Genomic DNA, 144,179 nt, shown 5'->3' on the forward strand with positions numbered 1-144,179 from the left:
GGAACATCTGGAAGCCTCTCCTCAAATCATTGTTTGCAGAAAAAGGAGGTTTTTTTAGGAGTAACCTAAATGTCCTTACACTTAGAAGTAACGTAAGTGTCCATTGTCAGGGGAACAGGTAAGAAAAATGTAGATTCACCTGATGGAGGTGAGCCAGGCAGATGTTTGCATCAATGAGCCAGATACACGCACTTCAACAAGGTTACATCATAAAAGCAATGCTGAGGACTTCCCTGGTGGCCCAGTGGTTGAGAATCTGCCTGCCAATGCAGGGGACGTGGGTTGGATCCCTAGTCCAGGAGATTCCACATGCCTCAGGGCAACTAAGCCCCTGTGCCACAACTACTGAAGCCACCAAAAAGAGAGATTCCATGCTCCACAACTAGAGAGTAGTCCTGCTGCTGCTGCTGCTGCTGCTGAGTCACTTCAGTCGTGTCCGACTCTGTGCGACCCCATAGACGGCAGCCCACCAGGCTCCGCCGTCTCTGGGATTCTCCAGGCAAGAACACTGGAGTGGGTTGCCGTTTCCTTCTCCAATGCATGAAAGGAAAAGTGAAAGTGAAGTTACTCAGTCGTGTCCGACTCTTTGCAACACCATGGACTGCAGCTTGCCAGGCTCCTCCGTCCATGAGATTTTCCAGGTAAGAGTAGTGGAGTGGGGTGCCATTGCCTTCTCCGAGAGAGTAGCCCTAGCTCATGGCAACTACAGAAAACTGCATGTAGCAACAGAGACCCAGTACAGCCAAAAAAGTAAATTTTTAAAAAATCAATGCTGATTGGGGAAAAAAAAATGAGAACCAGAATGAGGCCAATAGCCCAATTTATGTAAATGATGCCTTTTATGTAAATTTAAAATCAATATGCATGGAAAATAACACTACATTTTCGAAGGGAACATACAAGTCAAAGATATGTGTTGCCCACACTAGAACTATTGTGGGGGTTGGGCCTGGAGAATGGTGATGAAGGAAAATGATGTGCATTCAGATGGAAAAGTGGACCAGAGAAGTGTCTTACAAAAACCAAGGTGAGAAAAGGGATTTATGCATCTCAGTTCTACCAAGGTATTGCTATGTGACCTTGGATAAGTCATTTCATGCCTTGATACTTGTTTTTCATATCGGGAAAATAGGAAGATATGAGCCTTCACATCATATGTCATGAAGGATGTCGACAGAGGAAGTCAGTGCAGCAGAATGGAAAGTGCATGGCCTTTGGACATGACCCAGCTGATGACTGAGTGGCTTTGGGGAAGCACTTGACTCTCTCAGATTCTATTTTAAATGAACTGATCAACACAGGCTTCCCTAAGAAGGGGACATTTGCGCAAAGTCTTGCAGGAGGCAATGGAGTTAGCTATACAGAAATCTGGGTGAAAGTAATTCAGGCAGAGGAAAGAGTCAATTCCATCAATAGGTAAGGACTTGACATTCCCTCCACAGTGCCAGCCACATGATCTGTGCTCAGCAGCTGTTGATTGTTCACTTACCCCTTTCCCTCCTCCTGCAGAAATATCAGGATCCAGGTCACCTTCTAGCTCCAGTGACAATGGCACTCTGGCTTCAGAAGCTCTTTGGAACACTGTATTCACTGCAGGAGTGCCCTCCCTAACAGACCGCAGGAGCCTCAGCCCAGGAAAGTCATCCCTACCAGGGCTTCCACCTGCGTAGGTAGCACAGAAGCCCCAAGGGAGAAAGGCAGGGACCTCATGAGATCCCTACCCCAGCACTCATCAAAGCTAGGACAGTGTGTAGAGGGGCTTGGGCCAGGGTGCAGTCACTTGGGGAGAGGAGAAAAAGGAAGGGACCCATATTTATTCAGGCAGATCTGGGTTTGAACGTTACTCTGCCACTGAGTAGCTCAGGTACACTGACACATCCCTGAAGCCCTCTGAGTCTCAATCTCCCCATCTAGAAAATGGACATGGAAATAAATCTATACAGCGGTTGTGAGGGATCAGTGAGATAAGATCTGTGAAAGTGGCAAGCAAGTATCTGGGGCTCACAAAAAAGCAGGCCCCTTCCTTTTGTGACAAGTAGTTGGGAGGCATCCACTGTCTTGTTCAGTCAGCTTGGATCTTTATTTATTTTGTTCATTTCTATGGGGATTGAATTGAATCACCTACCTTTCAAGGAGGGTATAAAGCTATAGTGAGATATTAGATTAAAAACTGCTTAGCATAGTTACTGGGCCAAAATAGGTACTCCATAGGTGTTCGTTGGTTACCTAGATGGATGGGTGAATGGAGACATGTATAAGTAGATGGATGATGGACAAATGGACAGATGACTGGGTAGATGGGGGGACAGTTTACTGGTAATATGTCAGGGGTCTTAGGAAGCAACACTGTGAACAAAGCTAGTGGAGGTGATGGAATTTCAGTTGAGCTATTTCAAATCCTAAAAGATGATGCAGTGAAAGTGCTGCACTCAATATGCCAGCAAATTTGGAAAACTCAGCAGTGGCCACAGGACTGGAAAAGGTCAGTTTTCATTCCAGTCTCAAAGAATGGCAATGCCAAAGAATGTTCAAACTGCTGCACAATTGCACTCATCTCACACGCTAGCAAAGTAATGCTCAAAATTCTCCAAGCCAGGCCTCAACAGTATGTGAACTGTGAACTTCCAGATGTTCGAGATGTTCAAGATGAATTTAGAAAAGGCAGAGGAACCAGAGGTCAAGTTGCCAACATCCATTGGATCATAGAAAAAGCAAGAGAATTCCAGAAAAACATCTACTTCTGCTTCACTGACTAAAAGTCTTTGACTGTGTGGATCACAACAAACTGTGGAAAATTCTGAAAGAGATGGGAATACCAGACAACCTGACCTGCCTCTTGAGAAATCTGTATGCAGGTCAAGAAGCAACAGTTAGAATGGGACATGAAACAACAGACTGGTTCCAAATTGGGAAAGGAGTACGTCAAGGCTGTATATTATCACCCCGCTTATTTAACTTATATGCAGAGCACATCATGCGAAATGCTGGGTTGGATGAAGTACAAGCTGGAATCAAGATTGCCGGGAGAAATATCAATAACCTCAGATATGCAGAGGACACCACCCTTATGGCAGAAAGTGAAGAAGAACTAAAGAGTCTCTTGATGTAAGTGAAAGAGGAGAGTGAAAAAGTTGGCTTAAAACTCAACATTCAGAAAACTAAGATCATGGCATCTGGTCCCATCACTTCATGGCAAATAGATGGGGAAACAGTGACAGGCTTTATTTTCTTGGCCTCCAAAATCACTGTAGATGGTGACTGCAGCCATGAAATTAAGACACCTGCTCCTTGGAAGAAAAGCTATGACCAACCTAGACAGCATATTAAAAAGCAGAGACATTACTTTGCCAACAAAGGTCCATCTAGTCAAAGCTATGGTTTTTCCACTAGTCATGTATGTATGTGAGAGTTGAACTCTAAAGAAAGCTGAGCACTGAAGAATTGATTCTTTTGAACTGTGGTGTTGGAGAAGCCTCTTGAGAGTCCCTCGGACTGCAGGAGATCCAACCAGTCCTTCCTAAAGGAAATCAGTCCTGAATATTCATTGGAAGGACTGATGCTGAAGCTAAAACTCCAACACTTTGGCCACCTGATGGGAAGAACTGACTCATTTGAAAAGACCCTGATGCTGGGAAAGATTGAAGGCAGGAGGAGAAGGGGACGACAGAGGATGAGATGGCTGGATGGCATCACTGACTCCATGGACATGAATTTGAGCAAGCTTTGGGTGTTGGTGATGGACAGGAAAGCCTGGAATGCTGCAGTCCATGGGGTCGCAAAGAGTTGGACATGACTGAGCAACTGGACTGAAATATATATGTCAGGGGAATCATGATTTGTATTACAGAAATACCAAGTCTTCAAAAAACAAGTGTTTTACAAGAGAGTTTTATTGTATCTGCTATGGCCTCAGGTCTTAAGCACAGATATAACAGAGATGAGCAGAAATAGGCACAGCTGTGCCCAGTTCTAGCCAGCTGTGAGCTGCCCTTACTACTCTAGTGTCCATGACTCATCTGGATAAGGTAAGGGACCAGGTCTTCCCTGAGCCAATGTTCTCTGAGATCACTGGTAATTCCCTGGGGTCAAGACTGAGATCAGGGGAAAATGCAGGGTGAGGACTTCTTGATGTGCAATATGGACTGAAAATCCTGATTGGTGATATTTCATTGAAAGAATTACAACTCAGCTTTTTCCACAACCCTGTTACCATTGCAAGAAATGCATTCCACACTATGTAATTTCTACAGTCACGTAGCCCCTCTGAGCAGGCAGACTTCCTGAATTCCTCCAGATGAGTTAATTGACCTAGCAGCACTTTAGGTCTAAGAGGGTGCAATTTTTTAATACCTTAATAAGTATTGAAGTTTATCCATTTCAATGTATTCTTTCCTACCCTGGGGGCAGTAACTGAATCTCTCTCTCTCTCTCTCTCTCTTTTTTTTTTAAAGATTGAAGTATAGTTGAAGGAATTGAATCTTAATCATCAGTGTATCTACATTTCTCACTCGAGACTAGAATGAGCTCTGTCTAAAAAGCATCCTGCTTCCCCAGGGTGTAACATGAACACACACTGAAACATACACGCACTTATTGTGAGAGAGTTTAAGAAGCCTCTCTAGGGACACTTAAGAAAGGAATTTAATTTATATATTTCCCCAAAGTTTTATTAATATATCTATATTTTTTAAAAGATGTCAAGGATTTTCAGAAAATCAGAATTTTTGGAAATAGGAGGGTCCAATTCCTTCATCTTACAGAGAGGAACATGGGGCTCAGAGGGGGAAGGTGGTTGTGTTCAGAGTATGAGATAATGCATGAGTCATAGCATGAGCTACAACCTAAAATACTCCACCACTCTCCTGAGCCTGGGTGGGAGTGAGCTTGGGCAACTTTCTGTGAGAAGCAAAGGGGCGATCACAAGCTATCACCTCAGAAACATGTGTCTCTTTATTGAGCACTTAGCAAATACAGACCCCTGTGCGCTTCATATACATCACAGCCACAACTCCTAAAGTGTGTTGTGCAAGCTGTGGGGCATGTGAGGTGACTGTAAATAGGATGCCAAGAACATTTTGATTTTAACACTGACAGTTTATGTTTATGTTTACCCTCTATGTGTGCCAGGTGGCATTCACCTTCATTTACAGTTTAGTTCTAAAGCAACCTTTTAAATAAGTGTAAGTTTAAAAAAGTGACTCAATCTAGAGAAAAATATTTATTGAGCAAAACATACAGATGGTACATGGATCTTGCAAAATTCATGATATGGGTACACAAACGGCTGAAATTCAAGAAACACTGCTTTAGCATACAAGTATTTATCTCCTTCAGAGCTCTCTTGGTTGCAAAGTAATCGATATTATTACTCATTCAAATGAACTTGAGCAAAATAGGAGAGTGTATCCTAACAAGGGAATCTCACAAGGACCCAAAGGAAGTAGCACGGATTTGAGCTTCAAGAAGGGCTGGGCAAGAGGGCTCGATTAGAGGGGGGAGCCAGCAGGCCCCTGGGAGCATCATCCCCTCTTCTCTCCAGGCCTCTGCGGTCCCTTCTGGTCTCAACTTGACTCTGCACATCTCTTCTTTTTTTCTCTGCACATCTCATCTCTTTCTCTTTTTCTGAGCAAAGCCATTATCTCTACTACGTTCATGCAGATACCTTCCCCATCCTGCTGTGCTGACGGCACACACACACCTCACATATGTGAGCACACACACACACACACTCACAGCTCCAGAGTTTATATGAGTTCAGGTGAGTGGCCTGCAGAACCTGAAAGAGCATCCCTGAATTTTGCTGCTTATTCCCAAGGGAGAACCTGTCTGACCCCACAAGAGCCAGACACTCACCTCTCATCCCCTATTGGAAGATTTAGGGGGAACAAAATGTCAAAAACAGAGAGACTCTGGGAGGAGCAGTCACCCTGACCAAGAGGTAGCTGATCCTCCTAACAACTCTGAGGTAGGAAATCCAGCTCACAGTCCTTTGGCAGGAAGTGACACAGCCGCAGCTTGAACCGGCGTCTGTGTGACACCAAAGTTCAGATCCACTGCACTGTTCACACGGTCACCTCTGCTAAGTCCAGCCCATGGCGACTGGACCAAGTAGGTCACTGGCCCACTGATAGACATTTATCAAAATCAGTCCAGTGTGCCGGAAACCAGGATCCCAGCCTTGCAGGGACACTGGCTGGAAGGGAGGATGGTTTCTGGAAATCGGGGCAGGCTCCTCCAAGCCCCTGAGTCTGAGGCTGCCAGGTTCACACCGCAGGTGCTCAGGGAGCGAGAGGAGGATCAGACATCCAGAGCTCCTCAAGAGCAGTTTCCCCCTCTCTTCTGCACCCAGAGTGCAAAGTGCCTGCCTGCCCGAGGGATTATAGGTGCTCCCCTCACCTCCTGGGAGCTCAATCAGAGGGGCCTCCCAGAAAGTGAGGCAGGGAGGGGAGATGACAGGCTCCTTCCACCCTGGAGGCCCCACTCACCCGCAGGCACTTCTCAGCCTGAGTGTCGTTTCCCATGGAAGCCTCTGGGCATCACAGTGGCCTGGAGGGCCCCAATTTGGCTTTGACGGGGCTTGCCCGCCCACAGTGGGTGGCTGCCTCACAGGAGTTACTTTCTCAGAGTTCCTTGTTGAGACAGACAGTGGAAGTGGCGGTTGTGTTTCTCCTGCCGCCCCAGAGCTGCCCCAGGCCGGTGGAAGAGACTCATCTGATTCAGGAGAAAGGCTCCCTGTTCTAGTTTTTGGCCCATGCATGTATCTTCTCTGGTCACCACTCAGTAGAAGTTTATACATGAATTAGGAAAACGTTCCACCAAGCCAGGTGGAAGTGGCTCCCCTTCCACCTGGGACACTCCCCTAGGAAGTGTCGCAAAGACCTTGTGCCTGTGAGTGGAGACTGGGTGGGATCTTCCTAGCTCAGAAGTCGATTCCAAAGACAGTGCCATAGCCAGGGGAGCATCCCTTTCCCCAAACCCCTTCTCTGCCTTTTCAGTGATGAGAGTGGTGGTCCAAAACTGTAGGCCTGACTCATTTGGGACTGCCGCCCTGGTAGGGTGAACTGGGTGACTTAGAGTCTGCTCACAAGGACTGCCTCCTGGTCCTGACATCCCTTCCAGAGCCATCAGACTGGGATGACTCTGCCAGCCAAGGTTATATGGCATGCGTCCAAAGGTGGCTGAAGGGGCTCGTTCAAGTTCTGAATTTCCCAGCGGTCTGGTTCTGCCAGCACCCCCACCTTGGTGAGGCAGCCTCCATACCTAACCAGCCACCAGTGCCCAGGGAGGAGGTGCCAGGACCACAGCAGACACCCCTTCCCTCCCCGCCCCCCCTCAGGTCAGTCGATGATGTCCGTGGAGAAGAAGCCTCCGGGCCTGGCTCCAACAGTTAGACTAATTTCTGAGGGATTTGACAGGGCCATCTTTGAGCTGCAGGACCACTTCCGTGCCCGTCTCCGAGGTGGCCCGGGAGCACTTCCGGCTCTCGCGCATACTGTAGAACTTCTCCGTGAGGTGCTTGCGGAACTTCTTGGTGAGGAAACAGTAGATAATGGGGTCTAAGACGCAGTTGGTACTAAGGAGGCAGAGAGTGACCTGATGCGCATCGTTAATCGCCTGGTGGAAGTCGGTGTCCTGGAAGCCCAGCTCGGCCAGGGTCCAGGGCAGCTGCACGAGGTGGTGGGGCACGAAGCAGATGATGAACACAGCCAGGACCGTGCAGACCATCCAGAGCGCCCGGCGCTTGACCTCGGCATTCCGCTGCATCTGCACCTGCTGCGTGAGCAGCGTGCGGATGATGACCAGGTTGCAAAAGAGGATGACGAGGAAGACGAGGAAGAAGCTGAACACGAGGAAGATGTGGATGATGAGGACTGGGATGCTGCCCTTCTCGTAATGCTCAAAGCAGCGTGTGATGTTGCCCGAGCCGCTCTTGCTGCGCTCCTTGTTGGTCGAGTCCAGGACGAAGAAGTAGGATGCTGCGCCCACAATGGACACCCAGATAGTCAGGGACAGAAGGATGCCACGCTTGCGGGTGGTAGCCTGAGCAGTCTTGATGGGCCTTGTCACTGCCTGGAAGCGGTTGTAAGTGATGACAGCCAGGAAGGCCACTGAGCAGTAGGTGTTAATGAAGAAGAAGCAGCCAGCCAGGTTGCACAGGAATTTGGGGAGAATCCAGTCGCCCTGGTTGTAGTAGTAGACGATCCACAGGGGCAGGGTGACCAGGAAGAGCAGGTCAGCCATGGTGAGGTTCACCATGAAGATCTTTATCTCGTTGAATTTCTTGGAAGGGTACAAGTTGGCAAAGACCCACAGCACATAGCTGTTAGCAATGACCCCCAGCACAAAGACGATGCTGTAAAAAATTGGGAAGAGGGTGTATCGGAACTCGGAGTCCACACGAAAGGAATTGTTTGGCTCCATCGCTATGGGCTGGAAGTGGCTGCTGGTCATAGGATCCTGCCTGTTCCTGAAAGACCACATAGGGATTCTGGTTAATGAAGGGCCAACATGGTACTCTCTTGTCTGCTCTGTTTTAAGACTCCTGTTTTGCACATTTTAAAAACTCTAAAATTGATGGCATTTTCCAGTTAATTGACAATGTTTTTTCTTCCTACCTAAAATAATGGTGTGTTTTTAAAATGAAGGGCCTCAGATTCAATAAAATCAGTGGCAGTGGAGTTTCTTTTCTCTTGTTTCATTTTAAAACGTATCTTTTTATTCTTGACCTCGTTTTGACTTAAAGTTTTAGGTAATCTATTCCTGGTGATGAAATATATAAAATTTAATATTAATTTAAATTATAATGATTTTAATTTTCTGACAAAATTTGAATATTTTTGTATTGATGAAATTTGAAATAGAAATTTTGATGATAAAGTTCTATGTTAAAAAAATAATTTACATGCTCATACAAAATCTGGAAAATACAAAAGTGTAAATTAGGGTCACCCAGAGAATGAAATAGCAGCTATTTATTAGAAAGAACGAGTTAGATCTAATTGTACTGACAAGGGAAATTGTCTCTGGATAATATTATTAAGTAAAACAAAACAAAAGAAATTGGTATGAACTCATTATATATGTGTCTATGATATAGAAAATGGTCTAGAATGATATACCTCAAAGTGTTGACAAGTAAGTAACTTCTAGGAAGGTGAGGTAGAGGTGGTAGGAAGGATATTTACTTTATACTTTTTGTTTGTTTGAACTTTTTAGGAGCATGTTTTACTTTAGTAATTTTAAATTTTTAAATATAATTTTAAAATAAAAGTATAGTGGAGAAACCCAAAACACATTGCTTTAACCAAGCAATCAAGAATAGCATCATTGTTAGTAAAACATAGCAACATCAAGTACACCTGGTATGATGTACTGAGAAGCATACGTTACTTCAGTGGTATTTTTGTCAAAAATGCAAAATCTCAATTTAGTCATGAGAAAACATCAGACAAACTTAAATTGAGTGACATTCCACAAAATAAATGATCGAAATTGTCAGGGTTGGGACTTCCCTGGTGGTTCAGTGGCCAAGATGCCACACCTCCATTGTAGGGGGCCTGGGTTTCAACCTTGGTCAGGGAACTAGATCCCACACACCACAACTAAGACCCAGCGCAGCCAAATAAATAAATAAGGTCATAAAAGACAAGGAAAGACTGAGTTATCATAGATCAGAGGATACTAAGGAGACACAGGACAACTAAGTGAGACATGGGACCCTGGGTTGGTAGCTGGGGGAAAAAGTCATTAGAGGAAAAACCGGTGAAGTTCAAATAAGGTCTATAATTTAGATAACTCAGTATCCATGTTCATGTCCTGGGTTTGATCACTGTACTGTAGTTTATGAATTGAGAATGTTGGGTGAAGTCCATACACGAGCTCTTTATACTATTTTGCACCCTTTTTAAAGGCCTAAAATCATTTAGAAACAAAAAGTTTTTTTTTTTTAAGGACAGTTGATCCTTGGACAACACAGGTTTGAACTGTGTGGATCCACTTATACATGGATTTTTAAAAAATTAAATACATACTATAATACCACACAATCCAAGGTTGTTTGAGTCCACAGATATGGAACCCCATAGAGGGAGGGCCAACTAAAATTATAAGCAGATTTTCAATTGCGTGGAGAGTTGCCTCCCTTAGCTCCTGAGTTGTTCAAGATTCAACTGTATATTAAAGAAGATTAAAGCTAGCCATAATCACACTAGTCAAAGTCTGGTCCATTTTCAACAGTTCATCACTCTCATCCACTCTCCATCAAAACCAGTATTTCCTCCCCTCTACTCTTGTTCCTCCTGCTATGGTGCCATCACATAAGCCTGGAAGCACCTCTGATGTTTGTGTTGCAGCTGAGGGGATGGGATGTCAAGAGACTCAGTTGGAATTAAGCAAGGCCCAAAGCTCATCATGTATCACAGTCCAGAGAAAAAGTAGGGAGCTGACAGCGAGAAGCAAGGAAGACAACACTTAGGAGCGGACTTCCCTGGCAATCCAGTGGTTGGGATTCCATGCTCCCAAATGCAGGGGACACAGGTTCAATCCCTGGTCAGGGAAGTAGGATCCTGCATGCTGCCAAAAAAAAACCCAAAACACTTAGGAGAACCTCTTTTGAAGCCAGGCATTCTGCTCAGTACTTCCATAGGCACTACTTCCTTTGAGTCTCACAAAATCCCTTTGAGATAGGAAGTAAAATCCCCATTTTACAGAGTATAGTATGGTCATGTGACTTGGCCAGGGTCACACAGCATTATGGAATGGAGCCAGAATCTCAAATCTGGTTCATTCATACGTTTATCCAACAAATATTTCTGAGCTCCAACTGCATGTCAGGCTCACTGCTAAACATAGGAGAGGCAGGATGAACTGGACAGACAGGACCATGCCCTCAGGGAACTTACAGTCTTATAGGGGAGACAGACAAAGGCAATGTAAACAAACTTGGTTGCTATACAAAGAAAATGGGGTGTTAATATGAAGTAAAAAGAGATCTACTTTGAAAGAAAGTGACATTTCTGTGGAGGCCTGACAGAGGAGCCGAGGAAGAGTGCTCCAGGCAGAGGGATCTGTGTGGGTCTAGGACTAGGGCAGGAAAGAGTTTCAGGAACTGAAAAAAATGGCCATCTGATGACCCTTGCCCTGATGTCTGGCTGCCACTCCACCTTCATCTTGTGCCACTTTCTCACCGGGCTCCAGCCAAAATGGACTTCCCAGGTGGGTCTTCGAGCCCACCCAGGACTCTCCTGCCTGAGCCGGCTCCAGGCACATCCAGGCCCCTGTCTGGAACACTCTTCCGGATTCACATATACTTCCACCTGGCCAGCTCCAACTCATGCTTCAGACCTTAGTTTCATTTCACTCCTTCAGGGAGTTTTTCAGTGAGCTGCAGGTCAGGTCAGGTCCCATCTCAAAACTCCCTGTACTTCTTAGCTCGATTGTCATCATATTCTTGTTTGTATGATTGCTTCACCCTCTCCCACTTAACTGTGAGCAAAATGAGATCAAGGACTTTGTCTATTCTGCTCTATTCCCAGCACCATGAACCAACAAATAAAAAGAAGAGGGGGCTTCCCTGATGGCTCAGTGGTAAAGAATCCACCTGCCAATGCAGGAGATCCCTGGTCTGGGAAGATCCCCTTTGCCGTGGAGAAGCTAAGCCCATGCACCTCAATTATTGAGCTTGTGATCTAGAGCCCGTGCTCTGCAACAAAAGAAGCCACAGCAATGAGAAGCCTGCACACCACAACTAGAGTATCCTCTGCTCTCTGAAACTAGAGAAAAACCCACGCAGAAACAAACATCCAGCACAGCCAAAAATAACTAAATTTAAAACAAACAAACAAAAAAAAAGTTTAAAGGAATGGGTAATAATTAGCCTTGTTAATTACACCCACCCTTTGATGAGCCGCAGAGCATTGGAAACACTTGAAGATGTCTAGGGATACTTCCAGGTGAATTTAAAGAAATCAATGGTTGTAACTGGAATTTTGTTGATTGAGAAAGTTTTTGTTCTTTGCTCCATTTAGTATGGTGGTGGTTTGTCTATGTTAGCTGAATAAATGTAGGTTCCATTATTCAAATACATCATTGTGATTACTTTTAAAAACAAAAAACTCACCCTCCAGTGAAACTGTGAATTACATAGTTGATTTGATTACATAATTCTTTAAATTTCTACCAGAGTACAGTTGGTTCACAATGCTGTGTTAGTTTTAGGTGTGCAGTGAAGTGAATCAGTTTCACACATACATACGTTGCTTCCTCAGCAGCAAATTGCTAGCTTCTACTCAACTGGGAACTTTCCCACTCCTAAAGGTGACCTGTTCTGCCATCTTATCCCAAAGGTACAGGATAATAACCCACAAAGAGTGGTCCATGTAAATGAGGGACCAGAGAGAGCTTTCAGGGGATCCATGAGGTCAAAGCGATCATCATAATAATACCAAGATATTATTTGTCTTTTTCACTGTGTTGACATTTGTGCTAATGGTACAAAAGGGTGAATAAAACTGCTGATTCCTTAGCACCAATCAAGGCAGAGACACCAAACTGTCACAGGTGTCGTATTCTTCACAGCCATGCATTCCATGTAAAAAAAAAAAAAAAAAGCCAATTTCACTTTTAAATGTCCTTGATAAAGAAAGGAAATTATTTTATTAAATCTTAAGTACACTTCTTTTTATTTTAATTTTTCTATTTCTTAAAATTTTTTATTTTTTAATATTTTTCTTTTTTGGCTGCCCTGAATCTTAGCTGTGGCATGCCAGATCTTTGATCTTTAGTTCCATCATTTGGAATCTTTAGTTGAGGCATGTGGGATCTTTAGTTGCAGCATGTGGGATCCAGTTCCCCACCAAGAATCGAATCTGGACCCCCAGCACTGGGAGCACTGAGTCTTAGCCACCGGACCACCAGGGAAGTTCCTACACATCTTTTTAATAATCTGTGTATCAGAATGGGAAGTACATAGGAAACATCGCTGCTGCAAACTGGAATACAGGGGTTGTCTTCAGAAAAAGACCATTGTCCCATTGTTTGAGTTGTGAGCTGAGCTGTTTTTCATATTACCGTTATCACTTGAAAAAATGACTGGCAAACTATGCTTTTTCAGAGGCTGGGGTATTTGGCAGACTTTTTCTCAAATATAAATAAAGTGAACCTGTCTCATCAAGGAAAACAAATGATGCATTCTTGTTGCCAGTGACAAGATTTGAACTTAACAAGAGAAAACTAGAAATTTTGGAAAATTGTATCTGCCAGCATGAGGTTGACACCTTTCCAACAGTGAAAGAATGTTCTGATGCGCTTGGTAGTTACATTAATAAATGCAATTTTTATACCTTATAATTGTTGTTCTTGTTTCATTGCTAAGTTGTGTCTGACTCTTTGCAACCCCATGGACTGCAATGCTCCAGGCTTCCCTGTCCTTCAAATACCTTATAATGGAAGGTCAATACTCGGAAGACCTATATATCTCAGTGAACCACTGTTTTCTAAAAGAGGAAAACATGATGTTTCCAAATTACGCAGAGGTAAAAGATTCAAAAGGCAAGATAGACCAATACATCGCAGTGCTAACAGATGACAGGGGACTTCCCTGGTGGTCCACTGGTTAAGAATCCACCTGCCGATGCAAGAGACACAGGTGTGGCTCCTGGTTTGGGAAGATCTGCAGAGCAACTAAACGCGTGCGCCACCAACTACAGAGCAATGCCCTAGAGCCGGTGCTCTGCAACTAGAGAGAAGCCACTGCAAGGAGAAGCTCACGCACTGCAACTAGAGAAAGTCCACTCACAGCAACAAAGATCCAGTGCAGTCAAAAAGCTAATAAATAAATAAATAATTTTTTAAAACAGAATATCATCAATTAGTCTGAAAAAAATCCATTAAAATATTTCTCCCTTTACAAATTAACAACTGTGGGAGGGCAGATTTTCTTCATATGCTTCAACCCAAACAGTATTATCACAATAGATTGAATGAGGAAGTGGCCGTGAGAACCCAGCTGTCTTCCATTGAATCCAACATTAAAGAGATTGGAAAAGAAAAATGTGAATTAACACTACTCTTCTCCCTAAATTGTTTACGTTTTGAAAACTTTAGTTACTTTCTACTAAAACCATGATTTATGTTAACATGAACTGAGTTTATTATTGGTTTCATATTTAAAAACAAAATGTTTTAGAATGTCATTTTTACTTTTGAATAGAGTAAACATTGGGAGATATAACCCATGTAAACAAAAGTTCCCTGGAGCCCTCAATAATTTTGAAGAATATAAAGAGATCCTGAAACTAGAAAATTTGAAAATCAGTGCTCCATCATGTCAGCTCCTCCTCCTTCCCCTCATTTCTGGTGAGCCTGAGATGCCCCTTCATCTGGGACTGCCCTTGTTTCTTTTTCCTGCTGGACAAAACCCTCATGCCTTAGCGGACCCTGTTCCTGGAGTCTGGGAGGCAGGGAGGCAGCCCACGGCTGGACTGGGCAGTGTGTGGTGCTCACCTTGGTTAAGGAAGCCACATCCCTAACCACTACCCGCCCCCAACCCCTCTTCCCAACCAAGTCCCTTCCTCTTCTTGGGTTTAGGCTCCAGTTCAGTGGGGTAGGGAAAACTCCAGAATGATTTTTCTCCAGGCAAAGGACTCCACCCAGGACACTCTGCTGGGCACTGACCCCTGTACCATGCCTGTCCAAGCCTGGTAGTCTTCCCTCCCAGATCAGAATTAGAGTAAAGTTTGTGAGGTGTTCACCTGGGTGCAAAATTTAAGGGAGCACCAAAAAGTTCAGTAATCCAGATAAATAACATTTTAATGCAATTTTAAAGAATCCAAATCTGTATTACTGACTCTTCCTTTTGCCTCAGACTCCAATATGGCCCTGCCTGGCACTCTTAACCAGACTTCATTGAAAATTTTGGTATTTTGTTCATCATGGATTTAGGTGTGGGGTGGGGTTTTTTGGGCATTAATCAATTCTTTAAAAAATAATCTAATCGTGTGAATGGGGCACGCCACCTGATAGCGCAGCTCACCCATTCGGTCACTCACACCTTCACTAGACAAGCTCACAGCTGAGCAGAGTCCTGAGACCTCGGAAGACAGACCTTGTCTCTGTCCTTTCGGGACTAACAGACCATTTTCAAGAGAGAGATGCAGAAGTAGGTAAGTGATAACTGAAGGACAGGGAAGCCTGGCGCTCTGCAGCCCATGGGGTCACAAGGAGTCGGACACAACTTAGCAACTGAACAAGCGTTATAGTGGAGGTTCTAGATGTCGGGGCCATTCTGAGTGGTGCCCATGGCCCAGACTCCAGAACAACTCCTGTTTCGGCTGAAGGAAGAGAAAGAGCTAGCCTGATGCAGCTGGGAGAGAGGAAGAGACCTGGAAGAAAGTAGAGAATGTGCCTTCTTCTCGGGGAACTTGAGAAGATTGGTTTGGCTAAAACTGGAGAAGGGAAAGACTACCCACTCCAGTATTCTGGCCTGGAGAATTCCATGGACTGTATAGTCCATGGGGTCGCAAAGAGTCAGACACAACTGAGTGACTTTCACTTTCACTTTTCACTAAGGGGATGGGGTGGTGGCGAGGAGAGACAGGACTTACAAAGTAAGCATCATCAGTCTACTGAAGTAGGGTCTTGAATTTTAGGCTAAAGGAGTTTTACTTGATTCTTCAGGAAACAGGGAGTCATTAAAGTATGTAGCATTTCATGTTTATGGAAGATGACTTTGAGCATTGTGCTCCTGTTCAGTCACTAAGTCTTGTGTGACTCTGTGATCCCATGGACTGCAGCACACCAGGCTCCCCTGTCCTTTACTATCTCCTGGAGTTTGCTCAAATTCATATCCATTCAGCCAGTGATGTTATCCAACCATCTCATCCTCTGTCGCCCCCTTCTCCTCCTGCCCTCAGTCTTTCCTAGAATCAGGGTCTTTTCCAATGAGTCGGCTCTTCATATCAGGTATCCAAAGTACTGGAGCTTCAGCTTCAGCATCAGTTCTTTTAATGAATATTCAAGGTTGATTTCCTTTAGGATTGACTGACTTGATCTCCTGGCAGTCCAAGAGCCTCTCAAGAGTCTTCTCTAGCACCACAGTTTGAAAGCATCAGTTCTTTGGTGTTCAGTATTCTTCGTGATCCAACTGTCACATCCATTTGACTGTTGTGTACAGAACAGACTGGAGGGCTTCAGGTCAGAGGCAGAGAGATGGAGAAAAAGATCACTGAAATTGTCCAGTGGGCTGGAGGCTTGGACCATGGTAGATCATAGGGAAATGGATGGCTGTGAGAATGATTTGGAGGTAGAATGGACAGAACTTAGTGATGCAAGGGACAGTGGTTGAGAGAAAAGGAGGAGACACGAATGGCCAGGTTTCTGACCCAGATGATTAGATCTGGGTAGGGTCTGTCTTCACAGAGATGACACTGAAGAGGAAGAGTGTGGGGGTAGGGAGGAGGAATTCCATGGGGGATGTGTCACAGGTAGAGTGCCTAAGAAACCTCCAGGAGGATCCTGAAGAGCCCAACATTAAAAAAGAAGTCAGAGGAGGAGGGAAAACCTAGGAAGGAGGTAGGGACAGGATGGTCAAGAGATAGGAGAAGGACCAGGGGAGCGCCACACTGGAGTCCTCACATGAAGAAAGTTCTGAGAGTGTGGGAAAAGTGGTCAATGGTGTGAAAAGCCACAGCAAGATCCAGTACAGTGCAGACACAAAAGTAAACATTGCACGGGGCCACTTGGAAATCTATCCTGCATGATCAGAGGGAGAGCAGTTTCCTAAGCACAAGTTGAGGAGTGAATGAGAGGCAAGGAAGTGGAATGTCAAATTCTCATTCAAGAATCTGAGCTGAGCAAATAAATTCTGTGTGTGGGCCTTGTGTGTACCCTGATTTAAACAAACTGTGAAAAAATATTTGCTAGACAACTGGGAGAACTCCAACACAAAGTATTAGATGGAATTAAGAAATTGATGCTGGGAATTCCCTGACAGTCCAGTGGTTAGGATTTCACACTGGTCAGGGAACTAAGATCCCTCAAACTACACAGCACAGCCAAAAAAAGGAAAGAAATTGATGCCAATTTTGTGAGGTTGTGATTTTGATATATTGGTTATATATTTTTAGATTTTTTTTTTTTTTTTGCCTCACTGCCCAGCATGCGGGATCTTAGGTCACCAACCATGGATTGAACCCACACCCACTACAGTGGAAGTTCTTAGTCCTAACTACTGGACCACTAGGGAAGTCTCTAGTTTTAGATTTTAATTCCTTATCTATTATATACACAAGCTAAAGTATTTATGCAAAGAGCCAACTCAGGAAAAAACACTGATGCTGGGAAAGATTGAGGACAGGAGGAAAAGGGGGCAGCAGAAGATGAGATGGTTGGATGGCATCACCAATTCAATGGACGTGAGTTTGAGCTAACTCCGTGAGATAATGAAGGACAGGGAAACCTGGCGTGCTGCAGTCCATGCGGTCACAGAGAGTCTGACACAACTTAGCAACTGAACAACAAAAAGAATTTATAGGTAGGATTATACAATATCTCAGTTTTGCTTAAAAATATTCCAGGAAAAACACACCTGTGGGCTAATCTCATGTGAGAAGCATCTTCCCCGGAACCCAACCTGTGACAACGTGTACTTGGGTCTGTCCGACTCCAGGTCCTCCCCAGTCCACACGGCCCCACAGGTGGCCGAGCAGAAGTACGCCTCTTTCTTCCAGACACAGGGCCAGAATCAGTGTGGGAGTCTCAGGCGGAAACCCTGCCTTTGCTCGGAGCCCTGTCCTTGGTGCCTCCAGTACCCACCACCCAGACTCTTGCTACTTCTGCTGCTTCCCATCCAGTTGCAGGTCCCCAGGTGACTCCACTCCCTCGACCCTCCTCCCGAATATGGTGCGCAGAAGTCCCTTCGCATCAACAGAACCCTTGAAGTCACCCAAAATGTAACCGGTCAAGTCTCCTCTGGGTCTGGAACTCATCCATCCACACCTTCATTGGTGCTTCCCTCCCTCTCTCTGCCTGGTTGGTACTGGTCATCCTTTAAGGCCTCCGTTCCTCCAGGTAGTTTTTCCTAAACCTCCCTGACCCTTTCATACCCTTCCCTCCCCCCCCAGGCCTGATTAAGTGCCCATCCCCTGGGCTCCCAAAACTCACTGAAATTGCCTGTGTGCATCCTTCCAGCACTGGGCCATAGCTCCCAGAGGACCAAGACCACGTCCATTCATTCACCTGACACCCAACTGGGTGCCCAGCACTATGCTGTGGACACTGTGGGGATAAAGCAGGCAAGATTCCTGCTCTTGACGAGCTATACTCAAGCCATGGAAAACAGACAAAAATAAGTAAACATAAAAAAAAAACAAGGTAATTTCAACTTGTGATGTATTCAACAAAAGGAATAAAAAGCATGACATGATGATTATTGGATGGGGGCTGCTTAAAATAGAGTAACCAGGGAAGGCTTCTCAGAGGAGGTGACATATAAATGAAACCAAAGGCAGACCTACTGTGAAGCCAATGAAGCATAAACTTCAAGGTCCCTTCCTAGGCCTTGTTCCTAATTGTGTATTTATAATTTGGTATCTTCCATTTAAAGAAGGGCCCCCAAATTGTATAAATTTTAGGGTCCTACAAAACCTGTATCTTCTCATGGCTAAAATCTAAAAAGTGAGAAGCAACAAGTCAGGAGAAAATGTAGATGAAGAAGTGCATTCCAGGCATAGGGTATCACGTGCAAAAGGCCTGAAGGGGGAATAAATTCACCGTTCTCTAAGCTGAAAATAAAGGTGTCAGTTTCAAAGAACTGAAAGGTCAGTGTCTCCAGAGAAATGAGAAGAGTAGGATAGAATGGGAAAGACTAGAAATCTCTTCAAGAAAATTGGAAATATCAACGGAACACTTCATGCAAGGATGGGCACAATAAAGGACAGAAATAGTAAGGACCTAACAGAAGCAGAAGAGATTAAGAAGAAGTGGCAAGAATACACAGAAGAACTATACAAAAAAAGGTCTTAATAACCTGGATAATCATGTTGGTGTGGTCACTCACCTAAATCCAGAGTGTGAAGTCAAGTGGGCCTTAGGAAGCATTACTACAAAGCTAGTGGAGGTGATGGAATTCCAGTTGAGCTATTTGAAATCCTGAAAGATGATGCTGTGAAAGTGCTGCACTCAATATACCAGCAAATTTGGAAAACTCAGCAATGGCCACAGGACTGGAAAAGGTCAGTTTTCATTCCAATCCCAAAGAAGGGCAATGCCAAAGAATGTTCAGACTACCATTAAAATTGTGCTCATTTCACATGCTATCAAGGTAATTTTCAAAATCCTTCAAGCTAGGCTTCAACAGTATGTAAACCAAGAACTTCGAGATATACAAGCTGGGTTTAGAAAAGGCAAAGGAACTAGAGATCAAACTGCCGATATTTTCTGGATCATAGAGAAAGCAAGGGAATTCCAGAAAAATATCTATTTTGCTTCATCGACTATGTGAAAACTTTTGACTGTGTGGATCACAGCAAACTGTGGAAAGTTCTTTATGAGATGGAAATAGCAGACCACCTTACCTGTCTCCTGAAAAACCTGTATTCAAGTCAAGGAGCAACAGTTAGAATCAGACATGGACTAACAGACTGGTTAAAAATTGGGAAAGGAGTACATCAAGGTTGAATATTGTCACCTTGCTTATTTAGCTTATATGCAGAGTACATCATGTGAAATGCCAGTCTGGATGAAGCACAAGCTGGAGTCAAGGTTGCCAGGAGAATTATCAATAACCTCAGATATGCAGATGACACCACCCTTATGGAAGAAAGCGAAGAGGAACTAAAGATCCTCTTGATGAAGGTGAAAGAGGAGAGTGAAAAAGATGGCTTAAAACTCAACATTCAAAAGCTTAGATCATGGCCTCCAGTCCCATCACTTCATGGCAAATAGAAGGGGAAATAAGTGGAAACAGTGCCAGATTTTATTTTCTTGGGCTCCAAAATCACTGTGGACAGTGACTGCAGCCATGAAATTAAAAGATGCTTGCTCCCTGGAAGGAAAGCTGTAACAAATCTAGACAGCATTTTAAAAAGCAGAAGCATCACTTTGCCAATAAAGGTCCATATAGTCAAAGGTCCATCACTTTGCCAACAAAGGTCCATAAAGTCCCAGGGTTTTCCAGTAGTCATGTACAGATGTGAAAGTTGGACTAATAAAGAAGGCTGAGCGCTGAAGAATTGATGCTTTCAAATTGTGGTGCTGGAGAAGACTCTTGAGAGTCCCTTGGACTGCAAGGAAATCAAACTAGTCAATCCTAAAGGAAATCAACCCTTTAGGATTGAAATCAATATTCACTGGAAGGACTGATGCTGAAGCTGAAGCTCCAATACTTTGACCACCTGATGTAAAGAGCCAACTCATTGGAAAAGACCCTGATGCTGGGAAAGATTGAAGGCAGGAGGAGAAGGGGACGACAGAGGATTAGCTGGTTGGATGGCATCACCGACTCAATGGACGTGAGTTTGAGAAAACTCCTGGAGTTAGTGAAGGACAGTAGTGAAGCTTGGCATGCCACAGTCCATGGGGTTGCAAAGAATCAAACATAATTTAGCAATTGAACAACAACAAGGATGAGATCAGAGGGCAACAGACCCCAAATCTCTCTTATGCCACAGTATGAAGTTAGGATTTTATTCTACAAGCACTGGAGGACTGCTGGACGATGTCAAGCAGATAAGCAGCATAATCTGACTCTCTCTGGCTGCTGGACAGAGAATAGATGGTGGAGAACAAGAATGGACGCAGAGAGACTATTTCAGAGGCAAGAGACAGTGGTGACATGGACCAGAAAGTAGCATTTCCAATTCCTCTCTCTATCCCAGCACCCAGCACAAACTTGGCCAGAGTGGAGCTTTTATTTTTATCTATTTTTTTCAGTTGTGGCATGTGGGATCTAGTTCCCTGACCAGGGATGGAACTTGGGCCCCCTGCATTGGGAGCTCACAGTCTTAGTCACTGAACCACCAGGGAAGTCCCCAGAGTAAGAGCTTGATAAACATCTGTCTAGTAAGCAAATATCTAGCAACCAACCAGATCATCTCTTATGAGATGAGAGCTGAAAGAGGGCTGACCCAGGAAGATGGTGGAGGCCTATCTCTCCAGGAACTAAACAGCACAGTGGCTGCCGGCCCCTGAGAGCAGCCTCCAGAGAAGGCAGGGTGAACCCTCTACAACCTCATGATGCAAATTGTGGTCCTTGCACCAACAGTATTAGCATCACCTGTGAGCTTGGTTAGACATGCAGAAGCTGACTCTACACCAGACCTGCTGTTACAGCATCACGATTGCCCAGTGATTCATACGCACACTGAATTTTGAGCAGTACTATGCCTCAGTACACTGCCAGCCACATATTTGCCTGTTGTAACCTTCCATGGCTCCGCCCTGCCCAGGACCAAGTGCAAGCTCCTTTCCCACCTCGTCTATCACCAGCCTTTACTACCCCTTGCCCTCTACTCTAATCACACTGAATTTTTGTTTTTTTTTTTCTAACTTGGCTGCATCAGGTCTTAGTTGCAGCACGCGGGATCTTCGCTGTGCCTTATGGGATCCTCCGTTGTGGTGCACAGACTCTCTAGTCTCATTGCACAGGCTCAGTCGTTGCAATGAGAGGGCTTAGTTGATTCCATGGCTCCATGGAATCTTAGTTTCCCAACCAAGGATCGAACCGGCATCCCCTGCATTGCAAGGTGGATTCTTAACCACTGAACCACCAAGGAAGTCCCCATACTGACCTTCTGGCTGCTTCTCTAAAAACGATTTCTCCTCAGTCCCCGGCGCCCTCACACACGCCATGGCCCCTACTGAGAATGTCTTTGGCGTATCGCTTTACCCAGCAAAATCTTACTCATCTTTGAAGACTTAATCTAAAGAGGTCTTTAGATTACCAATCAGCCTTCTCTGATTGCCCCAGACAGAATGAGTTGCCGCCTTCCCTGGGTTGCCATGGTACTGAGCACGTTCCTCCTCATAACATGTTGTAAATATTGATTTCTGTGGCCATTTCCTCACCAGGCTGACAGCTTCTTGAGGTTAGAGACTAGATCTTTTTTATCTCTTTATTCTCAGTGTCAGATACTGGGGACTGAATGCAGGAATGACCATGCCCTGATGATTATTCAGAGGAAACTGGCATGACCAAGAGGTGTCCAGTCTCCCTGGGGGAGACACAGCAGATTGAGGAAAAGGCCTCTGGAGTCAGAAAGACCTGGGTTGTTACCTGAGTCTGCCATTTGCTTTCTGTGTGACCTTGGGCAAGTGACTTTACCTCTCTGAGCCTGGATTTCTTCATCTGCACAATTTTATAACCCTAAAAAAAGTTCCAAAGATAAGCATACAAAGTTGCCACAAAGAGCCAGGACTTTATCTCACTGTTGGCCCCATCACTTGGAGACAGGGGAGGGGACTATGGATCACCAGTGACCTCAGAGTCTCTAACCCACATATTGCCTTTCCTGCCAGCTCCAGACACAGCATTGGACTAACGCCAACAAAGCTTTCAACAACTCAGGAAGGGAATGAGCATTTAAAGGGAGAAGGAGGCAACTCTGAACCACTTAACTTAGCATGCGGGCAGGGCCACCCTGATGGATCAAGTCCAGGCAGCAAGCTCAGGCCCAGCATTTAGCTGAAGCTGGGCCAAGAGAGTATAAATATTCATGGAGACAAGAAAAATTCTACCATCTGTATCTCTCACCCTCTGCCCTGCAGACTATTCAGTCCCAGAGCCCACTGGTACCATTCTCATCTGTCTGCCAACAATCTGGCCCCTAGGGGACCTGGAAAAAGGGTCCTGTCCTCAGCTGGACTTTCAGAGGGGAGGAACCACTGAGATCTGGGCAACAGGAAGTGTGTGCTGGGTACCTCCCCAGTGTGGACTGTGGGTTGGGAAGTTGCGTTTACCAATCAGACTGGCCCATAATATTGTGGGGCCATTTGGGGTCCAGAGTACAAGCATCTAAATATTTATAAGCTAAAATCAATCATATCTAAGTTCACACACATTCCATGCCTCAGCAGCTCCTCACCGGCCCACAAGCCCGGGAGTGTGGAGGACCACAGGCTCTGAGGGGGCACTCGCGCCTGGATTCAAGGATGCCATGCTCTGTGGGGAACAATGCGACCAGGGGGTGGGGGAGAGGGGGGAGGTGGGAGGGGGGGAGCCAACCACCTAAGCTGAGGGCCTTGAGCAACGTTTACTAACTCAATGAACAGACACCTCTTACCCATGATCATATTTCCTCCTCAACTCAGCCTCACAAAGTGAGTTTTACAAAACGCCCATTTTTCCAGGGAACAAAGTGAGGTCAGAGAATGGAACAGACTTGTCCACAGTCACACAACTGGGAAATGGCCAATGAGGATTTTGAACTCCAAGGCCGAGCCTGTCTCTCCCAGGCCAAGCTGTGGCCCCTGCTGGAAGCAAACCACTCCGTGGCCAACTCCTCCACTCACAGACCTGTCCTATGGCTGGGGAGCAGGTGCTTCAGAGGCTGTAAGGACCCAGGAAGAGATGCCTTTGACCTGGGGCCTTGCTTTTACTTCTGCTCTCCAAAGTGGGGAATTGAATGGGGCCATGGAAAGGAGAGTCCGCTCTGTATCCATCTCACTCCTGCCAGGCAGCGGTGAAGATGGAAGCAAATCCTGGTTCATACACTAAACTCACTCCATGACTCTGGGTCTCTGTCTCCCTGTTGGTAGAATGAAGATTTTAAAGGGGCCTAAGACTCTGTATCAGTCTAGAGGGGTGGGGTGGGGTGGGAGATGGGAGGGAGGGTCAAAAGGGAGGGGATATATGTATACCTATGGCGGATTCATGTTGAGGTTTGACAGAAAACAACAACATTCTGTAAAGCAATTATCCTTCAATAAAAAAGTAAATTTAAAAAAAAGAAGAAGATAAAATGGGCCTAAGAGAGAAGGAAATTAAGAAAACAATCCCAGGGGACTTCCCTGGTATTCCAGTGGTAAAGAATTTGCTTGCCAATCCAGGGGACTCGGATTTCCATTCCTGGTCCATGAAGATTCTACATGCCTCAAAGCAACTAAGCCTGTGAACCACAACTATTGGGGCTGTGCTCCAGTCCCCAGGAACCACGGCTGCTGTGCCCACGTGCCACAACTACTGAAGCCCACACACCCTAGAGCCTGTGCTCCGCAATAAGAGAAGCCGCCGCAATGAGAGACCCACACACTGCAACTCGAGAGCAGCCCATGAAGCAACGAAGATCCAGCACAGCCAAAAATAAACAAGTAAATAAAAAAATAAAAATTGAAAAAAGAGAAAGAAAACAATCCCATATACAACAGCATCAAAAAGAATAAAATACTTAGGAATAAACTTCACCAAGGAGGCAAAAGACTTATACACTGAAAACTACAAAACATTACTGAAAGGAATTAAAGAAGACACAAGTAAATGGGAAGACACACTATGTTTATGGATCAGAAGACTTAATATTGTTAAAATGTCCATGCTACCCAAAGTGATCTACAGATTTAATGCCCTGTTAAAATCTCAGTGGCATTTTTTGTAGAAATAGAAAAAAAATCCTAAAATTCATAAGAAATCTCAAAGTACCCACAACAGTCAAAACAGTCTTGAGAAAGAACAACAAGGCTGGAGGCCTCACACTTCCTGATCTCAAAACATATTAGAAAGTACAATACTCAAAACAGGGTGGTATCGGCACAAAGACAGACATAAAGAACAAAGGAACAGAATAGACAGCCCAGAAATGAATGCTCACATATATGGTCAAATGATCTTTGACAAGGGTGCCGAGACTACACAATAAGAGACAGATACTCTCAACAAATGATATTTGGAAAACAGGATATCCACATGCAAAAGCAGGAAGGTGGACCCTTATCTTAAATCACATACAAAAGTAACTCAAAGTGGATTAAAAACCTAAACATAAGACTGGAAAGTATAAAACTTCTAGAAGAAAACATAGAGGGAAAGCTTCATGATGTTGGAATGGGCAATGATTACTTGGGTATGATACCAAAAGCAAGAAAAGCAAAAAGAGACATTCAGAACTGTATCAAACTTTAAAACTTCTGTATACCAAAGGAAATAACCAACAGAGTAAAATACAACCTACAGAACTGTAGAAAATATTTGCAAATAATATACAGGGTAAGGGGTTAAATATCCAGAATATAGAAAGAACTCTTACAACTCAATAACGACAACAACAACAACAAAAATTTTAAATGGCAAGGGACTTGAAGAAACATTTCCCCAAAGATATAAAAGGCCAAGAAGCATATGAAAAGATGGGGAGAGAGGGATTGGGAGTTTGGGATTAGCAGGTGCAAATTATTATACAGAGAATAGATAAACAACAAGGTCCTACTGGATAGCATGGGGAAATGTATTCAGTATCCTGGGATATACTGAGGGAAACAGAGGACAGTGAAAAAATATATCCTGTGATAAACTATGATGGAAAATAATATGGAAAAGAATATATATCTATGTATAACTGAATCACTGTGTGGTAGAGCAGCAACCAATATAATATTATAAATCAACTATAACTCAATAAAATAAATTTGTTTAAATATTGTCAAGGGGCAGGTGGGAAAAAGGCATATGAAAAGATGCTCCACATCACTAATCATCAGGGAAATGCAAATCAAAACTCCAATGAGACAGCACCTATTAGGATGGCCTCGATCATAAAAACAGAAAATGACAAGTGTTAGTGAGAATATGGAGAAATTGGAACACTTGTGCACTCACTGTTGGTGGGAATATAAGATGATGCAGTCACTATGGAAATTAGTATGAAGGTTCTTCAAAATATTAAAAATAGAACTACCATATGACCCATACATCTCATTCCTGGATGTATTTCTTTTTTTAAAAAAAGTGTAAGCAAGATCTTGAAGAAATATTTGTATACCCATGTTCACAGCAACACTAGTTACAATAGCCAGGAGGCAGAAGCAATCTAAATGTCCATCATCAGACAAAGGGATAAACAAAATCTGGTAAAATATTAACATATATGTAACGGAATACTATGCAGCCTGTAAAAGGAAAGAAATTCTGTCCTGTGCTACAACATGGATGACACTTGAGAATATTAATAAGTGAAATAAGTCAATCACAAAAAAGACTGAATGATTCTACTTATATGAGGTTTTGAAAGTAATTAAACTCATAGAAACAGAAAGTAGAATATTGGTTGCCAGGGGCTGGAGGAAGAGAGAAACAGAGAGTTGATGTTCATTGGGCACAGAGATTCAATTATGCAAGACAAAAAAGTTCTATAGATCTGTGGTACAACATGTGTATATAGTTAACAATACTTAAAAATTGTTAAGAGGGTAAATCCATCTTACATATTTTTATCACAAAGAATTTTAATGGGCCTCAGAAATGGCAGATTTGAAAATACATTGTATATTTCTAACTTGGAATCATATGATTCAGCTTTTTTACTTAATAGCTGTGTAACTGTTAGTAAAAACTACTTCACCTCTCTGGACTTCATCTATAAAATGGGAACAATAACACATCTACCCTATAGAGTTTTCTGTGAGCGTCCAGTGAGACAGAGGATAGAAAGTATTTGGGAAAGGACAGTGGTTAAGACCACAAACTCTGGTGTCAGACAAACCTCCATTCAAACTCTGCCTCTGGTCATGTCCTGGTTTCATGACCATAGTCAAGCTTATCATTCTCTGAGCCTTGGGTCCTTCCACTGTATATGGAGCTCATAATATTCCAAGCACATAGTTCCCAGCATGGTGCAAAGACTCAGTGAATAATGTAGCACAGTTTCAGATACTCATGACCAACAGCTCTAAGAAGCTTTATCTACAGGAAGTCCAGACGATCTGCTAACTAGATCAGATCGAATGTTTGTCAAAATAGCACCACTGTCATTGCAACCGCTCACATCAAGCTCATCCCAAGTTCTTCCCAGCTTGAACCCATTTAGATAAGGCTTCCAGATATATCATTAATCCTGAAGACCTCTCTGGTGGTCCAGTGGCTAAGATTCTGCTCTCCCAATGCAGGAGGCGCTGGTTTGATCCCTGGTCAGGGAAGTAGATCCCACATGTGGTCAACCAAGAGTTCACATGCCACAACTAAGACCCGGGGCAGCCAAATAAATAATAAGAAATATATTTTAAAAAATAAAACCCTGAAAACTTCTGGGAACCAGTCATATCATTTTATGGCAACTGGGGACAGTTGGCAAAATGCTATCAGCCAACCCTTGAAGCTTTTGAACTGTGGTGTTGGAGAAGACTCTTGAGAGTCCCTTGGACTGCAAGGAGATCCAATCAGTCCATCCTAAAGGATATCAGTCCTGAATATTCATTGGAAGGACTGATGCTGAAGCTGAAACTTCAATACTTTGGCCACCTGATGAACAGAACTGACTCATTGGAAAAGACCCTGATGCTGGGAAAGATTGAAGGCAGGAGAAGGGGATGACAGAGGATGAGATGGTTGGATGGCATCACTGACTCAATGGACATGAATTTGAGCAAGCTTCGGGAGTTGGTGATCGACAGGGAGGCGTGGCGTTCTGCAGTCCAAGGGGTCACAAAGAGTCAGACACAACTGAGAGACTGAACTGAACTGAACTGAATCCTTGTCCAAGACAATTAATTTTACCTCCGTGAGCCTCTTTACTCATCTGTTAAAAAAAAAACAACTAACTCTAACCCTACGTCATAAGGTTGTTGTAAGGATTGAGTAGGAAATGCCTGATCCACAACAAGAGCCCAATGAATGTTGGCTGTTAGTCAGACTTCTCTACCCAGAAGGAGTATGGGGACCACCTCTGGTTCCCATATCACTGGTGGATATCGCTTTCCTTCCGGGCTGGGAACTCCCTGGGTACAGGGCCTCGGGCATTACACACACACATACACACACACACACAGTCACATTGTCCCTCATCCTTCACTTCCAAACCCTCTCACACCAGCCTCAGCCTCTCCCATCCCTTAGATTCCCTGGAACCAGTGAAATACCATAGTTTAATCATTGCCTTTCTGTGAGTACTTAGTTTTCACATCTATCAAATGGAAATAATATCAACATTGACCTCATAATGTTGAGGTCAGTTGAGACTGAAGGCAGTTGAACCTCTAAAATCCTCAAGAAATAAGTTGCCGCCCATTCTGGCCTCCTCTGGCACTTGATACTTGTGCCCTGGCCTGCCCATGCCTTTGTGCCTCTGCTCATATCCTCCAAAACTCCCCCCCATGGAGTGGTTTCATTACCACTTGTCCAGGAAGCGGAGGGAGTTAAGGGGCAAAAGAAGGGAGCAAGTTTCCTGGTCTCTGGGGAATTCCGCACTAGGCTCCCCACGGTTTCCAGTTCAAGGAGGCTAGCACCATGCTGGGCACGTTTATCGGTGAATGAACGGAGCTCCTTATCTGGGGAGACGTAGGGTCAGGGTCTAGGGCCCCAGAGATGCCAGGTGGGAGGTGGCCTGGGTATCAGAGTTTCCCAGTTTTCTCTCTCACTTGGGGTCCAGCTGGTCCCAGGTATGTATATTACATTGATGAGACTCAGTCTCTGCTTGTCTCGACTCATCTGGCCGAGGACATCCCCATGGAGTTGGGGGACCCTGAGCATGGCCTGGGTCTCTCCTTCTGGCTTCCAGATATGCAGATAGTATCCATCTGTGAGTCACCCTCCCTACTCCTTGCCTCCCGGAAGTCACCCAGGGCAAGGAGGGCGGGGAGGTGCTTCCTCCTCTGGGCTTCCGCAGCAAGGGCACCCCCCTCTGTTATTCCAGGAACCACTCTGACATCTTCAGGGCCTGCCTGGCCCGAGGGAAAACGTAGGGTACAGGGCACAGGCCCTGCAGTCACACAGACCCCAATCTGCACCTGGCTTTGTTCTTTCCCAGCTGATCTTTAACCCTCAAAGCCTCTCCTCCTTCATTTGCAAAAAAGTGACAATAAAACCTTCCTCACAGGGTAGCTAGAAGTGCAAAATGAAGCAACTGATACACCTGGTTATTGCTCAGTAATTGGGAGCTCCTCCCCCACCCTCAGAAAATGTTTGTTGCATGAATGAATGAGCAAACCAGTCAGCCATGAACCAAAGCAGCCACCTCCCTTCCGTTAGAAGCAGCCACCAAGGGTGGCTGAAGAGACACACGAATCACGATTAGGAATTATGATCAGGGGACCTGGGCTCTGGCCTCAGCCAAGCCCCTAACCTTCTTGAGTGAGTCTCTCCCTAGCTTTGAACCTTGGGATCTTCATCTGCAAGTGCCTCCACCCACCCCACCCCCAACCAAGCTCAAACATTGCTGTGAAAAGGAAGATTGTTGGGAGTGACAAAGGGTTTGGTAAACAGTCAAGAACTTGGAAAATCAAAACAGACTTTACAAACTGTGAAGGGCGCTGCACAGATTTTTGACACTCTTCTCACATCAGCCAGCTGAGCTCAACTCCAAGCCTAGCTCCTGAAGTTCCCCCTTCTATAGAAATAAACAGGTGGGGAGGGGCGGCTAAGTGATAGTCTTCCCCCCACAAATTCTCCTCCCCCGACATCTTACAGACATACACACACGCACTGGCTCTGGATTCTCTTTGGCTGAAGACACAGGGGAGGAATGGAGTGCCAGCCTCTCAGGTGGTTTTGTGGATGATGTTGCTTCTGGGAACTGTTGGGCTGGACGGGCCTTCCCGTGGTTGGTCACACTCCAGGCACATATGGAAATATATACCCAGAGCCAGTTCTCCAGTCCACCCCACGGGCACACATGCACACACGAAGACATGGCCGAGGCTTCCCTCCGGTCCCACCATGCTGCCAAGGAACCCAAGAGCTGCTGATCAGACACGTGGCTACCCAGCAGAGACCCTTCTGAGAACGGGCTCCACTCTGAAACCAGACACCTTCTCCCAGGATCCACAAGGGGGCGTTCCCAGGCCGGAGCTCAGCTGGTGCCCCCTATACGCATGGGGAGGCAGAGATCAGGCCGGGCAAGAAGGGACTTCACTGGAAAGAGAAGCAGCCCTTTCTTGTCAACAAGGGCGAGTTCGCGGGGTTAGGATAGGGAGGAAGAGGGCATTCCATAAAAAGTCTTTCTATAAAAGGACATAAAGAATCCCAGCCTCTCGTCACACCGGCCCCACCCTGCGTCAGTCCAGGGTAGAAACTCACTCCTGGAGGCCCATTTCGACGTTACTACCGTAGACCATAGTCTATGGGCTTCCCAGGGGGCGCTAGTGATAAAGAACCCGCCTGTCCATGCAGGAGACACAAGAGACGTGGGTTAGATCCCTGAAGGGGAAGATCCCCTGGAGAAGGAAATGGCAACTCATCCCAGTATTCTTGTCTGGAGAATCCCATGGACAGAGGAGCCTGATGGGCTACAGTCCATGGGGTCGCAAAGAGTCGGACACGACTGAGCGACTTAGCCTACACACTGCCGAGACTGTGGCTTTCTTACCCAAACCTTCATTGGACAGATGGGGAAACCGAGACCCAGAGAAGAGAAAGGATTTGCCCCAAGTGACCACAGAATCAGGAGCCAAGCTGGAACCAGATGCTGGACCTCAGGCTCACTGTCCATCCTCTTCCAGTACAACACACTACTTTCTCATTCCCTATTCAGTTCATGTTTCAAGACTGTATGACTTGCCAAACTCCATGTGAAGAGTAAGGATAAAACGAGGAACAAACAAATCCTCCTCCACGAGGCATTTACGGTAAGAATAACAGCATCAGTACCAGCAGTAATACTGACTCATGTCTTCACACCAGCTTACTATTGACAAAGCACTTTCCCACCAGCCTCTTACTTCACCCTCTCCCGTCAACTCACAGGTCAGTACTTAAACCCCAACATGCAAAGGCTGGAAGGGATGCTTCTGAGTTGCCTAAGGTCCCAGCTCATAGGCAAGAGCTGATGCCAAAACCCCACTGCCCACTTCAGGCTGTCTCATCTCTTTCGGGGCTTCCTTCCTTCACTGGGTTGTCAGTACTTAAAGGCAAGGACGTCTCTTTCGTTTCCCTAGCACCCACATACACACATACAGACACACACACACACACACACACATGCATGCACGCACACACACATGCCAAGCACCTGGAACAGCTGTGTATTCAGTCAAGGGTTAAATCAGAGCTGCTTGAATGCTCTGCGAAGCAACTCTACAGGTTCCCTCGTTCTTCACAAGTAAGCAAGAGTCTGAGCAGCAGCCTCCGTTCCCCACGCTCACATCAGACCTCCTGACGGCAAAGGACAGGGGCTCCCAGCCTGTGCTCCGTCCCTACCACCTGCGACATGATGGAGGGAACAGGTTGTGGGCCAGGACTCTTGTATAAGCAACCCTGTTATCTTCCTCATCATCCCCGCAGGAGAACCCAGCTCCTAGTCAATTCTTAGATACCCAGCCTGGTACCTGACCCTTTGCCTCCCGACCTTCCTACTGGGGAGACGGCATTAGCCTCATTTGACACTTTAGGAAACTGAGGCACAGAGAGCAGGGTGGTGACATGGCCAAGGCCACACAGCCACTAAAGCAGACAGCGTTCAGCCCCCCAAGATCTAGGTAGCCCCCCTCTCATCACCACCACCATCACCTCCCAGGGAGGTCTCTGAGGTCACTTCAGGGCTGCCTTGACCTCAGAGAACCAGAGGGGGTAGCAGATTCCCTGGGAATGTCTAGTCATGAGGAATCCCTTCTAAATGAGACCCTCTGGGTCTGGGGAAGATGCCAGAACAGCCCCTTAAAAACAGAAGCACACGTTTGCTCAGGCAGAGTCTAGGGGCAGGACCTTGACCTCCCGGGGACGCTGTCACACACCTCCCCCCGGCCGGGCCAGGGCTGGGACCCCCTTACCTGTCCAGGGGCAGTGGCTGCCACTGCGAGGTCTGAGCATATCGGCAGCTGCGGGCTCTGTGCTGCCTGTAATTGCAGAAGTAAGGAAACAGCGCGCATCACTGCCAAGTCACCCCCAGGAGGAAATGCCGTGACCCCAGGGCCCCGTCAGCGGAAAGGGCACGCTGCAGAACCTCGAGTTGGGTCACCCAGGCCCTGGGTACCGCAAGGAGGTTTTTCCCAGAACGAGGGGCAGGGTGGGGGGTGGGCAGTGGCCATCGGGAGAGAGTCAGGGCGAGGAGAGACACGCCGCCTAGCACGAGCGTGAGCAAGAGAGGAGCTGTGAGTGAGAAAGGAGAATGTGAGTCAGGGGAGAGGCAGCTAAGAGATGGAGAGAGAGGCACCCAGAGAGAGGCGGGCAAATGTAAACAGACAGGGACAGCGTGAGCGGGATGAGGAGATTCGAGGACAAAAAGCAAGGGAGTGACAGAGAAAAAGATGACTCGGACAGTGAGAGGGCCTGTGTGTGTGCGTGTGTGCGTGCGTATGTGTGGGTGGGTGCGTGTGTGTGTGTGTGTGTGCGCGTGTGTGTGCCTGAGAGACAGTACAAAAGAAAGGGAGCGAAGGAGGAAAAGGAGAGGCAGCTGGAAAATAAAGAGGAGGGAAGGGAGGAACTTTTAAGAACGGCTGTGGTCAGTGCCATGGCCGGGCTGGGCCCCCCTGGTGGCCAAGGAGTGCCAAGACCAAGGAACCCACGGGCACACAGCCCTGCGGCGCTGGGCTGGCAGAGGAGGAAGGTTCATAAGATCCCAGGCAGGAATCTGGCAGCGAGTGAGTCCGTAGGAACAGGAGAGGGTGAGCAAGTGTGGGTAACTGAGGAAGTGATCACAAGCGAGACTGAGTGAGCGTGTGTTTGTGCCAGAGTCCCATGTCAGAGACTGGGTGTGAACAGAGGTGAGGGGTGGGCCCGAGCTCCCTGCCTCAGTTTCCAGTCCATTTATCCACTCCTTCTTTCAACCAATAAACGTTTATTGAGCCTGCAGGCCCCAGGCGCTGCAGTGGACACTAAGGAAGCAAGCCATTCAGTCAACAGCCAACCCAACAGCCTCCTTATAGGTGCGGTGGGGGGGTGGGGTGGGGTGGGGGGGCCTAGACAGGACCAGGGCCCCACAGTCGGGCAGGTGCCAAGCAGAGCTAGGAGATCGGGCTCCTGATTCCCCATGCATGGCCCAGCCTCAACTCCAGCATGGGGGTCTGGACTGGCGTCTCCCACTCACTGGGACCCCACCCCACTGTTCCTTGTCTAAGCCAAAAATGGATCTCAGAGGACAAGGCACCTCTAACATGTGGCTCAGCCCTGAAGAACTGGAACCAAAAATCTGTCCCTCTCCCCCAACTCCAGCCCATCACATGCAGTCGAACACACTCAAACCGCCTACACACAATCCTTGCACACTCAGTACAAACCAGCATACAGAGACACCCCCACACACACACTCACCTACATGCTCACAAACTCAGGTGTTGCATCTGTCACACCCCCAGCTCACACCTGCCCAGGGTTGCCTTCATCCTCGTGCTCATACACACTCTCCTCAGATCCCAAGATGCAGCCCAGGCCTCTTTGGAGGGGCTTCAACAAGCGCCTGTTTGGTCATCCCTCCTCGTCTCCCTTGGAGGCATTTTGAGCCTTGAGGGCCTGAGACACAAAAGGACATGGTGGTCTGTTCATCGCATTTAACCGTCACACAAAGTGTCTACCTGAGTCGAGTCCTAGCTCTGCTCCCTAACTCAGACCCTCTTCCTCCAGCCTGGCTTCCCCTTCTCAGCCGCACCCCAGCCACCACTCTAGGAGCCACCACTCCAGGAGGGACAGAGGGACCTCTGGGGTCAACCTTGACCACAGACTGCAGGACAGCTGGCTCATGCCCGGTTTTCAGAGGTCCCTCATGTCAGTGCACGGAGCAGTCACAGCTCAGCACCTCTTTGAGATGATCAGTAATCAGGGCAGGTGGGCAGAGGTCATTATCCACATTTTACAGATGAGGAAACTGAGGTTGACTCCTCTCGCTCACACCTACATCCATGCTGTTACCAATTCTGTCTGTTCTACTTTAACATATTTCCAAATCTGAACCTAATCAAGCCTTTAGCTCCAACCTTCAATTCGTCAGAAATACGGGTGACAGAGGAACAAATTAATAGCATTTCAGGAAAGCAATCAGTCAAATCCATAATGTGGGACCAGGACATTCTACAGGAGAGCTGATGCAGTTCCTTCAACAGATCAACTACATGGTGAGGCCTGGGGGGGCGGGTATGGGGATTGGAGAGAGGACTTTTAATCCAGGAATATTTAGGTTAAAAGAGACTTAAGAGAAATAAAAATCAAATTCAGGGACTTCCCTGGCAGTCAGTGGTTAAGACTTGATGATTCTACAGCAGAGGGTGTGGTTACATGAGAAAATGTTCATATGTATGGAAATATTTAGAGATAGAATTACAGGGAGTTGCTTTAAAATAGTACAGTAAAATAAGGAGAGAGAGAGAAAGGAGTTGAGGGGAGGAGAGGGAAGGGAAGATAAGGATGAAAGGAACAAAGAAAATAAAAAGAAAGAGAGGCAGAATATTGAATCTAGGGAATGGGCATTGTGTAGGCTGAATAATGGCCCACAAAAATAACAGGTCCTAATCCCTGGAAGCTGTACACTTTATCTTACATGACAAAGATTTGCAAGTATCATTAAATAAATACTCTTAAAATGGGGAGATTATCCTGCATTATCCAAGTGAGCCTTAATGCAATCACCAATATCTGAGTAAGAGAGTAAAACTGGATACAGACAGAAGAGGAAAAGGCAAAGTGGCCATAGAGGCAGAGAGACACGGCCACAACCCAAGAATGCCAGCCACCACCAGAAACTGGAAGAGGCAAGGAAGGGACTCCTCCCTGGAGCCTCTGGAGGGAGCACAGCGCTGACTCCTTGTCCATCAAAACTGATTTTAGGGGGATTCCGTGGCTATCGAGTGGTTAAGACTCTGAGCTTTCACTGCTAAGGGCCCAGGTTCAATCCCTGGTTGAGGAGTGCTGTGTTGTTCAGTCAAAGAAAAGAAACTGATTTTGGAATTCTGGCCTCCAGAACTGTATGAGAATAAATGTGTTATTTTAAGCCACCAAGTTTGTGGTCATTTGTTACAGCTGCTGTGTGAAACTAATCGGGGTATACAGAGATTTATTATGCTTCCCTCTCTTCTTGTGTGTTTGGAAACTTTCCTAATAAAGTTGTGTTTGTGCGTGCTCAATTCACAACACTATCTACGCAACAGTCTTGCCAAGGAAATAGAAACAGAATTAGCCAGTTCAACTACCAGTTTACATAATATACAGAAAAGGAACAGATCATAGGGATATCCACAGCAAACTCAGACTGTAGTGAATGCACAGAACAAACCATCTGGCTTCTCCAACAAATTATACAGGAGAAAATGATGACGGGAAGAACCTACAGATTAAATAAGATTTAAGAAACAGAGCAACCAAAATGCTACATGTGAGCCTTTTTTGGATCCCAATTCAAACAAATGAGAGAGAGAGAGGAGCAAAAAAAGAAAAAGAGGAATTACAAAACAATCAGAAATTTGAACACATTGGATATTCAACTACACTAAGGAATTAATGTGGATTGTTAGGTTAATGATTTCACAATTATGTTAAAAGAATTCTTATCTTTTAGAGACACATATGAAATATATAGGGCTTCCCTGGTGGCTCAGCGGTGAAGAATCCACCTGCCAATGCAGGAGACGTGGGTTCAATCCCTGGGTCAGGCAGATCCCCTGGAGAAGGAAATGGCAACCCACTCCAGTATTCAAGCCTGGGGAATCCCATGGACAGAGGAGGTTGGCATACTACAGTCCATGAATTGCAAAGAATTGAACACAACTTAGCAGTTAAGTAACAACAACAACAAGAAATAGTTACAGATGAAATTATGTATTTGGGGTTTGCTTCAGAATAAAATGGGACATACCTCAACTGAAAAAAAAATGGTTTGATAATTGTTAGTGTTGGTTGATGGTACCTGAAGCGAAGTGAAGTGAAGGTCGCTCAGTTGTGTCTGACTCTTTGCAATCCCATGGACTCTAGCCTGCCAGGCTCCTCTGTCCATGGAATTCTCCAGCTCAGCTTACTGGAGTGGGTTGCCGTTCCCTTCTCCAGGGGATCTTCCCAACCCAGGGATTGAACCCAAGTCTCCCGCACCGCAGGCAAATTCTTTACTGTCTGAGCCACTAGGGAAGCCCTCAGAAGTTTTGAGTAGAAAGAAAGTTAATCACCACCATGAGCTAAAAGTAAATGACAAGAATGTTTACCATATACTCCTGAGGAGGTTTACATTTTTTACATATGTAAATACTTTTCATACTATGATTTCACAATTATGTTAAAAGAATTCTTATCTTTTAGAGACACATATGAAAGATATAGGGCTTCCCTGGTGGCTCAGCGGTAAAGAATCCACCTGCCAATGCATTTTCAAACTATGGACAGAGGTTCATGACATTGTACAGAAGGCAGTGATCAAGACCATTCCCAAGAAAAAGAAATGCAAAAAGGCCAAAGGGTTGTCTGACGAGGCCTTACAAATAGCCGAGAAAAGAAGAGGAGCTAAAGGCAAAGGAGAAATGGAAAGATATACCCATCTGAATGCAGAGTTCCAAAGAATAGCAAGGAGAGATAAGAAAGCCTTCCTCAGTGATCAGTCCAAAGAAATAGAGGAAAACAATAGAATGGGAAAGACTAGAGATCTCTTCAAGAAAATTAGAGATACAAGGGAACATTTCATGCAAAGACGGGCTCAATAAAGGATAGAAATGGTATGGACCTAACAGAAGCAGAAAATATAAAGAAGAGGTGGCAAGAATACACAGAGCTAAACAAAAAAGATTTTCATGACCCAGATAACGACAATGGTGTGATCACTCACCTAGAGCCAGACATCCTGGAAAGTGAAGTCAAATGGGCCTTAGGAAGCATATCTACGAACAAAGCTAGTGGAGGTGATGGAATTCCAGTTGAGCTATTTAAGATCCTAAGAGATGATGCTGTGAAAGTGCTACGCTCCATATGCCACAAATTGGGAAAACTCAGCAGTGGCCCCAGGACTTGAAAAGGTCAGTTTTCGTTCCAATCCCAAAGAAAGGCAATGACAAAGAATGTTCAAACTACCACACAATTGCACTCATCTCACACACTAGTAAAGTAATGCTCAAAATTCTCCAAGCCAGGCTTCAGCAATACGTGAACCATGAACTTACAGATGTTCAAGCTGGATTTAGAAAAGGCAGAGGAACCAGAGATCAAATTGCCAACATCTGCTTGATCATTGAAAAAGCATGAGAGTTCCAGAAAAACCTCTACTTCTCCTTTATTGACTATGCCAAAGCCTTTGACTGTGTGGATCACAATAAGCTGTGGAAAATTCTGAAAGAGATGGGAATACCAGACCACCTGACCTGCCTCTTGAGAAACCTGTATGCAGGTCAGGAAGCAACAGAGCTGGACATGGAACAACAGACTGGTTCCAAATCGGAAAAGGAGTATGTCAAGGCTGTATATTGTCACCCTGCTTATTTAACTACTATGCAGAGTATATCATGAGAAACTCTGGGCTGGAGGAAGCCCAAGCTGGAATCAAGATTGCCAGGAGAAATATCAATAACCTCAGATATGCAGATGACACCAATCTTATGGCAGAAAGTGAAGAAGAACTAAAGACCCTCTTGATGAAAGTGAGAGAGGAGAGTGAAAAAGTTGGCTTAAAGTTCAACATTCAGAAAACTAAGATCATGGCATCCAGTCCCATCACTTCATGGGAAATAGATGGAGAAACAATGGAAACAGTGGCAGAGTTTATTTTCAGGGGCTCCAAAATCACTGCAGATGGTGACTGCAGCCATGAAATTAAAAGATGCTTGCTCCTTGGAAGGAAAGTTATGACCAACCTAGACAGCATATTAAAAAGCAGAGACATTACTTTGCCGACAAAGGTCCATCTAGTCAAACTTATGGTTTTTCCAGTAGTCATGTATGGATGTGAGAGTTGGATCATAAATAAAGCTAAGCACAGAAGAATTGATGCTTTTGAACTGTGGTGTTGGAGAAGCCTCTTGAGAGTCCCTTGGACAGCAACCAGTCCATCCTAAAGGCAATCAGTCTTGAATATTCATTGGAAGGACTGATGCTGAAGCTGAAACTCCAATACTTTGGCCACCTCATGTGAAGAGCTGACTCATTGGAAAAGACCCTGATGCTGGGAAAGATTGAAGGCAGGAGTAGAAGGGGACAACAGAGGATGAGATGGTTGGATGGCATCACTGTCTCACTGGACATGAGTTTGAGTAAACTCCGGGAGTTGGTGATGGACAGGGAGGCCTGGCTTGCTGCAGTCCATGGTTGCAAAGAGTGGGACACGATGGAGTGACTGAACTGAACTGAACTGAAATACTTTTCACTGTTCAACTCTTATAGCAACGATACACAGCTACAGTGCTGAGACACCCTGGCAGTTTCCAGATACCCAGTGTAGAGACCACCTGTCCTAACTTACCTTTTCTTTAAGTACAATACCCAAGTTCATACTGATTTTGCTAATAAGCTGATAGTCTCAAATTAGTTCAATGTATGGTTCAAAAATTTGGTCCTGCTCCCTTACTCAGGCTTGTGTAACTTTAAATGAGCCAAAGCTTGAGGCTACATATAGCAAAATGACGTGCAATTAAAAAAAAACACTGTTTTGGTGCTACTTTTGAAGTTAATGTTGTTAAGGAGGATGTGGCTTTGTAAGCTGATAATTTAATGAAGTGTCTAATGTATATATCAAAGTTTAGATAATTCCTTACTCTTAGGGTGTATTGATACCTTGAATGTAGTGTGCTCAGTCACTAAGTTGTGTCTGCCTCTTTGACCCCATGGACTGTAGCCCACCAGACTCCTACATCCATGGGATTATCCTGTCAAGAATCCTGGGGATCCATTATACCTCAGGTGTACTTTTGCATGAATTTTTAATTTTTTATAAGAAAGGGATTTTTGTTGTTTGTTTTTTTAAAGTAATTCAATGTTTGTTTGAATTTTAGAGATGAGAACAACAGTGAAAAAGAGAACTGTCCTCAAGCCATAAAAAGCATAGTTGTGTCTTGGGATGGGCTTTTCCTATGATAGCATCTTCTTAGGACATTATGTGCTGTATCTCATACAAGGTAAATGGAAGTAAAAATGATGTAACTGGGAATATTCTGTTAAATGAAAGAAAAGAACAATAACAGTAAAGATGCTGACATCAATGACACATATAATGGATGTGACTAAACTAGTTTCATGAAATTTGAGCATGTAAAAGAGCATTATGTGTAAAATAGTAAATTATTGCCCAGAATGATTATGTCAGTAACTGAAAGAATAAATTAACCTGAATCACTTTGTTGTATATTTGAAACTAACACAACATTGTAAATCAATTATACTTCAATTAAAAATTAAATGATTTTTAAAAAGAATAAGTTAGGGCTTCCCTGGTGGTCCAGTGGTTAAGAATCCACCTACCAAAGCAAAGGACACGAGTTCAGTTCCTGATCTGGGAAGATCCCACATGCCTTGAGGCAATTAAGCCTATGTCCCGAAACTACTGAGACCAAGCTCTAGATCAGCAACAAGAGAAAACCCAGGAGCCGCAACAAAGACCCAGGGCAGCCAAAATAACAAATAATTAAAAATAATTAAATATTGTAAACAGGCATTTGACTCCAGCAGTCATTCTCACCAGGGGTTACTTTCCCTTCCAAACACGTGTGTCAACGTCTGGACACATTCTTGGTTGTCACCGGTGGCAGGGGAGGAGGGGACTGGGGTACTGCTGGCATCTAGGGGACAGAAGCCAGCAAGGCTGCCAACCAGCCTACAAGGCACAGAGCAGTCCCTGCAACAAAAATGTATTTGGCTCAACATGTTAACATTGCTGAGGTTGAGAAACTCAGGATTATGTCATCTTCATTCCAAAGAGTTTATATATTCAAGCTGGCCTTAAAAAGTTTTCGAGGGAATTCTCTGTGGACCAGTGGACACTGTGGACTCCTCCATCTCACTGCTATGGCCTGGGTTCAATTTCTGGTCGGGAAACTAAAATCCCACAAGCCATGAAGCCAAAAAAAAAAAAAAAAAAAGTGTCTTTGGGGAATCTTGTCATCAGGAAAATAAGGGATTGCTTATTTGAAGAGTGGCCTTATGTTTGGGTTTATAAGAGATTTTAAAGTTTCCTTCATCAAAAAAATATTTTAAATTAATGAATTTACCTTAAACTTTAAATGATGATAGTTGATTGCTAGATTGGTCAGTCAATCCAAAATCTGACCGCCTTTCACCATCTCCACTTTCATGGCTCAGGTCCAAGCCACCATCATGTCTCACCCGGATGTGGCCCCTCACTGTTCTCCCTGCTTCCACCATCACACCTCTTTTAGTCTGTCCTCAACACCGTAGTGCAGTTGAGCCTATTAAACTTCATCATCGGTCAGATCACATCATTCCTCTGCTCAAAACCTGCCAATGGCTTCCACCTCACTTAGAGCAAAAGTTGAAGTCTTGGACTGCCCTGGTGGTCCAGTGGTTAAGAATCCACCTGCCAATGCAGGGCACATGGGTTTGTTCCCTGGTCCAGGAAGATCCCACATGCCTCGGGGCAATTAAGCCCGTGTGTTGAAACTACTGAGCCTGTGTTCTAGAGCCTGCACGCTTCAACAAGAGAAGGAACTGCAATGAGAAGCCTGGGTACTGCAACTAGAGAAAGCCCACTCACAGCAACAAAGACCCAGTGCAGCCAAAAAATAAATAAATAAAATTATGTTTTAAAAGCCAAAGTCCTTTAAAATGCCCCCAAGGGACATATAAGACCTGACTTCATCTCTGACTTCTGGCTCCCCAACTCCCAAGTCAGACCACCTTTGCTGATCTCCAGCAGCACTCCAGGCACACACCTGCCTCAAGCTTTTCCGCCTGCTGTTCTCTTGGCCTAGAATGCTCCTCCCCAGATACCCAGAGTTCAGGTCTTTACTCAAGTGCGACTTCCTCAATGAGGCTTCCCCAGTTCCTCAAACAAATTGCAGCCATTCGCTGACATGCCCTAGGCCCTCCTACCTTGCTTTATTTTTCTCCACAGCACTTATCAATTTAACACATCATATATTTCACTTGTTTGCTTTGCTAATTATCTATGTCCCCAACTAAGTTGTAAGTTTCTTGAGAGCAGGGATTTGTTTCTTGATTACAGTACTGTATCCCATTACCTAGAACACTGACTGAGCACATTGCAGGTGCTCCTTGATTAAGTTTATTGAATGAATGAGTAAGGTTAAAAAGACAATGTGACTTATCCAAAGCAACATAGCTGGTAGGTGGAAAAGGAATTACAGTCCAGCTACATTAAACTCTATATACTTTAAACTCTAGTTACCCTGAACCCTAGTTCTGTCCTGCACGGCTATTTTTTAAAATAATTTTATTTATTTATTCATTGTTGACTGTGCCGAGTCTTCACTGCCGCTCAGGTATTTCTCTCATTGTGGCAAGTGGGGACTGTTCTCTAGTTGTGGTGCATGGGTTTCTCACAGCAGTGGCTTCTCTTGTGGAGCACAGACTCTAGGCGTGCAGGCTTCAGTAGCTGCACGTGGGATCTAGAGCACAGGCTCGGGAGTTGTGGCATACAGACTTAGTTGCTCCATGGCCTGTGGGATCTTCCTGGACTGGGGATCAAACCCATGTCTCCCTCATTGGCAGGCAGATTCTTTACCACTGAGTCACAGGGAAGCCCTGCACGGCTGTTAGAAAGGCTTTGGTGACTTCATTCTGCTCTCTCAAGCTGTCCTTCACTCAGAGTGATGTGGACACTTCCCTTCTGGGAACAATCCTTTTCTCACCCATCAGTGGAGGATAATGTGTGAGGCACAGCATCAGAGAAAAGAGTGTGGGTTCTAGAATCAAAGACACTTGAGCTCAAAACCTTGACTGCCACCAAGTCTCTGTTTGAATTTGGAAAAGCCAGCTTACCTCTTCAAATTTGTTTCAGAATCTGCAAACTGGGAATATCATAAGTACTTCGCTCTGTTGTGAAGAATATATGACCAAAAAAAGTTGTGAAGATTGAAAAAGAAAAGCAAATTATTTTCACATGCAATATGATTTATAGAAATATTAAAGCTATTCCATGGGCAAATTATTAGAATCAACAAAAGACCTCAGTAAGATTTCTGGATATAAAATCAATAATAAAAATCATTTATGTTCCAGGAATTCTCTGATGATCCAGTGGTTAGGGCTCAGTGCTTTCACTGCTGTGGCCACGGTTCAGTTCCTGGTCAGAAAACTTAGATTCTGCAACCCATGAAGTGTGGCCAAAAGGAAAAAAATAAATAAATCATGTTCCTATAAACAAGCAATAAACAGAAAATGTCATTTTGTAAGACACAATTTATGATACCAAGAAAACTATCTTGGCCTAAGATATGTCAAGTCTTAATGGAGGGAATCATAAAATTACTGAAAAATAACTAAATGAGAACTAGATGCTGAAAAAAATAAAAAAGGAAATCAAAATATACCTAGAAACAAATGACAATGAAAACACAACTCAAAACCTATGGGATGCAATAAAAGCAGTACTAAGAGGAAAGCTGATACAAGCCTACCTCAAGAAGCAAGAGAAACATCAAATAAACAACCTAACCTTACACCGAAAGCAACTAGAAAAAGAAAAACAAAAAACCCCACAAAGTCAATAGAAGGAAAGAAATAATAAAAATCAGAGCAAAAATAAATGAAAAAGAAATCAAGAAGAACTCGATGAATGAGTAGATGCAATATATTCATTCATGGAATTGTCAATATCATAAAGATGTAAGTTCTTCCCAGTTAAATCGATAAGTTCAATCAAAATCCCAGTAGATATTAATTAACTATATGGTGGGAGTACTTTCACAATGTATGTATATCAAATCACTATGATGTACATCCTAAATATCTTACGATTACATTTGTCAATCATACCTCAATAAAGCTGGGGTAAAAATAATATGCAAAGCACTCAAAAAAAAAATCCCAATAGAGTTCTACAAGGAACTTTACTAGATGATCCTAAAATTCCTAAAATTCCAGATGAAAAAGTAAAGAGCCAAGACTAGCCAAAAAATTTTTGATGCACAACAAGAACATAGACACATGATAGAATTTCTGCTATCTAATGTTGTTGCCGTTGTTTTTCAGTTGCTCAGTCATGTCTGACTCTTTGCAACCCCATGGACTGCAGCATGCCAGGCTTCTCTGTCCATCACTCTCTCTCTGAGTTTGCTCAAACTGATGTCCATTGAGTCTGTGATGCCATCCAACCATCTCATCCTTTCTTGCCATCTTCTCCTTTTGCCCTCAATTTTTCTCAGCATCACGGTCTTTTTCAATGAGTCAGCTCTTCACATCAAGCGGCCAAAGTATTGCAGCTTCAGCTTCACCATCAGTCCTTCCAGTGAATCTTCAGGATTGATTTCCTTTAGGATGGACTGGTTTGATCTCCTTGCTGTCCAAGGGGCTCTCAAGAGTCTTCTCTACTACCAGAGTTCAAAAGCATCAATTCTTCAGCACTCAGCCTTCTTTATGGTCCAACTCTCATATCCATACATGACTACTGAAAAACCATAGCTTTGACTATATGACCTTTGTTGGCAAAGTGATGTCTTTGCCTTTTAAAACACTGTCTAGGTTTGACATAGCTATTCTTCCAAGAAGCAAACATCTTTTTAACAAGTCATATTGTAAAGTTACAGTAGTAAGACAGGGTAGTATTAACAAAGGGACAAGCAGGTAGACAAAAGGAATAGAATAGAGATACTGGAAAGAGAGATCACAAAGAGATCATACACATGGAAATTTGATTCATATGACAGAGTTGCCATTACAGATCAATCAGAGTAGATGCTCATGCAAACCATTGGCTATCCATTAGGGGAAAGATACAACAAAATTAGATTCCAACCTCATACCATATCCAGAATTAAATTTCTATTTATATAGAAGCTATAATGATAAAAAACGTTGGAAGAGAATAGAGGAAAATATCTTTATGAACTAAGGATCAGGGAAATTTTACAGATTTGATCATTAGTCCGGGAGTCAAGATGCCACATGCCTCACAGCCAAAAAATCAGAGCATAAAACAGAAACAATATTGTAATAAATTGTAATAAATAATTGTAATAAATTGTAATAAATTCAGTAAAGACTTTAAAAATTACCCACATAAAAAAAAATCTCTAAAAAAAGAAAAATTAAGACATAGAAATTATTAATATTATAACAAAGAAAAGTTGGATAAATATGACCATCTAAAGTTCAAAACTACATACATCAAAGGATACTATAAAAGTAGTAAAGAGATAAGTCGAGTTCCAAGGCTGACCATCAAAAACCAAACGTGAGGGATGGCCCAATCCTGGAAATCTCAGCCCCTTCCCCAAAAGGGCTGTCATAATCCTCCCACTCATTAGCCTATGAAATTACCCGGCTTTTTTTTATTGCTATGAATAAAGCAAACCACACCACATTTCAAAGCGGCACTTGCACTCTGTGAAGACCCACACTCTGGGGAATGTGTTTCTCTGTGAATAAAGCCACTTCTTATCTGTTACTTTGTCTGTCACTGAATTCTTTCTGCAATGAGACATCAAGAAACTGAGCTTCATTAGGTTCTAAAACCAGGTCTGAGATCTCTGGTGGAAGAGTGTGGACTTTGTCTGGGTTAGAGTCCCAGGCAGGATTTTGGCCGGCTTCGAGTCCCAAACTGGGTTTTGCTAGGTTCAAGTCCTGGCATATGGGTTCAAGTCCCAATCTGAAGTAAATGGTTTCATATACATTAAATCTCTCTACCAGATAACCTGGTGGTTAAAAAAAAATAAAATTATGGACATTAAAAATGGATGACAATAGGGTTATAACCTGTGAGATGTGGTCAAACAGATACTCAATGAAAAAATTAATGGTGTAAATGTATTTAAAAAAGAGAAAGTGATTAAACATTTAAATTACAAAGGTCAAAATGAGCAAACAAACCAAAAATAAAGGCAGACAGAAGAATAAAATAAAGGCATAAATAAGTAAATTAGGAAGCAAAAAATTGTAGAAATGGTTAATATAATGGAAAGCTGGTTCTAAATATGAGTGAATAAACTAATAAGTGAATAAATTCCTAAAAACGTGACCAAGAGGTTGAGGAACTCTACAAATATATAACAGTAAAAACATAATGTTCAATGAAATGGAAAGCATTCTTTCCATATATCTTTATGCCAATAAACAAGAATCTATAATAATAATAAAAAAAAAGAGATAAGTCACAGACCAGGAAAAGATATTTATATCAAATGTATCAAAGAATTTTCAGCATAATATGATGTTAATTCCTAAAACCCAGTAACTTAAAGAGAAGCCCAATAGAAAAAATGGGTGAAGAAAGAAGTAGGCAGTTTACAAAAGAAAAATCCTGAAGGCTAAGAAACATAAAATATGGTCAATGTTTCAGAAAAATCAGGAGTGGTGCCATTTGTCATTTCTTTTTATCAGTGTAATGAGGGTTTCCACTGTTCTACATCCTCCTCAGTACTTGGAATTGGCACACTTTCATTTTTTTCCAACATGGTAGGTTTGTTTAAACTTGAACTCCTGATTTTCTATTGGGCTTCTCTTTAAGTTAAGCCCAACATCTTCAGCGATAAAAGCCTCCAAGACGAGACGGTCCTGGTTCCCGCCACTAAAGAGGGTCCACTCAGCAATGAAGACCCAGCGCAGCCAAAATAATTAATGAAAAGAAAAAAAGAGAGTGCCACGTTGTGTATCGAGATTACAATAAAGTTGCAGTATTTAAAATAGGATGGGGAATTCCCTGGTGATCCAGTGGTTAGGACTCCGACAGTTCACTGCCGTGAGCCTGGATTTAATACTCCCTCATAGCTCAGTTGGTAAAGAATCCGCCTGCAATGCAGGAGACCCCAGTTCGATTCCTGTGTCGGGAAGATCCCCTGGAGTAGGGAAAGGCTACCTACTCCAGTATTCTGGCCTGGAGAATTCCATGGACTGTATAGTCCATGAGGTTGCAAAGAGTCTGTCACGACTGAGCAACTTTCACTTTCAGGGAATTAAGATCTGTCAAGTTAGCCCCACAAGTGGTACTGCCAAAAAAAAGAAAAAGGACAAGGTTAAACAAATAGTGCAAATGGGCAGAATAGAGAAAGAATCACTGGAGGAAGGGGATGACTACAAAACCAGAGACCTCGGAGCCCGTAAGTCACTGGGGCAGCAGGCTCATTCGAGAGCCCTCCCAGGGATGGCAGCCCTGATGCTCGGCAGCCCTGATGCTCAGCAGCCCTGATGCTCAGCATTCCCGAAGCCTCCGTGACGCCTCATCATAGCCTCAGTTTCTCTCTCTGACTCTCTCACTTACTCACCGTTCCTCAAACTTTGGGAGGTTGAATACCATCTCTGCCTCTTAACATGGTCCCCTGAGCCTCTTCATCTATGAAGCTGGAATGACACCTCCAACCTCATTGTGGAATTAAGTCTGTAGAGGACCGTGCCCGGCCGCTGGTCCTCACTCTCCTCCCTCCTCTTCCTCTCTCTCTCTCTGTCCCTCTTCTGGTCAGGGCTGAGTCCCACGGGCTCCCCGTCTCCAGCCTGGGCACAACTTAGACAGCAGTGAGAACTGCTCCCCTTCCCCTAGATTCTAAGAGGGGTCACCTCATCCTGCACTGGATCCTGAAAGGAAGCCTCAGGAGTGGGGCGGGCCCCCAGGGGTGAGATAAGGGGAGAAGATTCAGGCCCAGGGGACTCAAGGGAGTGGGTCTCCCTGACGATTTAGGGCAAGAGAGGACTTAGGATGGAAGGAGCCCTCCATCTCCCAGCCCCCACTGCTCGCCCCGGGAAGGTAGAGGAGGAGGGCGTGGGAAGCCCCCAGAGTCTGGGCACTGCGCTTAGAACTCTCACTGCTAGACTGCCCCGTTAAAGGAGAGGTTGGGAATTTCCTGGTGATCCAGTGGTTGGGCACTTTCACTGCCGAGGGCCCAGGTTCAATCACTGTTCGAGGAAGAGAATGAAATCAGGTGTTCTGAGGACAAGGGTAAGAGAGAATCATTTCACTGTGCGTTCTTTCATATCTACTGAACTTTTAACTGGCTCTTTTGTGATCTCTTTATAAAAACTTTTTAAAAATTTTAATAAATAAAAAAGATATGGAGTCTGAGGTCAGACTTGAAATGTTAGTGGCTCAGTCATCTCTGACTCTTCACGACCCCGTGAACTGTAGCCCACCAGACTCCTCTGTCCATGGAATTCTCCAGGCAAGAATACTGGAGTGGGTAGCCATTTCCTTCTCCATAAGTGTAAGTGTTAGTCACTCAGACTTACCTAGATCTAAATCCCATTGCTGCCTGCTAGCTGTGACGTATCAGGCAAGTTTCTTAACCTCTCTGAACCACTATGGAAACATAGCTATAAAATGAGGATTATAATACAGTATCTATCCACTTCTTAAAGGTGGTGGTGGTTTAGTTGAGAAGTCGTGTCTGACTCTTATGACCCCATGGACTGTAGTAGCCTGCCAGGCTCCTCTGTCCACGGGATTTTCCAGGCAAGAATACTGGAGTGAGCTGCCATTTCCTTCTCCAGGGGATCTTCCCAACCCAGGAATCGAACCCGGATCTCCTGCTTTGCGGGCAGATTCTTTACCGACTGCGCTATGAGGGAAATACTGTATTACTTCATAAAGGTACCACATAATTAAATAAGATAGTACTCAGGAAAGCAGTGAGCTTGGTGTCTGAGCCCTGGTAGGCATGTGATAAATGTTAGCTAGATTTTTAATATCAGCTTGTGCAGAGTCCCAGGATCATCAGGAAGCAGCGTTCAGACAGCCAGGAAAGGCATCCTCCCACGCCCTCTTAATGCTCCATGACTTGGCCGGGACCACACATGCAGGGCCCAAGGCGGGAGGTGAGAGGGGTGATAGCATTGCTGACTGGGCCCCAGCCCCTGCCCCAGCTGAGCAGTACCACCAAGGATCTCGGGGCCCTGTGTGGGGGTGTGAGGAGCTTCTAGGACATGTGTGTGTGATCGCATCGATCTCTGTATGTGTGTGCATGTGTCTGTGTGGAGCAGGTTAATTTGCTGTGAGTGAGGAGTGGAAGGTCCTTCATGTCTGGGCTTCTTATGTCCTGCAAAGGTTCACGTGTTGTGTGAAAGTGAAAGCGTTAATTGCTCAGTCGTGTCTGAGTCTTTGCGACCCCATGGACTGCAGCCCACCAGGCTCCTCTGTCCATGTGGATTCTCCAGGCAAGAATACTGGAGTGGGTTGCCTTGCCTTCCTCTAGGGGATCTTCCCGACCCAGGGATCAAACCCAGGTCCTCTGCATTGCAGGCAGATTCTTTTACTTCTGAGCCACCAGAGGAGCACTCATGTGTTACGTGAGTCAGTGCTCTCGTACATTTTGTGTGTCTGTAAGGATGGGTTTCGTCCTATGGGTAACGATACACATCCCACGAGGGACTGTTGTGTCAACTGTGACAGCATGTGCATTGTGTGTCGTGAGGAGTCACGGGCTGAGTCATCAGATACTAAGGATCTGTTGCATGATGTGTATTCGTGAGGGGCCATGAATGGTGTCTGTGTGGGATGACGCTGTGTTTTCTCTCAAGTGTGTGAGGGAATGCCATGTCTGCTGGTGACGGTATATGATAAGTGTCTATGAGAAGTGTAAGGATGTATGCTCTGTCTGTGAGTGATAAGGGGGTTGGGTGTCCATGAGGGGGTGCTGAGGTGAGGGGAAATCCGACGTGACCCAGCTCTCCAGGCCCCTCCAGAGCCTGACCAGCCTCAAGGATCCCAAGGAGCAGCCAGACGAAGCAGCCAAACCTGACCCTCTCACCCAGGCCACCAGCCTCTTACCTGAGAAACTGTAGGGACAGCGGTCCAGGAGGTGACAAAGAGGCTGAGGAGGAGATGGGGGCCGCCGAGAGCATGCTTCCTTACCGCGTTCTCAGGGGACTCAGGAAATGGGGCCGGGAACTGGGAGGAGGCAGAAGGCAGGCCCAGACCCAGGTGCATGACTCACTTTACGCTCCAATGAATAAAGGATTAGGGAAGGCCTGGCTGTGGGCTCTACTGGGTGGGCCCAAGGCCAAGAAGCCAGGTCCCTGGGTGGGGCCCCATCTCCAAGGTCTCCAGAAATACCCACATCCTGCAGGGAGTCTTTCTCTCTCTCTGCACATTAGCTCAGTCAACAACACTAGACTGGTCCATCCGGTGCAGAACCGCTCTGGGAGGAAGGGCTAGGTCTGGACTGGCAGAAGAGGAAGGAACTGGGTCCCCTGTCTCAGGGGAAGACGGGCCCTGACAAAGGTCCCAACCCTGTCTCAGGAGCCCAGGCTTCAGTGGGTGCAGTCTCAACTTCAGTGAGTCCCAGGATGCTAGAAATAAGGCCCAAAGCTGCTATCTGAAGATACCCTGTCTGAGGGGATGCACAGCCAGTCTTGCCCACAGAAAGCCACAGTCCAATGGGTGTGACAACCTGCTCTCAAGTGCTCCCAACCAAGGAGGAGACAGCCTGCCCTCGGGGATGCCCAGTCTGTTAGGGAAGAGGAAATTCTTCTTCCTGAAGCCAGCTCCTTGTAAGAGAAGACACAACATGTCTGCCCTTGTGAACCCCCAGTTTGAGGGAAAAGAGAGATCCTTGCTCTGTGGGGTGTCTAGTCTGACCATGGCAAAGGACCACAGTTCTTTCAAAGCCTAGGACTCTGCCTCGGCTCCAACTTTGCACATTCTATGCTGAGAGTTACTCTTTATCTCCACCTTCACACCCCCAACCTGACCTTCCGAAATATCTGACAGGGCTTGGCAGGAAGCAAAGCTGTCAGGCCACAGAGAAAAGCAAACTGGGCCGTGGCATTCTCAAATACTAACTCTATGAATCTATGACATTGAGGTTTGACCGCTGCCTCTGGTCTTCAGCTGGAGCCCGCTCAGAACCTCAGTTTCCTGTGTCAGTAACAGTCACACATACTCCCTCCATTATCCTTGACATAATGCCTGGAACATAATAGGAACTCAGTAAGTGAACCTGTCTCCTGAGAAACCTGTATGTGGGTCAAGAAGTAACACTTAGAACCGGACATGGAAAAACGACTGGTTCAAAACTAGGAGAGGATTACATCAAGGCTGTATATTGTCACCCTGCTTATTTAACTTCTATACAGAGTACATCATGGGAAATACTGGGATGGATGAATCACAAGCTGGAATCAAGATTTCCAAGACAAATATCAATAACCTCAGATATGTGGACAATAACCCTCTTCTTGCAGAAAGTGAAGAGGAACTAAAGAATCTGTTGTTGAGGGTGAAAGAGAAGAGTAAAAAGTTAGTTTAAAACTCAACATTAAAAAAAAAACAAAGATCATGGCATCCCATCACTTCATGGCAAATAGAAGGGAAAAAAGTGGGAGCAGTGACAGATTTTCTTTTCTTGGGCTCCCAAATCATAACAGACCCTGTCTGCAGCCATGAAATTACAAGACACTTGCTCCTTGGAAGAAAAGCTATGACTAACCTAGACAGAATTTTAAAAAGCAAAGACATCACTTTGCCGACAAAGGTCTGTATTGTCAAAGCTATGGTTTTTCCAGTAGTCATGTACAGATGTGAGAGCTGGACCATAAAGAAGGCTGAACACCAAAGAATTGATGCTTTCAAACTGTGGTGCTGGAGAAGACTCCTGAGAGTCCCTTGGACGGCAAGGAGATCAAACCAGTCAATCCTAAAGGAAATCAACTTTGAAGATTCATTAGAAGGACTGATGCTAAAGCTGAAGCTCCAATATTTTGGCCACCTGATGCGAAGAGCCGTTTCATTGGAAAAGACCCTGATTGATGCTGGGAAAGATTGAAGGCAAAAGGAGAAGGAGGTGGCAGAGGATGAGATGATTAGGTAACATCACCAACTCAATGGACATGAATTTGAGCAAACTCCAGGAGATAGTGGAGGACAGAGGAGCCTGGAATGCTGCAGTCCATGGGTTCTTAAAGAGCTGGACACAACTTAGTGACTGAGCAACAAGTGACAACTACTTTATTTACCCAAGTTTCTACCTGGTGTTGCTAATTGGAAGTCAAATCCATTCTCCATATCAGACTCAATTGGAGAAATTGTTAAAAATGAAAAGCAGTTTATAACTGTTGAAAAAAAAGAAAAGCAGTTTCTCAGATTCCACTTTGAGAGTGCTTCTGAATCAGCAGTGCTGGTCATGGGACCCAGGAAATGCTTTTTTTTTATTAGAGTGAGGAGGGATGAGGACTACTTTATTATTATATTATTATTTTATCTTGGCTATGCTGGGCCTTCGTGGTGGCCTGTGGACTTCTAATTTCAGGGCACGGGCTAGAGCTTAGGCTCAGTGGCTGTCGCGCAGGGGCTTAGTTGCTCCATGGCATGTGGGATCTTAGTTTCTGGACCCAGGATCGAAAGCATGTCCCCTTCGTTGGGAGGCAGATTCTGAACCACTGGACCACTAGGGAAATCACAGGGAAATGAATTTTTAACAAGGAAGTTGATTGCAGAGCAGGCTTGGAGGGAAGCTGGAGGAAGCCAGGGACTAGACAAGGAGAGGCCGATTACCTAAAGGCTCTTTCTAGTGAGGTTCACCTGCTCTGAGCCAGAGGCGTAGGGCAAAGATTTTGACTTCTCTGGTGGAACCCCGAGCTCTCTCCACCCCCTGCCTCCCAGTGGACTCTGTCCCTGCCTGAGTTTCCAATGCTGGCTGGGTTAACCCAGAAGCTTGCTAAAGATCTAGTCTGTCTCCTCCACCCTGAATCCCGAATCCGAATCTTCAGGGAGACCAGAGAATGCTTTTTAACAAGTTTCTCAGGCGACCTCCACCCTCTGCTTTTCCACCCAGTTCTTGGAACAGGAACCACTCTCCCAGAGGAGGGTTTGAGGAGAATACCCTGCACCCTGCTGTGCCAGGCAGTGGATTCTCTGATCTCCTTTGCCCTCAGGGCAGCAGATTTAAGAGATGAGGAAGCTGACGCTCAGAGAAGCTTCAAGGCTCCAGTCTGCCTGACGCCAAACACAGGCCTGTCGCCTCCATTTGCAAGGTCTATTCTCCAATAAACAGAATCTTGTTTGAGTTCATAGAATAGGGACGCAGAAGATATTTTTAGCCTCATTTTACAGAAGAGGAAGCTAAAACCCAGAGAAGGTAAAATGACTGGCCAGGATTACAAAGCCAGTGAGGGACAGAGCAAGGTGACCCCGAGCCCCTTCTGAGCTCTTTCCCCCACACTCAGGGCCAGACGTCCCCACTACCCCCAAACCCACTGGGGAGAAGCGCCGGTGACCTCCTGCAAGCGGGGAGAGGAGGTGGATGTGCTAGGATGAAAGCGGGGGTGAGTAGTCACTGAGGTTCCACCCAGGGCAGGCCCAGACCCATCCACACACACACACACACATCCTCTCTCTCTCTCACACACACACTCTCACACATACACACACACACACATACACACACTCTCTCACACTCACACTTTCACACACACTCACATACTCTCACACACACACACACACATACATCCTCTCTCACACAACACTCACACACACACTCACACTCTCTCACACACACACATACATCCTCTCACACACACACTCTCACACACACTCACATACACACACACACACTCACTCTCTCACACATACACACACACACACTCTCACACACACACTCACACATATACACACACTCTCACACACACTCTCACACACATACACACACATACATCCTCTCACACACACACTCACACACACACACTCACACACACTCTCTCTCGCTCTCCAACCTGGAGTCTGTGAGAGGGGCAGGAAGGTGGTGCCCATCTGTGGCAGCCCCAGACAGCCATTGAGAGTCTACAGCCATGGGGTGGGGGTGGGGGATTTTGAGGGGATTTTGGGGAGTCCAGACTGATGCTTTCAGTGGTTGCTCCTCATTTTTTATCTATTTTTCGGTTCCGCCGGGTCTTCATTGCTGTGCACCGACTTTCTCTAGTTGTGGCAACCAGCGGCTCCTCTTTGTTGTGATGCACAGGCTTCTCATTACGGTGGCTTCTCTTGCTGCGGGACACGGGCTCTAGAGCACGCAGGCTTCAGTAACTGCATCTTGCAGGCTCCAGAGCGCAGACTCAGTAGTTGTGACACACAGGCTTGGTTACCCGCAGCAGGTGGGATCTTCCCAGACCAGGGATGGAACCTGTGTCCTCTACATTGCCGGCAGGATTCTTTACCACTGGACCACCAGGGAAATCCTACACCTCATTTTATTTTATTTTTATTTATTTATTTTACTTTACAACATTGTATTGGTTTTGCCATGCATTGACTTGAATCCGCCATGGGTGTACATGTGTTTCCCATCCTGAACCCCCCTCCCAACTCCCTCCCCATCCCATCCCTCTGGGTCATCCCAGTGCACCAGCTCCAAGCATCCGGTATCATGCATCAAACCTGGACTGGCAATTCGTTTCACATATGATAGTTTACATGTATCAATGCCATTCTCCCATATCATCCCACCCTCGTCCTCTCCCACAGAGTCCAGAAGACTGTTCAATACATCTGTGTCTCTCTTGCTGTCTCACATACAGGGTTATCATTACCATCTTTCTAAATTCCATATATATGCATCAGTATACTGTATTGGTGTTTTTCTTTCTGGCTTACTTCACTCTGTTTAACAGGCTCCAGTTTCATCCACCTCATTAGAACTGATTCAAATGTATTCTTTTTAATGGCTGAGTAATATTCCATTGTGTATATGTACCACAGCTTTCTTATCCATTCATCTGCTGATGGGCATCGAGGTTGCTTCCATGTCCTGGCTATTATAAACAGTGCTGCGATGAACATTGGGGTACACGTGTCTCTTTCAGATCTGGTTTCCTCAGTGTGTACGCCCAGCAGCGGGATTGCTGGGTCATATGGCAGTTCTATTTCCAGTTTTTTAAGGAATCTCCACACTGTTCTCCATAGTGGCTGTACTAGTTTGCATTCCCACCAACAGCGTAAGAGGGTTCCCTTTTCTCCACACCCTCTCCAGCATTTATTGCTTGTAGACTTTGGGATAGCAGCCATTCTGACTGGTGCCTACACCTCATTTTAAAGGGACAGTTCTCACTTGACGTGTGATGAAGCTGAGGCCTAAATGCCTGGGTGCGACCCCTAACTGGATCAGCGTAGGGTGGCCCACAGGCAGCAGTGAGCTGCAGGCTGGGAGATGGGGGGTGCTGAGATCACCTCCGTTATTCACAGCAAACTGCAGGAAGAAGAGTGAAGTGGTTCATCCAGCCTCCCATTCTTTCTGGACCTTGGCGTTCCTCCAGCCAGCCTTTCCTGCCCAAGGAGCCCCTTCCACTATTCACAGATGAAGGGGCTGGATCAGTTGCTAGAGCCATGCCTGGCTTAAGTAACAGCTGGTTCAGTGCCTAACACACACCTCTCCCTCAGGAAAAGTCATCGTTGGAAAGATTGCTCTGAGCAGGGTTATGGGAATGGGCTGGGACCACTGCTGACCTCCCAAATGGATTTGTGGCTATCCTGTGCCAGAAGGGAAATGGAAAGGCGTTAGTCCGTCTGGGAGAAGAGGATGTCGTGGCTGAAACCCAAATTCCTTATTATGATTTTCTGATCTCTCTGGTCTCACTTCACCCCACTTCTCTGCTCCAGGCATGACAAAAGGGTGTTCAGTTCTATGAATTTGCTACACTCTTCCCTCCAGGGCTTTGCACACACCGTTTCCTCTGATGGAAACATCTTCCCCTCAAGTCCTGCCCTAAGCCAGTCAATCTGCCTTTCTTCCTTTCTTGCCAAGACTTTACTGGAAATAGTAGGTATCCAGTCCCAAGGGCACGTCCTGGTCTATGACCTGCCCATCCTCCTTTGCTTTTTTCCCAGATTTACAGTTAGAGGTGGCTACATTGTACACTTTTGGGCCAATGACACCATCGGGGGAAATTTTTGCTTACTGGATGACTTCTGCTTGGCAACAGGTGTGAGGTATGGTGCTGCCACCACCACCTGAGACACTGCAACTGTAAGATGATGAGTCCTTCTGAGAGGAGAGAGGGGAGGCCAAGGAAGGGCCAGGTTCCTCGGTGGCACTGCTGAGATCATGCACAACACCTGAAACAGCCTGCCACCAGACTTCTGTGAGAAGATAGGCCCCATTTGTGTCCAAGTTCAAAAAGGTCACTTCCTCCAGGAAGCACGCCCAACTACTTAGAACAGGATCAAAGGTCCCCTCCTCGGAGCGGTGGATGCACTGAACCTTTCATGCTGGTTCACCGTCCACACGCTCCAGGAAGATGAGGTCAGTGGCAAGGGCCCATGGCGTCACGTTTTATTCCTAATCCAGCATATTTGTTGGGTTCACAAGCACACCTGGAGCTGAACGCTGGCACAACCTCCTTGGGAGCAAAGACAGGGCCTGGCCCTCATGAGGTTATGAAAGCCAGCTGAACTGAGACCAGCACATAACCTCCAGGGAAGGGGTGGGCAAGTACACACCCACCCTGGAGTGCGGTGGGGGCGCTCTTCAAGCTAGGAGACAACACGGATGTTCCCAGCGCAGGTAGGTCAGCATCACCTCGGACGTGTCACTCTGCAGGGCGACTAAACAGTTTCCTCTCTCTACCTCGGTCGGCTTTTAGTTAAAACCCCACCCAGCCACCCTGGTGGCCTCATCACCTGCAGTTTGGACTCAGCTGCACTTAGAAGGACAGTAAGACACCCAAGCTTGTCCCTTCCCATAGAAACGCAAGTCAGAAGTTATAGGATCTCTTGACACTACAAGACATTCATTGTACCTCGGTGATTACTGAAACTCTTTACTGCAAAACATTGTTAAAGTCTAGCTTCAAGTCACCCAGTTTCAATCTTCACGTTTTAAGTGTCATGTTTCTTTCTCCTATGTCCCTCCTGAGGGCTAGTCCTGTCTCTCACAGCCAGCAGGACACCAGAGTATATATAGCATAGACAGGATGCATTCATACACTATTTCATTTAATCCTCAAAAGAATCAGCATTTTCATTTCACACAGAAATAACATGGGCAACACCCGCTGAGCACTATGGTAGCTACTTTATATAAGCTGCAGCTGCTACTGCTGCTAAGTCGCTTCAGTCGTGTTCGACTCTGTGCGACCCCATAGACGGAGCCCACCAGGCTCCCCCAACCCTGGGATTCTCCAGGCAAGAATATTGGAGTGGGTTGCCATTTCCTTCTCCAGCGCATGAAAGTGAAAAGTGAAAGTGAAGTCACTCAGTCGTGTCCAACTCTTAGCGACCTCATGGACTGCAGCCTACCAGGCTTCTCTGTCCATGGGATTTTCCAGGCAAGAGTACTGGAGTGGGGTGCCATTGCCTTCTCCGATAAGCTGTAGCTAATCCTCCCTAAAAGGTGCCAATGATCTATATTCCCATTTACAGGTGAAGAAAACTAAGGTTCAGCACCTAAGTGGTCAGAAGCCAGGTCTGTCCAAATCCAAAGCACTCTGCAGCTGGGCCGAGCCCAACAAGAGACCCACCCGTGGAACAATACCTGAGCACCAGTACATGAGCGGTTAGGGTATAAAAATTTATTACACATACAGAATATTACCACTAACAAATGCAGATAGGCGAGGACACCACAGTACGGGATGGAGCACGGCTAGCTCTTTGGAAGGTGAACGGGTTGGGTAGCTTGGAGCCTCATGCCACGCAGGTTGGCCAGTCAGATGGGAAAGCACATGCCTAACTCCAAGGACGTCGGGGCGTCCAGTGACCGCTCTGGGTGTTGGCGGCCTTCCCATCTGATCTGGGGCTTCGAAGGACGCCACACCCAGAAGCAAGCAACCGAAGCGAAGGGGCTTCCTAAGGTGGCCCAGGCTTGTCTCTGAAGTCACGGCAACACCAGAGTCAGCAGTGTGTTTAACTGGATGATTTCCACAAACTACACACGACGTTTCTAACCATCACACTTCAGTGAAGTACAAAACATGAAGTTACAGGCTGTGGGAAGAGAAGGCAGCACCTTCCAGTCCCAGTTGGTCTGGGGGGTGGGGAGGGGGGGGTGTTTCTTTTTAAACCGAGCCCCTCATTTCAATGTACAAAAGAATTACTCTGATCGGTATTAAATTGTATTGAAAACAAAATGGACTAAAAAGCAAATACTACTCTATGTTGGGGTGAAAATGGGAGGAAAGAATGAGTCCTTCAAAGCAGGAGGGAGATAGTCGGGGAAGGTTCTGGGCCGTGACCCTTGGCGGTCACTCACGCTGCTCCATTTTTACTTTTGGTGGTCTCAGGAAGGTCCGGTTTTTCTTCTCTTTCTTTCCTTTCGTATTGGCTTGGAAGTTTCGCCAGCTGTCCACGCGACCATCTCGACTTTCCTAAACACAAAAGGGGTCTGAGGTGAGGAAACCAACTGGGGAAAGGAAGGGCTACACCTGCTCTGCCATCCCCCTTGTATGCCAACCTGGCCTGGCCCTCTGGAATTATTACAGTATAACAAAGCAGAGGCTTCCCCCTACTTCCATGGGCCCAAGAAAGAGTCATACCACCCCCGAGAAGGCAGGATGAGCCACAAGCTGAGAAGGAGGATGAGATAAGTAAAACTCATGACAATGAGGCTATCCTTTGTTGGGGACCTCTGGACTAAATATTTAGTGCTGTTTCTAATAATAGTGCATGCTATTTCTAATCCTCACGTATGGATGTGAGAGTTGGACCATAAAAAAAATGCTGAGCACTGAAGAACTGACGCTTCTGAATTGTGCTGAAGAGAAGCACTCTTGTGGAGAAGACTCTTGAGAATCCCTTGGACTGCAAGGAGATCAAACCAGTCAATGTTAAAGGAAATCAACCTTGAACATTCACTGAAAGGACTGATGCTGAAGCCGAAGCTCCAATACTTTGGCTACCTGATGCGAAGAGCTGACTCACTGGAAAACATCAATGTAGGAGAGGTTGAGGGCAGGAAAAGATGGGGATGACAGAGGATGAGATGATTAGATAGCATCACCAACTCAATGGACATGAACTTGAGCAAACTCTGGGAGACAGTGAAGGACAGGAAAGCCTGGTGTGCTGCAGTCCATGGAGTTGCAGAGTCAGACACGACTTAGTGACTGAACAACATTTCTGACCCTCATAAAAAGCTGCGGTGTGTCATGCCACCACCACTTCACAAACAAGGACACCAGGGCTCAGAGGCTGCATCCTTTTCTCAAAGCCATCTGTCTGGCCAGCAGTACAGTCACTCTTTCCCCGACACCTTCCTTCTGCCCCTTAAAATTTGGATGGAGGTGTGAAACCAGCATAATGCCCGGCCAGCTGTGCTGGGAGGACCACAGGAATCCTTCCCCCTTACAGAGGGGCCTTCTCATTTTCTCTCTCTGCACACATGTGGTGGGACAGAAACAAAGCCATCATCTCTGGTTAGCCTATCCCTATCCTGAATCCTACATGTTAACAGAAGATAAGACCAAATGTGGCTCAATTCAGGAAACTGGGCTGAGCCTCTGAAGGATGAACCAGGATGTCAAAGAGGAATAAAGCCCGAAGTCTCTCTGCAGGCAGGACACTGGGGGTTACAAGAACCTCGGGTTCTACTCACAGACCTCTAAGTGGGGCACTGCTCCATGTTTATCCCTAAATTAAATGTGTGAACCACTGTCTTGAGCCCATTTGGCAGCTCTGCCTGTCACATCCCTGCCAACAAGCTCCGCAGTAGAGAGGCGGCTGAGCCAGAACTCGGTCCCCAAAGCCCCTACTCTTCCCCACACGTGCCATCTCCCCCACAGTCTGCCCCAGGCAGTCCTGCGACTGCCCAGCAATCAAGTTTCTCAGCTGGGAAGCTTTCTCCCTCTGGAATAAGAGTTCCCCATCACCTTGGAAACTCACCTCAAAATTTTTCTGCCACTCCCTTTCTCGTTTGGCTTTTTCTTGAGCTTCAATCTCTTCCTCCCGTTGTCGCTTCCTAGGAGGAAAACCAAACCACAGGATTTAGATGGTATTTGGAGACTGTGTTAACCATACAAGTTAGGAATCTTCCCCACAGAAGCCAGTGTACAAAGTAAGTCAATTCCCTAGGGTTCTCCTGGAAAGGGCTCAGAGCACTTCATGAATGTCTCATTCTAAAACATGCAGATGAGACCGTGGGCAGGGCTGTGGGGCAAAATACAGACACTGCCAATACAGAGATAGACAGATCAGGTCATCAAAGCCAACACTAATCGGGTGTTCTGGGCTCAGACCCTGACAAAGCCATGTTGAGAACCCAGGCCACCTTACTTCTGTGACAGTGACCATCACAACAGCAAAAGTTCTCGTTCAGGAGGATTTCTGCGCAAAACCCTATCCCCAAACAAGCCATTTCACACAATCCCAACTAACAAAACCTAGTTATTGCTGAACACCAATCAACAATACAAAATATGTAAACTAAATTAACCTCAAGATTTTTATTTTTATTTTTTTTGGTCACACTGCTTGGCTTCTGAGATCTTAGTTCCCTGACCAGGGATTGAACCAGACCCTCAGCAGTGAAAAGCATGGAGTTCTAACCACTGAACATCAGGGAAGCCCCAGCCTCAAGATTTCCGATGAGGAAGACAAATCACACTTTAGGACAATAAGTACATTCTAAGAGATCACATTGTACAACACTGAATACTCACCAAAATTGCAGCCACTATTCACACAAATGGCTCTGGCCTCAGTAACTGCCTACTTCACTCCAAGAAATCAGGAAGGAAACACACAGCACTCTTGATTATAAACGCCCCAAGGACAAGCCTATTCAGTATTTCCCAGAAGTCAGACAGAATGCCTTACCCTAGTGATTCAAAACTTTTGCTATTTCAAGTATTTAAATGATGCACTGCAGAGTAACTGCTTCATCAGAAAAATCCTCAAAGACCATCTTGGTTAATCTAGCTATTTAGACATGGCTTAAACGAATATACCAATATATACCTTTCATGCATCTCTTTGGCTTCTCTCTCTTTCCTTTTAATTTCCAACTCAGCAAAGAGTTTCATTGTCTGTTTGTATACTGCTTGTTTGAACTATAAAAAAAAAAGAACAAAGAAAAGTAAATATTTTATCAGCAATTTGAATAAATATTTTTTGATGGCACCCAGGACAAAAGCAAATTAAACCAACAAGGAAAAACTGAAGCTGGCTCTCTCCTGGGAGATAAATAACACATCCGTCTATGAACTCTTCCACATGGGGATGATACAGAGGAGCCTTGCGCGGGTAAAAAAGCACCAATGAGGAAAACAAAAGCAACTCGATGCTTATCACAACCGTTGAAATTTCGGAGGGCCCTTTCCAACTGGCAAAAATAACATCCAATTTTTCTTTGTTCACATATTTTATAATTAGTCTGAGTGAGGCACCACTTGAGGTACAACTAGAGATACGCAGATGCCATCAAGCAGACCGGTCCCGGAAGTCTCTCAGCTGAGGCAGAGCTACTAGTTGTCCCCATCCTCACCCCATTATCTCTTCCCCCTTCTTGTGACAATCCCTTATCTCAAGGCACATGGCCACCCAGCATAAATGCCTGCATTTCCCAAGCGTCTCTGTAGCTAGGTGTGGCCATGTAACTTAAGTTTCAGCGAATGAGTTGTAAGGAAAAGTGATGCAGCTACTTTCCGGAATGTGCTTGGAGGGAGCACACTTGGTAAGGTGTAAGAAGACACACTTGGTGGCAGAGCTACTGGAGGCCCCCGAGCCCTCGAATCCACACAGTGCAGCGGCCATGCTCCCAAAGACGGCTGCACGGGGGAGAAAGGGCACTCACTCGTTCAAACCACCATCGTCTGGGGGCTCAGCTGGACCCATTGAAACTGGGTATCCTGACTCACACATTGACAGAAACAGATAACACAATGTTATATTTATAACACAATATAAACACTTTGTATATTTTCAATATACAAAGAAATATAAAAAAATAACCCATCATGCAGATTTCATAGGGTTTATATTCTAAAATCAGAGACACTAGAGCAAAGGATGATATATGGAAAAAAAGGGAAATAAAGGAATCCTCAAATTACTATCACTTCTGAACACTGTTACCTGCCAGGCACTGCTCAAGGAAAGCAATGCTGACAAACTCCAGTCCCTAATAAGGACAATTAAAGAGGCAATGGAATCCATATGAATATTTCAATATTTTTAAATGAACCGTTTCTGGTGATTTTAATTTTTTTATATTTCTCTGCTTTTTCTGAATTTTCTATCAGTAGCATGTATTCCTTTATAATCGGGGCCGGGCGGGGGGGAGGGGAATAACTAAAAAACAGGTAAGGTTCTTAACAACAGAGAAGGACCAAGGAATATTTATAAGAGTATTCAGAAAAGACTAAAAAGGATAAAGAGAAGGGAAAGTAGGGCTGAGGAGAAAAAACTACAATACTGAAATGGAGTAAACCCAAAATCCAGCAGAAAAGATGGCCTAACAGATGGCACCCCACTCCAGTACTCTTGCCTGGAAAATCCCATGGACCGAGGAGCCTGGTGGGCTGCAGTCCATGGGGTCGCTACGAGTCGGACACGACTGAGGGACTTCACTTTCACTTTTCACTTTCACACATTGGAGAAGGAAACGGCAACCCACTCCAGTGTTCTTGCCTGGAGAACCCCAGGGACGGGGGAGCCTGGTGGGCTGCCATCTATGGGGTCGCACAGAGTCGGACACGACTGAAGCGACTTAGCAGCAGCAGTAGCAGCAACAGCTCTCAAGAAGCAGTGTTACCACACAGAAGAGGGGACCAACTGCTGATTGAAGAAGCTGATAGGAGGCAGCCCTAGCAAGACAGTTGCCCCTCTGTGAATCTTTTAAGATAAGCATGTGGATCAAGTTACTTGACCTAACTGAAATTTTTCAGGCTAGTAACGCAATGAGACACAAATATATAAGTAGAATCTCTTTCTTAACCAATCCCCACTGAAGAACCCACAGGATTGACTGATGCTTGCCATCTCCCTGGAAGCATATGATTCCCTGAAGCACACTGGGGACCCGCAGCTGGTAGACAGCTGTGTACCCAGAGTCACTCTGGTTGCTCCCAAGCTGACTATCCCAGCTGCAGCCGCACTGTACTTGGGTGATTTAAAACATCACAGAAATTGATGTGTGGTTACAAAAACAAATATTTGCTGGTGTGTTTATTTGCTGGGTCCTCCTTGCTGCACGGGCTTTTCCCTAGCTGTGGTGAGCAGGGACTACTCTCAAGCAGCAGTGCATGGGCTTCTCATCGCGGTGGCTTCTCTTGTTGCAGAGCACAGGCTCCAGGGCATGCAGGCTTCAGCAGTCCCCGTGCGTGGGCTCCGTAACTGTGGCTTCGTGCTCAGTTACTCTGAGGCCTGTGGGATTTTCCCAGATCAGGGGTTGAACCCATGTCTCCTGCACTGGCAGGCGGATTCCTTACCACTGAGCCACCAGGGAAGCCCTAGTTGGTTCTTTTAAAACCAAGTGGAATGCTTTAAAAAGAGTTAAACCTAAGACTCTAAAAATAACTGCTGTTGAAATCAAGATACAGGTGAGGTACCTGAAAAAAACAATCTAGGATTCTGCTCTTGATCTGCTTCATGGGTACCTCAATTTGCAATGTTCTTCAGGAGAAATTAAAAGCAGGAACTATGGACGATGCTTTGAGTGTTTTATAAAGTCAAGTGTGAGCTCCAACAAGCAGACATATCCTTAAAGGAAAAGCCGTAGTCCTCTGTCCCCCAAAGAGTTGGATTTTTCAAAAAGCAGAATGAATGTACCTGTTAATATTTTAAGGTAACCTGCTTCCAGCATGTGCACATCAATCTTCAAACCTCCCTCTCTTTAACCCAACGGCTGTGAACCATTCACATGAAATGAAGTGGCTTTTCCCATTTCAAACCTACCAGCTCAGGGTCATCCTCCTCCACATTTGTAGGCTTTCCTTCCTTCTTTAATTGCTTTTTTCGCTCTTTCACCTAAAAAGAATTTTTTTTCCATCAAAAAATGAGCACTTATACTTTGAGAATATCCATTAAGCTGCACACATATGATGTGTGCACTTTTCTACAGTTGTAACAAAAAGTCTGCATTGAAAAAAGATAAGCCCCTGCCTCCCCTCCAAACCAGCAATGCAATAGAAGAAAATGAGGAACCGGGGTCCTTTCTCCTCCTCATCTAAAATCCAACACCGTGGGACAGACAGGGGAGCTGTCCCCAACTCACATACCAGGTCAGATCCAAAGAGTCTTTGCTACATTGAACAGATTATGCATTTATCTTTCAGGGCTTGTGGTTATATGTTTATAGCAAAGAAAGTAGATCTGTCAAGTTTTAAAGAAGCTACAGAATTTGTAGCATCAAATATGGCTGTTTTCTGGCATTTCTACACCTGCATTCTGGGAAACCTCTTTAAACCAACAATTTTCACATCATTTTGGCCACCACTGAGATCCCCCCCAGAAAATAAATATACCCATTCACCTAAGAATGGCTTTTACTCCAATAAAGAACCACTCAGCCCAGCAAAACGTCAAGTGCCTTCCAAGCTCAGAAAGGCCCTGCTGCCACCCTGTGGTCAGACAGCCTGACAGTGGTGGCGCCTTTACAGGCAAAATATAGAGGAAGGGTAACTATCACAATAATTCGTGGACAAATCGTCAGGTCCTTTCCTGGGTGTCTACCAGAATCTGGCCCTTGAATTCCAGCGTCTGACCAACAAGACACAGTTATGGCAGTCTGTCTATTCTTTTTACTCATTTCCTTCATCTAAACTGGCCTCATTACTATGATTGGTTATAGAGTTGTTACAGATACCAAAGCTCTTCAAATCAAAGGTCACATCTATATTCCTTCCCAATAGAAATTGCCCTTATAAAACAGCCTCAAGAGTTTTGCCCTAGCAGGTGAAAAATTAAAACAGAGACCTTTCTTAAGATAGCTATTAGAAAATAGTTAAGATAGTTTCTTAACACTTCCCACCACTCAGGAGATTTAGGTTATTGCAAAAAAATAAAGCCAGCTATAACTGAATTCATTTCAGTTGAGTCCTTCCCAACCCTGCTATTAACAGACATGTACCTCCTCCTTTTTTTTTTAAATGTACTCATATGGCCTTGCCAGACTTTCTCAAGCCCCTGTTTCAGCCCTTTCACAGAGACAAGGATAACAGTCCAGGGCCAAGCAGCAGCATGGCGGCTCTACTGTTCCACTCTCAGAACAGGGCACAGCGCCGAGAGGACAGGAAGAGCTTTCCGCGCACGGGGCTGCTGGGGAAAGAGGTAGGTGCAGCGTCCTGGCCACGCACCCTCAGCGCTAGGAGTGAATGCCAGCTTCAGGCACGCACTGCGCATGGCCACCGCCACCGCAAAGGAGCGGAGACCACAGGAGCAGTCAGGCCAGGCCGGCGTTGCTATGTCAACGTGAACATTTACCCTCCGACAGGGTGCCCAAGGCGTGCTAATACTTCCTGTAAACACAGCAGCACTATAAATACTTACGGTGTGCTCCACGTATTCTTTTCCTGCCTGAATTACATCCAGGGCCCTCTTCTTTTGTTCCTGATCCAGTAGCAACTTGTAAGCTTTGTCCACAGCTAATGCAAAACATTGAAATTAACTGTTTCTGCAAACACCCTCTCAAAGTCTGAACTCTACTCAGGCAGTGCAAATGGACTTGTGCCATCTAAAAGCATTCCCTACTTTGTTAAATTATTTACTGTTGTTACACTAATTTAAAAACATACAACTATGGCAATGACTTTCTTTGAGAGCCTTGGAAGAAAATTAAATATATGCTCAAGGCTAATTATACCATATCTAGATTTAATTCAGTGATCAAATTCTTCCAATTATTTTTTATGTTCAAAGGAAAAAAAAATGAGCCTACGCAGTAATAGTCTTCGTTGGCACACACAAGTTTTAACTAAGCAAAGTTAAGGTCTATTTCTAAACAGCAACATTCTGCTTTGAATGACAACTATTCTGAAAACCACAGCTTCTTCCTGACCAGAAGACAAAACTACAACATTCTTTTCTTGATCCAGGACTAGGAACAGTTAGTCCTTAGCATTGACACAATGTTACTCACAAGCAGGTAAATTTACAAATACCTTCAAAAGCCTTTTGTGCTCTGTCAGCATCATCTTGATTTTTGTCAGGATGCACCAGTATGGATAACTATAATCAGAGAAAAGTTAGTCTTTCAGTAAGAGGAACATTTACTAACTCTTAACCTTCACTGCACCTCTCTACAACCAAAAGCTCTAAGATACTAGGGCAAAAACTGTTAGCCAGAAGCAATTTTTAAAAAATTGATAAATGTCATAAAATGCCCAGAGGTATTGTATTAGTCCTTAATAAAATTCAAATATCAACAGGTAAATGCACACAGGTGGAAAACAGCTAGTTGAGAACAAATATCAGCCTGGCATCATGAAGATGCTCTGATAATTTGGGTGAGGGAAGGGAAAAATGAAAAGCACCAAGTTCCTTTTATGTTTATTGTATGGAGCACTAAAGAGGATTAAACAGGTCTGAGATATCATCTCTTTCCTGAAAGAATTTCTAATATGAAGAAGTAGCTCTCAGTTCCGGCTGTGCTTGAACCTTGTGAAGATTTTTAGGAATACAGAGGTCTACTTTCCAACCTGAGACCTTCTGAATGAGTTGCTGGCATCTGTACTTTTTAAATCTCTTCTAAATCTCTACTAGACTGTGTATCACACAGACTTCCCAGGTGGCTCAATGATAAAGAATCTGCCTGCCAATGCAGCAGACGCAAAAGATGTGGGTTCCTTCCCTGGGTCGGGAAGATCCCCTGGAGTAGGAAATGGCAACCCACTCCAGTATTCTTGCCTGGAAAATTAAATGGACAGGGCAGCCTGGCAGGCTACAGTGTATGGGGTGGCAAAGAGTCAGGCATGACTGAGCATAGCAGAGCAACAGACTGGGTATCAGATGATATTATAGAAAGGAATTGGTGTTGATTTGTTAGGTGTGACAGGCAGTTATGCAAGAAAATGTCCTTTTGGGGAGGGGATATATGTATACTTATGGCTGATTCACATTGTTGTATAGCAGAAACACAACACTGTAAAGCAATTATACTCCAATTAAAAAAGAAAAAAGAAAATGTCCTCTTTTACTTTGGTGGGATAACTGCTTCAGTATTTAGGTGTTAAGTATCATGGTGTCTGTAATTTACAATTCAACCAAAAATACACAGCTACTGAAGGAACCCACTGCATACAGATGGTGAATATATGGGCTCTCATTGCTTTATTCTTTTTAAAATATAATTAAAACTTCTTATGACTAAAAAATTAAAAACAAAACCCTCCATAGGTGACCCTTTCAGACAGCCAGGGTGAAGAACCACTGACCTGTCACTGAAAGACAGAAACAGCGTGAACACAGGGACTGTGTTGCTAACGCTAAGCCCAGGACTACTGGAGCCAGAGTCCTGGCTTCCAATTCCAACTGCAGTCACCAACTGGCTGTGAGACCTTCAGCAGTCCACTTAATCTCCGCCTCAGTTTCCTCCTCTAAGTGGGACAACACTGTCTACCTTTAGATCACTGGGTTGTCGTAAAGATGAAATGAGATAATGCAAGTAAAGGACTTAGCATATACCAATACACATAAACAATAGCACACAAAGAAGACCTATGCTAACTGCTTTATGTGTGTAACCTCATTCAAATCCTTATAACAATCCCAGGGTGGTCACCACTGTTACAAGAATTTTACAAATGAGGTAACAGGGCACAGAAAAGTTGAAAGTAACTTGCCAGAGCTCACAGTGCTTGTAAGAGGTACAGCCAAGACTGAAACTCAGTCATACAACTTCAGCACAGACTCTTAACTACTAGGGCCTATTAACGACTAAATAAAAAATCTTACTGAGTTCTTTGTATTGTTATACAAATAGTCTAAAAGTTCTTACTATGAATAATAAATGCTTATTTAACTGGGAAAAACTGCTAATGTACTACATTAGAAAACTAGAAATTGAAAAAGAGGCAAACGCTGAACATAACTGCAGAGTAGAACTCAGGAACCAAAAAAAACTATCAAGTTATATCATGGGAAATGACTGGGTAGGCAAAGATTAAAAATACCTTGGCTTAATAATAGATCTGAAGACGATTACAAGTCAGCAATGGCAAGGCAATAACTGTATTGAAAAAGCAATCATAGGGAACTCCCTGGTGGTCCAGTGGTTAAGACTGTGCTTCCACTGCAGGGGGTGCAAGTGTGATCCTTGGTGGGGGAACTAAGATCCTGCATCCTTCACAGTGTGGCCAAAAAAAAAAACTTTTTTAATAAGTACATAAAAAATATAAGCTGAAGAAAAAAGAAATTTTAAAGGCATGAAATATACAGAAAATTTAATTTACAAAGACATTAGAGGGAGTATGATTATTCAGCTCATGAAGGAAAAGGCTGGGGGTTACTCAGCTGTCAAAACCGGACTGAAAGTCAAAGTGTTGGTAGCTCAGTTGTGTTTGACTCTTTGTGACCCCATGGACTGTAGCCCGCCCAGCTCTTCTGTCCATTGGATTCTCCAGACAAGAATACTGGAGTGGGTAGCCATTCCCTTCTCCAGGGGATCTTTCCAACCCAGGGACTGAACTCAGGTCTCCAGCAGGGATCGAACCCAGGTCTCCTGCATTGCAGGCAGATTCTTTTCCGTCTGATCCACCAGAGAAACCCCAGACTGGAAGGGTGTTTTAAAAGGCTACTATAAACTCTATAGCCTGAGTTATTAAATATTAGAATAAGCAATAATCAGAGGTCTTGGATCTCCTTTCTGAGGGAACTTTCTGAAAGCACTCTTCATATTAAACCGGATATCTTTTGAGTATTCATATAGGTTCACAAAAGATATAATTATTGAGAAATGGGATCTTAAAAGTAAATCACTGCTATGAATCATTTAACATGTACTCTCCTAGGAGCCAGGGGATTTGGTAAGTACTGTACAACATGACTCCGTGAAAGCTTTCTACTCTACCTTGTACTTCCCCCTCTTAATTAAGGGGCTGGAGAGATTCTATTTGGATGTAAAATTCATCCTATTCATAGGTAAGCTATGGTCATTCAATTATTTAATATTAAGTCACTGTAATTTTTTTTAAGAATTACAAAATTTAAGGGAAAAAAAAAAAAGGTTATATTTTTGCCCCAAAGTTGTAACAGTTAAGTCCTAAGAAAATCACGTGCTCAACACACTTTCAAAAGGCTCAAACTCCACCTATTACAGGAATACAGTACCATACCTGACGAAACCTCTTTTTTATTTCTTCATCTGTCACTTCAGGATCTATCTGAAGAACCTGGAAGAATCAAAATCAAAACTGTAAAAGAGATTAAAAGAATTTATAGATTTAAGAGATGCCCAATAATTATAATTGGCATCTAACAGTTGTCAGCATTCTAGAACAGTTCTAAAAAATGTTCAAGAAATAGAAATGAGTAAACCAGTAACAGAGTAACAGCTACAGTGTTTCAGGGTTCTCAATTAATTCAGTGGTTACTTTCACTCCATCAGAAAAATAATAAATTACCCTATAACCAGTACATGCTTCCAGACCATGAGAAAAATGTTGCCTTCCTCCTTCATTCACTCCTTTTCATTAAGAAAAGCACCCACCCTCTACTTATCTTTGCAAATGTGGAGAAAGTATAGCAACTCAACAAGGAAATAACTAGGCTGGCCACCTGTTTGTTTTTTTAAATGAGCGAAAACTGTTGATCTTAAAATAAAGTACCCCCCCACAAGACTATCTGAATTTTTTTTTTAACAACAGTAAAAGATGTTTATCAGTTTTCACAATCAACTAAATAAAAGATAATTACAACTGCAAGTCATAATGGAAACATTTATAAAATTATTACATACAATTTGGAGGTTTAAATAGAGTGATGTGGTAAATGGAGATACATGTACATGCACATGTTTTCATCTATCCAGGCAGTCTGTCTTGTGGTTGGTGCATTTAATCCATTTACATTTAAGGCAATTATCAATATGTATGATCATATTACCATTTTCTGAATCATTTGGGGTTTATTTTGTGTAGGTCTTTTCCTTCTCTTGTGTTTCCTGCCTAGAGAAGTTCCTTTAGCATTTGTTGTAAAGCTGGTTTGGTGGTGCTGAATTCTCTTAGCTTTTGAGTGTTTGGAAAGCTTTTGATTTCTCTGTCAAATCTAAACAAGAGTCTTGCCAGGTAGCATATTCTTGGTTGGAAGTTCTTGCCTTTCATAACTTTAAATATATCCTGATTTTCACCTCAATTCAGAAATTCGACTTGGCTCCATGTTAAAATTTACACAAATTTACTCAATGGTTCTCAACCCAGAGTGGAAACCTGAGAGCAATGCCTGGAGCTTGCTCTAGGAAACTCTGATTCCAGCTCAGCAGAACTAGGGTACAGTGAAATGGCAGGAAAATCTGTTATTTTTTTGTACAATATGGTTTAAAAACAAATTTTATCATTCTTCTCCAATCCTGGGTATCCTGGTGTTGACATTCCTCATCAAGGATTCTGATCCCACCACCACAACATAGATTCATTCAAACATTTACACAGTGGCTACTACCTGCTGAACATGTTACTATACACTTAGAAATGCAAAGATAAATAAAGGAAAACATTTTTTAAACTACCATAAATAGTTTTTTAAAGAAGGGTTCATTTTAAGAAATACAATTAAACCAGATGATTTCACAGTTTACTCCATAGATTCAACATAGCATCTATTTATTTACTTAGTATTCAAGGCATAAGGAAGAGCTAAAGGGCAGAGGGTGAGAAGGTCTGTTGGAAATTCAGAAAAGCAGGCCCCACATCAGTGTGACTGAATCAGAATCGAGATTTCAACAAGACCCCCAGGTGATCTGAATCATAATACAGCTTGAGATGCCTGGTTAGAAAAGATGACAGGGGTCAGAAATAAGTGTGTTTGAGGTTAATAGAACTGATGATCAGTCATTAAAGGGGATAAAGAGAAAAAAAAAATCTTGAAATGAAAAATACATACCAAAGAAGTTAAAACTGAAAAATAATCTGCCAAACTTAGTCAGATGCTTACAGGGTCTCAGAAAAACTTGACAACGAGTAATGTCAAGATTTATAGCAAGCTGTCCAAACATTCAAACAGCCCACCTTCAGCAGCAGAGTTATTGGTAGGCAAGGAAGCTGAATCACCCCTACATTCAAGAGACTTCTGAAGGTTACTACAAGAGCATGCCCATTCTCAAATGTCAGGCATACAACTGGGGATGAGGGAAAAGGAAAATCTTTAAAACAAAGACTTTTCAAGAATGAGTGTGCCCCCACCATACATACCACCCCAAGGGATAAAGGAATTGGGGGGGGGGGGAGTCACTCAAAAGGAAAAATGCAGCTAAATAAGATTTATAGACAAAGGGAGATAACTGCACACACACAAATATTTAGAGAACGCTACCTTTCCTGGTTCTGAATAAAAGGAATGCATTGGAGCAAACAAACGGAAGTCCAGCACACCCAAAAAGGTGTTCAGATGAATGTGAAAGGATAGAAATCATCCCGCCTTCACACACACACACACACACACACAAAGAAGCCTCAATAAAGCTACAGTCTAGAACCAGTCATGCCAAATGTATTTCATAAACCTTGACTGGTTCCCAGGTTAGAAACTAAAATAGTTATAACTGAGGTTTTTTTTTGTTTTTTTTTTTTTAGGACAATTAGAGTTATTTGAGTGTGGACTCTATGCCCGATGATGTTTATTGAATTGCAGTAATGTGGTCTTTCCTAGGTGTGGTAATAGTGTTGTGATTATGTGGAAACGTGTTCTTGTTTGGAGAAGAGGCAGGCTAAGATACTTAGGCATGAAGCATCAAAGTCAGATGATTTGGCAAAAATGAAGAGGGTATGGATAAATATAGGGCTTCCCAGTCACTCAGAGGTAAAGAATCCACCTGCCAATACAGGAGACACAGGTTCGATCCCTGGGTCGAGAAGATTCCTGGAGAAGGAAATGGCAACCTGCTCCAGTATTCCTGCCTGGGAAATCCCATGGACAGAGGAGCCTGGTGGGCTACAATCCATGGGGTCACAAAAGAGGTGGACATATACAACAAAAATGTATAAATATACACATACCAACACACACACGCCAAAAGTTATTTTTCCAAGACTCAGATCATATATACACTGATCACTGCAACATATATTCACTGAGTGCCTTCAAAGTTAGCTAATCCAACTCCTTTCCTGTCTTTAAGCATTGGAGGTGCCATATGTAGCCATGAAACACAGTAAAGACAACAGGCCTATACCAGCCCAAACCTCTTTGAAGCCAGTTTACACACTCAATACAAATTTATGAGCAATTGGGATTGCTAGATACTGTGCTCACTACTGTTATCTTGGAATTTAAGGTCCACGAGGGAAGGAACAGACAAGTCACAAGTAATTCTTACCAAAATGATAAATACTATGTCAATCAGTATGACTCTAAGGAAGCACACAGGTCTGTTCAGACTCTTGGAAGATTTTTCTGAGCTCCTACTATGTCTCAGGCTTTGGGGATGCTGCAAAGAAAAATCCACAGTCTTGGACCTCAGAGAGTGAATAAATCATCACACAGAAATGAAAACGCTTGACTGTGGCATTTACATCAATATAAGTTCCTGAACTCAAATAAAGTGCAACTGTCACCTTTAGGATCTTCTGCTTGAAAGAGAAATCCAGTCTTAGATCCTATCTGAACTCTCTGACCTGTGAATAATGTGTAAGTTCCAGAGTCCTGTGAGACAAATATCTTTCTTTCCAAAGTGCCAAACAAAATAAACAGAAAACAAAAGTCTGTGGTGCTGCCTTCTGGGGCTTTAAAGTTAAATAGGAAAAAGGAACATGAAGAAGGCAAGACTGAGCAGGAGAACAGATTCATCTAAGCTTATGAAAGGAAGTGGGGGAGGAAACATTCTTAGAATGCATGAGAGAGAGATGCTCGCATAATAGCTGATGGTTAGAAATATGTCTAAATAGGGAGCTGCACTGATGGTGGGGTGGGGGTAGGGGATGCCCCGTGGATTAGAATTCCTGTAATAAGACCCCTCGGCGTCCCTCTTCTACCTGATGCTCAGTAAAATGGTACATAAGACGACTACTCACATTTCAATTTACAGCCAATAGCCAATAGCTATTATGACATCACTTCTTACTAGGAAAAGACCAGTCTGCTTGCTTCTGGAGAAAAGTCTGATTCATTTAGATGTCTCAAGAGTTGTTGCATGCAGAAACAGAAGTATTTCCCTAAATTGGAGATTTTTTCCTACATGGAAGATTTTGTTTTTTCCTCAACAGAAAGATTTCCTAAATTTCTAGGCATACCTAATCCTGACTTAGGGCCTAAAATCAACTTTACAAGAAGACAATGGGGTGGAGGGTGGATGAATTAGGAATTTGGGATTAACAGATACACACTACTACATATAAAACAGATAACAAGGACCCACTACTATACAGCACAGGGAACTATATTCAATACCTTGTAATAAGCTATAATGGAAAAGAATCTGAAAAAGAATATATATTTACATACACACACACACAAACACACACATATATATGCATGACTGAATCACCTTGCTATACACCTGAAACTAGCACAACACTATATATCAACTATACTTCAGTTTAAAAAGAAGACGACAATGACACCCATACTATAAAGCGGCCAGCGTATTTGTCAAAAAAGAGAAAAGACAAAAGTTCTAATGGACAGTCATGGAGTCCTACAAACTTAAACATCACCTTGCACCTCCTCAAGTGTGTCAACCTTACCGTATTCTTTACACACTCACACACACTTCCTACAGCCAGGACAGGAGATATGGAGCAGTCAGTTCCACTTCCAGAACCACAGTAACTGGCAGGACGGCAAAATCCTAGCATTCACCCTGGTCCCAACAATGTTACTCCTCATCAATCAGATCTCCACAGAAAACACGAATTATCTTAACGAATAAAGGGGTAAGCTATACAATCAAGTGATCCCCGTTCACAGTATACACTACCTCAATTTAAAAGTACAACAGAATGGATATACCGCCAAATTCTTTTATCACCTTTCAAGTATATCATCTTCCCCTCTGTCCTCCCCAAAATCATAACTAAATGATTAATGATCAGTTAAGTTACACTTAATTAATGATTAGTTATGATAAAGTTTCAGCTTTTTCATTTTCTTCTTCTCCTTCAAATATGTTAAGTGGGACCAGGCAAAGTAGACATCTACTTCAGGTAAGGGGGTCAAGATGGCCCAAGCAGAGCGTCAGAGTCTATCTGGGGCAAAGAAGACAGGAACCCCAGGAGAAATGTCAGCCAATCACGTGGTGCTGGAACCCAAAGTGGGTGAGAAGAGCATCCACAGAAGGGGAGCTCGACAGGAAGTGCCAACATGGGTTGAAGAGGGCATCTCTATGGACAGGCAGCCTGCCCCACGGTGGCAGAACCTAAGCAGGGTGAGACTGCCAATATGGATGGGCAGAGAGTGCAGGAGTCCATCAAGGACATCTCCGTGAAGCCCAAGCCTAGCATGGGGTGTGCAAGCCGAGGCCCAGTGAGGGGGGGTGCCCACGGAGGAGGGCATCACTGGCACAGAGAGCTGGAACATGAGCAGAGTGAAGAGGGCCTCCACGCAGGGGGTGACCTGGAGTGTGGAGTCAGAACCCAAGAAAGCTGACGAGGGTGTTCCCAGAGGAAGGTAGCCTAACATGGGGTGTCAAAGCCACAGCAGGGCAGGAAGGATGCCTGCCTGATGGGGAGGATGCCGGACCCAAGAAGGATGAAGACAGCTCCCGGCGGGTGGAGGGCAGGCATGGGAGGCAGAGCCAGGAGACACACACTCACAGTGAAGGTGACCTGGCAGGAGAAGAGTTCAGAGGTGGGGAGAAGGGTTTCTGCACAGGGAGGCAACCTGGGCTGGGTGTGAGAGTGAAGTAGGGAGGGGAGGGCACTCACACGAGGGAAGGGATGGGAGGTCAGACTCTTACCGGGGGATCAATTAAGTACACATGTATATATTAGAGACAGTGGGAGGGCCTTGGTTAAGAATTTGCCTTGCAGTGCAGGGAATAAGGGTTTGATCCCTGATCAGGGAACTAAGTTCCCACAGGCCAAGGAGCGACTAAGCCTGCGTGCCACAACCACTGAGCTTGTGGGGCGCAGCTAGAGAGTCCATGCAATGCAACCAAACATTCCACACAATGCAGTGAAGATCCTGTGTGCCACAACTAAGACCTGAGGTAGCCAAATGCATAAATAAAATACCAGTACTTCAAAAAATAAAGATAACAGGAGCCAGACTACTATCAGAGAAGGGAACTATGAACATTGGAAGAAAAACATCCTAGAATAAACCCTGTGGTGTTGGGTTGAACTTTTATGTAATACATGTATATGTGTGTACACACAGACACACACACGCCTTAGCCCTGTCTACCAACAGGCCCTGGGAGTAATGACAATGGCAATGGGTATGCCCAGCACTCAAATCTTGACTTCTAAATATCATTCTTCATTGAAAGGAATTCAAGAGATCCTCAAAGAAATAGTTAATTCAAGGCTGGGTTCAGAGAAGTACAAGAGTGCCTACAAATCAAAGAATGATTTAAAAAAAAAAAAAGATAAGCACTGGCATGAAAGTAACCTGCTGGTCAAATCTGGGATATGTGAACAACAGAATAAATAATATTGAATCATAACCCACTGAATAAAACAGGAAACCCCAAGTCTACACTGACAAATGAATAAACTGATATCTCAACAAGGACAGTATATTCACACATTCTCAAAGTGTTCCTAGAAAGGGGAAGAAAGTTAATTTCATAAGCAAGCCTAGCAGGCACTTCTTTAAGAGATCAACTTAACATCATTAATAATAGGCTAAATCAAAATCATGTTCCACTTTACAGGTGACAAAGAGAATGCAGCGTCACTTCTGTGCTATTCTTGTCAACATTGCATAAACTGAATCCCACGAGAAGCCACTATGACAAGAAGTCCGCACACCTCAATGAAGAGTAGTCCCCACTCACCACGACTAGAGAAAGCCCCCTCACAGCAATGAAGACCCAGTGCAACCAAATAAATAAATAATACTTTTAAAAAATTCTACACTTCAAATTAAAAAAAATTTTTTTAAATAAACAGGTGTTTTCTTAGATAGAATTATACATGACTATTCCTGCTGTTTGTATATTTCTAATTTTTATAAGAAACATGATTTACTTTTATCAAGAAACGTTTGAAGTTATAAAACTAAGGAAATTCAAAAGTGTACATGCCTGTCTATAATCATATGGTCATTTTTTGCTTGTTGAGTTATTTTATTGTGGTGAAACAGGAAAGTTTTAACAAATAAATTAAATCAAAGATCCTAAATTTACCAAGGCTAGCTATTCCATCACACCTGAAAATAAATCTATATATATCTGGGTTACTAAAAGATGACAGCAAGCTCTGCTCACAGTAAAGCCACCCAAGTTCAATTCCAACTATGCATAGCACCAATTAGGTGTGTGTTTGAAGTAAGTCTGCCCACAGCTAGGTAAAATTCCTTATTCCAGGCCACATGAATATCAGACAGCTCACCTCAAACGGGTTCAAATTGAAGTAGGAGGAACCAGGACGAGTCAATCTTTCAATCTGATTTTTGGACGTTAGAACTGAATCTCTCTTCTCTATTTGTTTCACCTAAAATAAAGGGAATAAAAACCTCATTAGTAAAGCTCAGTAATGAACTGTAAATTGTCATCTCAACAAGTAACTCACTGACATGGTCAGCAAACATTTATTTGCGTGTCTACATGTTCAAGGTATTTTGCTAAACACTTTAGGAATAATTACAACAGCTACCAATTACTGACTTTTAATATAATGTGAAATTACAAAAACTTTACAGGTGTTCATTCCTCTCAACAACCCCTTATGGTAGGTACCACCATTATCCCCATTTTTCAGAAAACAAACCTGAGACTTTGGTCAACTGACTTGCAACCACTCAACTTTTCTGTAACCACTCAGATTTTTGCCCAATCACTCAAGTTGTAAACCAGAATTTTAACCCCAACAGTTTCACTCCAGAGCAGGGAGCAAGAAGATTCAAAAATAAATATGTCACAGCTATTACCTTCAATTTCTACTCTAACGATGGAAGACGTACTTGTGAATGTTCAAACTTAATTCACAACTTTTTAAGAAAGGAAAAATACAATTACACTGAAATAGACACTAAAAAAATACACCTAAAAATATGTGGGAGGGAGCAAATAACTCTACCTTTCTAACTCTAATAGAAAAATCCCTGACCTGAACACAATACTAAGGAGAACAAGCACCAGGCTAGTCCCAGAAAAACATCCTTGGTGCTGTCGTCAGAACTGAAATTTTAGCTGCAATGAACCTCTGGCATATTATATATACTATCTTTATTTCTATGGCCAAAACAGAGTTGGAAAGGATTTCAATAACAGGAAAAACTAATCCTTCTCAGCATCTTGCCTCTTAACTCTGGTAAAATAGCTAATCTTTCTCAGCATCTTCCCTCTTAACTTTTGTAAAAGTAGCACACCACTCCCCACCTTCCACCATACTCTCTTTTTCCCAGTCTCATTTTTCCTCATAGCACTTACCACCACCTAACACTATATCGTACATCTGTTCATTATTTAGCCTTCTCTATAAGATGAAAGCCCTATGAAGACGGGATTCTTCTTTCTGCTGTCAGCTACCATTTCTCCAGGAGCTAAACAATACAGGACCTAGTGCATATCAGGTGCTCAATAAACATAAGTTGAATGATGATTAAACGGCATTTTCTCTCATTAAACAAACCATGCCAGTGAATGTGTAGATCTCAAATTTAAAAAAGGTGTCTGCAGGGCAAGCTCTAGCACTGCTGGAGTTTCATAAGAGATACGGCTCATTTCAATGGGGCCACAAAAGGGAAAATGAGACACCCATGATGTTTGTACAGTACCTAATATGAAATCCATAGCCCATGAGCATATAACTCATTTCATGAAAACCCTTCTGTTCATAATCACTGGGTAGCTAAGAAGAGAGCAAACTACAGCAAAACAGTCATAAGTCATTGCCCCCAGAAGAAAATATTCCATCACACACACACACACAAAATAACAGTCATCTGTGAAATACAGCTCACAAATGAAATTGACATTAAAATTTAAACAAACCAGGATTGCTTAAAAAAAAAAAAAACTAGGAAATTAAAACAAGTTCCCCTATAATTGTTCAGTACTCATTATTGTTAGTTGCTCAGTGTCTGACTCTTTGCGATCCCATGGACTGTAGCCCGCCAGGCTCCTCCGTCCATGGAATTCTTCAGGCAAGAATATTGGAGAGAAGCCATTCTCTTCTCCAGGGGACCTTCCCCACCTAGGGTTCAAACCCCCGTCTTCTGTATAACCAGCAGTTTCTGGGCAGATTCTTTACCATCTGAGCCACCAGAAAACACTGGTACCAGCAAATTAACACTTCAAAGTGAATTAGGCATTTTGAAAGTAGACTATAAATGGACGTACTACGTTGTTTTAAAATGTATTACTTCGAAGAAACTACTATGTAACAAAAGTGAAGTCGCTCAGTCGTGTCCGATTCTTTTTGACTCCATGGACTGTAGCCTGCCAGGCTCCTCCATCCATGGGATTTTCCGGGCAAGACTACTGGAGTGGGTTGCCACTTCCTTCTCCAGGGGATCTTCCCGACTCAGGGATGGAACCCGGGTCTCCCGCACTGCAGTAAGACTCTTTACAGTCTGAGTCACTGGGGAAGCCCAACTATGTAGCAAGCACTGTTACAAATACCAGAGATAAAAGGTGAATGTAACACGGTGCTTATCTCTGAATACATCACAGCCAGGTGGAGAGCAACTCCATTCCTCAAATCCCCGCCAAGCTAAAGAAGTTCACATTCAGCCTTGTTTTTAACTTTTACAAAGTAGCTTCTTCTTTATATTTTATGAAGCTTTCTTTTAACCCTCATTAAAACTCTTGTTTTAATAATAAACTTCGTTCTACAAACGTGAAAATTGATTAGCAAAATCAATAGCTTGAAAGAATTCAGTCACAGTCACGTTAACAGCCATGCAAAAATCCAATCCGAGGTCCTATGACTCCAAGAGTCATCCTTTTCTTTCATTTATTCGTTCATCCACTCATTCATTCATTTACTTAACAAATATTCACTGAGTAACTACTACGCAGTACCCGATGGAGATGCGACAGTAAATGAGGCTCAAACCAAACTTACTCCCGTCCTAACATGATACCAAACTATTATCTGCTCTAAGACCCTGAACAAATTATTTCACCTCCCTAAACCTCAGGTATGTCATCTGTAAAATGGAGATAGTGCCTACATGGCATGATGCACAATGCCTAGCGTTCTCCAATGGTAGAAATAACTACTAAAACTCACTAGAGAGGACTAAGACTGGAGAGTGCTTCCGTTTTGAATACAAACGGGGACTAAGCCGTTTAAGTCGCCCCCAGGTAGACCAAATCTCCCAGCCGCAGACAGCACCGGACTACGCCAACTTGGGGAACTCTGCGCGCGCCCAAGCACTTCGTTGGCCAAGCTCGACACCTCCCCGCAGACGTCAGACCCCCGCCCCTTTTCAGTTTTCCAGGGGATTCCCCCCTGCAGTACCGGGAGGAGACGCACACACACCCCGAGTCCCCCACCGCCCCAAAGGCCAGACAGGAGGGGCCGCCCAACGGTCCAGGCCAGGAGGATCACTGCCTTCTCCCACTGGGAGGATAGCCCCGGGCGGGGTCGCCCCAGTGCCGCCATTCCTCACTCGGTGTTTACCTCACTGTAGAAGGTCATAAATGCTTCCTCCGTGCTGCCTCCACCACCCGAAGCCCCGCTCTCTCCTGGAGCCGCCATTTCCCCGGCCCAGCGACCACGTGACTCTTCTGCGCAGGCGCTACCTCACGTGATTCTTACAGGCCCGCCTCTCTAGCCCCGGCCCCTTCCTTGCGTCTCTTAAAGGGGTCGCAGCCAAGCCAGATACCTTTAAATAAACTTTTAAATTGGGGTTCCCCAGGTGGCGATAGTGGTAAAGAACCCACCAGCAATGCAGGAGACATAATGAGACAGGGGTTCGGTCCCTGGGTTGGGAAGATCCTCTGGAGGACGGCCTGGCAACCCACTCCAGCATTCTTGCCTGGAGAATCCCATGGACAGAGGAGCCTGGCAGGCTACAGTTACAAAGGGTAGAACACGACTGAGGCTACAGCCCACACCGTCGCAAAGAGTCGGAGACTGAAGTGATTTAGTACGCATGCACAGATGCCATACAATTAACCATTTTAAAGTGAACAATTCAAAAAAAATAAAAATAAAAAATAAAGTGAACAGTTCAGTGGTCTTTAGTATATTCCCAATATTGTGTAATCACCATCTCTGTCTAATTTCAAAACAGTTGCATCGCCCCAAAAGGACACTTAGTACCTAATAAGCAGTTTCTTCCCATACTTGCCAATGTCTCTATGGACTCACTTATGCTGGATGGTTCATGTAAATGCAGCCATACAACATGTGACCTTTTGTGTCTGGCTTCTTTCACTTAGCATAATGTTTTCCTGGTTCCTTTGAAACATAGCACACATCATTACTTCATCACTTTTTATGGCTGAATAGTATTCCATCATACGTGTATACCATAATTTGTTTATTCATTTGTCAATTGATGGACATTTGGGTTGTTTCTATCTTTTGGCTATTGTAAAATGGTGCTGCTATGAAGGTGTGAGTACCAGTTTTCTACTGGGGTTGGGGGGGGGGTATGTACCTAGAAATGAAATTGCTGAGTCATATGGTAATTCTATACTTAACCTTTTGAGTGACTGCCAAGCTGTTTTTCGCAGTGGCTGAACCATTTTACAATCCCACTAGCAATGTAGGAGGATTACAATTTATCCACATCCTCACCAATGCTTGTTGTTTTCCATTTTTTTTAAATTGCAGCCACCCTAATGCCTCTATGGATCCTTGGCACAAACTCAGCAAGACCTTCCACTGGATGCCCACCCAGGAGATAATCAAAAAACAATATTATCTGAGAACCAGAAGCAGAGTTTCTGAAACAGATGCTGTGCTGTGTGCTTAGTCACTTAGTCTCATCTGACTCTTTGCAACCCCATGGACTATAGACCACCGGACTCCTCTGTCCATGGAGATTCTCCAGGCAAGAATACTGCAGTGGGTTGCCAGGCCCTCCTCCAGGGGATCTTCCTAACCCAGGGATCAATGCAGGGATCCTGCATTACAGGTGGACTCTACCATCTGGGCCACCAGGGAAGCCCTCTGAAACAGGAATGGCACTTAAGTATCTAGAGACACACACAATTATTATCACTAAGTAGTGGGCTTATGCGTGATTATTATTTCTAGCCTTCTGCTTTCATGCTTTTTCAAGTTTTGTGAAATGAACATTTGAAAATGTGCCCTGCAGCCATTTCCTCCCATGTAAGTCATTCAAACCAGGGCTGGTATTTTTCCAGCGAAAAGGTGATCACTAAAAACACTTCAACAAAGTCACAGAAACCAAAGAAGATATTTTTATAATCATGAATAAGATCTGGCCCAACTCTCTCAACTAAAAGAGAAAAAAAAACTGGGCCCAGAGGGAGAAAATGACATAGGACAAGGCTATGAACTACTATTATTTTGATGACATTTGTTAGATGTCTAAGGGAAGACCAAGGTAATGTCTTCCCTAGACACCTACCTATGCTCTTTTCAACTTCATTGCACCACACTGCCAAAAGTCCTGTTATCAAGTCCATTTGATAACACATCAATGCATCTCGCAAATATTAATTCAGTAATGACTTGACAACTTCATTAACTCGAAGGCGCAAAAAGACAAAAAGAATCATGAGCTATTGATAGAATGACGAAGGAGGGCAGAAAAGTTTTCTCTGAGCTGAAGTTTGAGACTTGAGAGTGAAATGTCAGTGCAACAACAACAAAAATAACATATATTCATACAGCAAAAAAAAAAACCAAAAAAAAAATTCCCACAACTCTAAAAGACTAAGTAAGGGCACCCTGGACGCCAGCATCATGGACAGAGCCGCCCACTCCGCCCCCCGCCCCCTTATTACCCATCTTATTGATGCTAGTAGTCCAGAAAAATGAAGGGTTCCTTTGGGTGTTTAACAATAACATGAGAGTAGGAATGGTGAAGTGGGGGTGGACGCCATGGCTAATTCTGATAGATCCAAGAGCCGGAAAAAAAAAAAAATGATGTAATAAATGTCTTAGTACCAAAAAAAAAAAAAAAAAAAAAGAGCCGAGACCTTGGCTACTGCCTCTCTGTTCAGCTTTTCCCCAGTCTCCTCCATTATTTTTCTCCAGTCCTTTGACCCTGGAGCCCTTGCTCCAGGTTGGCTAAGAATGGGCCCGCCCCTCTGTCAGGATTCGCCACAAACTACAGGAACCCCGCCTCCCCCTCGCATGATTCGCTACTCCTGGCTTCATCCCGCCTCTCCAGCGAAACGACTGGCTGCCTGGCCAGCAGGGCCGTTAGCGCCTGCGAAGCTGCGCCTAAGGAGAAGCTGCGCTTCAGGTCACTGGAGGGGTGCTTCACTGACAGCAATGGCAGCCACGGCGTTGGCCGCGCGTACCCGGCAGGCCGTCTGGAGCGTCTGGGCAATGCAAGGCCGAGGCTTTGGCTCGGAACAGGTGCGCCAGCGGTAGGGTCCGCTGCCCCAGCCCTGAGCGCGGATCCCTCTTCTCCCCCCGGCCCGCGTCTGTACCAATGCCCCCTTCTCTCTCCGCAGGGAGATAATGTTAGGTCCAGTGCAGGCGCGATCCGGGACGCCGGTGGGGCCTTCGGAAAAAGAGAGCAGGCCGAAGAGGAACGATACTTCCGGTGAGGCCCTTGGGACCCCGAGTCCAGCCCTAGATCCCTCACGGCCTTCCAGCCCCTCTTCAATTGTCAGTTGCCCCCACGCATCCCTCCCTGGCGTCCTGCGGCGTCCCATCCACACCCGACCCCATCCCACCTCACCCCCCCAGACAGACCTAACAGGCCCCTGAACTTGTTAACCCAAGGCTTGAGCGCCCGACTGTCGCCACCTGTGGGCTCCCGGTGCCCTGCCGAATCCCACAGCCCCCATATCCAAGTCATTTCCACCTGCGGGTCTGCAGACCACGACTCATCTCTTCCTGAGTCATCTACCATCTCCACCCATGGAGTTCTACCCGCATCATGCAGAATGCCCCCAGATTCCTCCCAGAGCGTCTAGATCCGACGGTTCCACTATCTGCAAACTCAGTGAGCCTGACTCTCTTGGCCCTTATCCCAGGCCTTAGCTTGCCAGCCCCGCAAGGATGGATTCCCTGATTCTTCAGACCCTCAGTCATTTCTAGACCCTTATGCCTCTGCAACTCGCCTCAGCGAGTGGGATCGTAGGAGCATGTGGCAGCTGCACGTGGTTGGGACACCCTTCCCCCCTTTTCTTGGAGACTTGGCCCGCTCCGCCCAGCCCAGCCCAGCCTTTAGGAGCATGGATTGGGCTGGGCCTGTCTACCCTGTTTACCAACCTCCAGTTATCTTACACTGACTTGTGTCCACCGTGGGTAGCAGCGTGGAACTAATCTATCTTCTGCTCTCCTTGGCCTATCTTTTCTCTTTCTGCCCTCTCTTGCTCACTATGAAGGATTATCACCATGGCACCTGTCATACCGGAGAGACAAGGTGCAGCCCTTAGAGACCATCTAACTGGCCTCCCACATTTTACATTTATGGAAAACAGAAGCCCTTATGTGGCCAAACCAACATTTGAATCATCCATTCTTGAGACCTAAATTGGACTCAAGAGACCACTTTTATTTTTCCTTCCCTTCATTTTGGCCTTTACAGAGGGCCTTGCAGTCCTCAGGCAAAGACAGCCCTAGATAAACTGTGGTGGGACACATATATTTGTCCTTTAACTATGCACCTTTATATCTCCCCACGTCCTTTTGCTCTTTTCCTCCCCAGAAAGGGATTCTGTTCTTTGGGTTGTTTCTCTAATAAGTCCTTTAGGTAGGGACTTAAGTCACACCTTTCTGGAATTTTCTACTGAATCTGAAAGGACTCCGTCATTAGCGGAGGAATTTCAGGCACTAGCACCAGGACAATGGAATCATTTTTGGCCATCTCCTATAAATGTTGTATCTTAGGATGGAGTCGTCTTTCATAGTGGGGCTTGAAGAGGGTAGAAGAGCCAGACTCCTGTGGGGTTGGGATGCCTGTTCTTTGCCTTAGGTGTTTCAGGTGCTTAGAGATCTCTTTGGGGTGAAGAATTGGGATTAAACCAAGAGCCACTCTGTCCTTGTAGAGCTCGTGCTAAAGAACAGCTGGCCACCTTGAAGAAACACCATGAAAATGAGATCTCTCATCATGCAAAGGAGATAGAGCGCCTGCAGAAAGAAATTGAGCGGCATAAGCAGTCGATCAAGAAACTAAAACAGAGTGAGGATGATGACTAAGTGCAAAGTTCTCCATAGGATGGCTACCTATTATTGCCCACTTCTATGTAGACATAGTTCTGGTTTAACCAAAGTCAACTTGTGTGCTTCCAGCAAATTATAATAAATTGTCGTTAGTGAACTGTGTGTAATGCTTCTGTCTGAAGAGGGGTGAGGGGACACACTACTGGGCCACTAAAATGAATCAGAAGACAGGGTACCTGCAGTGGGGAACTCGGAGACAAAGCACAGTGTGATGAGGGCTGTGCAACATGGGAAACAGTGTGACACGGAGAACAGAAAGCCCCTTTTCCCTGTCAGACACTAGGCAAGAGGTGTCAGAGAAAGCTTCTTAAGGGATAAATGTCAATGTATAAGGTCAAGAGCAGTCTGGAAAACAGGAGTGGTTGCTTCAGTTCAGGTCAGTCGTTCAGTCGTGTCCGACTCTTTGTGACCCCATGAACCGCAGCACGCCAGGCCTCCCTGTTCCTCACCAGCTCCCCAGAGTTTACCCAAACTCATGTTGATTGAGTCGGTGATGCCATCCAACCATCTCATCCTCTTCGTCATCCCCTTCTCCTCCTGCCCTCAATCTTTCCCAGCATCAGAGTCTTTTCAAATGAGTCAGCTCTTCACATCAGGTGGCCAAAGTATTGGAGTTTCAGCTTCAACATCAGTCCTTCCAATGAACACCCAGGACTGATCCCCTTTAGGATGGACTTTAAAAGTTGTAATTCAAGGCACCATCAGTAATAATACCATTTTGCATTTATAAAATGGATTAGACAACTCCGTGTGAACTAATTACCCTTGTTCTAATTATCCTCATGCAGGTTGAGAAGGCTAGAATTAGAAATCATGTGTCACCTTGGCATCCAGGTGATTAGACTCCTAATCTGTTAACAGCACAGAATCAGAATTATCTCTGAAGTTACATTTTGCTTTGCTGAGCATCCTCTTGCTTTAGACTTTAAGGCCTTGATTATTATACAAACTAGTTGTGTAATTCTTGTAGACAAAAATGCAAAAAATAACTTCAAGTGACATATGGGCCATTGGCAAGATATTTTCAATTCACCAGTCCAGTAGTAGATCATTTGCCCCAGAAATGTGATGTCATTTGTTTTAAGACAGATGACTTTTTGTTTGCACAAAAGGCTTTAGAACCATTGAGTGATAACATCTTGGACAAGTCCTATCCTTGCAGACCAGACAATTGATAGCTGTTTCCAAAACTTACCCATAGTGCTGCTGATGGAAAGTTTATTTCTAGATATTCTTGAGGTATGAGTGCTGAGATTGTAGTGGCCAGCAACAAAATGACCTTAAAGATGAGGTACAAAAAATGGTCATATTAACTCACATACCTTTTTAAAATTTTAAAACACTGCAAAATTTGAAATGTTTAAAAACTGGTTGAGGAACAAGTAACATCTTTCATTTTGGACTTTTGTGACCAAAAAAAAAAAAAAAGGCACACAAAATCTTGGGAATTCTCTGGTGATCCAGTGGTTAGGACTCTGCTTTCACTGCCATGGGCCTGGAGTTCGATTCCTGGTCAGGGAAATAAGATCCCACATGCCCCGAGGCCAAACAGGCAAAGAAAAAAAAATTGAAGATTATAGTATTTTGTGACTTCTTATAATCAATACTTTCCTTATTGGGAATGATGTTCCTAAGTTGATTCCTCAACAGCAGTGTATCATCTGCTCTTGTCCTATGTTTTAAATAAAAATCAGTCTAATGATGATTGGATCAAAGAGTTGAAACTTTAAAGTGAAGACAAGGAATCATGAGTTCATTTTTTTTTTTTTTTTTTTGCCTCACCTGGCAACATGTGGAACTTTCCCATCAGGGATCAACTTGAAACCCCTGCAGTGGAAGTCCAGTGGTTAAAACTGAGTTTCAACTCTTAAAAAAAAGTTTTTGGAGCCGCCTAATTTAAAACTACCTGAGCTTTATGAAAAGGGTAACTCATGGGCTTTTTGTTAGGACATACCTGTGGTTAGTTTTCCTATCATGCTATAGTAATGGAAAGATATAACTGTTTTTAAATACTTAACATTTTTTAAACAAATATATGTTAAAAATCCTAAGATAATTTATGTGATATGAACCAGTTACCACAGACACAGCACAGGTCATGAGATTAACCAAAGACCCAGAAGCATCCTCAGGTGGTTCTTAGAATTTAGGAAATACTACAGCAAGGGATTCTTAAAGAAGCCACAAGGCAGCGGCAGCAGCATCACCTGGGAACTTGTTAGAAATGCAGATTCCCAGGCCACATCCCAGACCTGCTGAAACTGAGGGTAGAACCCAGCAATGTCATTAAACAAGCTCCCCCAGGTGATTCTGATGTGCCCTGAAGTTTGAGGACCATTCTAAATTCTAATAAAATTCGCTGACATTCTTGGGCACAGGGCACTTTTAATAATCATCAGACATAGGCAACATATGTGTCAACATAGGCAGATTACTAAGCACAATGAAGATAACTATATATTTAATTTAGTTTTAAAATATTGTATTATTTGGTTGTTCAAGGTCTTAGTTGCAGCATGTTGGATCTAGTTCCCTGACTAGGGATAGAACCCGGGCCCCCTGCGTTGGGGCACAAAGTCTTAGCCACTGGAGCACCAGGGAAGTCTCTAATATAGTTCTCAATATGAATGCTATTTTAGGACTTTAAAAAAAAAATGTATTAAGAATTATCCTGTAAAAAAAATTATTCTGTACATATTAGTATTTTCAAACATTGCATTCCACAGAATACAATTTGGAAAATGCTACACTGGTTTATTGCATTAGTTAAAATCTTTTTTGTTTACAAGTAACAGAAACCAGCACTGGCTGGGTTATGGAGGAGAAAAACAGTAATTTACTGGAAGAACAGGCTCAAGACCTGAACAAACAAAACTCAGGAAAGGCAGGGGCCAGAGAAGCCCTGAAAAGTGCAGGAGATCTGTCTAAGTAGCTTTCTAACTACCTGTGTCAGAAACATTAAAAAAAAAAAAAAAAAAGAATTTCTATGGAATTTTACACGAGATTATTTAACAATTATTTAACAATTGCACAACAATTTATATTTATGGAGCACTTTATAATTATTTACTCATTAAATCTCATGATATTTCTGGTAAATAGGTTCATACACCATAAGCTTAATTTTATAACCAAGGTAACAAAAGCAGGGAATTGGGAATAACTTTCTCAGGGTCACACAAGCAGGTTTGTGCTGAGCAAGGACTTTACTTCAGAACTCCTGTTTCCAGTCTTGAGTTGCAGTGGTTCAGCTACCTGTTAACTCCCTCCTCAACATGGAACAGGTTGGGAGTGGTGGGTCTTGCCAGGACCATTGGGGATGACCCAGGGTTATTCCACTATTTTCAAATATGCACTGCTGCATATTGTATGGATTCCAGTTTCACATTTCTAAAAAGTATGCATATAATTTTAAATATAAAAATTATATTTAGTATCTACTACATGCTGGACACTTGGTAAACACTGGGAATTCAACTACAAAATAATTCCAACTCCTGTCCTTTTGGAACCCACAGCCTATTGGCAAAGTCAAGTGGTTAAGCAACAATGTAGTCCTAATGGGGTGAGTTTAGAATGTTGGAGGAGGTCGTGGGACAGGCCCTCAACGCAGACCTGGAAGAGACATAACAACGGCCGGGTAAACAGGAGAGAATGGCACTCAAGAACGAGTGACAGCATCTGGCATTGAGAGAGGTCCTTGGTTCCTGGGGAGTTGACAATAGTTCAGCCTTTCTATCTGCAGCATGGAGGGAACGCTGCAGGGCTGGGGAGGAGGTAGTGTAGTTAAGTTCTGTGAATCTTCCCAGGGTTGAGCCGACCACCTGTAAGCTGAATCAATCACAGTGTGATCACTCCTTAGTCCTTCCTTTCTTCTTTCCATCCTCTCTCCCTCCTTTGCTCCTTTCCCTCTTCTTTCTAAGTACAGTCCTTTATTAGAGTAGAAAACACCTAAACCACTTTTACCCATGAGGAATCTTCAACCTCAAACATCAGAAAGGAACAAAAAGCATGGGAGCAGGCAAAGGAACAGAGAAACACAAGGAGACCTATGTCAACACTTCACACGCTGGGCCACCCAACACAATCTCGCAATTAGCAGATGCCACAGGTTCCCCCTTGCTCATCATTCTTTTTATTAACTTGAGATAAAATTCACATGACATAAAGTTAATCATTAACCATTTAAAGTGTAAAATTCAGGGGCATTTAGTATATTCACAATATTGTGCAAACATTGCCTCTATTTAGTTCGAGACATTTTCATCACCCCAGAAGGAAATTCCATACCCATTAAGCTTTCACTCTCCATTTCCTTCTCAATCCAGCCCCTGGCAACCACTAGCCTGCTTTCTGTCTCCATAGACTTGCCTATTCTGAATCAACATGCAAATGGAATCATACAAAATGTGACATTTTGTGTCTAGCTTCTTTCACTTAAGAGTAAGGTTTTCAAGGTCCATCTGTGTAACATGGTTTAAACTTCCATGTATTTATTTTTGACTGCACTTGGTCTTCCTGGCTGCACGTGGGCTTTTTCAAATTGCGGTCAGCAGGGGCTTCTCTCTAGTAGCAGTGCCTGGGTTTCTCATTGCGATGGCTTCTCATGGCTCTAGGGTACATGGGCTTAGTTGCTCTGCAGCACATGGGTTAGGGTTAGGGTCTTCCCGAACCAGGAATGGAACCCATGTCGCCTGCATTGGCAAGTGTATTCTTAACCACTAGACCGCCAGGGAAGTCCCATTCCATTTTTTAAAATTTATTTATTTTTAATTGAAGGATAATTGCTTTACAGTATTGTGTTGGTTTCTGCCAAACGTCAACATGAATCATCCATAGGTTTGCATATGTCCCCTCCCTCTCGAACCTCCCTGCCACCTCCCTCCCCATCCCACACCTCCATTCCATTGTTTAATAGCAGAATAATATTCCATTGTGTGGCTATATCACACTTTTGACTATCCATTCATCAACTGATGGACATTCGGCTTGCTTCCACCTTTTGGCTGTTGTGAATAGTGCTGCTAAAAATATTCCTGTACAATTATTTATTTGGACACCTGTTTTCAGTTCTTTTGGATAAATACCTAGGCGTGAAACTGCTGGGTCATAGAGTAATTCTATATTTAACCTATTGAGGAACTGCCAATCTGTTGCACAGCAGCATTTTGCATTCCCACCAGCAATGTACAGAGATCCAGTTTCTTCACACCCTCACTGACATTTGTTACATGTGATTTTTTGATTCTAGCTATCCTAATGTGGGTAAAGTGGTAGCTCGTCATGGTTTTGATTTGCATTTCTCTGATGACCAATAATATTGAGCATCTGTTTGTGTGCTTATTGGCCATTTGTCTGTCTTCTTTGAATAAACATCCCTTCAAGTCCTGTGCCTATTTTGAATGGGATTATTTGTCTTCTTGTCATTAAGTTTCCAGAACTTTTTAAAATTAATTAATTCATTTGACTGCGCCAGGTCTTAGTTTCAGCACACAGGATCTTTAGTTGTGGCATGCAAACTCTTATCTGTGGAATGTGGGATGTGGCTCCCTGACCAAGGATGGAACCCAGGCCCCCTGCATTGCGAGCTTGGAGTCTTAGCATCCGGACCACCAAGGAAACCCCCAGAATTCTTTATATATGATGGCTGCTAGACCTTAATTGGACTTCCCTGGTGGCTCAGACGGTAAAGCGTCTGCCTACAATGCAGAAGACCTGGGTTCAATCCCTGGGTCGGGAAGATCTCCTGGAGAAGGAAATGGTAACCTACTCCAGTATTCTTGCCTGGAAAATCCCATGGACAGAGAAGCCTGGTAGGCTACAGTCCATGGGGTGGCAGAGAGTCGGATACGACTGAAGGACTTCATTTTCACTTTCAGACCTTAATTAGCTACATAAGTTGCAAAATTTTCTCCCACTCTGTGATTTTAGATGAGGTCATGAGAGTGGGACCCTCGTGATGAGATTAGTGCCATTCAAAGAAGAGACATCAGAGAGCTTGCTTACTCACTCTCTGCCATCTGTGGACAACGAGAAGGCAGCCATTTGTAAGCCAGGACGAGAGCTCTCCTCAGAACCCAACATGCTGGCACCTTATCTTGGACTTCCAGACTCCAGACTCTGACAAAACAAATTTCTGTTTTTTCAAACTTACCCAGTCTACGATATTTTGTTATAGCAGCCTGACCTAAGATAGGCATCAAAAATATTCACAGAAATAAACTTTGAAAAGTTTTTACAGTTAGCATCAAAAGAAATATACTTGTTCCCAGTCTTTGACTCATGAATTTGCTCCTAGAAACTTAACCTAGGAGACTAATCAGGAATATAATGCAATATTTTGTATGTAAGAGCTTCATCTCACTTTGACATAAAATGTTGAAAAATGTCTAGCAATAGATATTAATGAATGTGACACGTGAACATTCTACAACCATTAAAAATTATGTTTTAGGAGAATTCTCTGGTGGTTCAGTGGCTAAAGCTCAACTCTTTCTGCCACAGACATCAAGAACCTTCATGAAGACATCAAGAGCTTCATTTAAAAAAAAAGTTACTAAAAAAAAGAAAACCTATCAGTAAAATCACGTTATTATGAACCTTAAACAAATTAAGTATAAATAATATTTTTTTGAAAATCATCATGAATTATAGTAAGTAGAAAAAGCAGGCTCTACAGTCATACATAATTTATATGCTGTTTAGTCACTCAATCGTGTCGGATTCTTTGCAATTCCATGGACTGTAGTCTGCCAGGCTTCTCTGTCCACAGGATTTCTCAGGCAAGAATATTGGAGTGGGTTGCCATTTCCTTCTCCAGGGGATCCTCCTGACACAGGGATCCAACCCAAGGGTCTTGGGTCTCCTGCATTGGTAGGCAGATTCTTGACCACTGAACCACCTGGGAAGTCCACATAATTTATAGACTGTAAATATAAGCAGAGGTTAAAGAATTAGTATATCATAATAACATTATATTTATATATAATAAATATAGGCAAAAATAAAAGCCAATGTGTTAACACAGAATCTCTCTTGGTAGTGGAATTAGAATTTCAAAGGGATTCCCTCTGCCCCTTTCTACCCCCCTACTTCAGTTCTTTCAAAGTATCTTTTTTTTTTTAAGTTACAAATGTACTACATCTTGGCTTTTGAGCGATTATTAAATAAGTGTAGTGTATAAAGTCTTATAATTTCTGTTATCCCTTTATCTCAGAGGTAACTGGATCCTAACAGTTTGTTGCAAACTGCGCATATTTCCAGACTTTTGCTGCGTCTGTGTAATCACCGACATATCTACGACATCATTCTGAATGTATCACCGTGCATTTGGTTTTTTGTGTCTTTGTTTTAACCTAACATTAAATTCAGCACATCTTTTCATTTCATGTAGAGCACCTACAATACAGCACGTATAGCTATCTCCTTCTGCTTCTGTGCGGCATTGTTTCCTTGTGTAGACCAATCTGTTTATTACTTTAACCAGTCCTCTTTGATGAACATTTTGGTTGTTTCTAGGTTTACACTTTTACAGCAATAGAACAATGAACAGGAGTAATACCGGTTTAGGGTAGAGAGCGTGAAAAACCTTTTTTAAAGGGGGAAGGGGATATCATTTCGGGTTATTTCTTTTATAGCTTTATCCTTTTCTATACTTTCCAATATTCTGCAGTAATATATGCTACATAATTTGGAAAAGAAAAACATGAACTAAAACCAAAAGTTGATTAACAGAAGAAAAGGAAAAGGGGGAAAATGAAATGGAAAGCTAAAGGCGTAGTCCCCGCCCCCTCCCCTGGGGGCGGGATCGGACGGAGGGAGGAGCGGGCCGCCGCAGTCCGCACCAATCAGAGCCCGGTTGATTAGCGAGGCGAATTTGGAGACACTCCACGCCCAGCAATCAGCCTCCGGGTTTAGCTTCCCTAAGCGGCCTGGAAACCAGCCTGGGCCTATCCAGAGTGCAGCTGCGGGCTGCTACTGGCTGCCAGATAGCCCCGCCCATCCTCCTGCTCATTGGCAGCCCACGGTTTTCGTAAGGAGACCCTGTTGCTGAGCAAAAAGATGTAGGCTCCGCAGCTTTTGCTCGGGAGAGACTTATAGACTGCAAAGGTACTGGGCGCCCTTGGGTCAAAAAAGCAACATGACTAACTTCTTTTATTCAGTCCCTGCTAAATGCCAGGCTTCGTGCTCCAAAGTTTTAAGTTTAATTGTCATGACCACCTTTCTTGAACACCCAACTATCTACCAGTCACTGAGCTAGGTACTTTAAAATAAGAACAGTTCAGTCGCTCAGTCGTGTCCGACTCTTTGCGACCCCATGGACTGCAGCACGCCAGGCTTTCCTGTCCATCGCTAACTCCCCGAAGCCTACCCAAACTCATAGCCATGGAGTCGGTGATGCCATCTAACCATCTCATCCTCTGTCGTCCCCTTTTCCTCCTGCCTTCAGTCTTTCCCAGCATCAGGGTCTTTTCCAGTGAGTCAGTTCTTTGCATCTGGTGGCCAAGGTATTGAAGCTTCAACTCCAGCATCAGTCCTTCCAATGAATATTCGGGACTGATTTCCTTAGGATTGACTAGTTTGATCTCCTTGCAGTCCAAGGGACTCTCAAGCGTCTTCTCCAACACCACAGTTCGGTACCATTTAAATGATAATTACTGTTTATTGAGCACTTAATCTGCATCAAGCCTGGATAAGAGACGTTAACTCTTACTCCACACAATAACCCCTGAAGGTAAACGTTATAGCCCCATTTTACTAAACAGGAAACAAGTTCAGAGAGGTGAAGTGACTTGCCCATGTTCCCACAGCTCTAAAGTGTTGGAACTAGACCCTTCAATTCTGACATCCTGCTTCCAAGTACAACTCGGGAGGGGGGCGGGGGGCGGTGGATAACAAAAGGCTTCTGAGGGTAGGAAGAGGTGGAAAGGGATGGTGGCAAGGCCCTGGGGCACTGCTCCAGTGGTAGGCCTCAGGGTGATTGTCTAAGAATGGAATAAATGGAGCCTTGGGGCCTGGAGGACAGAGGGAGAGAGGGTGACCAAAACTCCAGTGCAAAGACACTTCTCTCTGGAAATGGGAGGCTCTTGAGGCAGTCTGCAGGTGGTCCTAGATTGGGGGCCTGATCCCAAGGTTCTAAATTCTGCTCTCTGACCAACTTCTTGGGAGACCTTTGGCAAATGCCTTCTCTCTGGACTTAAGGATTCCTGCCTGTAAGGTGAGAAAGTCAAGATAACATGAAGTGCATTTGGGCAGGGGCAGAGGATGCAGGGTGGTCTCTGGGGAGTCTGGTTCCTGCTGGCAGCAAGGAAATCCTCATGGTCTTAGCTGTTGCCTGGCCTCGTTTCAGGATCTTCCAATTCTGGGAACTCAAAAATCTACCTTTTTCCCCAGCCGGTTCTGAGCTATAACAGCGTCCTGCCTGCAGAGTGCGCTGAGGGCTCATAGCCGACAGAACCAAACTGGAGCTCAGGTTTTGTGTTTTCTTTTTTAAGAGGGGTGAGTTTTGTTTTTAATTTATTGGGGTCTTTTGGCCGCATCTCGCTGAACTTCCCCCACCAAGGATCATCTTGCACCCCCTCCAGTGGAAGCAGCCGAGTCTTAACCACTGGATTGCCAGGGAAATCCAAGAGGGGTGAACTTTTTGAAATCTGAAGATTTCTGTCCTCTGGATACAATCAATGTACCTGAATTATATGTAATGCCCAACACCAGTTCTCACACTGTCTCTGTAGAGTTAGAGCTATTTTCAATTCCTTTGTTTTCCAGATGAAGAAACAGATCCTAAGAGATTGAGAAAAAAAAATCACTTTGGATCACATAGCTCAAAACTAGCACTGTAGTTGCCTGATTCCTGGGCAAGGCTCTTCGGAGAGGGTTGGTTCTGCTTTCAAGAGTCTATGGCTGTTCTGCCTCCTAATGCACAATTCCTGGGGACAATGTCAATTTTGGTTGTATAGCTTGACAGCTCAGGACCTGTCAGCTAGAAGGCCCTCCCTCAGCACCTAGCAGAATGCCTGCTGAATGAGTAATTAAATGAATGAATGTGTGAATGAGCCACAGAGATTGAGTCTCCCTTGGTTTTATCAAATAAGTCACCTGGAGTTGGATTTCTTTCCTGAAATTCCCTCAAGGCAGAAATATTCTAAAATGGAAGGGGAGCCTGTGGCAGACAATAAGAGCTCAGAAAATTACATCTGAGTTGATAAATCATAGCCCCAGATCTGGTCAGGGTATAAAAATAGTCTATCATATTGCATTTAGGATTAGAAAATTAATTTATGAAGAACGAATTCAGAACAGATGAGAATTCCATTAGGGTTAAAATCTGTGAGAGGGTCTGAAGCTAAAGGAGCCTCAGAGACATTTCAAATAGCATCTAGATGTACCTTCAGGACTGGAATGTGACTGAGGAATAAAAGAAAGCTTTGACCAATCAGTGGCCTCAACAGAGCTGATGCAAGAGTGGAGAGAAGGGCAGCAGGAGGTGGATCTTTCCTGAACCAAAAATACGAGGCATGGGGGAGGGGAGGAACAAACTTGGCAGTGTTACCTGGGCTGGGAGCTTCAGTGCTGGATTTCCAGAATCTGGCACAGTGCCTGGTACACACTAGATGGTCAATAAATGTTTAGTGAATGAAAGAGTGAGGGAAGAAGCCTGAGCCCCAACCAGCACGTTTGCTGTGGAGGTGGTTTAGTGATTCATCTTTTCTCTGGCTCTTTTTGCTCAGATTCCAACTACCCGAACTACTTTCTGATGATAATTTGGCTTTTCCTGGTATAAAGAGGTTCTGGCCTGTCAATTATGGGCCACTTAACAATTATGTTTCTCACTCCCAATTAATATATTGGAATTCTGCTTTACATATCAGTTCCTTGTGTCAGCCTGCTTCTTACATACAGGTCTTTCATCGGTGATGCAGTGGAGTTTCTGCTTTGGAGTCATTCCTGTCTAGATTTGAATTCTTAATATATTACTAAGCTGTCTGACTTTTGCCAACACACCTCTCCAGACTCAGTATCCTCATCTGTCAGATGGGGGCATACTACCTACTTCATGATATGGTGGTGAGAATTACATGAGATAACAGATGAATCCTGGACTATCCTTGGAGCTCAGTAAGTAGTAGTATCTGTGTCCCTTCCAAGCTTTCCTTCAAAGGAGATTGGGTCACAAAATCTCATTCAATTGAGAATATCAGTATCTCTTGCTTTTCACAAATTTACTGACTTTGTAAGTGAAGCCTTGGGAATGATTTAGTCACTTCCTTCAAGGTTCTAAAGAGTCATTCTACAGAGGAGGGCAACTCATATTCATTAATATAAAAGTAGTTCCCAAGGACTCACTGATACTGCAGCTCCAATACTTTGGCCACCAGATGTGAAGAATTGACTCATGAGAAAAGACCCTGATGCTGGGAAAGATTGAAGGCAGGAGGAGAAAGGGGATAACTGAGGACAAGATGGTTGGATGGCATCACCTACTCAATGGACATGAGTTTGAGCAGGCTTTGGGAGTTGGTGATGGACAGGAAGCTTGGCATGCTGCAGTCCATGGGGTTGTAAAGACTGAGCAACTGAACTGAACTGAGGACTCACTACATGCTAGTGGGAGAGATAGAGACAATAAGACACAGTTCTTGCCTTCAGGGAGTTCTGACACAGTCTGGTGCCATCAAAAGTAGACATTATATGACCCTGACACAAAGTTTTACTTTTCTGAGTTTAGGTTTCCTCACTTTGCAAACTTGGTCAATAACATTCTATTGTTAGTTGGAGAGAAGGGGTAAGACATGCAAATATGATAACAAGACTGCATCAAATTTGAAGACCAATGGTACAAAAAATGTAGAAACAATGTGTTGAGGAGTTAAACAGTGGTAGAGCTTATTTACAGCTCAGTTGAAAAAAGCAATACTTTCTATAGGAAGTGGCATTTTAAAGCTTTCATTCAGACCACAGTTACTAATAAAGGCATTAATTGCTGGGCTAGAGTTCAGTGGCCAGAGATTTGCAGAGAGAAAGGCTTAAAGATCAAACAAGGAACATGAAGGTGGCAGGTGATTAGGCTAGAAAAGATATATTGAGGCAGATCTTGGCAGATATTGAATGCTAGTCTAGGGGTTTGAACTTCATTCTGTGACTGATGAAATACCAGTAAAGTTGATCTAAACATTTGACATTACAGAGTATATTTTAAAAGTAAAAGCTGAACCTGACATATTTGAGGAGGGTAACTTAGAGGGGAATTCAATTCAAAGGAGGATTTAATCAACAAGGGCATGTTATTGTCAGGATATTTTGTTAGGTGGCATAGGGCAGAAGACAATGATGTCAAGATGTGGACCCTGTCCTCAAGGAGCTTATAATCAAAACTCATGTCCACAGAAAAGTACAACACAAGGTAGACTGTAATAAGTGTTATAACAGAGCCCCAGCCCAAGGGTCTCAGCTTAGCTGAGAATGAGGTTAATTTACCTCTCCCAAGAGTCTGGAGACCGAGTCAGACTTGGGAAGCCACAGAGGGGCCATTGGAGGTCATCCAGTCCACTTGAGCTCCTGCTGGGATTCTCTATCCTTAGTAAACATTAACTTTGAAACAAAAAGTGGAGCCCTGAAGAAAAACTGTCAAGAGGCTGTGGGAAGGAAACAGAAGAAGAAGTCAGCTTTGAGGTGCTGGTAGAAGCGACTTCTCCCAAATGAAGAGTTGAAGGCCAGGAATTGGATGAGATGGGAAGGGAGAGTGTGCCTGGAGAGAGGAAAGATGAAAACAGAAACTAGGGGAACACCCAGGTTCCAGGAGGTGGGAGGAGAAAGAAGAGTCAGAGAAGGAGTGGCCAGAGACAGAAGGGAGAAAAAGAAAAAAAAAAAAAAAAAAAACCAGTAGAATACCTTGTCGCAAAGTTTTTAGAAGAGGGGGGATAGAAGGCAAGATGGGAGGACCCAAGGGAGTAGAAGAGGGGAAACTGCAACAACAGGGTTTGAGATTAGACAAGAAGTTGCCAAGGAGACTTCAATGAATGAAGGCTTTCCCAGAGACTCCACAAATAAGCTGGATTCCCTGTGTCTGGTACATTCTAAGGTGGAGCCTTCCCGGAGGCCAGAAGAACAGGGCTGTGTGCTCTGATCTCCCAAAGATCGGGCGGTCAGCTCTGTAATTAGCACTACCTCTCCTAACCCGAACCAGTCGCTCCAGGAACCGAAAAGCTGAAGAACGTACTTGGGAGGGATTTCACACCCATGTATCTCTGTCCCAGCCCGGTGAAGTCCCGTTTCATCATGCAGCTTTAGTGACTCTGCGGGGCTGTCACTCTCATCTGGTATTGCCAACATTCTGACTAAACCCTCTTGCAAAAGTTTGCAGCATTCGTCGGAGACTGACTACAGCTCCCAGAATTCCCCGGGCACTTCCCGGTGCCGATTGGCTGAGCCCCAGGCTCCTGAGGGCGGTGTTCCCCCGCCTCCCCGGGAAACAGGCATCTGATTGGCTGCGGCGCGGGGGTTTTTGTGTCCCCGCCCTTCCCCAGGGACCGCAGCGGGCAGAGCGGTTCTGCTGGTGTCAGAGCCCGGCAAGCGCTGGCAGTTCCGAGGCGGAGATGCTGAGGAGCGCTGGGCTCGCTAGCAGCGCTGGCTACTTCGGAGTCCCGAGGAGCTCCGGACCGTGAAAATCCCTGCGCCGCGAAAATCCCTGCGCCGCGGCCAATCCCGAGGCCATTCACCCCTCCAGAAGCCAGACAAGCGGAGAGTCCAGCGCAGCGGCGGCCGTTCCCGGATCCTGGTCTTTCGGAGCGTTCTGGAACCCCGAGAGACACTCCCGGGGGCTCTAGAAGCTCCCCCAGCGGCCCCCAGTCCCGGCTTCCTGCGCGCGTCTGTCTGAAAGCCCCTCGGGTGCACGGGCGGTCGCCGAGCCGCGTCTGGGTCCTGGCGCACACCATGATCGTTGCGGACTCCGAGTGCCGCGCGGAGCTGAAGGGCTACCTGCCCGGGGCCGGAGAGGTAAGCAGCGGCCGAGCGACGCCACTCTTCCCTCGAACCCAGAGCCGCGTCCAAGCTTCGGGTTGTTGCGAGCTGAGTCTGTGAGCCGCCCCCTCGGCTGGAGGAGGGGGAATGGAGCGCGTAACCCGGAGTGGGGTTGCATCAACCGGCAGCCTCGGCCCCCTCAGCCTCCGCCTCCTGCCCCCTCACCGGGGCGGGGGGCGGGGGTAGGATTGTAGAGCCCTCCGCGGCTCCCTCAGACTCCGGGCCAAAGAGAGGGGCGCCTTCTCGAGGTTATCTTGGGTTTGGGCCCTCGTCTAGGGAGTGTTCAAGTCCAGGCAAATCCCGGCGCAGCGGCCGGACCACTCCTCCTCGCCGCCCCCTTCCGCAGATCCCTTCCTCTAGGCTGGGGCTTGAGGAGCCGTTTCTAGGTAGGATGTGTACCCGGCTCCAGTGCCCCCGCTCGGTGATGGGAGTACGTGAGGCTGGCCCACGAAGGTCGACCCCGTCCCTCGCCGCCACCTGCGCCCCCGATTCGGATTGGGGGCGCGGGAGCTCCGGGGCCTTGGTGGACTGACGGGTATGCCGCGGTGAAAGCTCACAGAGGGGAAAAATCCTGGCCGCGGCTACCGAAGCCAAGCGCCGATTTGGCTGTGCTCTACTAACTGGTCTGACGTCCCAGAAGTTTGTTCTGCAGACACTGTCTTTACAGTGAGGCTGGGAATACGGCTGCACCCTATCTGACACCCCCCTGCCTCATTACCACCACCACGGACCATGGTCATCTTGTTTATTACGCACCTACTGGATGGCAGGCTCCGGTTCTGCCTTTTCTCTGAGTCCTCAGGACTTAAACTAGCAGAATTTGAGCTATACTGTTGCCGCTCATCTAGGGGATGAGGAAATTGAGGCCCGGGAGGGGCTGTGGAGAGGCTTCCTTGGCTCCCCCTGCAGAGCAGCTCATTCTCTGGCTGTGGTGTCTGTAAGATTTCCCAGTGTGGTTGGCTCAGCAGGGAGTTTTGCTTGTTTCTTTGGTTTCCAGGCCTGGAGCCTGGTGCAAGTGTCTTACTGGGATTGGGAGTCAGACCTGTGCTAGACCTGTGATCCTAGGAATAAATGGCTGCACTTTGCTGAGCAGCTTGGTTTCTGGGGGTCCTCAGTTTTCTGTTAGCTTGTCACCCTCCCCTGTCATGGTTTAGGAGCCCAAGTGGAGGAAGGAAAACTGCTCCTGCCTCTTCTCAGCTGTGTGACTTTGACCAAGTCATCTTACTCTCTGAGTCAGTTTCCTTCTTTGTGGGGGAAAAAAAAAAAAAGAAAGGAAATAATTTTCTTTATTGAGAGCACCTGAGCACTAGAGCAGACTTGCTCCAGGTTCATGTCCCCCAGCCCTCCTACTTTCTTGCTCTGTGACCTTGGCCAAGGGATCCCTTCTCTGATCAGCAACTTCCTTACGTCGGGGTCTGGCTCTGTCTCCGAGGGATTGTTGGGAGAGGTAACTGAGGAGACATGCAAAGGCCAGTGCTCAGTGCCTGGAGCATAGCAACTAAGTCCTGCGTCAAACACGCTAGGTATTGTTAGAATGTGGCCACAGCATGTATTGCCCCTTCCCCAGAGTGTCTCTTGCAAGGGGGTGTCTGAACCCGCCACTCCTGCCCGAGGCGAATGTTGGCTCATCTCTCTTTGGGACAGCGTCTGGGAAGTGATATGGGGAGAAAAGCGAGCTCCAGGTGGACTGGGCAGACTCTGAGGGCGGGGCCTTTAGATGGAAGCTTGCTAGCTGTCAACAGCAGAAGGGGTTGGGGGAATTGGTAATGTCAGACCCCTTTCTACATATTCTTCTCTCTCAGGAAAAGAGGACTTTGGGAAGATGTCTGTTTTAAGCAGAATCTTTTAGAAGACAGTAGGGTGCTGAACTTACAGAGCCCTGTGCCCAAGCCCTAAGGGAAGCTGGACAAGTACATACACGTACATACAAGGAATGTACAGTCCCCTCAGCTCTCATGCTGGGACACACACCCTTTCACCAAGTCAAGGCCTTCAGACACTTCATTCCAGTACTGGTAGTGTGTTCTCAGAGCCCTCCTGAGCTCTTGAAACATCACTGCTTCAAGGAAAGTCTTTCCTTCCCCACCTCTGCATACCTGCTTCCTGTCCCCCTTCTCCATTGCAAGAGCTGTTATCCCAGTTACAGTGTAGCAGTTGTGTAATCAGGCATTTCTTGTCTGTGTACCTTGCTAGACTGGAAACACTGTAGGCCCCATCACCAGCACTGTTCTTAGCACCTAATAAATGCTCGTAACTATTTGCCCTTGTTGGCTTAGCTGAGCCTTGTGAACTGTGCACAGACTTTGAAGTCAGATCTGAGCTTGCCTGTCTGGAACAGGTCTCTGAAAGAGCCTCAGTGAGCTGCCTCTGAAGAAGGGATCAGTTCAGTTCAGTCGCTCAGTCGTGTCTGACTCTTTGCGACCCCATGGACCGTAGCACACCAGGCTTCCCTGTCCATCACCAACTCCCAGAGCTTGCTCAAATTCATGTCCATGGAGTCAGTGATGCCATCCAATCATCTCATCCTCTGTCATCCCCTTCTCCTTGTGCCTTCAATCTTTCCCAGCATCAGGGTCTTCTCCAATGAGTTGGCTCTTTGCATCAGGTGGCCAAAGAATTGGAGCTTCAGCTTCAGCATCAGTCCTTCCAATGAATATTCAGGACTGATTTCCTTTAGGATTGAAGAAGGGATAAGAAGACCTATTTCCCTCCAGGTGGTTGTGAGAAATCAGCCAGATCATGGTGGGAAGATGAGTTTATGGCATCACTCACACAATGCCTCTCCCAAAGGAGGATTCTGACTCCCTCTCAGGTGTAAACCCAGGCAAGTATCTTGAATTCAGCAGCCCACAGGGAGGGGAGTCTCTACCCATGCCCAGCTGGCAGAGTAACCTTGAAGGAGTCTGTAACTGAGTCCTGGAGATGGCAGGCCTACCAGGAATAAAGGCTGAGGTTGATTGGGGTGGCGGACAGAACCCTTGCAAGCGAGACTGAGCTGAATTCAAATCTTGAGTTGGCCACTTGTCAACTGTGGCTTAACCTTTGGAACCTCAATCTTTCCTTGTGTGCAGAAGAGACCCCTACTTCCACCCCCGAACTGATTGAAGATTAAATGCAACCAGTGTGCTAGTGTCAGAGTTAATATGAAAGGGAATTGTGAGTAGACGCGTAAATCAGAGCCAGGCGCGGAGTGCTGAGGTGATTGATCCTCTCCTTACAACCATCCTGATGCCTTCTCAGTTGAGTGGCCACCCAGCTAACTGACCTCGGTGTTCTCGCTGCCCTGGGTGGTCCTCTCAGCTGAAACTCATTGGTTTTTCCTCTGCCCCGCCCTAGCTATGTTGCCTTGGGTGGGTCACCTGCCCCACTCTTCATCCATATAATCAAGGAAGGGATCTTGCCTTTATCAGGTGTGTGAATGTGTATCCTGAGCCACATGTGGCTATTTAAATTTAGATAAATTAGATTTTATTGAATTTAAAACAGTTTTTTAGCTGCACTCGTCACATTTCAAATGCTCAGCCACTGTGTGTGAAAGTGTTAGTCGCTCAGTTGTGTCCAACTCTTTGCACACCCATGGACTGTAAACCACCAGGCTCCTCTGTCCACGGGATTATACAGGCAAACATACAGGAGTGGGTAGTTGTTCCTATTCCAGGGGATTTTCCCAACCCAGGGATTGAACTCAGGTCTCCTGCATTATAGGCAGATTCTTTACCATCTGAGCTACCACAGAAGCCACCAAGGAAGTGACTTGGGGCTACCATCTTTATTGGACAGTGCAGATAAACAATATTCATCATTACAGAAAGTTTTATTGGACTTGCTGTGCTAAGTACTGGGGTCACAACAGGGAACTTGATCCAGGGTGTGCTCTCAAGGTAAGAAACAACGCAGGATGACAAGGGCTGTTATTGGGGCAGCAGAGCCCCTGGAAATGTGGACAGGGAGGAGGAGCATCTCACTCCTGGTGAACCCCAGAGGCAAAGCCTTGGGACCACTGAGACCTTGAGAAGTTTACAGAATGGGAATCATTTCTGCAGTTGAGGATGTCTGATTTGTTTCCTAACCCTGCTACCTCTTTCCTGGCTGAGTGACCTGACCTCTCTGAACCTTATTCCCCATCTGTAAAATGGGAACTCTTCAAGTGCACATGAAATAAAGGTTTAGCCCATGACAATCAGTGTTGTTACCTACCATTATTATTGACTTCCTACCCCAGGAAATAGGGGAGGGCTGGTTTGGAGGTGTCATTTCTTGGCGGTGGCCCCTGCTCTGTCCACTTCCTCTCAGGTTTTGGGTGTCTGAGTTGGGGAAGCATGCAGGGTATTGGAACTCTGGATTAGAATCTACTCAGTCTTGCCCTCAGGGCTTTAAACCTTCCGCTACCTTTGCCTGGAATGCTGGTTCCCTAGATCTCTATAGGTCCTTTACAGGCCCATCAACTCATTTACATATTTGATATTTAGATACCAACTTAAAGGTTGTCTCCTCAGTGGCTTCCCCTGTCTAGGACTGAAATACTGCACATACTTCTCCACCCCATTATACACTCTCTTACTCTATGGAATCTGTGACTTGAAATCCTATTCATCATTTCTTTGTCTTTCTCCTTTGTAAATTCTAGGAAGACTAAGATTTTGTCTTTTCACTCCAGTACTCTTGCTGCCTACAATGTAGTCATCAAAAATATTTGTCAAGGGACTTCCCTAGTGGTCCAGGGGCTAAGACTCCATGCTCTTGATGCAGAGGGCCCTGGTTTGATTCCCCTGGTTAGGGAACTAGATCCCACATGCCACAACTAAAGATTCCTCATGCTGCAGCTAAGACCCAGTGCACCCAAATAAATAAATATTTTAAAAAATTTTCTTTTGAATGAACAGATTAATTCTGGTTCTATCTGGAAGGCACTTAGCACAGGGCCTTATACTTGAGAAAGCAATCAATGAATGGAGTGAAACAATGGCTCTCCCTGGCAAGTTATGCCAGGCCCCACCCAATTAAATTAAAATTGCTGGGCCTTGGCGTTGGTATTTTTAAAAAAGCTTCTCAAAGGGATTCTACCTGTACAGCTTGGGTTGAGAAGCCCTTGTTTGAAATAACAATGAAGTTAATAATCGCTGACTTGCTAAGTGCTTGCTGTGATAGAGGTACTCATTAAATCCTCATGACTACCCAGTGAAAGTAGGTACTATTGCTGCTGCTGCTGCCGCTAAGTTGCTTCAGTCGTGTCCGACCCTGTGCGACCCCATAGACGGCAGCCCACCAGGCTCCCCCGTCCCTGGGATTCTCCAGGCAAGAACACTGGAGTGGGCTGCCATTTCCTTCTCCCATGTGTAAAAGTGAAAGTGAAGTCGCCCAGTCGTGTCCGACTCGTAGGGACCCCATGGACTGCAGCCCACCAAGGTCCTCCATCCATAGGATTTTCTAAGAGTACTGGAGTGGAGTGCCATTGCCTTCTCCGGTAGGTACTATTATTACCCCATAATTCAGAGAGGAAACTGAGGCTCACATTGCTAGCAGATAATAGGGGGTGGAGTTGTCTTGAGCCCAGGCAGTTTGTGTCAAGAGCCCCTATCTTTTAAGTGTACTCTGCTTTATTGTCGAAATCATTACCATCATCTTCACTGAGGCCGATAACGTTGGTAGATCCGGACCTATCATGTAAAGACCCACAGGCCTCAGTTTCTTCCTTTGAGAGCTCCTGGTGCAGACTTTAGAGAAGGGCTTTCTGAAGGGCTTCCTGAAACTGTTCTCTGTCCCTCCCTACCTAGTATCCTGGTGGGCCCTCCCTGTCCCCACCACCGACCCCCCCAGTTCCTTCCTGCCCTTCCCCACCACACCTGGCTGTGGTTTTCTGTCTGTCCTTAGGTCGCCTGAGGGGGAGGCCCAGTTTGTGGAGTCAGCAATCCTTATCTCCCAGACAGAGCTGTTAGGCTTTTTCTCTTTGGTGAGGGAGGAGGAAAGCTGAAACAGGAGTGCTTGGGGCTTGTGCTGGTTTCTAAGCTAGACTTGGACCAGCCTGGTCTGGCAGGTCCCAGAAGCATGGGCTGCAAAGGACCTAAGCCATCAGCCCCACTGCCTTCTTTGTCCAAGATTAAAGCTCAGAGGGTCTCAGTGACTTTCTAGGAGTCACACAACAAGTTAGTGGCATCAGAATCGGTACTCATACCGGGGACTTTTGTACCCTTGTTCTCTCCTTTGTGATCTTTCAGAGCCCCAGAGCTCTGCCTCCCTCAGGGGGCTTTTCAGTTCAGCCCCTCAGTCCTCTCCAACTCTTTGCAGCCCCACGCACTGAAGCACATCAGGCCTCCCTGTCCATCACAACTCCCGGAACCTGCTCAAACTCATGTCCATTGAGTCGGTGACGCCATCCAACCATCTTGTCCTCTGTCGTCCCCTTCTCTTTCCGCCTTCAATCTTTCCCAGCATCAGGGTCTTTTCCAGTAAGTCAGTTCTTTACATTAGGTGGCCAAAGTATTGGAGCTTCAGCTTCAGTCCTTCCCATGTGTGTGTGAGGGGGTGTCTTTTAGCTATGTAAAAAAGAAGGTTCACTTATAATCCTTAGTCTCTGGACACCTGGGGATTAACACTAAGTCTAGATTTGAATGAGGAGGGGTGAGTTAGGAGGACATCATCTCTGTTCAGTGAGGATATGACTCTGGTTTGGATAAACTGTTTCTAAAGCCAGTGCTGAGATAACACCCCCCCCCAACCCCTGCCACCTAGGTATCAAAATAAATGAGTAAATAAAATATGTGGTTTCCATAGAGGCTCCTACACCCACGTCAAGATACAGCTGCTGCCATCAGCGTTGCCCTCCATGTAGCTCTGCTTTCTTCGTTCACAGACTAGTGTGAATTACCTGGCCCTGCTCTTCACAAAATGTAATCTGGAAATACGGAGACCTAAATCAGACAATTAGAAGGTGATGCTTTCAGAAGCAAAAGCACTGGGAATTGTGGGGTCACAGATGAGGGTCAGAAGAAGGTGCTCAGGAAAATGGAGTTAGTTCTACAAAAGGTGTGACCAGTGAGAGGGCGGTGGATCCGAGCCACTAACTATCTGGAAGGCAATAGGAGGTGGAGGCAGGATTTTAAGCCAGTTGATGAGATTTGCACTTGAGAAAGTTTACTCTGGCTATTGAAAGTTTGCCCTCCTTAGTGACCACCAGGGTGATATACTCACTAGATCTGCTCCTGGTCCCAGAGGTGGGGTTGGGGGTGGATGCTTTATTCATTCATTCTGTTATCTTGGTAGAGGATGGAGAAGAGGCCAGGACTGTGGAGGCAGGTAGGCCATTGGTGAGGCAGTGGGTAGTGGTTCAGACAGGGGGCCGTGGTGTCTACTAGGTGGTGATGGATGAAGAAATGACAATAAAGCTACATCATAGGAATCTAGGAGGCTTGGTAACCAGGTTTCAGGATACAAACAAGGGAAGTTCTCATACAAGTTCTCTATGGGTACCAAAAGGTGGCCTCCTGGGAAAGTGCAACACGGTGGCTATATAATTTCCTTTGCCTCTGCCCCTGCAACCCAGTAGTGGGACTCCTGGGTCCCTTCCCAGTTCCAGAAGAACTCAGCCTGTGGGGTGAGCTCTCTTGCTTATTTACCCTTTCTCCATCCACCAACCTGGTCTGTGTCTCCACCTGACTCCTGGTGCACCAGAAAGGTGATTCTAAAAGCTCACTGTGGGGATTTCCCTGGTGCTTCAGTGGCTAAGACCCCATACTCCCAATGCAGGGGGTCCAGGTTCGATCCCTGGTCAGGGAACTGACCCCACATAGCACAGCGAAGATCAAAAATCTCATGTGCCTCAACTGAGACCCAGTGCAGGCAAATAAATAAATTTTTTTTCAAATAAATAAATATTGAAAAATAAAATTAAAGCTCAGTGTAGCCCCTCGTGTGGCCCTTCCGGTGTCCCCTCCAGGAGTGAGAACTATCTTCTTAGTCCTCCATTTCACCTCTGACTGACCATGATGTGTTTCCTTCTAGGAGCAGAGGGAGAGCAGGGTTCGGCGAGGCCCCCGAGGGCCCAGCGCCTTCATTCCAGTGGAGGAGGTAAGCTTGGAAGGTGTTAGGATTGTCGTTGGTCCCTGGGAGGAAAGGACATGGGGCACTAAGTGGGTGGGAGGGGTTTTCTGGTCTCTTGAAATTGCAGCTTTGAAACTACCCCTTCAGGTTGCTGACTCATTTAATCCGCAAAACAGCTCTGCTCCAAGCAGACATCTCAGCCCCATTTTACTGGGAAGAAACAAGCTCCAAGTGATAAAATGCTAATAACACAGCTAGGTAATGAACAAACTTGTGGTTCCCAGAACAAGACTTGTTTTTCCTTAAGAAGACAGAACTATCTGTAGTTATCTTCTCACCCTTGAATGTACATGTATTAAAGTTTTTTTTTTCCAATTTCACATGTAATAGATGTTCATTATTTTAAAATTTCCAGTGTTTCAGAAAACTTTAGTTTCTTGTAATCCCAACCCCACTGAGATAATCACTGTTAAACATTTGCCACTGTTTTCCAGACTTCTTTTCATTTGGAGCCAAGGTCATAGTTTGTAACATGATTTTGTTATTTTTGTTCATTTGGGAAGTTTTTTTTTTTTTTTCATTTGGTTGTTATGTTTTGTTATTTCACATAATACATCAGAGACATCTTTCATCTACTGAGTCAGATCATGCATTCACTTATTTAACAGGTGTCTGTTGAATGATTAATCTATCAGGCACTGTTCTAGGTGCTGGGGATATAGATGAGAACAAGACAAACAAAACTCCTTGCCATTCACAAAACTGACATTCCAGTGGGGGGTTTGTGGTGGGGAGAACTTCAAAGCACACACACAAACAAATTAAAAAATAATCGTTTCCTTCTTTTCCTTTGGCCTTCATTGAACAAAGACAAACATTTCCTTGTCCTCCTTGCCGTCCTAAATGTGTAGGCCAGATAGTTAATGAGCTGTTAACAAATGTCTAAACTCTCCGGTTTCTTTCACCCTTTGTAAATGGATGAAAGCACCAACCACCTGCTGTAGCCCAGAATGTTAAACTCAAATATTCTTATCTTTTTTTTTCATTGATAAATAACTACTCTTCCTCTGTAATAAAGGAAAGAAATAGTCTTTGAACTTAATTGGGAATTAAATTCTGATTCTGTCATTTATTAGATCTGTAACCTTAAGCCGATGAAACCTCTCTGGACCTTGATTCTCTCATGTGTCAGTGGTGGAAAATAATACTATTCACCTCACAGGAAATTGGGAAGAACTGATGAGATAATATAGACAGGGAAAGCTCCAAACTCAGACCCGGTGTGGAGAAAGCACTCAAGAAATGTGAACTGTTTAGAATCTGCTTCCAATGACAGCACAGCTTTGCACCATTACTACCAAGGGCCCAGGTTCAACCCCTGGTTGGGGAACTAAGATCCCACAAGCCACGTGGCATGGCCAAAAAAAAAAAAAAAAAGCTCTATGAAAGTAGGAGAAGCTGTATTCTAATCTCTGTGCCTGAGTCTTTCTATCTAAACTTGGAGAAAATAAGTTTCTAATTTCATATATATAATGTGTTTGAACAGTACTTGGCACATTGCAAGCATTGTATAAGTATTGACTACCATTGCATAAAGTGTCCAATAAGTATTTGATTAATCACTTAATGAAATATCTTTTCCTCCCCTGATCTCCTTTTTGTTGGACATAGTGGTTGTCTTCAGTTTCTTGCTATTAAAATCACAACGCAGGCAATGAATATGTTGGTTTCTCTGGTGGGGAGGGCACTAGGGAGTCACCCTTCCTCACCTTTGCTTGGCAGGTCCTGCAGGAGGGAGCCGAGAGCCTCGAGCAGCACCTGGGGCTGGAGGCACTGATGTCCTCGGGGCGGGTGGACAACTTGGCCGTGGTGATGGGCCTGCACCCCGACTACTTTACCAGCTTCTGGCGCCTACACTACCTGTTGCTGCACACGGATGGGCCCCTGGCCAATTCCTGGCGCCACTACATCGCCATCATGGTGAGCTGGTCTGAGCCTGACTTTCGTAGGGGTGGGTTCATTGTGGGGTTCAGCCCTCAGATCTCTTTGCTGGGGTCTTGATTCTATAAACAGGAGAAGAGGCGGCTTAGAGCAGAGCCCTAGCTTTATCTGACCATCCATCGAATTTTAGATTTTGAAGAGAGGCATTTTTTTTTTTAAGTAGGCAATTTAATTTTTATTTTATGTCAGAGGATCATTGCTTTACAATGTTGGTTTAGTTTTAAGTGTACAGCAAAGTGATTTAGATATACATTTATCCATTCAAAAAGACACTGTCTCACTCAGGACCACCCAGCCAGTGGCAAAGCTGGCGTTAGAACCTAAGTTTCCTGCCTCTCAGGCAACAGTGAGGCTTGTGACGTTTCCCTCCATGGGGTGCCCACCCTGACCAGGGCACAGGAAGGATAGGGTGACCTGGGCTCTGTCCACCGCCTCCAGGCTGCCGCCCGCCACCAGTGTTCCTACTTGGTGGGCTCCCACATGGCCGAGTTCCTGCAGACTGGTGGTGACCCTGAGTGGCTGCTTGGCCTCCACCGCGCCCCTGAGAAACTGCGCAAACTCAGTGAGATCAACAAGCTGCTGGCCCATCGGCCGTGGCTCATCACCAAGGAGCACATCCAGGTGCGGTGGGCAGGGAGGCGGGTCCCTGGGGGAGCGTGGGGCTGGGATGGGGCTTGGCCGGCAGCTCGGGGCAAAGCAACTGAGCAAGTCTGGCCTTGCCTTTTCTCTCCAGGCCTTGCTGAAGACGGGCGAGCACAGCTGGTCCCTGGCTGAGCTCATCCAGGCCCTGGTCCTGCTCACACACTGCCACTCACTGGCCTCCTTCGTGTTCGGCTGTGGCATCCTCCCTGAGGGGGACCCTGAGGGCAGCCCCGCCCCCCAGGCCCCTTCGCCCCCCAGTGAGCAGAGCACGCCCCCCAGCAGGGACTCGCTGAACCACTCTGGGGTAAGTCAGGGGCCTGAGTCTTGATGGGAGAGGAAGCTGGGGGCCCCTGGTCCTTGGGTAGAAGACAGTGCCTCCCTGTCTGCAGCTGCTTCCTTATCACACCCTGGGAGACTTTAGAAAAGTCTTTTACTTTTTTAAGGTGTATTTATTTATTTTTGGCCGCACCGGGTCTTCCTTGCTGTACCCGGGCTTTCTTTAGTTGCAGCCAGCGGGGCTACTCTTTGTCACGGTTCGCAGGCTCTAGGGTGCTGGCTCAGGAGTTGTAGTGCACAGGCTTACTTGCCCCGTAGCATGTAGAATCGAACCCATGCACCCTGCATTGGCAGGCGGATCCTTAACCACTGGACCACCTGGGAAGCCCTAAGTCATTTGGTTCTGAAACTCAGTTTCCTCATATGGAAGATGAGGATAAAGACTCCCTCATCATAAAGGGTTGCGAGCCTGAGGTGAAATAACCACGTGACTGGCCTCAGCATGGAACCCCGTGGGCTTAAAGTAGCTGACTTTTACCACTTTAACAATACAAAGTTTGCCTCTTATTCTGTAAAGTGGCCTTGGTTGTGTGTATTTTAAAAATACAGATACTTTAAAAAGCCCTTTCCTGTGAGGGGAGTTGACCCTCAGAGAAGACCTGTCTGTTCTCTAGCTGCTCAAACATCACTTCCGGAAGTGAGCTGTCCAGCTCAGAGGAGGCCCTGGGCCTTCATGATGACCCAGGAAGGCCCGGCATGTGAGAAAGACGTGTGGGGTTTCTGGGGTCAAGGGAGAAGGGGTGGATGGTCAGCACCGGGTCATTCCTACAGGGCTTTGAGGCTGCCCGCGACGTGGAAGCTCTGATGGAGCGCATGAGGCAGCTGCAGGAGAGCCTGCTGCGGGACGAGGGCGCCTCGCAGGAGGAGATGGAGAGCCGCTTCGAGCTGGAGAAGTCAGAGAGCCTGCTGGTGACCCCCTCAGGTACAGGGTCCCGGGCATCCAAGTTCAGGGGCCACCCCCTCCTTGCACCCTCTCTGCTGGGAAGCTGGCATCTTCATGTTACTGCACCTCGGTAGCTGCATCCCAGCCACCACTTCCAAGAAGTTCTGAGCATGGGCTCTGGGGTCAGGCCTGCTAGCCTTTCTTCTTTCTTTTTGGCCAGGCCATGTAGCATGCAGGATCTTAGGGGTCTTAGTTCCCTGACCAGGCATGGAGCCCAGGAAAGGCAGATTCTCAACCTCTGGGCCACCAGGGAAGTCCCCTGGTAGCTTTTCTGGCAGTGTGACCGCTGATAAGTCGCTTGCTGTCTCAGGTCCCAGCCTCCTCCCCCGTGAGGGATTCGTGTGTAGGGGAAATGAGACAACAGAAGCAAAGCGCTGAGCACAGAGCCTGGCCCAGGGTAAGTGGCTCCATAAGTAGCCACTGTTGTTAGGATTGCTATTGTTATTACTGGGGGCCTTAGCCCCTGGACCGCGGACCTGAGTTACCCCCTCCCCCAGGCCCTCCTGCCGAAGTCCTGGTTCCACTCACTGTGGCGAGGGGCTTTCTTGGGCCCTCTATTCCACGTTCCCCAGCACCCTCTCCCCATTGATGATTAATGGGGAGTGGAGGCCTCTGTGCTCCATGCCTTGGCCTCACTGTGACCTCTTTCTGACATCCTCAGCGGACATCCTGGAGCCCTCTGCAAACCCAGATATGCTGTGCTTCGTGGAAGACCCCACTTTCGGATATGAGGACTTTACCCGGCGGGGGACTCAGGCACCTCCCACCTTCCGTGCCCAGGTAGGCTCTCCCTACTGATCTTAGCATTGCTTTTTTAAAATTAATTAGTTAGTATTTTTTTGGACTGCTCTGGGTCTTCACTGCTGTGTACATGCTTTCTTTAGTTGTGGTGAGCAGGTGCTTCTCTGTTGCGGTGTAAGGGCTTCTCACTGCCGAGCACAGGCTCAGTAATTGTGGTTCAGGGGCTTGGTTGACCCACAGCATGTGGGATCTTCCCAGACTAGGGATGGAACCCATGTCTTCTGCCTTGGAAGGTGGATTCTAAGCCACTGAAACTCCAGGGAAGCCCCAGCATTGCTTTACAAACAAGCAGAAATGGGTAGTTTGTGTGATCAGAGTTTGGGCACCTTCTCTCCCTCAAGATTCCATGAAAGAAGTGGGAGACCCTGAAGGTGAAAAGACCCAGCTGGGTCCTAAGCTCAGGGGATCCTGACCGCAGGAAGGAAGTCATCACCAAGCTGCATCCTCCTCAGCTTCTCAGGTCCAGACCAAGCAGCGGGTTAGATTTGCGGGGGTGGAGAGAGGCATTATGGAGATCCCAGCTGTGCTGCAGAAGATGGCGTCCCTCTGGCCAGCCTCAGGCCCCAAGGATTCTGCTCACTGACCCACTCCTTTCCATGTTTCTCAGGATTATACCTGGGAAGACCATGGCTACTCACTGATCCAGCGGCTCTACCCTGAGGGTGGACAGCTGCTGGATGAGAAGTTCCAGGCAGCCTATAGCCTCACCTACAACACCATCGCCATGCACAGTGGAGTAGACACTTCCATGCTCCGCAGGGCCATCTGGAATTACATCCACTGCGTCTTTGGCATCAGGTGAGTGCAAGTCCCCTCATCCAGTCATGGTGTACCACAAGCCCTCCATCTGAGCTCACAATTGTTTCCTTTTTCTTTGTTTTTCTTTCTCTTTCTTCCTGCCTATACTGTTCTTCAAAGCAAATGTATTTCTTGGCTGATTATAAAAGATAATAGCCATGCTTAGTTTTTGAAAGTCTTTAGTTCCACCCCCAGAAATAACTAGGGAGATTATACACACACACACACACAAGTATACTTACATACATACACATATATATACATACAAAGAGAGTAATGTTTGTATTTCCATTCCAAGTAGCAGTTCTTCTCTCATAATAAAGAAAAACAACAGAAATGCCCAATGGTGAAATTCAGTTTTTAGTAACTGTAAGGAAAAAGAGATAACAAAAAGAAGAGAATAAAAATCATTCATGATCCCACCTGTTCTTACTATTGTCAGGTATTGGCTTGGTCAAAAAGTTCATTTGGGTTTTTCCGTTAACATCTTATGGAAAAACCTGAATGCATTTTTTGACTAACCCAATATTTCCTTCCTGTCTTTTCTTTCCATGCACAAATACTCAATCATAGATAATTTTACAAAAATAAGACTTTCTTGTCTACTCATTTATTTTACTCAGTTTAATCAAGTGAGAGCATATTTTAATGAACATGATTTTTTCCTTGCTTTTCTAGTTTAACAGTTTATTCTAAGTATCAAAAAACAACAGAAACAAAAAACAGAAATCCCCAAAGTTTTGAAAAGGTGCACATTCCTTGGAGAAAATGTGCATTTCTGTGTGTTACTAGCTGTAGATCACATTTCACTGCGTGGGTTGAGCTGTGCTTAATTGACCAGTCTCCCACTGGCCAACCTCATTGACAAGTTTCTAATCCAGGGGAGGCCAAGGATGGATGGGCATCTTAGGATGTATATGTGGCCACTGTGACCTCCCTTGCTGCCAGGCTTCCAGGTCAAGGATGCTCCACTATGCAACATGGCCCTCGCTCCTAAACCTTTGTTTACCCAATCTGCCCTCTAGTCTAAAACCAGTCTTCCTCATCCACGCTGATCTGTGATGACTCACCGGCTCACTGGACTGGGGAGGGACATAATAGCTTCTAGACTTGTCACCAACTTGCTCTTTGACTTTGAACAAGCTGATTGCCTTCCATAGGCCTCAGTTTGCCCATCAGTAAAATGACTACCAATTTCTTTTTCCCTTTCCCTCTTCCTTCTCCAGGGTAAATATTCACACTGATCTCCTGCCCCATCTGCCATGCATGGCCTTAGCTGTAAAGTAGAGGCAGGCAGAGCTGGGTTTGAATTCCATTCCCAGCTGTGTGACCTGGGACTTCACGTCTCTGAACCTCCATTTCATCTATAAAATGAGACTGATGAGTACAGTACGTTGTATACAATAGTTTTGTATCCAGTCCTGTACTGAACTTTTGAGGATATGTTCACATGGTCAGTGCAGCGTGCTCAGCCTCTGTGCATTCCCTTGCAAGTCCAATGCCCTGTGATATATGATATTAGCTGCTTTTCTAAGAGGAACCAAGCTTCTAGCTGCTTCCTACCTTCTGCCTTTTCTTGCCGCTCTCTGTTCCCCCTTCTGCAGGGTGGGGCTGGGGGAGAGGAGCTCTGTGGGAGCAGAGGTGTGAGTGATTCTTTCTGGGTCTTTCCATTCAGATATGATGACTATGACTACGGGGAGGTGAACCAGCTCCTGGAGCGGAACCTCAAGGTCTATATCAAGACGGTGGCCTGCTATCCGGAGAAGACCACCCGAAGAATGTACAACCACTTCTGGAGGCACTTCCGCCACTCAGAGAAGGTGCGGCTTGCGGGGGAGGAACAGGATGGAAGCCTGTGGAGGAGGCGAGGGCTCGGGACCCAGTGAGGTCCTGACCCAGGGATCCAACCTGCCTCTCTTCATGTCTCCTGCATCGGCAGGCAGGCTCTTTACCATGAGCGCCCGCTGGGAAGCCCGTTTACTCACCTGTAAAATGGGTGTCCTCAGTGGCCGCCGGAAGGACCTGGGTTCAAATCATAACACTATCACTTGGGAGCTGTGTGACCTTGGGCAGGTCATTTTGCCTCTCTGAGCTTGTTTTCTTGACAATAAAAATTAAAAACTGCCTGCATTTCAAGGTTGTTGGGAGGATGAAGTGAGAAAATGAAGGTAAACCTCTGATCCCAAATAAATGCTCAGAGGTAGCTGTATTTTTTAGCTTTGGGGGATAACGAGATTAGTCATGACTGGGATCAATGTGCTTGAAATTCTCCCACAGTCCTTGCACCGTTACTCAGAGCCTTAGGAAAGGGAAGGATGAAATGGGTGGTCAGGGATGACGGCACTCTGGGAGGGAAGGGGATGGTGAGAAGTGACATCAGTTGCCAGCAAGCCCTCGTCTGTGCCCCCAGGTCCACGTGAACTTGCTACTGCTGGAGGCCCGCATGCAAGCCGCCCTGCTCTATGCCCTTCGTGCCATCACCCGCTACATGACCTGACTCAATGCAAGGCCTGCGCCTGGAACAGCTGACCCTGGGGGGCCTCCTCGCTGCAAGGACTTCTCTGGAGACAGACCCTAATCTCTTCCTGTCCCATACCCACCTACCCTACTCTGGGGGTGGGCCTGGGGTGTGACGTGCAGCCCCCCCAGCCACACCCTCCTTCTCACTGGAATGGACAGGACCATCGCACTGACTCTGGTATCTCAGCTCTGACCCTGGGGCGTGGGGGACTGGCAGAGGACTAGCGGATTCCCAGGTGCCAGCCCCTCCTAACCGCCCTTACCCTCAGAGGCCAAGGGCACAGGAAGGAAAATGGACTGAGCGTGGACTTGTGTGCCAGCAGGTGGGGGCCCAGGCAGCACAAGTACTTTGGCCTTCCTGGCCTGGGAAGTCCCTGGCTGGCCCCCAGGGAGAGGGGCAAACACCAGGGACTGACACTCCAAGCGGCTTCACCTGTCTCCTCCAGCTTCCTCCTCCACAAGATTTCATTACCTCCCACCAGCCATTCACCCATCAATGTGAAAGTCAGGGTCACAGCCGGTCTGTGCATCTGGCTCCCCAGAAGCCGGTTCTGTCCAGCAGCCCACAGGCTCCTTGCTCCCTGGTCACGCCAGTCCTAGTTCAATTCCCTTGACCCCGCTTTGCCCTCTTACCCTTTTCTCCACCACCTGTTGGAAGGAGGCCCCAGGAGAGAGACCAAGCCCGTCCAGACGAGGAGAGAGTATTATATGATAAATTCTCTGTGTTTTGATTTTTCATGGGCGAGGTTCTTCACTGCCCACCCCCAGAGCCTCAGGCAGTGTCTGAGAGGAGAGCAGGAGTGTCTCCCCAGAGCTGAGCTACCTGGCGGAGGCTGGCACTCCACGGTCTCTCATCTCCCCTGGCTTTGCCACAGACATTTGCCAAAAAGGTGAGCCTTTCCACATGGTTTCAGTGGCTCAGGGAGACAGGCACGAGACCCCAAGATTCCTGCGTGGGCCCTGTCATGGCCAAGTGAGCCCAGTTTCCACAGTTACGGACTGAGGGGCAGGACTACATCTTGTGATGTCTGGGCCTTTGCTCAGATTCTGAGGCCAGCCTGCCAGCAGCCAGCTGCACGCATTGCAGTATCCCGAGGGCCTCTGGGGATTTTACACACACACGCACACACACGCGCACACACACACATACACACACACGCCTGCAGTCAGTCTCTCTGGGCTACACACACACACACACACACACACACACACACACACACACACACACACACACACACACACACACACACACGCCTGCAGTCAGTCTCTCTGGGCTACACACACACACACACACACACACACACACACACACACACACACACGCCTGCAGTCAGTCTCTCTGGGCTACACACACACACACACACACACACACACACACACACACACACACACACACACACACACACACACACGCCTGCAGTCAGTCTCTCTGGGCTACACACACACACACACACACACACACACACACACACACACACACACACACACACACACACACACACACACACACACACACACACACACACACACACACACACACACACACACACACACACACGCCTGCAGTCAGTCTCTCTGGGCTACCTGCCAAGGACCTTCCTACCCTCATCCCAGTTTCTGTCCCTTCTCAGTTGGTTTGAGGTGGATCCCTTGGAGGCAGAAGCAGCCAAGGACTGATCCCAGGCACTTTCTATAGCAAACAAACTGTGAATTCTGACTTCCCTTGCCCTTCTTCCGGCCGTAGGTGCCTCCCCTCTGACCAGCTGGGAGGGGACTGGAGAAAAGCAAGGGCCAAGATGCTGCTGCTTCTGACCCTCCTCTCTGGGGCAGGGCAGGAGAGGAGCCTGGTTCATTGTGCCACATTTCATACCCGTGCAGGCATGGGCGAGCAATTGGCACCCCTTTCCGGCCTCAAAGCCCTCCCTGCAGTGAAGCTGGGCAGGAGCGAAGAGGCCCCAGCATTGGGGTTTGGATTCTAGAGGGGACGTGATGACCGTCAGTGTCCCCAGGTGGCTGGGGAGGGGTATCCAGTGTTCAAGTGCAGAAATCTTTGCCTTTGCTACCAGTTCTGTATGATGAGAAATAAAAGTTCACCAAGGTTTTGTTTTGTACTTCTTGGTACTGGGCTGTTTTTCCATTTCCTGGGGGTCATGGTTCACCTCTTAGCATAAGCAGGGAGCTGCGATTGCATCAGGGACCTGACCTCGCAGCCCTTACCCCGCTGAGCATTTGTGCCAGTGACCGCAGGATTGGGAGTGGTTGGCACTCAAAGTCTACTTTTGTCCCTTGGGTGTCCAGCCCTGCCACCCCCCTGTGGCTGGCCTGGCACTGTGGAATAATAATGGCTGTGTTGTTTTTCTCACTCAGCCTGGGCCCGGACTGGGTACTTGGAGGTCATTTCTCTGAATCTGCAGCAAAATCTTGCAAGAGAATTGAGACTCAGGGGTCGAGTGGCTTTGCTGAGACCATGTCAGGTCAATGATGGAGTCAGGATTTCAACTGGGGTCAACTTGATTGTGAGGCCATGGCATTTCACCTTGCTGTTTTCCCACTACTGAGTTCCTCCTGAGGCAGAAGGAGGATATGTGAGAATTTTTGGGGGGACCCTCTGTTTCTCCTGCCCTGTCACTTCATTCTTTCTGGCTTCTCACCCCCACCCCCGCTCCCTCCCCAGAACAAAGGAGACAGGCATGAGGAGTTAATATGACTCCAAGTTGTGCCAGCGCCACTTGGTAGTAGCTGTGTGACCTTGGTCAAGCGTCTTAGCTTCTCTGGGCATCAGGAACTCCAGCACAGTTATCAGAAAAACCACATTATGACTAAGAGGTTAAGACCGCTCCTGCTGGTTTCCCACTTCCTCTTAATGCTGCCGTCACAAAATGAAAACCAGGTCTCCTCCAGGAAGCCTCCCCTGATTGACTTCCCTGTAACCCTTTCCTCCCTTCACTTTTTAAAAATTCATGTATTTTTTAAAATACTTATTTTGCTGTGCCAAGTCTTATTTGCAGCATGCAGGATCTTTAGTTGTGGCATGAAAACTCTCAGCTGTGGCATGTGGGATCCAGTTCCCTGACCAGGGACTGAACCCCGGTCCCCTGCATTAGGAGCACTGAGTCTTAGCCACTGGACCACTAGGCAGGTCCCCTTTAAATTTGTTTTTGATTGAGGGATAATGGCTTTATAATGTTGTGCAGGTTTCTGCTGTAGGACAACGTGAATCTGCTATATGTACACATGTATCCCCTCCTCCTTGGGTCTCCCCGCCATCCCACCCCTGTGGGTCATCACAGAGCACCGAGCTGGGCTCCCTGTATCATACGGCAGCTTCCCTCTGACTATCTGTTTTACATGTGGTAGTAATATCCCCGCTTCATTTTTGCAATGTTCCTATACACTTTTTCTGCCTTCTACAGCCATTTGAGAGGGTGGGAGAGAAAATAAGTCAGACTTGGAGTACAGAACTTAGATTCTGGTCCTGACTTAGCCATTTATTATCCCTGGGAGGGGGAGGGTTGATTCATTTCACAGCGTCTCAAGTTTGCCAAAAAAACCAGGGCAAAACGTTTTCTTTTCCAGGTAACATTACTGAGTGACTCTTGCCTAATGTAATCGCTCCATCTTCACAGCAACCCTGTGAGAAAGGAGCCGTGGTCCCATTTTACAGATGTGGAGGAACCTCAAGTTACAGTCTAAGAACATGATAGGCAGAACCAGGTTCAAATTCCAACCCTGACACTTAATGTTTGACCATAAGCAAGTTACTTCAATTCTCTCTCCTTGAATTGCTTATCTATGCAGCAGAATGAATACCTAGGGTCACAGGAGGGTTGTGTGGATTAAATAATGCTTGGAAAGCACCTGGTACAGTTCAGCTACCTCAAACTAAGTCACTCTGTATTCAGAAACCTGCTCAGCATCACAGAACAGAGACAGAATTTGAACCTTTGTCAGTCTGACTCCAGAGCATTACTTTAGTCCCCAAACCCCCTATGCCCTCAGTCTGCATCTCTAAAAATCATGTTCGAGTTGACTGGCCTGTAGAATTGAAAACTATTGGCTCCGGATTGGATGAAATGAATCTGTTTTAGACTTCTGCAACCTGCAGTCCAGGACCTGAGCATGTTTACCCAGGTTGGAGTTAGTGGAAACTTTCTGGTAGCTTGATTCTTGGTTGGTCTGGCTTTTGAAGACGGACTAAGAGTAGGTAGAAATGGGAGCTGGATGAGTCTCCTCTAGCAGATTTCAAACATTCACCAGAGCCCTGGGACAAGTGGAATGGAGAAGTGGCTCACAAACTTTTTGTGTCTCAGAATCTCCTAGAGGGTCAGTGTTTAGAGGTGGAGCTCAGAAACTTGCAGCTTTAACAGCTTCCCCGCTGTTCTGATGCCAAGGTCATTCTTTCGTTCAACAACAGATGGTGTGCCCTAATATGTAAACGCCCTGGACACAGAGCAGTGGGAAAGACCGGCGTGGCCCCTGTCTTCTCACAATTTATTATCTAGTGGAGGAGACAGATATTAAATCATTACGCAACTAATTGTTTCAATTATGATTGCGATCGGCACCTCAAAAGGAGAGATTCAAGGTGCTGTCAGAGTATTTTCAACCTAACATCAAAGGCTTTTCTTCCAAGGAAATATGTTGGATTTCTGCAGAAATGAACACACATCCAAGAGCAGCAATTTCCCACCCTCCCATTTCCAAGCACCTTCTTGGAACCCAAAGTCTCCATGGAATAGTTAGGAAACTGCTAACCTACATTCCTCTGTAATGGATGCTGTTGTGTGCAACACAGACCGTCAGGCACTCCTTCCTACACCCCACACTCCGTTGGGAGAGTGGATTGCTGAGTGCCTTTCTGGGAACTGCCCTGAGTTGAAGGGAGCAACCAAGTTCACGGTTATGTCCCACCAGGCAATCTAGTCTGCCTCCAAGGCCTGGTGGATGGGAGAGGCGTATACAAAGGTCTGACCTCTTTGCCTCCATTTGAAACAACTCAAGGATCGTCCCAGCTCTACGGCTCCCTTCGTGATCAGCTGAGGCCCATGTTGCTGCTGCGCTTGCCTCCCAAATTCTGTCTGATTCTGATCCCCAATAAACCTATGCAGATTTCCATCTCCGAGTCTGCTCACCAAGGTACTTAACCTAAAACACGCTTATTGCAGATGGTGAAAGTAAAGACCAGAGAGGAGAAATTTCTTGCTTGTGGTCTCACAAGCCTGAATCTTTAGATCCTCTTCAAAGTTTGTCACCGCCCTATGACAGAGTCCGACAACTTCCTGTCTCAACTTTCTTTTCCCAAGGCTGGAGGCGACCGCTGCGATACTGAAAGGGCCGCAAATTTCCTCTCTCCCATCCCCACTGCCAAGGCTGGAGACCTTGGACAAGTTACTTGCCATCTCTGGGGAGAATGTTAAGTACACTCACTGCCCGACTGTCCTGCCTTCTCTTAAGCCACCCCGTGGCATGGCCCTGGTTCTGAGAAAAACCATGTCTCAGCTGGAAGAGCTTCTTTCCCCTTCTCTCTGAATCACCTCTAACTTCAGTGTTGCTTCCCGTTCAGGGAAGCCTTGAGCTTCTGTCCCAATTCCAAGTTTCTAAACTCACCTCCCAAGGAGGAACCCCTTTTCTAAGTTCATGCCCACATCATCAAGTGCTTACATTGTTGCAGACACTGCTGGATGGCGACGGTACAGCAGTGAATGAGACAGACACAGTCCTGACCTTCAAGGACCTTAAAACCCAGTGTTAAAGATGAACATCCCGCAAGTACTTTGATGAGTCCTGGGCGGAAGACAACAAAATGCACAGGGAACCATGAGAACACGCAGCAGGGGAATGTCCACACTCAGGATGGGAGTTCCCAGAGAAATACCTTGGACATGAAGGATGAGAAAGACAGTCAAGGATGGGAGGAGAGAAAGGGGATGGAACAAAAAACGATTTCTGGCTGGGACTTCTCTGGTGGTCCAGCGGCTAAGACTGCATTCCCAAGGCAGAGAGAGGGCCAGGGTTCAATCCCTGGTTGGGGGACTAGATTCCACAAGCCACAGCAAAAGATCCCACATGACTCAACAGAGAAGATTCCACTGCCACAAATAATACCTGACACAGCCAAATAAATGAATAAGTAATCTTTTATTAAATAAAAGATTTCTGGCAGAGGAAACGACACAAGAGAAGATTGAAAACAGGAAGGCAACCTGGCAGGGGCAGAGAGATCAGAGAGAATATGAGGAAGGGGGAGGTAAGGAGAAAGCCCAGGGCAAGCCAGTCATATTAAGAATTTTGAACTTTATCCTATTGGCAAGGGGAAGTCTTCAGAGGAGAGCTTGCTATTTATGACAAAATAGACACTGTGGATTGAATGTCTGTGTCCCTCTCGAATTCACATGTTGAAATTCTAAATTCCCAGTGTGATGTTATTTGAAGACAGGGCCTTTGGGAGGTAATTAGGTCATGACTCTCAACCACTCTTGATGGGATTACTGACCTTATGAGAAGAGACAGGAGGGAGTTTGCTTCCTCTCTCTCTCTTTACTATGTGAAGACATAGCAAGGACAACGGTTCTCATCAACAACTGGTCTGGCTGGTACCTTGACCTTGAACTTCCTAGCCTCTCAGTTCAGTTCAGTCACTCAGTCGTGTCCGACTCTTTGAAACCCCATGGATGGCAGCACGTCCTCCCAGCCTCTAGAACTGTGAAAAGTGTCTGTTGTTTATGTCACTCAGTCTAAGATATTTTTGTGATAGCAGCCTGAATTAAAACAATAGGCAGCCTTTATTAGAAGAAGGAGTAGAGAAGGTCGTGAGACTTAGGACTGCCTACGTGCCGAGTCGTCCATAAGTGATTCACAAGCATGACCTCATTTCATTCTCCCCACGGCCCTGTAGAGTAGAGCCTGGTATTGTCTCCCTTTTACAGATGGTCATAACAGAAGTGAGGGCTTCCCAGATGTCACTAGTGGTAAAGAACGTGCCTGCCCATGCAGGAGATGTGAGAGACTCGGGTTTGATCCCTGGGTTGGGAAGATTGCCCGGAGGAGGGCATGGTAACCCACTCCAGTATTCTTGCCTGGAGAATCCCATGGACAGAGGAGCCTGGCGGGCTCTGGTCCATAGGATCACAAAGAGTTGGACATAACTGATGCAACCTAGCACATCATACATGATGGAAATGAGACTCAAAAGTCCCCTGAGTCAAAAAAAGCTTCTCTGCTTCCCCATCTCCACCCTCAGTATACATCTTCCTCCTTTGGCCTAAACTTAGCAAGTGCTTCTGTTTTTCGAAGGCATTTTTTTCCCTAATATTATAACCTTTACTTGGCTCACTAATCTCCCCACTTGACTGCAAGCCCTGTGAAGGTAGAAGATATTTGTCTAGCATGTTCCCTGCTTGATCTCCAGGGCCTAGAGTAGGACCTGGCGTGTGATCAGGGCTGAATAAATAAAATAGGTGTGGAATATATGTTTGTATCCAGCAGGATGGGCTCAACTGGTAAAGAATCCACCTGCAATGTGGAGACCTAGGTTCAATCCCTGGGTTGGGAAGATTCCCTGAAGAAGGGAATGGCTACCCATTCCAGGATTCTTGCCTGGAGAGTCCCATGGACAGAGGAGCCTGGCGGGCTACAGTCCACGGGGTCGCAAAGAGTCAGAAACGACTGAGCGACTGAGCACACCACATCCTGGTCTAGTATGCCTGGTCTACTGCTGGATCTGGGCAGCAGTCCTCCAGAAATAAGAACCTCCCCGTGTTCTGAACTTGGCCTTGGCTCCAGGTGGTTGTCTGTTACGTCTCCAGCTCTCAGACTTTCAGCGTCAGTCTGGTGTCAGGGAAAGAGCTTGGACTTTGGAACCCTGCAGACGAGGCTGAAACCTAAGTGCAAGTCCATCTGGAATGAGGCAGAAGATAAGTAAATAGAACCAGTTACCTATATGGCCTTTGATAACTTTAATTTTCTCATCTATAAATGAGAATATTACCATCAAAAATTGTTAGTGTTGGGATCAAATGAGAAAATGTTCACAGAGTGCCTGTTTAGTTCATTTAGTTCCTCCCTTGCATGGAAGACAGGAATTAGATCAATGTCATTCTCTCAGATGAATTGCCTCTATTTCCTCATCTGTGAAATGGAAGTTGGGAAATGAAAGATGATATGGAATTCCCATGACCTAGAATGCTTCCCTCCCAGACCTGTGTGGGGCTAGCTTTTTCTAAACCTTCTGTCCTCACCTTTAATATCGTCTCGTCAAGAGGTCTGGCCTGATCCTTGTTTCTCAACCTAACTCCACCCCTTTTCTCTTCAGCGTCTTTCATAATATTTATTGTTTCTTGCCTGTCTCCTTGCTCACTGTTGTATCTCCACTGTCTGCCAGAGACAGTGCTTGCATAAATGCTCAATAAATATATGTTGATTGCATTAAATAGCTATTGATTACTTACTCACCAACCAGAGACTGTTCTCAGCAATCCTAACCACAGCCCTGAGACATTGGCAGGACAGGGATTTCACTCATTTTACAGCTGTGGAAGCTGAGGTCTAGCAATATATATATCCCTGGTGATCCAGTGGCTAAGACTCCACATTCCCAATGCGGGGGGCCTGGGTTTGATCCCTGGTCAAGAAACTAGATCTCACATGCTCTAACTAAAGATCCTGCATGCCACAACCAAGACCCGCCACAGCCAAATAAATATTTTTAAAAATATATTGCCCAGGAATTTCTCAAGCATATTACCAAGAGTTCTAACTCTTTGACCTGTGCTGTCTCCACCCACCCTTCCAATGGAGAAGGAGAATTGGAAGCCCAGGAATTGGAGGCTGTAAGATTAGGTTAAGATTCCCTTCCCGAGCCTCAGTTTTCCCAACTCTACAATGGGTAGAAGATAGAAGAATCCTTGCCCTAACTAGTGGTTAAGGTGAAAGTCAGTTGAGATAGTGAGCTGAAAGCATGGAATAAACTGAAGCACTATACTTGTTCATGGAGTATTTTTTATATTAATATGCAGAATCAATATTGACTTCAAAAATGAATCATTGTGAGCTGGAAAGGCCAGGGAACTTTCCTGGAAGTGGTGACATTTCAGCTAGGCCTTAAAGATAGGTAAGATTTGGGAGAAAAAAAGCTTGGAGTTGAAGTCACAGACCAGCCAAAGCAAGACTTGCCAGGTTCTCTGAGTTTTACTTTTTCCCCTTTGAGGTTGGTGTTCTTCTCTAAAATTTTTCCTTTCGAATAAAACTCATTGAAGTATAATTTGCATGCAATAAAATGCATGATTTAAATGCACAGTTCCATGAGTTTTGACACACATGTAACTAATCAAATGCTACATAACTAACCCAAATCAAATTCCCTTGTCTTCCTGTGCAGTGAGTCCCCCAGTCCCCTTTCTCGTGTCCCGCAGACACCTTCTCTCTGCTTTCTGTCACTACAGGTTAGTTTGTTCTTCTTCTTCTTCTTTTTTTCTTAACACTCTTTCCCCCCACCAACATTTTAATGCAAATTTTGCAACATAAGTCTGAAAGAATTTACAGTGAAACTGTATACCCACCACCTAGATTCTACAATGAACATTTTGCTGTAGTTGTTTAATCACATATATACTCTAGCCATCCCTCTATTGATTCATCTTATCTCTGATAAATTTTAAAATAAGTTACAAATATTGATACACTGCACCCCAATCACTTCAGCATGCAAAACTTTTACCTAGAATTTGTTGACCTGAAACACAGGTCAGGTCAGTTCAATTCAGTTCAGTTCAGTCGCTCAGTCGTGTCTGACTCTTTGCGACCCCATGGACTGCAGCATGCCTGGCCTCCCTGTCCATCACCAACTCCCGGAGTTTACTCAAACTCATGTCCATTGAGTCGGTGATGCCTTCCAACCACTTTGTCCTCTGTCGTCCCCTTCTCCTCCTGCCTTCAATCTTTCCCAGCACCAGGGTCTTTTCCAATGAGTCAGTTCTTCGCATCAGGTGGCCAAAGTATTGGAGTTTCAGCTTCAGCATCAGTCCTTCCAATGAATATTCAGGACTGATCTCCTTTAGGATGGACTGGTTGGATCTCCTTGCAGTCCAAGGGACTCTTTAAGAGTCTTCTTCAACACCACAGTTCAAAAGCACCAATTCTTCGGCACTCAGCTTTCTTTTTAGTCCAACTCTCACATCCATACATGACTACTGGAAAACCGTAGCTTCGACTAGATGGATCTTTGTTGGCCAGGTCAACAGTTATTTTTACCAGCAAAACAGGTTTATTTGGGAGCAGTAAAGAACTGCAGCTCAAGACATGCAACTGTGGTGAACCACATACACGTCTGTGTTGTTGTCAACTATTCACTTTTTTATTAGTAAATCACAAAGTTTTGTATTCAAAAATTAGAACAAAAAAGAAAATGCAACAAAATGTATTACTTCACTAGGCTTAGGACAATATTTTCATTCCAGGCATTTGCTAATGAACATAGTAGTCATTAGATAATCGGCTTCCCTGGTGGCTCAGATGGTAGAGAATCTGCCTGCAGTGCAGGAGCCCCGTGTTCGATTCTTGAGTCAGAAAGACCCCCTGGAGAAGGGAATGGCAACCCACTTCAGTATTCTTGCCTGGAGAATTCCACGGACAGAGGAGCCTGGTGGGCTACAGTCCATGGGATCACAAAGAGTTGGACGTGACTGTGCGGCTAGCACTTTCAATGGTAGAAAAGAATTAGTAATAATCACAATTTGTCCATTTACTGAAGACAAGTTGAGCACTGATTTAAAACTATACCTACAAATTTACAAGAGGTACAGAGATGCTTACTTACATGTAAGGTAATATTTTAAATTTAATTTAAATATTTTTTAAAGTCATTTTTAAAAGAAAGAATTAGGGAGCAATAGTCATTATCCAATTTTTCTGATCTCTTCCTTTAATTTCATGATACACAAATTAAGAGTGAGTCTGGGACTTCCCTAGTGGTCTAGTGGTTAAGATTCCACGCTTCCACTGCAGGGAGTGTGGGTTCCATCCTTGGTTGGGGAAGTTCCACATGTCACATGGTGCGGCCAGAAAAAAAAAAAAGAAAAAGAATGACTCTGAAATTTGAAAGAGATGTCAACTTAAGGAAGAAATGGGGAGAAATGATGAAAGTTTTGTTTCACGGTCTCGTTGAATAGGAAAAGTCATTATATCAAACAAAGAAAAAATAAATCATCAGGAGAATTGTTTACTCTAAATATAGATAGATAGTGATAAACCTTAATACCTGGCCCATGTTATTGGGCTAAACTATAGCAACTTTCTTTTAATGAGATTTAATATAGGGAATTAGACATATAATTAAAGCTTAAAAGAGAATAAAGCTGAAAAAAGACGCTGAGGTAACCCAGAGACTAAAAACTGTAGAAAGAAGTTACAACCTCTCAGGAGAACAAAAGGCCAAGGGTGGGGTGTTACTAGAACATTGGAGCTCAGAGGAGAGATGACCACACAACTGACAGCAATTCTTTTTTGAAAACATTAAAAAAAATATTCATGTAATTATTTGGTTGCTTCAGGTCTTACTCGTTGCACATGGGATCTTCATTGCAATGCGAGGGCTTCTCTCTAGTTAGGGCACGGGCTTAGTTGCCTCTCGGAATCTGAGAATCTCAGCTCCCCCACGAGACCTGCATCCCCTGCATTGCAAGGCAGGTCCTTAACCATTAGACCAGAAGGTTAGTCCCTATTTTTTATTTTATTGAAGTATAGTTGATTTACAATATTCTGTTAATTTCTGCTGTACAGCAAAGAGATTCAGTTATACACATATTTATACATTTTTATCATATTCGTTTCCATTGTGGTTTATCACAGGATTTTGATTATAGTTCCCTGTGCTACACAGTAGGACCTTGTTGTTTATACATTTTAGTTTGCCTCTGCTAATCCCAAACTCCCAATCCATCCCTCCTGCACACCTCTCCCCCTTGGCAACCTCAAGTCTGTTCTCTATGTCTGTGAGTCTGTTTCTGTTTTGTAGAAGTTCATTTGTGTCGTATTCTAGATTCCACTGTGACTCAGATGGTAAAGAATCTGCCTGCAATGCGGGAGACCTGGGTTTGATCCCTGGGTTGGGGAGATCTCCTGGAGAAGGGAAAAGCCACCCACTCCAGTATTCTGGCCTGGAGAATTTCATGGACTGTATAGTCCATGGGGTCACAAAGAGTCAGACACAACTGAGAGACTTTCATACACACACTAGATTCCACATATAAGTGATATCTTATGGTATTTGTCCTTCTCTTTCTGACTGTCTTCATTTAGTGTGATAATCTTTAGGTCCATCCATGTTGCTGGAAATGACATTATTTCATTATTTTTTATGGCTGAGCAGTACAGCAACTCTTTAAAAAAATGCTATTTAAAGTGTGAAAAATCAGCAAAGTATATAAGAAAGGAAATGAGATTATCTTCTCACTGTTCTAATCACATCAAACAGGTGTGAAGTCATCTCAAATACAGCCTTGTATATGTAATTCCCTTGCTTGATTTTCCTTGATTAATCTATTTTGCCATTCCTTTTTTTAAAAAGTTTTGCATTCAAGTTCAGATTAATTTTACCTGTTCTAGAAATTCATATAAGTGGAATTATACAGTATATGTTTTCTGTGTATACTTTCTTTTGCTCAGCCTAATATTTATAAAGTTTATTCATGGGTTTTTTTATTTTGGTAGGTCATTCCTTTTTATAACTGAGTGTTATTTCATTGTACAAAAATGCGCCAGTCCATTCCTCTCTCAGTTGAACATTTGGCTTATTTTCACTAATATTAATATGCTATGAATATTCAGTTTTAAGTCCTTTTGTGGACATATAGTTGCATTCCTCTTGGGTAAATACCTAGAACTGGAATTGCTGGATTGTATGACAAATATGTGTTTAACCTCACAAAAAACTGCCCACCTGTTTTCTACAGAGTTTGTACAGTTTTATACATCACTAACAATGTTCAAGAGTAAATGAGTTGTTCCACATATTCTTTATACTTGGTATAATTGGTCTTTTTCATTTTAGTCACTCTAATAGATCTGTCGTGGCATCAAGACTTTTAAAGTGAGTCATAATTAAGGTAGAATTTGAATACAGTAAAATTTTCCCATTTTAAATGTACAGCTACTGAGCTTTTAAAAATGTTTAATTTAATTTATTGATTTGGCTGCATTGGGTGTTAGTTGCAGCATGCAGGCTTCTCTAGTTGCAGTGTGGGGACTTCTCTCTAATTTCGGTGCTCAGTGCCTGGGCGAGAGAGTGCTCAGCAGTTGCTGTACGTGGGCTTAGTTGCCCTGCAGCACATGGGATCTTAGTTCCTCCATCAGGGATCAAACCCCATTCCCCTGAATTGCAAGGTGGATCCTCAACCACTGGACCACCAGGGAAGTCCCCAGCATACTGACCAAGTTATACAGTCACCACAATCTTGATATGGAAATTTCTCATCCCCCTCACAATTTCCTTGTGTTCCTCATCATCAGTCCCTTCCCCCAATCCCGTCCCCTAAGAACCACTGGTTAGCTTTGTTACTATAATTTTGATTTTTCTAGAATTTCACATAAATGGAGTAAGTATTCATGGTGTAATCTTTGGGGGCTGACTTCTTTCAGTTAGCATAATGCTTTTGAGGCTCACCATGTTGTTGAGTGTATCCGCAGTTCATTCATTTCTATTGCCAAATAGAATACTATTGCATGGATATATAGAGATTTGTCTACCCACTCACCAGTTAATGGATATTTGAGTTGTCTGTAATTTTGGCTCTTCTGAATAAAGCTGCTTGCTATTTGTGGGGGCATAGGGTTTTACTTCTCTTAGGTAAAAACATAGGAGTAAAATTTTGTGGACATATAGTAAATGTATATTAGTTTTACAAGAAATTTCCAAATCATTTTCCAAAGGGGCTGTGAAAGTTGCTCAGTCATGTCCGATTCTTTGGGATCCCATGGACTGTAGCTTGCCAGGCTCCTCTGTCCATGGAATTCTCCAGGCCAGGATACTGGAGAGGATAGCAGTTCCCTTCTCCAGGGGATCTTCTCAACCCAGGGATTGAACCCAGGTCTCCAGCATTGCAGGCATATTCTTTATTGTCTGAGCCACCAGGGAAGTCCAAGAATACTGGAGTGCTTAGCCTATCTCTTCTCCAGCTGATCTTCCCAACACAGGAATCAGACTGGGATCTCCTGCATTGCAGGCAGATTCTCTACCAGCTAAGCTAATACCAACAACAACATAGAAGAGTTCCCATTGCTCTGCACCCTTGCCAACACTTGGTATTGTCAACCTTTTTAACTTTAGTCATTCTCCTAGGTGTGTATTGCTATCTCATGAGTTTTTAATTTGTATTTCTGTGATTACTAAGGATGATGAGAATCTTTGATATACTTATTGGCCTTTTGTATATCTTGTGTATCTGTTGCAGTGTTTTTTTAAATCTTTTGGTGATATTCTTTGTTGTGTTGTTTTCTTAAGTATTTGTATATTCTAGATATTCTAGATTTATCCTTTCTCAGATATATAAATTGCATGTATTTTCTTTCAGATCATGGCTTGCCTTTTCATTCCCTATAAAAGTGGAAAACTTTAATTTTGATGGAATTCAATATATCAATTTTTTTATATTTTGTGCTTTTTGTATTTTATCTAAGGAATCTTTGCCTAACCCGACATCACAGATGTGTTTCCCTGTGTTTATTCCCCCAAAAGTGCTATTCTTAACATTTATTGTTCATTTCATGTTAGTTTTTATGTATAGTGTGAGGTAATAATAGAGGTTCATTTTTTTCCCTTCAAATATCCAGTTGTTCCAGCACCATTGGTTGAAAAGACTATCCCTTCTTCATTTAATTATTTTGTTACTTTTGAGGAAAATCAATTGACTAAACATAATATATTGTTCACTATTTGATAATATGTATTTCCTATAAGTAAACTCCATTCCTTCATTAAGTTAGACAGGAAAAAGACAAATGTTTTCTGATCATTTTAGAAAAATCAGAAAATACAAATAAACAGATATAAGAAAATAAAAGTTGCTAATCATCCACCCCTAGAGGGTACTACCAGGCTTCTCTGGTGGCTCAAAGGGTAAAGAATCTACCTGCAATGCAGGAAACCCAGGTTCAATCCCTAAGTCGGGAAGATCCCCTGGAGAAAGAAATGGCAACCTATTCCAGTATTTTGCCTGGAGAATTCCACGGACAGAGGAACCTGGCAGGCTACAGTTCATGAGATCACAGAGTCAGATACAACTGAGTGACTAACTTTCACTTTTTTTCAGAGAATACTATGTTTTGGGTTTTTTTTGCAGAATTTATCTTTTAGATTTATCTTGATGCTTTTGAACTGTAGTGTTAGAGAAGACTCTTGAGAGTCCCTTGGACTGAAAGGAGATCAAACCAGTCCATCCTAAAGGAAATCAGCCTTGAATATTCATTAGAAGGACTGTTGCTGAAGGTGAATCTCCAATACTCTGGCCACCTGAGGTGCAGAGCTCACTCACTGGATGCTTTCCCACCTGATGCTGGGAAAGATAGAAGACAGGAGGAGAAGAGGACGACAGAGATGGTTGGGTGGCATCACCAACTCAATAGACATGAGTTTGAGCCAGCTCCGGGACAGCCTGGAGAGCTGCAGTCCGTGGGGTCGCAAAGAGTCAGACACAGCTGAGCAACTGAACAGCAGCAACAATCTTCCAGATCTTCCTTCTGTGTTTAAACATGCTAAATGGAGAAGGAAATGGCAACCCACTCCAGCATTCTTGCCTGGAAAAGTCCATGGACAGAGGAGGCTGGCGGGCTGCAGTCCATGGGGTCACATGACTGAGCATGGGTGCACGAGGGTGGAGGGAGATGGGTTGGTAGCAATAAAGTGGTAGAACTGAAAATAAAATAAAATAAATATGCTAACAACATGGCAACATATTAAACAGTCTGTTTTTTAAAAATCAAAGTCTGTTTTACAATCTGTTTTCCCCTTTCCTCAGTATATCATGGAGTCTATTCAATCAAATCATTCTCATCCTGGAATGACTTTGCTCCTGGGACGTTTGGCAAACTCTGGAGGCATGTTTCACTTGTCACAAGTGGGCAGAAGCGACTAGCATCTAGTAAACAGAAGACAGGCATGCTGCCCTGCAAGGCACAGGACCGTCCGTTACAACACATCCAGTCCAAACAAATCAGCAGCCTCAAGACTGAGAGATTCTGAATGAAATAATGTACATAACATGTGCAATACAACACTTGGCACATATCAACTGCTCAATAAATGAAAAACAAATAACTTTAGGGAAAAAAAAATTTCCAGGAACAGGAACATGAATTTGGCAGATCCAAATTGCCCATGGTCCCTTTCCCAAGTATCTAGCCACAAGGTTGTTAGGAAGTGAGGAGGCTCACAATGGAGAAGTGGTTTTATCTCCACAAATTCCTTTGAAACCAAAAAGTAAGGAATATGTCCAAGATAGAAGACCCGAGGCCTTGGACTTCGGACTCCTCTGTTGGGGAGGAGGAGATGGTGCACACATTTCCCCTCCCCCACCAGGTAGTGTCTCCCTTGGCTGGTGTTCCAGTTGTTTTCTGGGTTGGTGCAAAGACCTTTGGGCTGTTCCAGATCCAGGATTTACAGTCCATGAGCTCCTCCCAGTTTACAGGAGTGCTGGGAAGACATATTTCAGGTCAGCAGGAAGGTCCCATGGTCTGATGACACAAATCACAGTCCAGGGGAAAGCGCAGCCAAGCCAGGATGTAAGTCAATTCAACAGAGTCAAGCATTTAGCAACATTCGTTGCACTCCTACCGTGTTCCAGGCACTGTTTTTCTCCAATGCGGAAGGCTGTTTGGAGGAGTGGTTAGGAGCATAGCCTATTTAGAAGAGCACTTTTGAGTCCCAGGTCTGCCAGCACTAGGTATTTGACCTTTATAAGGCATATTATGATATGCATGGTCTATCTGTTCAATAAATTCTGTATGAGTGTTTCAGGTATCACAAAAATCTGGGAAGTAAGGACCACCATCTTCCCTATTTTATGAAAGAGTAAGTCAAAGCTCAAAGAGAGAAAGGGCTTTGTTTAATGTCACAGGACAAATTAAGTGGCAGAGGACTACTGTGACAGACTTTTAGGAAATAGAAATGTTAGAGGAACCACTGACTGAAACCACCCACCCTGGCCAGGTACCACAGTAGCCATTTGCATGAGTTATTTTATGACAGGAGATCCCGGTAAGGAACACAGAACTCACAAGCCACCACCAACTGGAGGAATTCAGGAAAGGTCAAAAGGACACAGAAAGACACAAGTCCATGTGTCCTCCCAGAATCCTTCTTGCTGGAACCCATCCTGGCTGAGTGACGCACGCACCACCAGAGAATGATTGGCCAGAGACAACCCAGAAACCAATCCCATCACCGGAAAACCTAAGACTGGGAGCCACACGGCAGAGCAGTTCTTCTGGGTTCCCATACCTTGTGGCTTTTCATGGGACACCCCTTCCCAGTAAGGTCTCTGGCTTGTCAACATGTGTCTCCTTGGACAATTTATTTCCAAGTGTTAGATGAGGACCCACTCTCAGGCCCTGGAAGGGTCCGCCTTTCCGGGAACAGAAAGATGAATAAGATGTAATAATTTTCTTCAAGAAACTTAGAGTCTCATAAGGGAGGTAAAGATAGGTAAAAGTCTAATTCCAAGCAACGAGACCTTGAGAGAGGTGTTGAAATGAAAGTCGTTCAGTTGTGTCCGACTCTTTGAGACCCCGTGGACTATAATACAGTCCAAGGAATTCTCCATTCTAGAATACGGAAGTGGGCAGCCTGTCCCTTCTCCAGGGAATCTTCCTGACCCAGGAATTGAACCGAGGTCTCCTGCATGGCAGGTGGTGGATTCTTTATCAGCTGAGCTACCAGGGAAGCCCCTGAGAGAGGTGGTAATGAGGAGCATTCAGTTGGGGTAGGGCAGGGTGGAGGTCAGTTCCAGGTGGGAGCAATCAGGAATGCTTCATGGAGGAAATGATAGTTGATCTGGTGGCCTTTGAAGATGAGTGGGCTTCAAAGTAGACACCAAGAATCTTCCTTCAGAGTGAGGTCCTGAGAAGTATGGTTGAGCCATAGGATGTGTGCTGATGGGGCAGAAACAGATGACCTGGCTGAGAACATTAATAAATTGCGGTAAGACTGTTTGATGGGAATGGGCAGAGGTGATGTTCAAAAAGTTAAAACCTAGAAGGGCACAGGCATCAGCTGATCAGAATGGATAATGGGTTGTAAACAACCCCACGGCCACATTGAGTACCGCGCTGAATATCCTGGAAAGGATGTGGGCATTTACCCACCCAGCCTCCTTTACACCTTTTGGAAACTGCATGCTCTTGTACTTTAGAGATCCACTTATCCTACTCTCATTCTGTAAAGCTCTAGTGGGCCCAACCCCATCTTTATTTCTCTAGATGAGGGCACACAATGAAGTCTGGTCTATCTAACCAATTAGAGCACAACAGTGACTGGTTCAAAGATGGACATATAACTCAAGCTGGGCCAATAAGAACGCTCTCCAGCACATCTGTTGGAACTTTTGGGGGAAAAGGAGCTGTGTTTCACCAGGAAACCCAGGAGAAAGGAAAATCAAATTTAGAGATTGAAGAGACAGACAGGCACAGAGATAAGAGTCATGGAGAGAGAGGGAGGGAGAGAGAGAGAGAAATTCTTTTTTTTTTTTAAGTTTTTTTGATGGACCATTTCTAAATTCCTTATTGAATTTGTTACATTACTGCTTCTGTTTTGTTTTGGTTTTTTGGCGAGTCATGTGGGATCTTAGCTCCCCAACCAGGGATTGGAAGGTGAAATCTTAACCACTGGACCGCCAGGGAAGTCCTGAGAAATTCTTTAGGTTTGTTTTTGAGTCTCTAAATGCAGATATGCCTGATGTCTTCACCTATCCTCTTCAGTTACAGGGGGCTGGTTTTTTGGTCCCTTGCAACTAGAAGAATCCTTACTGATACAATTATAAGAAGTCTCAAATATTCTAAGGAATTCTACATAGACTCGAGAGAGTTATGGAAGGGAGGAGAAAACAACCAGCAAGACAGTAAAGGAAGGCAATGAGACAGTCACTGAAGGAAGCTCCACAGGGATGAAGAGCCTCAAAGTGCGGGAAAGGAAAGGGAGTACCTACCAGACCCCTCTTCTCACCGAAAGAGGACACTCAAGTTCTCGCCTTGAGTTAAGGAGACAGAGACTCCAAGAAATCAGTCTGCATCGTCCATTGCTTTCTGTCTGAGTCAGCACTTATGTCCTTCTGTGAATCTGATTTTAAGCATGCCAAAACAAACTAGAAAGGCTTCATTAGGTTGCAGAACTTAAAATGTCATTCAGCCATTAAAATCATGTTATGGGCTTACCTAGTGATTAAAGGGTTAAGAATCTGCCTCTCAGTGCAAAGGATGCCGGTTAGATCCCTGGGTCCGGGAAGATCCCACATGCTATGGAGCAACTAAGCCCATGGGCCACAAGTATCGAGCCCATGTGCTGCAAGCACTGAAGCCCCTGCTCATGGAGCCTATGCTCTGCAACAAGAGAAGCCCTCCCAATGGGAAACCCAAGCACCACAGCAGATTAGCCCTCCTGCTACAACTAGAGAAAGCCCGTGCAAAGCAGCGAAGACACATTGCAACCAAATAATAAGAAGAAACAAATAGAAAATTATAAAATTATAAATTTATAAATTATAAAATTATTTTTGCAATTATAAAATTATTATTGCAGCTAAAATTATAATTATAAAATTGTAAAATAAACCATGTATTATAACATAGACTGCGTATTAAAAAGCAGAGACATTACTTTGTCGACAAAGGTCTGTATAGGCAAAGGTATGGTTTTTCCGCTAGTCATGTATGGATGTGAGAGTTGGACCATAAAGAAGGCTGAACGCAAAAGAACTGATGCTCTTGAACTGTGGTTGAAGGAGACTCTTGAGAGTCCCTTGGACTATAAGGAGATCAAACCAGTCAATCCTAAAGAAAATCAACCCTGAATTGGAAGGACTGATGCTAAAGCTGAAGCTGCGATACTTTGGCCACCTGAAGAGCTGACTCATTAGAAAAGACCCTGATGCTGGAAAAAATAGAAGGCAGGAGGAGGAGGGGACAACAGAGGATGAGATGGTTGGATGGCATCACTGACTCAATCGACATGAGCTTGAGCAAGCTCTGGGAGTTGGTGATGGACAGGGAAGCCTGGCGTGCTGCCGTCCATGGGGTCACAAAGAGCCGGACACGACTGAGCGACTGTACAACAACAACAATTGTGTCTAGACACAGTACTTGGAACTGTGGCAACCGTATTTCAACCATGAAAGAGAAAATGCCAACAGGCTAAGAATGGAAACACTGAGAGGTGGAAAGAACTTGGGTCTGTGACGAAGTCTTCGAACCACTGAAATAAATAATTCTAGAGCCTCGCTACCTCAGGACTTCATAATACGAGAGAGAAATTTTTCTTAAGCCATCCCATGAATTTTTTAAGATAATTTTTGCGATGAAATTCACATAACACACAATTAACTACTTGAATTCAATCATATTACATGCCATTGTTTAGTGGCATTTAGTACATTCACAGTGTTATACAACCACCAACTTCAATGTCAAAATATACTCATCACTCCAGAGTAAAACACCTTCCACACTATAAACAGTTTCATCCACCCTCCCTCCTTCCCTCAGCCCCTGGGAAGCACCAATCAGTTTTCTGTCTCAGTGGATTTATCTATTCTGAGTGTTTCCTATAAATGGAATCATAATATATTATTTGGGGTCTGGTCAATATATGACCATCTGTCATGTAGCATAATGCTTTTTGAGATTCATTCATGTTGTAGCATGTATTGCTACTTCATCCCTTTTTACAGCTGAATAACATTTTATTGCACATATGTATGATAATTTGTTTATCCAGTTACTCACTGATGAATATTTGGACTGTTTCCACTTTTGGCTATTGTGAATGTTGCTATGAACATATGTCTACATGTACTTGTTAGAATGTCTGTTTTCAGTTATTTGGGGTACATATCTAAGAGTGGAAATTCAGGGTCATGTGGTAATTCTATGTTTCACTTTTTGAGGAAATGCCAGGTTATTTCTCACAGAGGCTGAACTGTATTGCAGTCCCACCAGCAATGTATGAGGGTTTCCCATTTCTCCACATTCTCACCAGTACTTGTTATTTCTCCCCCTTTTTGTTTTTGTTTTTGCTTTCATTTATTTATTTGATTACAACCATTCTGGTATATTTGAAATGATACTCCCTTGATGTTGCTAAAAACAGAAATTCGCTTGCAGCTAAAAACAGAAATTGAGCCAAAGTTGAGAGTAGTGGAATAATTTAAGCTCTTGTAGTGTACCGGATACTGTATTTAACATTTTACATGCACAATATCATTTGTTTCTCACCCAAAAAAAAATCTATAAAATGAATAAATACTGAGGTGAGAGAGGAAGAGTAACGTACTCTAAGCCAGAGTTGATAAAGGGTGGAGGCATGATTTGACTATAGCACCCAGGATTTTTTTAATTAAAACTTTTCTTAAAACAAAACAGGGGACTTCCCTGGTAGCACAGTGGAAAAGAACCTGCCTGCCAACTCAGGGGACACAGGTTCGATTCCTGGTCTGGGAAGATTCCACATGCCTCGGAGCAACTAAGACTGGGTGCCACAACTACTGAGCCCGCACTTCAGAGCCTGAGTTCTGCAACAAGAAAAGCCACAACAGTGAGAAGCCTGAGCACCACAACTAGAGAAAGCTCTTGCACAGCAACGAATATCCAGTGCAACCAGAAATAAATAAAATTATTAAAAACAAACAAACAAAAAGGGACTTCCCTGGTAGACTATCGGCTAAGACTCTACGCTCCCCATGCAGGGTGCCCGGGTTCAATCCCTGGTCAGAAAACTAGATCCCACATGCCACAACTAAGCCAAATAAATTAAAAAAAATATTTTTAAAAGCCAGATCAAATTAAACTTTTAATTTTCAGACAACTATAGACATGCAGTTTTAAGCTATGCAAAGAGATTCTATGTACCCTTTACCCAGTTTCTCACAATAGTTACATCTTGCAAAACTATAGCACACTATCACTACGCTGATACAGTCAAGATACAGAATATTCCATCACCACAAGGATTCCTCACATTGCCCTTTAATAGCCACATCCAGTTCCCTCCTGCCTCCATCCCCTTCTTAACCCCTGGCACTAACCTGATCTTAATTTCTATACTTTTTTTTGGCCACCCACGCAGGATCTTAGTCCCTCAACCAGCGACTGAATCCATGCCCTCATTGGGAGCTTGGAGTCTCAAACACTGGACCACAATCGAAGTCTGTCCATTTCTATAATTTTGTCATTTCAAGAATGTTATACAAACGAATTGTACCAAGTGTAACCTTCTGAGATCAGTTTTTCCCTGCTTAGCATAATTCTCTGAAATTCCATCAAGGTCATTGTGTGTATCAGTATCTTCTTTTCCTTTCACTGTTGAGTATTCTGTAAGCTGAGTGGTATTCCATAGATACAACATAGTTTAACTATTTAAGGACATCTGAGTTGTTTCCAGTTTTTAGCTACTACCAATAAAACTGGAGGGCTTTCCTGGTAGCTCAGCTGGTAAAGAATCCACCTGCAATGTGGGAGACCTGGGTTCGATCCCTGGGTTGGGAAGATCCCCTGGAGAAGGGAAAGGCTACCCACTCCAGTATTCTGGCCATGTATAGTCCATGGGGTAGCAGAGTGAGACACGACTGAGTAACTTTCACTCACTTAATAAAGCTGCTCCAAACATTCACGTACAGGGCTTGGTCTTAACACAAGTCCTTGATTTTCTGGGATAAAAACAAAAGTTTTCAATGGCTGGGTTGTATGACAGCTATGTGCTTAGTTTTTAAGAAACTGGCAAACTCTTTTCCAGAGTTTGGAGGCCAGGATTTTAGTATAATACTTATTCTATTGCCTGTGAATGAATTTTAGTAATAGTACACTATTTAAAAAAAACCACAGTGTAAGTTATTTTTAATTAAAAGCAATATTCACAGGACTTTTACACATTGGAACACATAGACTACTTAGTCTTCTCCAGCATGTGGTCTCTGGGGGCCCCCAGGTGCCAGGGTCTGTAGAACATGCTCTGGGCTTACAAGTTCACAGGAAGCCCCTCTTCTGCCCCGGTGTGGTTGGGATTTGCCATTTTCTGAATCAGGGTCCTTTCAAGCGTAAGTAACAGAAATCTGCTAAGTTTTAAACTAAAATGGGAACTCAGTTATGAAGATACAGGAAGTATAGCTGATCAGTGCAAAGGACTAGCGCTAGGAAATAGAAAGTTCCTTAGATCCAATCAGCCAGTCTAGAGACCAGTCCCCTCATGCAAACATGACCGCAGGCAAACAAAATCTTTAAGATCTCCAGCAAGGGAGTCTGTGACTTGGGATGAAATCCTGGTTCTACCACTCACAAGCTGTTTGACCTTGGGCAAATTACTCAACCTCTCAGTACCTTAGTCTTCTTATCTCAGAATGGGATAATCTACCTTATTGAGTTGATATGGGGATTGAAGGAATTTATCTCTATAAAATGCTTTAAAAATAGTGCCTGGCATGTAGCCAGTGCTAAGGTTATTTACTATATTATTATTCCAGTATTAAGTGAGAAGGCTCTTAAACTATAGCACAGTGTCTGGCAAGAGTTCAGTGTTACTGTTGGTGGGAATGCAAACTAGTACAGCCACTATGGAAAACAGTGTGGAGATTTCTTAAAAAACTGGAAATAGAACTGCCATATGACCCAGCAATCCCACTTCTGGGCATACACACTGAGGAAACCAGATCTGAAAGAGACACGTGCACCCCAATGTTCATCGCAGCACTGTTTATAATAGCCAGGACATGGAAGCAACCTAGATGCCCATCAGCAGATGAATGGATAAGGAAGCTGTGGTACATATACACCATGGAATATTACTCAGCCGTTAAAAAGAATTCATTTGAACCAGTCCTAATGAGATGGATGAAACTGGAGCCCCTTATACAGAGTGAAGTAAGCCAGAAAGATAAAGAACATTACAGCATACTAACACATATATATGGAATTTAGAAAGATGGTAACGATAACCCTATATGCAAAACGGAAAAAGAGACACAGAAATACAAAACAGACTTTTGAACTCTGTGGGAGAATGTGAGGGTGGGATATTTCAAAAGAACAGCATGTATACTATCTATGGTGAAACAGATCACCAGCCCAGGTGGGATGCATGAGACAAGTGCTCGGGCCTGGTGCACTGGGAAGACCCAGAGGAATCGGGTGGAGAGGGAGGTGGGGGGGGGGGATCGGGATGGGGAATACGTGTAAATCTATGGCTGATTCATATCAATGTATGACAAAACCCACTGAAATGTTGTGAAGTAATTAGCCTCCAACAATAAAAAAAAAAAAAAAAAAGAGTTCAGTGTTAGCTCTTGGCATTTTTCTTTTTAATTCTGGCTACGCTGGATCTTCGTTGTGGCACTTGGGCTCTCCCCCCATGGCAGGTGGGATCTTAGTTCTCCAACCAGGGCTCAAATCCACATTCCCTGCATTGGAAGGCAGATTCTCAATTACTGGACCACCAGGAAAGTCCCCTCTTAGTATTATTTTGAATAACTTTATTGAGATACAATTCACATACCCTATGAGTGTACAATTCAAAAGGTTTTAGCATGTTCACAGTTGTGATTATAAAATCTATCACAATAGATTTTAGAACATTTCCATGCCTCCCTCCCCCCAAAAAATCACTGCATCATCTCTTAGCCATCACCCTTCAACCCTCATATCCTGCCAGTCCTAGGCAACCACTGATGTACTTTTTGTCCTTCTAGATGTGTCTATTTTGATTTCATATAAATGGAACCATACAATATATAGTCCTTTTGTGATCAGCTTCCTTCACTCAGCATGTTTTCAAGGTTGATTCACATTGTAGCATGTGACAATATTTTCTTCCTTTTTATTCTTTTTAAAAATATCTTTATTTTTAATAAAAATTTACTTATTTATTTAATATATATATTTTATTTATTTATATAATTATAAAATATAAATATTTTATTTATTTTTCAGATATTTGTTGCTGCATGGGCTTTACTCTAGTAGCTGCGCTCAGGCATCTCATTGTGGTGACTTCCCTTGTTGCAGAGCATGGGTTCTAGGGCACAAGAGCTTCTGTAGTTGCATTCCCAGGCTCTAGGGCACAGCCTCAGTAGTTGCAGAGAATGGACTTAGGAGCATGGACTTAGATCCCAGAGGCATGTGGGATCTTCCCGGATCAGGAATCAGATCTGTGTCTCCTGCATTGGCAGGCAGATTCAAGTGCCACAAGTATTGATTTTTATAATTAGTAAGACAATCACAACCTTGGATCAGTTTTCTATTTCTTTTGTAACAAATGATCTGAAACTTAGTACCTTAAAACAAGAGAAATATACTCTTACAGTTCTGGGGGCGGGGGGGTGGGGGGTGGGCAGAAAGCAGAAATGATGAATCTTATGGGGCTAAAGGGGCCTTCCAGGTGGCAGTTGTGGTAAACAACATGCCTGCTAATGCAGGAGACACAAGAGATGCATGTTTGATCCCTGGGTCAGGAAAATCCCCCGGAGGAGGGCATGGCAACCCACTCCAGTATTCTTCCCTGGAGAATCCCATGGACAGAGGAGCCTGGTGGGCTATAGTCCATGGTTCGCAAAGAATCAGACACGACTAAATCAACTGAGCACACACGCATGCTTGGGGCTAAAATCAAGGTTTGACAGAGCTGATTTCTCCTGGAGGCTACAGGGAAGAATTCATTCCTTGCCTCTTCCAGCTTCTGGTGGCAGCTTGCGTTCTTTGACTTGCTATCACATTACTCCTATCTGCTTTTGTCATCACATTGCCTACTCCTCTTTTGCAGTCAAATATTCCTCTATCTCCCTCTTCCAAGGATACCTGTGATTACATTTAAGGCATACCTGGGTAATCTCTCCATCTCAATATCCTTAACTTAATTACATCTACAAAGTCTCTGGCCATATGAGGTAACATTCACAGGTTCCAGAGATCAGGATCTGGATGGTTTGGGGGACAGTTTTCAGCCCACCACATCCCTTGGTTAAAAATGTCTCTTTCTCTTCTAATATCAGGAAATAAATCCAGTAATCAATTGTTGTTCAGTTGCTAAGTCATATCTGACTCTTTGCAACTCAATGAACTGCAGCACGCCAGGCTTCCCTATCCTTCACTATCTCCCGGAATTTGCTCACACTCATATCCATTGAGTTAGTAATGCCATCCAACCATCTCATCCTCTGTCACCCCCTTCTCCTCCTGCCTCCAGTCTTCCCCAGCATCAGGGTCTTTTCCAATGAGTTGGCTCTTCCTATCAGGTGGCCAAAGTATTGGAGCTTCAGCTTCAGCATCAGTCCTTCCAATGACTATTCAGGGTTGATTTCCTTTAGGATTGACTGGTTTGATCTCCTTGCTGTCCAAGGGACTCTCAAGAGTCTTCTTCAGCACCACAATTCAAAAGCATCCATTCTTCAGTGCTCAGCCCACTTTATGGTTGAACTCTCACATATGTACATGATTACTGGAAAAACCATAGCTTTGACTAGATGGACCTTTGTCAGCAAAGTGATGTCTTGGCTTCTTAACATGCTGTTGAGGTTTGTCATAGTTTTTCTTCCAAGGAGCAAGCATCTTTTAATTTTGTGTAGTTAATCAACATGGAGGTAATGGTACAACTGCCCTTGGGCATGTATCTGTGACAGTGATACCGATTGCTTTTTCACCACTTCTGGCGGAGTGGGAAAGGGCCACCATAATGTAAACACTTAGCTGAGGGGATGGGGAGGCAATTCCAGTCCAGAGTGGAGAAAGAGGCAGATTTGGGTACAGGATTATGATAACAATGTACAGAAAGTTTTCTATGCTTCGGGAAACTTACATCTTTTATCTTGAAAAGACAATTTGGCAAGGTGGGCTTTATACAGAATATGGACATTGAAACCTAGCATGAGTAAGCCACCTGCCCAGGGTCACAAGGACAATAGCAAACAGGATCAGAATCTGAACTTAGTTCCGTATGTGGACACCAAAAGCTCAGACCCTAGCCACTACATCAAGCTGCCTCTTGAGAAATGGACTCCCCAGCTTCTAACATGTTCCCCTCTTCATGACATCGGCCCTGGGTGGTTGTTAGACCAGAATAACAACCCGGAGATGTTGTCTACATCTCAAGAAGCCCAGTTCAGTCATCTGTGATGCCTCAGGGACCAGAGTTCACAGTCTGTGCTTGGCACTCCCGTCAAGGCTTTGACAAGCAACATGTTTGTCAGACACGATGTCCTTTCAGAGCTCAGCCAAACACCCCAGCCTGCCTGCACTGACCAGCAGAACAGGCCCCAGGCTGAGTCACCACCCAGGTTGTTTCACCACCTGTTTATGCATGCAGGCCACAGAGGCAGGGAAGATCACTGTGGATGGCCAGCATCTTCTTGAGTTCCTGGGAAGAAAGGTGGTTCCCACTGACAGGGCCAAGAGAGCTTGTCTCACCCTGTGCCCATCCAGTCCTCACCCAGAAATTTCTTCAGTGTCTTCTAGGCTCACTCTTTGACCATGGGTACAATCCTGAGCCAAGGGAAGTTTCAACAAGCCTCATTTCCTCCTCTGTAAAATGGGAAATGTACACATGTTTAAATTGTTGCACACTCCACATGCACCATATAATTTAATATTTATAGCAAACCAGTGAGATGTTTAATTTAATTTTACCAACGTAGACAGCGTCAGAGATGTTACATCCCATAGCTAGTTTAGTTAGTTAGTGTTAGTCACTCAGTTGTGCCCGACTCTTTGCGACCCCATGAACTGCAGCTCACCAGGCTCCTCTGTCCATGAGATTTTCCAGGCAATGATACTGGAGTGGGTTGCCATTTTCTTCTCCAGCTTACTCAGGGTCAAGAATCGAACCCAATTCTGTATGACGAGAGAACTTGGGTTCAGAAGGAAGGAGCAAGAGTAAAGTCTGGCCACGGTTCAGGGCTTGCTATTCTATGCTGAGTGATTTAGGCAAGTCCCTTCTGCTTGCTGGGCCTTGGGTTCCCTGTCTATTCTGTGGAGTGGTGGAGAGGGAGTTGATCACGTCTACCGGGTGGCTTGTAGGAAGGATAATAGTTCCCCAACGAGGGGTTGAACCTGAGCCCTGGCAGTGAACGCATCGAATCCTAACCACTGGGCAGCCAGGGAATTCCCAGAGTTGACAGTCTTTAAGTCTGTGATCCTGTGCTTTCATGTCAGCAGGTCTTTCCCTAAGTCACCCCTTGGGCATGGTCTCTGTTTCCTGAACAGCCCATTCTAGGGGAAGAGCAGACAACAGTAGTGAATGATTCTTCCAACCTAGAGATTTCTCAGAAAGTCTCAGCTGTTTCTTACGTTTTGTTTTTCTTATGACTTCCATTGAGCCATGTCCTTATCCGTAAAATTGGGATGACCGCAGTACCAGCAGTTACTGGGTTACATGCCACTGTGCTAGGTGTGTCACACACACGTCCTTTCATCTTCACAATAGCCATAGGACAGGATGTCACCGCCTGAGATCATCTGGCTTACAGGAGGTGGAGTTGGCATCTCAGCATGGGTGAGGTGTGTCTGTCTCTTTGTCCTCTGCCGAACATCTCCTCATCTTACCTCTTATCCCTGATGGTGGGAGAATGGACTGAAACGAATGAAAAGCACTTGGTGAACTTCACGTTAGGAGTCATTACTAGTAATCTTATTCCCACTGTGGTGGGAGCGGGGGCCTGAGTCTTATACCATTCTGCATCCCCAAATAATGCCAAGGTGGGACTTTCTTTGGGTTCTTGGTGTGTAATTGCTGACTGCTACCATTCTATTCACAAAGGGCAATCAGTCAATCAACAATACTGGCCAGTCACAGGAAGGACAAGGATGTTGGGAATTAGCTCCCTGGTTGACTTGGTCATACAGAGAACCCTGTGACAACTTCCTCTTTCATTTATTTTCAGCTTTTCTCTGCCATCATGATTTTTGTCATTGCCACCGTCTCACTCTTTCCCCCAAGGGAATGGGAAGCCAGACCCCTAAGAGCAAGTAGAAATGCCAGTGAAATACAATTCCTTATCAGTTCACCTCTTCTGATCTCCAGTCTCACTTCCTTCCCACCTGTGGGGATCTCATAAAGGTCACATACCTGTCCTGCCATCCCTGAGGACCTTATCCTCCACAGGGCTTCTCCTGGATTTATGTAGTTCTTACTGGGTATACCATTCTATTTACTGTCCTAGCTTCCTCATGGCGTTAATTCTCTTTACTCTGTTTTTTTTTTTTTTTAATCAGTATTTATTGTGTACCAAATCCTGTGCTTAGATTTGCAGTGACTTTCCAATTTCTCAAGATGGAGAATGTAAACTTTGCCTAAATATTTGAACTTTTTCTAACATATTAGAATTTCTGGGACTTTCCTGGTGGTCTAGGAGTTAAGACTTCACCTTCCAATGCAAGGAGGTGCAAGTTTGATCCCTGGTTGTGGAGCTAAGATCGCACCTGTCTCATAGCCAAAACATCAAAACAGAAGCAAGACTGTAACAAATTCAACAAAGACTTAAAAAAAAAATCATGATTTGAAAGAATAGCATTGAAACATGTATATTACCATATGTAAAAATAGATGACCAGTGCAAGTTCGATGCATTCAGCAGGACACTCAAAGCTGGTGCTCTGGGACAACCCAGAGGGATGGGGTGGGGAAGGAGGTGGGAGGGGGGTTCAGGATGGAAGGACCACTGTGCACCCGTGGCTGGTTCATGTCGAGGTATGGCAGAAACCACCACAGTATTATAAAATAATTACCCTCCAATTAAAATAATTTAATTAATTTAAAAACAATTTAAAATCTTAAAAAATAAAATATCAGAATTTATTACAATAAGCAGGAAGTGCTCTTGTAACCCGAAAAAAACTGGAAAATTTTTCATTATTTTAATCAATTTTATTGCAAGACTTTTACATACAATTCAAATACGCCCATTTAAAGGTACAGCCTGATCAGTTTTGACAAATATACACACCTCAGTAACCACCACCACAATCAAAAGAGGGAATATTCCCATTTTCCCAAAAAGTTCCCTTGTGTCTCTTTGCAATTAATCCTTCTCATTCCTTACTCCAGGCAAGCAGAGATCACATTTATTTCACTATAGATTAGTTTGTATGTTTCAGAATATCTTGTACATAGAATCACACACTATATATTTTTTCATGTTTGGCTTCTTTCACTTAGAGTGTTTTTACAGTCATCTATCTTGTTGCATATATCAGTACTTT

At 44.8% G+C, this 144,179-nt stretch overlaps 4 protein-coding genes across 9 annotated transcripts; 2 read left to right on the top strand and 2 right to left on the bottom strand.

The window, feature by feature from the left end:
• Positions 1-5,205: 5,205 nt before the first annotated feature.
• Positions 5,206-49,023, bottom strand: PTAFR (platelet activating factor receptor). 6 transcript variants are annotated; one of them, XM_043909440.1, is made up of 3 exons: positions 31,903-32,527; positions 31,146-31,336; positions 5,206-8,467 (listed from the first exon to the last, which is right to left on the bottom strand). In XM_043909440.1, the coding sequence occupies exon 3, from the start codon at positions 8,449-8,451 to the stop codon at positions 7,393-7,395; it is 1,059 nt and encodes a 352-aa protein (XP_043765375.1). In that variant the 5' UTR covers positions 8,452-8,467; positions 31,146-31,336; positions 31,903-32,527; the 3' UTR covers positions 5,206-7,392. The 6 variants fall into 6 exon arrangements, with proteins under 6 accessions (XP_043765375.1, XP_043765372.1, XP_043765376.1 ...); XM_043909437.1 differs by lacking the exons at positions 31,146-31,336; positions 31,903-32,527 and adding an exon at positions 48,912-49,023; XM_043909441.1 differs by lacking the exons at positions 31,146-31,336; positions 31,903-32,527 and adding an exon at positions 41,981-42,010.
• A 7,603-nt stretch (positions 49,024-56,626) lies between these two features.
• DNAJC8 (DnaJ heat shock protein family (Hsp40) member C8) lies at positions 56,627-79,056 on the bottom strand. Its single transcript, XM_043909443.1, has 9 exons — positions 78,950-79,056; positions 75,710-75,811; positions 68,336-68,392; positions 65,165-65,231; positions 64,554-64,648; positions 62,961-63,032; positions 60,024-60,115; positions 58,950-59,025; positions 56,627-57,436 (listed from the first exon to the last, which is right to left on the bottom strand). Exons 1-9 carry the CDS (start codon positions 79,025-79,027, stop codon positions 57,314-57,316), a joined length of 762 nt encoding a protein of 253 aa, XP_043765378.1. The 5' UTR covers positions 79,028-79,056; the 3' UTR covers positions 56,627-57,313.
• Positions 79,057-81,663: 2,607 nt separating this feature from the next.
• Positions 81,664-83,747, top strand: ATP5IF1 (ATP synthase inhibitory factor subunit 1). Its single transcript, XM_043909445.1, has 3 exons — positions 81,664-81,832; positions 81,931-82,022; positions 83,476-83,747. The coding sequence occupies exons 1-3, from the start codon at positions 81,746-81,748 to the stop codon at positions 83,624-83,626; spliced, it is 330 nt and encodes a 109-aa protein (XP_043765380.1). The 5' UTR covers positions 81,664-81,745; the 3' UTR covers positions 83,627-83,747.
• Positions 83,748-97,360: 13,613 nt separating this feature from the next.
• On the top strand, positions 97,361-114,921 carry SESN2 (sestrin 2). Its single transcript, XM_043909446.1, has 10 exons — positions 97,361-97,645; positions 105,668-105,733; positions 107,489-107,686; positions 108,146-108,328; positions 108,441-108,653; positions 109,457-109,607; positions 110,290-110,408; positions 111,037-111,227; positions 112,903-113,047; positions 113,638-114,921. Exons 1-10 carry the CDS (start codon positions 97,583-97,585, stop codon positions 113,722-113,724), a joined length of 1,416 nt encoding a protein of 471 aa, XP_043765381.1. The 5' UTR covers positions 97,361-97,582; the 3' UTR covers positions 113,725-114,921.
• Positions 114,922-144,179: the final 29,258 nt, after the last annotated feature.

Source organism: Cervus elaphus, chromosome 8, assembly GCF_910594005.1.
Source record: "Cervus elaphus chromosome 8, mCerEla1.1, whole genome shotgun sequence".
In the NCBI taxonomy this organism is placed as follows: Eukaryota; Metazoa; Chordata; class Mammalia; order Artiodactyla; family Cervidae; genus Cervus; species Cervus elaphus.

What these genes read in the sequence shown, in the direction of transcription:
- DNAJC8 (XM_043909443.1), bottom strand. Translation starts at nt 79,027, where the DNA reads ATGGCGGCTCCAGGAGAGAGCGGGGCTTCGGGTGGTGGAGGCAGCACG. An exon ending in TAAAAAAGAGGTTTCGTCAG is followed by an intron (nt 65,232 to 68,335) that starts GTATGGTACTGT and finishes CTCTGATTATAG; the next exon opens with TTATCCATACTGGTGCATCC. An exon ending in AGGAGGATGACCCTGAGCTG is followed by an intron (nt 60,116 to 62,960) that starts GTAGGTTTGAAA and finishes TTTTTTTTATAG; the next exon opens with TTCAAACAAGCAGTATACAA.
- SESN2 (XM_043909446.1), top strand. Translation starts at nt 97,583, where the DNA reads ATGATCGTTGCGGACTCCGAGTGCCGCGCGGAGCTGAAGGGCTACCTG. An exon ending in ACCTGCCCGGGGCCGGAGAG is followed by an intron (nt 97,646 to 105,667) that starts GTAAGCAGCGGC and finishes GTTTCCTTCTAG; the next exon opens with GAGCAGAGGGAGAGCAGGGT. An exon ending in ACTTCCGCCACTCAGAGAAG is followed by an intron (nt 113,048 to 113,637) that starts GTGCGGCTTGCG and finishes CTGTGCCCCCAG; the next exon opens with GTCCACGTGAACTTGCTACT.
- PTAFR (XM_043909437.1), bottom strand. Translation starts at nt 48,985, where the DNA reads ATGCTCTCGGCGGCCCCCATCTCCTCCTCAGCCTCTTTGTCACCTCCT. An exon ending in CTGTCCCTACAGTTTCTCAG is followed by an intron (nt 8,468 to 48,911) that starts GTAAGAGGCTGG and finishes GTGGTCTTTCAG; the next exon opens with GAACAGGCAGGATCCTATGA.
- ATP5IF1 (XM_043909445.1), top strand. Translation starts at nt 81,746, where the DNA reads ATGGCAGCCACGGCGTTGGCCGCGCGTACCCGGCAGGCCGTCTGGAGC. An exon ending in GAGGCTTTGGCTCGGAACAG is followed by an intron (nt 81,833 to 81,930) that starts GTGCGCCAGCGG and finishes CTCTCTCCGCAG; the next exon opens with GGAGATAATGTTAGGTCCAG. An exon ending in GAAGAGGAACGATACTTCCG is followed by an intron (nt 82,023 to 83,475) that starts GTGAGGCCCTTG and finishes CTGTCCTTGTAG; the next exon opens with AGCTCGTGCTAAAGAACAGC.